At 39.1% G+C, this 106,947-nt stretch overlaps 3 protein-coding genes, 2 long non-coding RNA genes and 1 pseudogene across 12 annotated transcripts; 4 read left to right on the top strand and 2 right to left on the bottom strand.

The window, feature by feature from the left end:
• The first annotated feature begins 27,348 nt into the window (after positions 1-27,348).
• Positions 27,349-27,582, top strand: LOC133049130 (cysteine-rich protein 1-like; annotated as a pseudogene).
• Positions 27,583-27,824: 242 nt separating this feature from the next.
• Positions 27,825-34,386, bottom strand: KCNRG (potassium channel regulator). Of its 2 annotated transcripts, XR_009691219.1 has the most exons (3): positions 32,630-34,386; positions 29,153-29,367; positions 28,351-28,482 (listed from the first exon to the last, which is right to left on the bottom strand). XR_009691219.1 is itself a non-coding variant. In XM_061133039.1 (2 exons), exons 1-2 carry the CDS (start codon positions 33,208-33,210, stop codon positions 28,257-28,259), a joined length of 807 nt encoding a protein of 268 aa, XP_060989022.1. In that variant the 5' UTR covers positions 33,211-34,386; the 3' UTR covers positions 27,825-28,256. The 2 variants fall into 2 exon arrangements, 1 of the variants encoding a protein (XP_060989022.1); XM_061133039.1 differs by lacking the exon at positions 29,153-29,367 and having other exon boundaries at positions 27,825-28,482.
• Positions 34,387-34,513: 127 nt separating this feature from the next.
• On the bottom strand, positions 34,514-46,740 carry TRIM13 (tripartite motif containing 13). 5 transcript variants are annotated; one of them, XM_061133038.1, is made up of 4 exons: positions 46,588-46,726; positions 46,159-46,358; positions 45,923-46,036; positions 34,514-36,109 (listed from the first exon to the last, which is right to left on the bottom strand). In XM_061133038.1, exon 4 carries the CDS (start codon positions 36,099-36,101, stop codon positions 34,878-34,880), a length of 1,224 nt encoding a protein of 407 aa, XP_060989021.1. In that variant the 5' UTR covers positions 36,102-36,109; positions 45,923-46,036; positions 46,159-46,358; positions 46,588-46,726; the 3' UTR covers positions 34,514-34,877. The 5 variants fall into 5 exon arrangements, with proteins under 5 accessions (XP_060989021.1, XP_060989017.1, XP_060989020.1 ...); XM_061133034.1 differs by having other exon boundaries at positions 46,267-46,358; XM_061133037.1 differs by having other exon boundaries at positions 46,267-46,358; positions 46,599-46,721.
• Positions 46,741-47,161: 421 nt separating this feature from the next.
• Positions 47,162-57,576, top strand: LOC133049132 (uncharacterized). Of its 2 annotated transcripts, XR_009691223.1 has the most exons (5): positions 47,162-47,272; positions 51,711-51,846; positions 51,987-52,081; positions 55,973-56,135; positions 56,887-57,576. It is a non-coding gene; the product is annotated as an uncharacterized LOC133049132 (long non-coding RNA). The 2 variants fall into 2 exon arrangements; XR_009691222.1 differs by lacking the exon at positions 47,162-47,272 and having other exon boundaries at positions 50,593-51,846.
• A 7,797-nt stretch (positions 57,577-65,373) lies between these two features.
• LOC133049133 (uncharacterized) lies at positions 65,374-71,921 on the top strand. Its single transcript, XR_009691224.1, has 3 exons — positions 65,374-65,555; positions 66,282-66,378; positions 71,766-71,921. It is a non-coding gene; the product is annotated as an uncharacterized LOC133049133 (long non-coding RNA).
• A 5,380-nt stretch (positions 71,922-77,301) lies between these two features.
• SPRYD7 (SPRY domain containing 7) lies at positions 77,302-95,443 on the top strand. 2 transcript variants are annotated; one of them, XR_009691220.1, is made up of 6 exons: positions 77,302-77,603; positions 82,730-82,846; positions 85,286-85,452; positions 89,536-89,638; positions 92,934-93,670; positions 95,037-95,443. XR_009691220.1 is itself a non-coding variant. In XM_061133040.1 (5 exons), exons 1-5 carry the CDS (start codon positions 77,498-77,500, stop codon positions 93,029-93,031), a joined length of 591 nt encoding a protein of 196 aa, XP_060989023.1. In that variant the 5' UTR covers positions 77,302-77,497; the 3' UTR covers positions 93,032-93,842. The 2 variants fall into 2 exon arrangements, 1 of the variants encoding a protein (XP_060989023.1); XM_061133040.1 differs by lacking the exon at positions 95,037-95,443 and having other exon boundaries at positions 92,934-93,842.
• Positions 95,444-106,947: the final 11,504 nt, after the last annotated feature.

Genomic DNA, 106,947 nt, shown 5'->3' with positions numbered 1-106,947 from the left:
CTTTTTTTTTTTTTAGGCTATTTGTAGTGAAAAAGTTGTTGGCAAAATAAATAAGTTTAAACTCGCTATGTTAAAATTACTGTGCAATGTGATAAATTAGTTGATGAGTTTTTGTTTGTATCATACTGAAACTAAATTCAACATTTATAACTTCTATATGGGTCTGTTTCTTGATTATTAATACATGGGATTCATATAAAAATATATGAATAATACATTTATATTAACATATTGATGAGTACAGGTTCCCCTTAATTCTGTTTAACTTCAGTAATCTGGTACTTACTATATTCTTATGATTGAACATTCATGTTTTGCAAAAATGTAAACTGCCTAGAGAATCTTGTTTATATTTATGCTGTAGGGTTAGATTTTGAGAAATTATTCTGAGAAAAAAATTTAAGCCACCTTTACACTTAATGTTCTTGAATTTAATTAACTTGTTATTAAAGTTATTCTGTATATCATTTTATAATTTAACCACTTAACATTAATTAATCTTTAGGAAGTAGTAGGAATTTTAAAATCACTCCAAAGGTTTTCTTATTTCCACATCTCATTATTTTATAATCTTTAGAAATGCTTGTATTTATGAAAGTAACATTTTTAGTGGTATTAATTCTTACAGCACCACTAAAACTTTTTTTCTCTTTGGACTTTAATACATATGCTAGTAAACTATAGAATAATTTTTTTAAGTTTTCATGTGATCACTTAAAAATAAATACCAATTTAGCATGAAACAACAAAGCGTTGCCCCCTAGTTAGAAGTGGAGAAAGTGTAGGTACATCATTTCTTAAGATAATTTGTACATTTTCACATAGTCTATGTAGATTTTTACATTGTATTTACATAAATGTCTTTCCTGGCTTATGTTTAACAAAGAGCATTAAATAGATTTGAAGCATTTATATAGAGAGGACTACAAATTTTCTTACAGGCACTCAGGATCAGCACTGAACAAAGCAGATAAATTCCAGCCCTCATAGAGCTTACAATTTTGGGAGTGAGGCATGGATAATAGAATGCACCAAAAACTGATAGGTGCTAATAATGTGGTATGTCAGGTGGTGGTAAGTTATATGAAGAAAAATAAAGCAAGGGAAGTGGGAGGAATGGGTTAAACGGGTTTGGAAGGCAGGCAGGCAGATGTGTTTTTCAATAGTGTGGTCAGAAAATGCCTCACAAAGATAACATTTGAACAAACACCTAAAAACTAAAGGAGCAAACCACTAGGTTTCTGGGAGAAGAGCCTTTCAGGAAGTTAAATAGCACCTACAGAGACCTTGAGGCTGAAACATTTTTGACGTTTACCAAAAAGAGCAGCAAGAAGGTTTGAATGTCTATGATCAAATATGCAAGAGAGAATAATAGCTCAGAAACTAAAGTTTCTAGGAGCCAGATTTTACTGCTGTTTAAGCTGTTAGTTTAACATACAAATTTAATTTTCCTTCCTTCTTTAAAACTACCTTGATGGTTGTGTGAGCCTCAGCCTATTTGACCTTTGTAGATAAGAGTATTTTTTTTAGATCTGACTCAAGTTAGAACCTCCATCTGAAACCATTTAGAACATAAAATGTTTAAATGGTTTGTTAATAGGTATATGTGTGATGATCAGGTTTTTATGAATTGTGTTTTGATGGCTCTGAAATGTTTACTTGCTTAGTTTAGTCTAGTCAAACCCAGCTAAATGAGTAAATGACACATTTGTAATTTACTCAAATGAACCAGAATTGTCTGATTCCTCCATTCTAGTAATTGCTGCCATTTTTCTCACTTATTCCAACTCTCTTAGCGTTTTAGCTAAGGACTCATTTGCCCGAAAGTGTTCATCCCCTATGATATGTCCCACTAATTTAATCTTCCTAATGCACTGCTTTTGCATATAGGATAAAATTCAGACTTTTTGTACCTCATGATCTTGCCTCAACCTTCTTGAAGTTTTTCCTTTTTTTTTTCAAGCAAACTAGTCCTGCTCCATCTGCTTTTCTATCTAATTTCAGTGCCCTTATTTATGCCCTTTCACCACCCCAGTTCTTCCCCAACTTATTCCTGTACAGTTTTTAAATGCACTATGCTGAATGTTCCATGAGTTTAATAGTTTGGCATTAACCCTCCTTCCCATGTTACAAAAAATTTATCCCTGTAGCTCTTAACCTTTTTCTCTCACTTAACAAAGAAATAGAGCATTTCTGTCATTAATTTTACCTCATTTATTCATGTATATTTACCTTTTATAAATGTATTGACAATATAAAGAAAAAATTTAAACTTAAGAAACAAAATGAAGAAAAAAATTTAAACAAAACAAAAAGCAGGTAGACTAAGACATCCAGAATTTCAAAACACCCAAAGTTCTAATATTAATTTTATGCTGACAAATGATACAGCTGATTGTTTTCTCAGTTATATGAAAATATATATACCACATACAGTGTGGACTAGTCATATTTTAAGGATTTTAGAACACTAGAATTAAAGAAGTCTTAAAAGAAGATGGATTCTCTGTTTCACTTTTCTAATATGGTAATAAGTGTTGATAAATAGAGCCATTTAAGAAGTAATCTATATGTTTATTATAGTATTATTTATAATATTAGAGGATTGGAAGAGTTTTTAAAGTGTCCAGTAATAAACTGATTAACATGCTGAGTGGAATACTGTGCAGCTATTTAACATAATGAGTATTTAATGAGCTAGAAACTTCCTGGTTACGTGAAAAACGTTACCACATAGTATGAATCATTAGAAGAATACATATGCTAAAATGTTGTTACTGGTGTACTATGGTGTGAGGTAAATCTTATTTTTTATATTATAAATAAACATGATTTGGGGGATGGTGTTGGGAAAAGATCCTTGAAAAATTAAAAAAAAAAAAAACTTGAAGCAGCGTTACCACCACTTAATCACCTCCTTTTTGGAAGTCCATAAATGGGAAACCTAAGTTCTTTTGGGTTCAGGAACTTTAGAAGTGATAATGAAGAATTAACTGTTTTGGGAAGAACTAAACAGGTAATTTCAAAAATCAAATAACTAAAATTCGCCTCAGGGGAGCAGTCTAGTCTGTTTCCTAAAGGAGGGTTGAGAAGGAATTCGAGTCACTTGAATTCGTTGTTGAAAAGTGTTGTCATTTCTCCTGTCTTCCAGCCCCCAAAACCTAAAGAGGTAAGTATAAGAAAAGGAGTGGCTATCTATTTTAATTTTAGAACTATATTAATAAACTAAAGAAAAACAAATCTGGTTTATAGAGATTTAATAGCACAGCAAAACTGACTTTCTGATCTTAAAAGGATTTTGTCTTTTAAAAAGTTTTTAATTTTTTCCCACCATAAAAATAATGTATAGGCACAGAAACCTCGAGAAAGGCAAAAAATTCTGTTTAAAAATTATATTTTTATCATCCAGTGAGAATTACTATTATTAACAGTATGTTATTTTCTTCTAAATGTATAGTTGGGTTAGCAAATTTATTTCCTAATTTGTAACTATGCCAGGAGCTGGAAAGAACATCACCCTCTAGAAGACGAAATATGCTGCTGGCTCAGAAAGTTTTTCTTGACGTTTATCTAAAATACAGGTGACCCCCAAACAATGTGGGTTTGAACTGTGGGAGTCTTTATTTTTCTCAATAAATGCATGCTACAGTATCACGCGATCTACAGTTGTTTGAATCTGAGGATGCAGGACTGTGGGCATAGAGGCCAACTAAAGTTACACGGGTGGCAGTAGTGGTAAAGAACCGCCTGCCAGTGCAGGAGACTAAGAGATGTGGGTTTGATCCCTGGGTCAGAAAGATCTCCTGGAGAAGGGCATGGCAACACGCCAGTATTCTTACCTGGAAAATCCCATGGACGGACAGGAGCTTGGTGGGCTACAGTCCATGGGGTCGCAAAGAGTCACACACGACAAGCAGCTTAGCACACGAGCACATAAAGTTACATGGATTTTCAGCTAGAAGGTGGGTCAGTTTCCCTAACCCCCTTGTTGATCAGGAGTCAACTATATAGGTAAAAACCACTAATTTTATCATCTGTCCCATAATATTTTACTGTAAAAAGTTTTAAGTTTTTGAACTTCCCTCAAGATATTTGAGGAAACGAGCACAGAAGAAAATGCATCTTGTTTGATATCTGGCTTCCTCTTCCACACCTGCCTGTTATCCCCAGTACCTTTCCATTGTTTGAGAGCCTTTCTGAGGCAGGGGAGGTCATTGAAGGGTTTTAATTGGGAGAGAAATAATTACTGAAAATGTACTGTTCAAGATCTGCTGAAGAAAGTCAAAGACCAGTATAGTAATTAAACCCTGTGCTCTGTTTGTACCCCAATAATCACATCAAATTTATCAAAAAGCTGAGCCAGTGTTCTAAAATTACGGAATTCACATTCAATATTCAAAAAACATTTACTAAGAAATTTGGACTGAAACATGACTATGGTTATCAGAATGTAAACAGGACAACATGATATATTCATAATGTATGACCTGTTAGCAGCCCGTTTAGAGAGCAAAAATTGTCTCAGTTTTTCTCACATTTCAGTATTTTATAATTTAAAACTCTTAAAAGTAGTTTATAGATTTAGAATATGACAATTTAGCTAATCGATTAAAGAAACTTGGGAGTTTAAAAATCTGACTCTGAGAGGAGGGGTACAGGTGTCAAGATAGGCCCTCTGTTAGGCTAGTTTTGTCACCTTTTTAGTTGGCATTGTATCCTTGGGAAAAAAAAAATAGGGAAAGCACCCAAAAGTAAAGGCTCAAGTTTATCATAAGCCCACAGACCATTTTTTGAAGTTATAACTCTTGAGGTGTATTTACTTATAAAGTTCAAGGAATTTGGATCTTTAAAAATTAATGACTAAATTTCCACATAGTTATACTCCAGAAAAAATTCATGATGAGTTTCCTTCTCTTAAGTTACTAAATTCCTTTAAGTCAGTAATAAAGGGAATTGCAGATGTTTTTTGGGTAACCAAATTAGGTGATTTGAAATTTAGGTAAAGGTCCAACAAGTTTCAAAACTAGCATGAAAATTTTTCATTTACTTAGGCTTATAATTTATTGCTGTATGCTAATAAATGTGTTCCCCCAAACCACTGTTGATTGAAAGTCTTGGTGTAGGTGGCTTGTGTAGGCCACATGCAGATTATGGATGTGAACCAATTAGAGGGCATTCAGAGATCTGAAAAAGTAAGAGATGGCAGATGTCCTACGGGGTTCTTGAAGGTATTGAGAAGCTTGCTTGAAAAAACAATGTTGAGACCTTTTTTTTTCTGTATTGCAAAATACAGAAGGGCAGAACTGAGGAGATAGGTTTTCAGGGGGTGCAGATATAAACTCTTAAGTAAGGGATTTCTACCAACTGTGGAAGTGTATATTATGGAAATGGACTGCTTTACCAGAGACCCCAAGAGGGATGAAATTGGAGGGAGGAGTAAGATTTAAACATAACATTTGAGAAGAAAATCAGTACATCAGCTTGAACAAACTTGCCTTAAAGAGCACATGTGCTAACTATCTTTGACTAAAGGACACTAGGGAAATTTCTGGATTCTTTTTAGGACAGTTTTTACTGAAAACCATTATTAACAGAACTGAGTATATAAGAAAAATTGAAGATCAAGGTTTAGAGAAATATGTGTCACTTGTCTTAAAACTATGAAAATGTTAATGAGCTACTAAAGTTGAAACGTAAATTTTAAATACTAAAAACTTACAAGTTGGCATTTGTTTTCAAGAAGGATTACTTTATCAAGGCTGTTGAATAAATCCAGTATAGAACTGGATCATTAAGTTTTCATTTTCCTCTTAAAACTTCAAAGGAGAATAAAGTTGAAGACGTTGGATAAACAAGAAGGGGCCAATTCTAGAGAAAATCAGAGTTTTGAGAGGGCAGTTAAGTCATAGTGTCAATGGGACGTTCTTTGATTTTTATATTCTATGGTGCTTGGATTTTTCGTAAGATTGCAGGGCCATAACTTGGGCTTAGAATCTATGCTTTTGGAATTCTGTTTATGTAGTTAAATACAGGGAGATTCAGCTTCAACTGGAGATTTTACTACCTTACCAGACACACAGCAGGTGCTCAGTTATTAAGTGAAGTGTTCCTAGGAAGATCAGTCTCACTCTGAAATTAGCACTGGATTGAGTTGTCATCTGTCATCAAATATACAGGAAACAATTCTGTAATATATTTGCTAGTCTTTTGAGCCCACATCATAGTTGAGGCTTGAGTAAATAGTGCTGTGAATTGGCTGAGATGATTTTTACGACATCTTTTAATGCTGGCTGCTTAGTTTTTAGAATTCAATTAGTTTTCAGACTCCTATGGTTCTCTTCCAAATTTATAAAGAGATTCTTGATAGGAGAGAGTTGTTAATACAATAAGGAACATCAGCCCTTGCGCACTTGTTATTGTTTACTTGTCCCTCTGGGAATAGGCCGGTAAATTTTTATTTTGAGTGGTTGTTTTAGTAAAAGTAATCAAAATCAATCAAATCAAAATATTGAAATATCTACCCCTTGGGTTGTGGATGTGATTTCCTTTTAACTGCACATGGAAACCACTCAAGCTTTAGGTGCTACTAGTGACAGAAATTACCCCTGACACATTGTTTTTATCCTTTGCCAGAAACCTTTACATTTAAAAATCCTTCAATTCTCATAAACCACCTAATGGAGGAGGTACATTGTTACTCCCATGTTGTAAGGAAACTGAGTCACAGGGAAATAGATTGCCTACTGTCACGAAACTAGTAAAAGGGGGAGTCAGAATTGAAGCTCAGTTTGATTGCAGAGCTCATACTTACTGAGCTACAGTTAACACGAGACAGAGGAGACAAAGTTGAAATTAAGCCCTAAAATGCTCAAAAGGATAGTTACACTTTCCAAAGAATGTTAAGGTAGATTTGTATGTATGTGCAGGTACTATACTAAGCACAAATTAACTCCTGAAGTACTCCATGATGGTGCTATCACACTGCAAGGAGACATGCTCTGAGAATGGTGTTTTGGTAACACTGGACTTGGGTATGTATGTGTGTCAGCTCTTAGTAGCAGTGTCTGCCCCTGAGAAAACTGCCCCACCTAACTGTCCAGAGTAAGTCTACCAATCAATAGGTCATACTTGGTTGTACTTCTTTTAAGGCATCATAGCATCAAACAGCATTGCTATCTCACTTCATGTGTCTCTTTAGAAGCTTATCAAAATCTAAGAGAAAATAGAGCTTTTGTAACTAGAAGGCTGCAGACAAATTATACATTTACATTGTAAACTTATTTTGCAGATTACCCTAAGCTGTGAAACATACCATTTTCTTTGTATTTCATGTCAATTTAAAGGGCTTCTGGCCGGCTTAATCATCATTAACTTCATTCTGTCCTTCAGAGCAATTCTAGGCAGTATAGCAGGTGCTCATTGAGCCTTCAGAAATGTTCTTGGGCATTGTCTCAGAAGGGCAACCTCCTCCCAGCCTCTTCACATACAGACAAAGTTAACAACTCCCTTTTCTGTTGTCATCCCTATAGTCATTTCGTTATTGCTTATGTTACATCATATTATGATTATTTTCCTTATTTCTTTATGACTATCCTGTAAGCCTAATAGGCTTAAGCCCAGACTGTATCTTAACCCATTTGGTGAGCCCATAATCTCATACAGCACTCAATATCATGTTAATTCCCTGCATTATTGTTGAATGCATTGATACCAATATTAGGATGACTACTCAAAACAACTGGCTTGTTAGATAGCCAGAAGTTAGATCCTTTCAGTAGAATTCTGCTAAAATGGATTAGATCAAATCTATTTCCAGATCACCAGTATCACAGTTTCATTGAAGGATCACAGGGAAAGAGAAATGAGAAACATGAAATAGTTCTTCCCAGCTAATAGCAAGTTTTATATTTTATACATAAAATAAGTCTGTGAAGGCTCTTTATCTCTTAACTGAGATGATGCATTAGTTAATGCATAAAGAATTTCACAGCATGTTTTATCTTCTAGGTAACAGACAAATTTTGACAGTGTATCTGATGTAAGTCTTAGGAAAACTGTGTGTGGTAGATTGAAGTGGCTTCCAAGATGTTCTTCCTGAAATGTTACAAGAAAGCATTATGGAGGTCAGGAATTCCAGTTAGCTCTGTTTCCATCTCGAGATTTGGGGTTTTATAAAATATTAAGTCATTTTAAAAGTATCAAAATTATTTGATGGCTCTTTTCCCCACTTTATCATTCTCCTGACTGACCCTACACTCCATTGCTTAAGACAGCCAAATCCAAATCAGCCTTGCTTAGACCAATGAAGTTATATTAGCTTATATGTTCCAGAAAAACATCTATTTCTGCTTTATTGACTACGCCAAAGCCTTCGAGTGTGTGGATCACAATAAACTGGAAAATTCTGAAAGAGATGGGAATACCAGACCACCTGACCTGCCTCTTGAGAAACCTATATGCAGGTCAGGAAGCAACAGTTAGAACTGGACATGGAACAACAGACTGGTTCCAAATAGGACAAGGAGTACGGCAAGGCTGTATATTGTCACCCTGCTTATTTAACTTATATGCAGAGTACATCATGAGAAACGCTGGGCTGGAAGAAGCACAAGCTGGAATCAAGGTTGCCGGGAGAAATATCAGTAACCTCAGATATGCAGATGACACCACCTTTATGGCAGACAGTGAAGAGGAACTAAAAAGCCTCTTGATGAAAGTGAAAGAGGAGAGTGAAAAAGTTGGCCTAAAGCTTAATATTCAGAAAACTAAGATCATGGCATCTGGTCCCATCACTTCATGGGAAATAGATGGGGAGACAGTGGAAACAGTGTCAGACTTTATTTTTGGGGTCTCTAAAATCACTGCAGATGGTGACTGTAGCCATGAAATTAAAAGACACTTACTCCTTGGAAGGAAAGTTATGACCAACCTAGACAGCATATTAAAAAGCAGAGACATTACTTTGCCAACAAAGGTCCGCCTGGTCAAGGCTATGGTTTTTCCAGTGGTCGTGTATGGATGTGAAAGTTGGACAGTGAAGAAAGCTGAGCTCCAAAAAATTGATGCTTTTGAACTATGGTGTTGGAGAAGACTCTTGAGAGTCCCCTGGACTGCAAGGAGATCCAACCAGTCCATCCTAAAGGAGATCAGTCCTGGTGTTCGTTGGAAGGACTGATGCTGAAGTTGAAACCAATACTTTGGCCACCTCATGCAAAGAGTTGACCCATTGGAAAAGACCCTGATGCTGGGAGTGGTTGGGGGCAGGAGAAGGGGACGACACAGGATGAGATGGCTGGATGGCATCACTGACTCGATGAGCGTGAGTTTGAGTAAACTCCCGGAGTTGGTGATGGACAGGGAGGCCTAGCGTGCTGTGCTTCATGGGATTGCAAAGAGTCGGACACTACTGAGCGATTGAACTGAACTAAGAATTCAGCCAGAACAACTATTTATGACTGTTTCTACCTCATCAAGAAATAGTTTTCACTTTCATCTTTGCCACTGAGGTCATAGGGTGTGACCTTTTTTCCTAGCACTGTCTTCGCGTTCTTTTCTTGCTGATCTCCCAGACTTTTTAACTTTAACCAGCTTCCTGAACGCACAGTACCCAGCCTCTAAATGCTGCCTGCCTAACTTCATGGCATTCAGCTGCTTGACCCTGAAGTGGGAAATCATCTGACTTCTGGACTCTACTTTGATTTGGAGGACCCAAATATATTCCCAAATTAACTGAAGTTCTAGCCTTACAATACTCTGCTTGCTCTCAGATTGATTTCACATGATGGTCTCTCTTGCTCTTCATAGTTAAAATGCCTTCCAAACCAGGCATGGCCTACCAAATATTTGGGTGTTTTATAATTAACAGACCTGTTCATTGATAATATTCCTGATAGGTCTACACTCTGAGATTGTTTTTATTTTTAAGATGTTTTCTAAAATTAATTGCTCACTGCCAGTAATACCCTCTTTTTTAAATAAGGAAAAAGCCTAAGATACTGTTGCATTAGTTTAGGATTTTGAAATCAAGATTCTAAATACAACACATGTCAACAGTTAGTTACCTTTAAATAGATAATTGTTCAATGGAATTTATCCAGAGACCTGCGAAAGGAAGCATGGGAATGATGAAATCAGCCTATAACCTTGTCTTCAATCTAGGACTGCATAGTTACTTGCCACAGAGAGATCTAAAATTGTATGGAAATTATGTATTTTGGCAAAATTTACTTTTCATCTTGTTTCATTTCCTGTCTTAGTATGATAACCTTTTTATATGAAACTGCTATTTAAGTTTTTGTAGTTTTCATTTGTTCATGTGTCGAAATGTGTAATTTTATGATTTGTGATATCTGATGTATTTCAAGTAACAATTTCCTTATGCATATAAGAACTTTAAAATTGAACTGAAAACATACCTGACATGGAGTAGATTCCCCATAAACATTTAAATTAATACTGAATGAATCAATCTGATTTATTTAACATTGTGGTAAGTCAGAATTTTTAGAATTCTGTTATCAACAGTCTTACAACTTTACATCCTCTTTTCAAAATGTTTACTTTTAATATCCAGTAGTTTTGTATTTAATTTCTCATAGTTGAAAATATGAAACTTCTAGAAACAAAATTTTTCTAGATTAAATCTTTTTAGACTGTGTGTTTGGTTCTGTTACTGGCTCCTAAGGAAAAGAAATTGCAATAATCTAGGTCTTTCCAAAAAGAAATAATTCAGGGTTAGGATTCCTGCAAGAATTAAAAATAATGTAGAAAATCAAGAAATAAATTAGAGGTGAAAATGTCCATTAGATTAATTTGATGATTCTAGACATGAGAATCTGTAAGTTATTTTCTCTGATTTTGTCCTCATTTTTAAAGTCTCAAACAATGAAACTTCCATCACTTGAATCTCATTCAGTAATGTATGTACAACTGTTTATTCATTCAACAAGTTATTTTGTTCAGAGACATTTGCCTCTGGTACTAGTCTCTTCAGTCTCATCAAAATGAATTTGGTTTAGATGACAATGAAGCATGTAGGAGAAACATAAGTTTTCCCACTAGTTTAGAAGATCATGAAATGAAGCAGAACAAAAGGTTATAATTTAGTATAATAAAGTTCATATTTGGGAATATTGTCCTAAAGAAGTGTTTAGTACCACTTGGTTATTTTGCCAGGGGAATAACAATGTAAATACAATCTTAAACTGTTCCTATCCTAGAGAAGTTAAATGTGGTCATATTCAAATACTTAAAAATTGGCTTGGCTTAAAGCTGTGTGACCTTAAGTAAATTACTCTTTTCAAGTCTCAGTGTAAATTGTGTAAGTTGTAAGCAAAAGGTCTGTCTTGTCCTAAATCTTTATAATCCTAGGACAGAGTCAGTCTACAATGTATTTATTTTATAAATCTGTACACTGACATGTTACTCATTAAAGAAAAAGTTACATAATCTTGCAGACTTAGGTGGAAACCTCAGTTATCACCTTAGAATTTTGGATATTATATATTTACCTTTTCCATTCTAGAAAAAATTTTAATTTTTTTTTCCCCACCCTTTTGTCAGATTGTAACCTTGACTATACGAAACATAGCCAACAGAAAGGAAAACATCTCCATGGAAACTTGGAGGAGAGGCACGCACTCATTTTTGAAAAATAAGAAAAAAATTTAATGTTTATCAGATAAAGCATTTAATTGAATTAATGGGACAATATGAAGTACTGGATATTTAGTCAACTGGAGTTTACGATGACCTTAAACCTTGTTTGAATATTTTGTAAAGCAGTAATAAAAATTTCAGTATATTTTCTTGTCTTAAACAGTATGCTGAATACTAAATTTTATGTAAGGATCAAGTCATATAAAATATTATAATAGGTATAGAAGTTTCAAGAGTAGTATTTAACATGTTTTAAGCCATAAAATCCAAAGGGTGTTTGATTATAATTTTTCTTAAAGTTGACTTCTTTTTTCTTGAAGTAGAGTGCAAGAGACAAATTCAGGTGGATTCAATTAGAAGAATTCCAGTTTCCTTTAAACAAAATTTCACTTTATTTCAAACTGAACAAAATTATGTTATATTCGTAATTTGACAACACACTTGAAAGGTGTACAGTCTAAAGGATTCAAATTTCAAACCTTTCAATTATAATCTATTGGCTGCAAGCAAGGCCACAGCCAAGTATGAATACTTGTAAATCTCTCCTATTGCCAGAAGTTGTATCAGAAGGGATCGGATTATCAACAATGGCTACCAGTGTTTTGTTTTGTTCTGGGCTGTGTGGCGTGAAGGATCTTATTTCCCCAATCAGGGAATCCATGGCTCAAACCCGTGCCGCCTGCAGTGGAAGCACGGAGTCAAAAGCACTGGACCACCAGGGAAATCCCAAGAATGGCGACTGGTTTTGATCATGGTTATGTACATAACGTATTTATGTATGTTATATACCTTACCAAAGTAGAGCAGGACAGTTTTATTCATATGCAAATCTATTTTTGAATAGTGTAAAAATCTATCATGGTGATAAGTTGAGGTCTATACATGAGAGTTAATATAATTTCATCTCATCAAAAAGCTTATTAAAATAATTCTTAAAATGCCTTAAAAGTTTTCTGTTTACATTTTTCAAGTGAGATGATCTTTTATTATTAAAGACCTATTCTATGCCCAGTACTTCACAATAGTCTAAAAAAGATGGTCACTGTCAGCAAAGAACCTTTAGCCTAGCTGGTAATATTGTACTGACTTAGAAGAAACAAATAGAGAAGAGTGGAGTGTAAAGTCTGTCTTATGGACCTGAAGTGCAGTAGAATCTCAAAGATAATGTAAATCTAGACAATGGAGAAACTTCTTAGAGTAGGTGGAAAATAAGCTCCTATCTATTGAAAAATAGATAGGATTAACTCAATGAAATGAAAGAACTGGAGACTTAATGCAGAAAACATGAAGAAAGTCATGATCACGTAAGGAAGAGTAGTTACAGGTTTAAAACAGATTGTTCTTGAGGAGATGGTAGGGAAATAAGTGTACATGTTTGAGATTGTTTTCCTTCCTCTGTATAATGTGCCTTAATTTCTAATTGAAGAAAATGAGAGTATATTCAGATTGTCCACAGTGCTTTGAAAAATCGAAGTGTGATGATCTGAAGGAAAATAAAACATGAGTTGTAAGAAATAGTAGAAGGAAGCCTAGGCTTAAGTTAGACTTTGGGCAGTCTAGGCCTTTAACAGCAAATCAAGTGAGAAATCTTGAGAGGAAGGGGTTGCATGGCCAAAAGCCTACTATCAGGGATACTTTTTGCCCAGTTGAGATTGACCTTACCACTACAGAAATGATTATGAATTAATACTGTAGTACTGTTGTTAAGCCAAGTAAAAACATTACTCCTTTTCCAAACCTCTAATTTTCATCCACCCTTATTAGCTCAAATTATTTACTCTTAGGATGTGCTTTCTCTCATCTTTAGCTATCTAAATATTTTTAGGCTATCTAGCCCCTGCATGAAATTTTCCCAGTTCACTTTTCCTCCTCATCTAGAAATATTGTTTCTCTCTTTTGTGCTCCTATACCTGCCCTAGAACAATTAATACATCCTTCTTTATGGGCAGAGGCTTTTTTCTTTTTTAACACATTAACACAGATTAGTTTATTTGACACCTCTCCCAGGTAACATCTTAACCCAGTTAAAATGCCTAAGAAGTGATTCTAATGAAATCTGATCATGGGAAGGTCCATCTATTTTATTTTTCATTATATCCCCTGCAAGATGCTTGATAAGTGGTAACTGCTGAAAATCAGTAGTAATTTGGAGACAAATTAATATGTTCCAGAAAGGCTGAATACCAGCTACATAAATATGAAAATGCCCAGGCTCTTACCTGGTAATTTAGAAGTTCTCTGTCTTTAATTGTTTCACTTAACAGAGCACCTCTGTTCTATGCTGCCTATTAACATTCAAGCCTTAGTTAACTACCTTGAAGAAATTTCTTTTTAAAATTTTAATCAAAGCCAGAAACCTGTGCATAGGGGAATGAATAGTTGGAAAGCCTATGAAATTTTGAGGCTATTAGTGATCTAACTGATCATCTAAAACTTTCCAAGAAAGTATAATTTAGCTATATCCCATTGGCTTTTATTTGTTGTCTCTCTGAGGAAATGGACTTCCCTAGTGGCTCAGCTGGTAAAGAATCTGCCTGCAATGCAGGAGACCTGGGTTCCATCCCTGGGTTGGGAAGATCCCCTGGAGAAGGGAACAGCTACCCACTCCAGTATTCTGACCTGGAGAATTCCATGGACTAGTCCATGGTGTTGCAGAGTCAGACATGACTGAGCAGCTTTCACTTCACTGAGGAGATGAGGCTCTCCCAGTGGCTCAGCCGTAAAGAATCCTCCTGTAATGCATGAGACGCAAGTTCGATCCCTGGGTCAGGAAGACCCCCTGGAGAAGGAAATGGCAACCCACTCCAGTATTCTTGCCTGGGAAATCCCATGGAGAGAGGAGCCTGGCGGGCTACAGTCCATGGGGCCTTAAAAGAGTAGGACCCAAACCTGAGCAGCTAAGCACACATGCACACACTGGGGAGATGGGAGATGCAAGTAGAATGAACAGTCCTTACATTAAAAAATACTTTTCAGAAAAAAAATTTCCAAGAGCCATCATCACTATAATCACAAAAATAACTGTACTGAACATCTGCTACAATGCCTTAAAGTGACTAGAATTAATGGTCTGCTTCTGAATCCCTCTGCTTACTAGAGCTACCTTATTGACTGCAATGGGTTTTCTTATAAACTTTCGTGGACAATTTTATAAAAGACTATCCAAGTCACTTGGAAAAAGCTTTCAGAAAGAAAAGAAAAAATTGTGGATCAAATATGGAACTTTTGTTTTCTGCTAAGACATTTAAGTTTTATTTATAATGTGATAAGGATTTATTTTTATGTACCCTTAGAGCTTTTATATAAAATCTATAGGACATTTTTGTCTGATTTCCAGAACCTATATATAAATTACATTTTTTGAAAAGTCTAATGTTGCTATTGGGTTTGATTTGGCTTTGAGGGAGGTTGGCATATTTGCCAGACATATTTAGCCAGAAGTCAGAAATTCAACCAGCAATTAAATAATTATTCCCATGGTGAAGCAGTTTCCCCTCTATACTGATGTGCTTTATGACCTGTTTTCTAGGCACTTATTTTGACATCACCACTGCCCCCATCAAAAAAAAAAAAAAATCGTATCTTGTGTACCTAGACCATGTGGAGAAAGGACTGGGACCAGAGGCAGAAAACAGACCCTGACCGTACAGAGCAAAGTGCCAGACAACAGCTCGTTCTAGTGAAAGGCAATAAACGCCACATGGGATAATCTCCTCAGTTCAAAACTGTAAGTAACTTTAGGGAATTGCAGGGGCATTAGACAGATGTCTCTGCTGACTCAGTAAAAAAATGTCTTCATTTTGTAATTTGTGGCCTGTACGCTTGTAAATTAAGATGCTTTGAGTTGTCAACTACTGGACTTTTCTGGTTTGTGGGTAAGATCCTAAGCCAAAACAGAATGCAGTATTCCCCCAAAAGTAACTTGGGACCTTTGCCTTAAGACCCGAGGCAAAGGTCACATGAATTTAGATAACTAGGTTAGAACTAAGTCATTGGGCCTTTGCCTAGATATTAGGCAAATTAGGGGACTTTAGTCTTGATAGAGCAAGGAATAGGGAGATATTATGACCTCTTCAAACCAAAATAATAAAAACAAAATAATGGAATTTTTGGCAATTAAATGCAGCTATACTGTGTACAGAAGGATTCTAAGAAAGTCTGTTGGCAACAAAACTGGGCATGTGACTACTGTGGTGATCTAGGAGTGAAGAAAACCTGAACAGAATAGTGACAATGAAAATGGAGATAAGAGAATAAATTTAAGATATTTCAAAAGAAAAAAATTGTACAACATCATAATGAGTTGAATAAAAGTGGGTGTCAGAAATAACATTTTCTATCCTGAAAGACAAATGATAGTATCACTGAAAGAAGAGAGTTAAGAGAAACTAATTTGAGAAAGAAAGATGTTGAGTCCCATTTTTGTAATATTGAATTTAAAATGATATCCAGGCATTCTTTTGGAATTTCTTTGATTAAAAGTCACTGAATATACAGAACTGGAATTCTATGTAAAAGTCTGGCTGGAGAGGCAGTGTCAGTTACCCATTCAAAGCTGATACAGGTAAACAAGCTAACTAAAGATCTTTATTAAAGACAATATATCCATTTCTTTTAGAAAGAAGTACATAAACACCTCCATTTATGTAAAAAAAATTATTTGGGTATATAGTCTTAAATAAACATTGCCAAAATGGAACTAAAACCTTTTTTTTTCTTAGAGTGTCATATCTCAAGCTTCTGCTTTTAGGAAAATTCCTACACTCGTATCAGTTATGAAAGTCAATAACTAAAATGTGTTACTATTCTTGAACCTTCCCTGTGCTTCTATTCACTAAACAAAATCTTTCCCTCTGTTACACTGAAGGAATGAAATTGAGAACTTAAAGTCCAAACAATTCAGTCAGTTAAAACTGTAAAATTGACATAACTTTAATTTCTCAAATGGAAAAGCATGTAATTAAATTGTGGGAAATGTGCTGGTCTCCAATTTCAAGAAACAGTACAGCACAAAGGAAGGCCTGGCATTCTGGCTGAAGAACTGTAATAATAAACAGAAATTTGAAAACCAGGAAGACAAGTTTTCCAAGAGAGCAACTGTGGCATTTTAAAAGAGATATAACAAGAAATTCCAGAAGATGGTCAAAAATAAGTTTAGATAATTGAGATTCCTTATTTAAATACTTGTTTTTGATGGAGAAAAACAGTTAAGAGGAAATTAAGCTGTCTAAGAGGTCGAAAACATTTTCTCCTTTCACCCTAAATTGGGTTTGCTTCTGAAGAAAAGTGTTAGCCAAAAAAAATCAAATAGAGATTCAGTACTGCTTAAATTGTACCCAGAAGTTTAAAAAGTGACCAAGCAAAAAAATTTTTTTAATTAATTGAAAGTAATATTCTGGTTTTCTAGGAGTTAGACCTTGCTTTATAGGATTCCTATTTAGAAAGTCAAAGTATCTTGATTGGTCTACCTAGTAATTACATGCCCATCATGAGACAGAAATATCATATTACTCTACATTTGAATTTCTAATATATTCTACTTTAATGATATGTGAAGAAACCTAAAGTATTAATCTATGCTTCCAAAATAGCCTTTTAAAAACTCAGTAATATGTCTTCTGAATATACTAGAATCTTTTAGACCCTTTTACCTAAATCTTTGAACCATTTGATTAATCCAGATTCAATGAACTTATGTCTTCAAGTCAGGTTATCCAGAACTGGAAACATTTGTTTCTGTGTTTCCATCCTAGTTACATCTGACTTGCGTGCCAGGTCTGATGACTTCTACTATCTTTTCATGACTTCTAAATTATGGAGGTAAGTCAAGATTTAATATTGACTGTAGTCATGTAACATTCATTCTGAATTTGTATTCCTTTAATATTTATTTAATTACTAAGCATTCTTGTAGCAATACACTTTGATTAGCATATTATGGTATATTCTAGTTTGGCTTGGCTATTTTAAATGTATAATTTTGCATAACTTTCAACTAGTTAGTATTTCTTTATACATCTATGCTTTCATCTTGATTTTTGTGTGGGTACCCATATAAACTTCTCATAGACAAATACCATGGGTTTCTTTCTGTAGTCTTTAACTTGAATCAACTCATTCTGACTCTTCATGTAAAATATCCTCATTTGTCTTTAAATCTACTGTAATTCTTGTTTTTCCAAGTGGATGTTTACTGAGACTATAGTGTTCCAAATTTTTCACTTCAGTTCAGTAAGACTGTTAGATGTCTACCACTGCTGTTCAGTTGCCAAGTCGTGTAGGACTCTTTGCAACCCCATGGACTTTTGTTAGCTGCCTCCTATACAATATTACAAACCTCTGTCCATCATTCTTCAGGGACTCTGTTCACTGGATCTAATCCCGTGAATCTATTCATCACCTCCACTGTATATTCACCTCCACTGTTTGGCACTGTGGGGGAATATAAAGACCAGTATGAAGCACAATCCCAGTCCTCATCTTAAAAGAACTCATGGAACTGCAGACATTGCAACCAGACTTTCTTGGGGCGTTTTTACAAGAAGGGTAAGATAAACCTCTCCTATTTGGCTTCCAATGATATTCAAATTCTTACTAGAGTGTGAAATGAGAAAAGTAACATGAAATAGAAACAATTAGTAGTTTGTGTGTTTTACTCAACTGGCAGAGTGAAAAAAAGCCACTTTAAAACAATGATTTCTGGATTTGAGGTGTTGGTGTGAAATCTGAAGGTGCAGAAAACTCTGTATGATTAAGTCTTAGGCACATTTCAGTTTGGGGAGTAAAGTCCTATTTATTCTGCTGTATTTTGTTGCTTATTTATTGTGTGCCATGCTTAATACTCATTTCCCATTCACCATGTAAGGGGTTAGCTTTTTATCTATTAAAATATTTGGAGGGTTGGATTGACCTCATTGCTTAGATAAATATTAACGCATTTTCTGAGCTTAATAATTTTGAGACGATGAGTCTCTTGGTGAAATTTGTACAAACATTTCATCTCTAATAGATCCAACAGAAGGCCTAACAATTCATGAAGTATAGTTCTGGGACAAAGCTGGTGAGCAGTTATGTTTTTATGATGATGTTGATAGTCCATAAATTAAGTATTTTTAGTAATATATTTTCATCTCATCTCTTTACTTCTTAAACTTTTGCTTAAAACACTAAGTTTGATGTTACATTGGTGTTTTCTATGGGTTCATTAGCTCCAGGAAGGTAATAAAATTTCCCAGATTTCCTTTTAAAAATTTCCTCTGAGTGGCTTCTACATTGCTTAATGTGCTGTTACAGAGTCAACTTCCCCAACACAGAAGAAAAATAACAGTAGAATATGGGATATTTAAAAGTCTTAGCAAGTCCTTTATTATTTCAACAAGGTCTCTGGTAATGTGACCTTTTCTGTTGTTCCTGATAGAGAACCAATACAAAGACGTATATAACTAAGCTGACATTTGTTAGATGTAAACAGCATACAAGACAAATTAGAAACAGCTTACAATTCCCTAAGTCATGTATTTCTCAAACTGCTTTCCCTTGTCATTTATATGACTTCAGACTCCTGATTTCAGATATATTTTGAAGTGAAAGTCACTCAGTCGTGTCTGACTCTTTGCGACGCCATGGACTTTACAGTCCATGGAATTCTCCAGGCCAGAATATTGGAGTGGGTAGCCTTTCCCTTCTCCAGGGGATCTTCCCAACCCAGGGATTGAACCCAGGTCTCCCACATTGCAGGCGGATTCTTTACCAGCTGAGCCACAAGGAAGCCCAAGAATACTGGAGTGGGTAGCTTACCCCTTCTCCAGTGGATCTTCCCAACCCAGGAATCTAACCAGGGTCTCCTGCATTGCAGGGGAATTCTTTACCAACTGAGCTATCAGGGAAGCAGCTCAACTTAAGTTTGACTTTAACATAATTCAGAATCCTTTGCAATTATGACTTGTATGTTAAATGCAAGAATAAAATTCAACACTAGAGCTCCTTTTCAGAAAATCTTTTTAGGAAGAACTTCCAGCCACTTAAAAGGTTACATTGTTGAGATTCAAGAATAAGCTAAAATCCTTAGTGCCTTATCAGAAATGAAATTTTTGGTGATAGAAAGAGGCTGAAACAAATATAAGTGGGAGAATAAGGGAAGTCCAACTAGATGGACAAACCATGCTTGGTGATGATTCCTCCATATGTATCTGAGATGGACTGATACGAGTCTGTGATTTGATCGCCAGAGTTTTCAGTTTGGCTGACCAACACAAACTTCTGCCATTATTTTCTTATAATTTCTTATGATTTTCTTATGATCAATTTGGTCAAGAAGTTAAGTGATACCCATATGAATATGTTAAAGTCTTCTATTTTCCCTAAATCAGTCAAGAGTTTAAATTTGTCTATGGTGCATGTAACACATCCCTGTTTGCTTCCAGCCATATGCCTGCCTCCCTTTCTAAAACAAGACCCAGTTTTTTGTACATGGTGATGTCTTACTCATCATGCCCCACTCTTTGTTGGAGTGAAGACAAGAGACTTACTGAGATGATCTTGACAGATGTGTCTCCAGATATCACCTTTAAAATATTTACTAAAATAAAAAAACACAATCCACTCTGAAAGTACACTTTTCCTAGTCAATAATATATAGTTTTTAAATTTTGCTAATTTATCTCATTCTAAAAACCTCTGGATTGTGAACCCATGTCTTTTGAGGAACTGTTTAATTAAAAGCCTAAGTTAATTTAAACCCATTGTCAATGTTATGAATTCTATTTGTAGTAAGCTCTAGAAGAGAAGACCGTATTTTGCTCCTTGCAGTATCCTCAGTGTCTAGAAGAGTATTTGGCACACAATATCAATAAATATTTTCTGACTGAATTAATTAAATGTATGTATATTACATGTTTCTATGGGTAATGTTTCTATTACACATTAAAAAGAACATTTCATTTCTCATCTCAAGCTAGTTTCTACAAATGTGAATGACTAAGAACACATTAATAGCAGTTTAAACATTCCCTGTCTTATTCCTTGCCAATCTGTAGTTACAGTATTTTTGCTTCACTATTCTGTTAACCAGTTATCAGTCTTTAATAATCTTATCAGCAAAGCACTATAGAGAATTAAACAGTGTTACATATAAAACCATGCCAACTTTACCCAGCTAGTTAAATCACACACTGCCCAAAACTTAGCAGAATGGAAATATTGTACCCTAGAATATGATGATGATGAGAAAACCAGACCACACGCTTCCCCAGAACTAAGATGGCAGACTAAAACAACTAAGTGGACTTTTCTGCGGTAAAGAGAAGAAGAGTGCTACCAAAAACAAAACACTCATTCATAAGGCTTTTTTTTTTCTTATTTGGGTCATTATTTTTCAGTTGCTAACTTTACCATTACTAATTTTGAAGTATTTTGCACTTTTCCATTATACATAACCTCTTGATGTACTACTAGGAGACTTTTGAAAGGATCTTTCTTCCCTATAGCTTAGTATACAAATCTATAAATAATTACTAGAAATTTCTGTAATGTAATTCCTTTACTAAGCGTAAGGATTTCACAGGAAAGATGGTACGGTAAAATTTGGATCAGTTTGAGATAATAGGCCATCCTATGCCAAAGCAGTCCCCTGACCCTGGCACATACACACGTAATCTTTCAGGTTTTCCCTTTCTACAAAAGACCTACCTGGTCTGGTGAAAAGTAAGTCTTCCTCCCACATTTAAACTGCATTCACTTAGTTCCTTCTCCACAGGTGACCCGTATCTTTGCTGAAAATTCCTGAATATATATATATGTAATATATTTTTCTACAAATGGAAACTACATACTGCACATAAAGTAAAAATATATTTTTTCACTTTATACATTGTCTTACACTTTGCTTTTTTTCAACTTATAAATGTTTGACAATCCTTCCTTCTTAGTTTATAAATTGCTATCTCATTCGTTTTAAAGGCTGCACAGTATTTTTCACTGTGACCCATTCTCTATTGATGAACTTTGAATTTATTTCTAATTTTTGCTGTTATGATGATACAGTTTCTCACTTGAATGTAAGTTCATTAAGAATAAGGATTTTTGTTTTACCCTTGTTTTAAATCTGAAAACTTAGTGTCCAGCAAATGTTTAACAGATGTTTTTGAATGAATGAATGAGTTTGTACTTTTTAAAATGGTACTCAACTGCTTCCACTCAACATTTTTTAACCCTTTTATGTGCAAAGTACTTGGTGCTCTATTTTCTGGTTTTTGTTTTTCAGTGTTTAAACTATGAAAGTATGACACATCTACAGGAGACTTGGAAAAAGAACAAAGTTACATATCAGTTCAGTTCAGTTGCTCAGTCATGTCCACCTCTCTGTGACCCCATGAACTGCAGCACGCCAGGCTTCCCTGTCCTTCACCAACTCCTGGAGCTTGCTCAAGCTCATGTCCATTGAGTCGGTGATGCCATCCAACCACCTCACCCTCTGTCATCCCCTTCTCCTCCTGCCTTCAATCTTTCCCAGCATCAGGGTCTTTTCCAATGAGTTAGTTCTTCGCATCGGCTGGCCAAAGCATTGGAGTTTCAGCTTCAGCATCAGTCATTCCAATGAATATTCAGGACTGAATTCCTTGAGCATGGACTGGTTGGATCTCCTTGCTGTCCAAGGGACTCTCAAGAGTCTTCTCCAAAAAAAAAAAAAAAAAAAAAAGAGTCTTCTCCAACACCACAGTTCAAAAGCATCAGTTCTTCAGTGCTCAGCTTTCTTTATAGTCCAACTCTCACATCCATACATGACTACTGGAAAAACCATAGCTTGGACTAGATGGACCTTTGTTGGCAAAGTAATGTCTCTGCTTTTTAATATGCTGTCTAGGTTGGTCATAGCTTTTCTTCCAAGGAGCAAGCATCTTTTAATTTCATGGCTACAGTCACTATCTGAGTGATTTTGGAGCCCAAAAAAGTAAAGTCTGTCACTGTTTCCATTGTTTCCCCATCTATTTCCCATGAAGTGATGGGACCGGATGCTGTGATTTCAGTTTTTTGAATGTTGAGTTTTAAGCCAGCTTTTTCACTCTCCTCTTTCACTTTCATCAAGAGGCTCTTTAGTTCTTCTTTGCTTTCTGCCATAAGGGTGGTATCATCTGCATATCTGAGGTTATTGATATTTCTCCCAGCAGTCTTGATTCCAGCTTGTGCTTCATCCAGCCTGGCATTTCACATGATGTACTCTGCATATAAGTTAAATAAACAGGGTAACAATATACAGCCTTGAAGTACTCCTTTTCCGATTTGGAACCAGTCTGTTGTTCCATGTCCAGTTCTAACTGTTGCTTCTTGACCTGCATGAAGATTTCTCAGGAGGCAGGTAAAGTGGTAAGGTGTTCCCATCTCTTTAAGAATCTTCCAAAGTTAGACATAGTTCCACTATATGTTATAATTATTCTTTTAAATAGATAATTAAAATTTTTAGTTGGAGCTTCAGTATCAAACTCTCAAAAATTAACAGAATGAGCTGACAGAAAAGAGAAGGACATAGTAGACCTGAGAAATACTATGAACCAAGTCAACATAATTAAGGTTTATACAATTTTCACACAACAGCAGGATACAAATTCTATTCAAGTTCCCATAGACTATAAACCAGGAGACACTGGAACATATTCAGGGACATAAGACAAGGTGCAAAAATTTAATGGTCTAAAAGTATTGAAATCATATAGTCTGTTCTCTTACCACTGCAGAATTATGTTAGAAATCTATATCAAAAGATATTTGAAAATAACCCACATATTTTCAACTGTAATGTAACATTTACCAAGAGACATCTTTGACTTAGCCATTGAAAGCCTCAATGAAGTTAAAAGACTGAAAAAACACAGTTGATTGCAGAGAAGAAAGCATTTAAATGAGAAATTAATAGCAAAATGAGTAATTAATATCAAAGATACTATGATAACTCTATGTGTTTGGAAAATAAATGTCCACTTTTAAAGGATGAGTGTATCTAAGAAGCCATAACAAGGAACATTAGAAAATATGTGTAACAGAATAAAAATAAAAAGAGAATCTGTTGCATGCAACTGAAGCTGCTCAATGCAACTAAATACAATATGGAATCTTGAATAAGGAATGAAAACAAATAATGAACATTAGCATAAAATTTTGTGAAATTTAAACAAAATCTGTACTTTAGTTAATAATACTGTATCATATGTTAATTTCCTGGATGTTTTATACAACATAGTATTTCTTTATATTCTCAGAATTGAATTAGAAGTTTCAAGCCTCATTCAAAAAAAATTTTTAAATCACTAAGATACTAAGCTTTTTAGACTTTTAACAGTAGTACTAGACACCAGAATAAATGGAACTGTCCAACCTTTGAGTAAATATAAATTAGAAATCTAGCATTCTATTCATCCTTATTCAAACAGTTGGGACCAAAAGTCATAAACTTTTTAGCCAGGCAAAAATTCATAAGTTTTCTAAAATATGTATATTATATATATTACATAATGTACATAATATTTTATATATATATATACACAAAAGAGCTTTTATACTATACTTGATAAAACCTTGAGAAAGAACAACAAGAGATGGAGAAGTTGGAAAACAAACTAAATTATATGGGAGCACTGAAATAGAAAAAGTGAAACAAACGAGATAAAAGTAAAAGATCATATAGTCTAGTTGTTTTTAAACGTGGCTGCTCATTAGAATCACATCTAGCGCTTTGGGGGGGAAAAAACAATACCTGGGCATTTGTATTTTTTTTTTAATTATGAGATAATTCTAATGTGCATCTGGATTTTAAAAAATAATTACAGCTTTTTCTATTAAATGGTAGTTTTAGTGATATAGAATTCTCCTACTTTCTGTTGACCAATCATGATACAGTGGTATTAAGATGAATAATAGTTACATAATCACAATAGTAAAAGATGTTTATCAGTTTTCACAATCAATAGCCAGACAAAAAATGAAAGATAATTACAACTGGAAGCCATAATGGAAGCATGATTAACCTAACAATATAAAATAATTACATACAGTTTAGGGAGTTAAGTAGAGTGATGTGATAACTGAAACTGCATACATGCACATGTTTTCATCCACCCCGCCTGTCTATGTCTTTTGGTTGGTACATTTATTCCATTTACATTAAGTAATTATATATATGGATGATCTTATTACCATTTTCTTAATTGTCCTGTTTATTTTTTTGTAGTTCTTTTCCTTCTCTTGTGTTTCCTGTCTACAGAAGTCCCTTTAGCATTTGTTGTAAAGCTGGTTCAGTGGTGCTGAATTTTCTTAACTTTTGCTTGTCTGGAAAGCTTTTGATTTCTCCATCAAATCTGAACAAGAATCTTGACAGGTAGAGTATTCTTGGTTGTAGGTTCTTCCCTTTCATCACTTTAAATATATCATGCCATTTCCTTCTGTCTTGTAGAATTTCTTTCAAGAAATCAGCTTATAACCTTATGGGACTTCCCTTGTATGTTGTCATTTTTCCCTTGTTGCTTTTAATATTTTATCTGTCTTTAACTTTTGTCAGTTTGATTATTATGTGTCTCGGTGTGTTTCTCTTTGGGTTTATCCTGCCTAGGACTCTCTGTGCCTCCTGGACTTGGTTGACTATTTCCTTTCCTATGTTAAGGACGTTTTCACAAATATTTTATCAGGTCCTCTCTCTCTCTCTTCTATTTCTAGGACTCTTACAGTGTGAATGTTGATACGTTTTATGTGGTCCCAGAGGACTGATAGACTGTCTTCAGTTTTTTTTCCTTCTTTTTTCTATATTCTATTTTGTGGCAGTGATTTCCATCCTTCTGTCTTCAAGGTAACTTATCTGTCCTGCTGCCTCAGTTATTCTGCTATTGATTCCTTCTAGTATATTGCTCATCTCTGTTTGTTTGTTTTTTAGTTCCTCTAGGTCTTTGGTAAACATTTCTTGCATCTTCCCCGTTCTGAGAGCCTGGATCATCTTCACCATCATTATTCTGAATTCTTTTTCTGGAAGGTTGCCTATCTCTACTTCATTTAGTTGTTTTTCTGGGGTTTTATCTTGTCTCTTCATCTGGGACATAACCCTCTGCCTTTTCATTTTTATTAACCCTCTGTGATGTGGTTTTTGTTCTGGCGAACTGCACGGTTATAGTTCTTACTTCTTTTGTCTGACCTCCAGAGGATTAGGCTAACAGGCTTGTGTGAGCTTCGTGATGGGAGGGACTAGCAGTGGGAAAAACTGGGTCTTGCTCTGGCGGGCAGGGTATGCTCAGTAAAACTGTAATCTGATTGTCTCAGGGTCTGTGCTCCCTCCCTATTAGTTGTTTAGTCTGAGGAGACCCAGCCCTGGAGTCTGCAGGCTCTACTGTAGAGTTAATGGTGACCTCCAAGAGGACTCAGGCCAGGGGCAGCACTTCCAAGGACTGTTGCTGTCAGTGCCCCCGTCCCCGTGGTGAGCCTCTGACAACCCACACCTCCACAGGAGACCCTCCAACACTAGCAGGTAGGTCTGCTCAGTCTCCTGCGGGGCCACTGCTCCTTTCCCGGTGGACCCCGGTGCATGCAAGATTTTGTGTCCTCCAAGAGTGGAGTGTCTGTTTCCACAGTCCTGTGGAAATCTTGTGACCAAATCCTGCTGGCCTGCAAAGTCAGATTCCTTGGGGATTCCTAGGCCTTTCGCTGGATCCCCAGGTTGGGAAGCCTGATGTAGGGTTCAGAACCTTCACAACAATGGGAGAGCTTATTTGGTATTATTGTTATCCAGTTTGTGAGTTGCCCACTCAGAGGATTATGGGATTTGATTTTATTGTGATTGCATCCCTCCTCCTGTCTCATTGTGGCTTCTCCTTTGTCTTTGGATGGGGGCTAAGATTTTTGGTGGGTTCCAGTGTCCTTCTGTTGATGGTTGTTCAACACCTAGTTACAATTTTAGTGCTCTCATAGGAGGAGATAAGTGCACGTTCTTCTACTCTGCCATCTTGAACCAATCCCCTCTTTATTCTGTGCTCTTTGATTTAATGATTTCCTTTCTAGATGTTTATCCTAATATTTTAAATGACATATATATATGAGCATTCCTACAAGAGGACTCATTAAATCAAAGTACTATATGAACATTGAATGTTAGTATTAATAGAAATTATATTCAAAAGCTTTTCACCAGAGTGGGTGCTAATTGTTAACAAAGGTATTTCTTACCAAGTGTTTAGCACAATACTTTTACACATAGTAGAATTAAAACTATTGAGTGGATCAAGCTCACATTCAAGTGAGAAAAATTTGTTTTCATGATGGCATGTAAGTCTATACAGAGGAAAGGGCTCCTTACTATGCCTAGGAAAAGAGGAAAACAGGCCTCCAAGAAGAGGTGCAATTGAAAGTGGGTCACCCATCTTCCATCATTATCATCAATGATAGTTATGGAGTGACTTCCATGTGCCAGGCAATGTGCTGAGTATTTTACATTATCTCCTTTAATTTTCACATATCCTATAAGGGAGATATATTTATTATCCTATAAAGGATATTTATTTATTATCCTCATTTGATAGATTAAAAAAGCTGAGGCACGGAGAGTGACCTGCCCAAGCCATATAGCTAGTAAGTGACTGAGTTGGGACTAGAAATCAAGCAGTCTAGTCCAATGCTCTAGTCTGTTCCCACCCAGCCACCTGCCCCAGACTCAGCGCCTCCATGCCCATGTGCTCCAAGTGTGACATGAAGGTATACTTTGCAGAGTGGGTGACCTCCCTGGGAAAGGACTGGCATCAGCCTTGCCTGAAGTGTGAGAATGTGGAAAGACACTGACTTCGGGGGGGTCATGCAGAGCATGAAGGCAAGCCCTCTTGCAACCACCCCTGCTACACAGCCATGTTTGGACCCAAAGTCTTCACACACAGTGGAGCTGAGAGCCACTCTTTCAAGTAGACCCAGGTTTTGAAGATCCCATCTTCAACTGCCCACTGGGCTGCTGCCCTCCAGGCTGATGGCAGGCCTTCCCCATAGGCACCTGGGGCTCCCCTGCAGACTCCCATCCCCTCAATAAACCCAGATACTTGGGGAGAAAAGAAAGACATCAAGCAATCTGATTCCATAGCCCCATTTTTTTTTTTTTTTTTTTTTGCTACATTGGGTCTTCATTGCTGCACATGGGCTTTCTCTAGTTGCAGTGAGGGCTACTCTCTACTTCCGGTGTACAGGCTTCCCATTGCAGAACACAGGCTTAGTAGTTGTGCTGCGTGGGCTTAGTTGCTCTATGACATATGGGATCTTCCGGAACCAGGGACCAAACCCATGTCCCCTTCATTGGCAGGCAAATTCTTAACCACTGGACCACCAGGGAAGTCCCTCAATAGCCCCTTCTTGAATGCTTTATGTGTTCATGAAGAAGAGAAAGGGAAAAGAGGCATTGAAGGTAGAAGGAACATACACCAAAGCACCAACTGCATGATGTTGTTTAGAGAGCAGCAAGTAGTCAGTGTGGCTTGAGCATTAAGGTACGGTTGCCCAAAGATGGCATGGTGGAAGGCCAGAAAGATAGACTGAGTAACATATTTGACTAACATATATTCCCTATATGGAATTTCCAAACAGGAAGATGGCTATTGCTCTGGCATGAGGGTAGTCCCTGATTTCAGTGTTTTGTTCATGGCAAGCGTGTCAGGCTTTTTTATCCTTTCGAAACTATAGCATTCAGTTCTGTCTTCAGAGGATACTGTTCTGGTGCCAACCAGATGGAAGCCTTCCATCAGTAAAGTGTCAATCAGTAAGCCGAGAACATTAGTTCCGTTGGCCAGTTTTCGGTTATCGGGTTTTATGGAGACATACCTAGGACACACAAAAATGTTCAATTACAAAACATCCTTTTAATAACTAGCAAAACTAAATATATATATTTGATTTATAACTTCAAATAAAGGCATAATACCACTTTTCTCAAGTTTTTTTTAAAGATTTCATTTATAAATCTAAGCCAATAATTTCAGGCTACTGAAAATAGAGACCCTACTATAATCTCCAAAGTCATTTTAATTCTACATTTAGTAATATAGTTAACACTGATGAAGTCTCACTAAGCAATTATTTTCTGGAGCAAACAATTTCATCAAACAATTAAATTAGCTTGATTGTTATATAATGTAATTTTAACTATGTCCAATTTTTCTTTTTGACTAAATATTGTTTTAATTAATTGATTCAATCATTTTGATAAACATTTGATACTTTTACAGTTTCCCCTAGATCTAATTTTACTCATTATCAGCACTGACATTAAAAGTTTTCTCCTGTGACTTTCTGTTATCGAAAGCATTTTTTCAGGTGAGGTTTTGCAGATATTAAATGTCAAGATTTTATTGTCAATTTTCCTCAATAACTGTCCATAGTTGAAGAGTAAAACATAGGATCTAAAAGGACTCTAGAGTCAAAATGACAAAACTTCCTATTTTCTAGAAAACTCAATAGAATTGATACACATAAATCAAGAAAAAATATATACCTTAACTTTTCAGATTGACTGTGCTGTGCTGTGCTTAGTCGCTCAGTCGTGTCTGACTCTTTGCGACCCCATGGACTTAGCCCGCCAGGCTCCTCTGTCCATGTGGATTCTCCAGGCAAGAATTCTGGAGTGGGTTGCCATGCCCTCCTCCAGGGGATCTTCCCAACCCAGGAATCGAACCGGGTCTCATGCACTGCAGGCAGATTCTATGCCATCTAAGCCACCAGGGAAGATTGCTTTAATAATGTCAACATAATACATTGCTTTAATAATGTCAATATAACATATCCACAAAGATACAGCTGTATCGCCCCTTCTTTATCAACCATCCAGGATGTTTTTTATGTCTTTGTGTCCTCCCACATGACATGAGTTTGAGCAAGCTCCGGGAGTTGGTGATGGACAGGGAAGCCTGGCGTGCTGCAGTCCATGGGGTAGCAGAGTAGGACACGACTGAGCAACTGAACTGTCATCCCACCATTTGTTTATGAAATGTGGAAAAAAAAAAAAAAGGCTAACTTAAATTAGTTCCAGGCTGCCATCTAAACTGTCTGTGATTTTATGGGATAAAAAGAGCCTTGGGGACACCCCTAGCCTCCTTTTAATTATGATTGATAGGCTGGTTATTGTAGCTCACATTTAGAAACTCATTCTAGACAAAGAAAAGAATTCAATAATAAAATGTAAGAATTATGAAACTACAAAGTACATACCCAAAAAATGTTTATTATGTTTAATACAGCAAATTTTTAACATTAGTAAATGACTTCATCTACCTACAAGCCCCAGATCTTGATTGTAGAGCCGAGAAACATTTGTCAAAGAAAAAACGTTACAGAACATCTGACAAAATTAAGATGCAAATAGTATTGTTGTTGTTCAGTTTCTAAGTTGTGCCCAACTCTTTTGCAACCCCATGGACTGTAACCTTCCAGGCTCCTCTGTCCGTGGGATTTCCCAGACAAGAATACTGGAGTGGGTTGCCATTTCCTTCTCCAGGGGATCTTCCTGACACAGGGATCGAACTCACTTCCCCTGAATTGGCAGGAAGGTTTATCACTGAGCCAAGTGGAATGTACTTGCAAGAAATCACTGGGCCTAAATATCAGATTCCCTAAGATGCCAAATTGAGAAATGGAAGATTTCAAGGCACAAGAAAAAGAGAAAAGAAACCAATGGGAAATGGAAAATCAAAACTTCTTTTAAAAACTTAAAAGGCAACTACACGTCTCCATTTGAGCTAGCTTAAAAAGGAAAAGATAGAATATGCTACCAAAGACTCTAGAATCCTGTGACCATAACTTGAGCTTGATAATGTGGTATCATATGAATGGCCCTCTACAAGATGCATGCCAAATATTTTTAGTACTATGAACTTAAAGAGATAATAACTGAGCAACTTGCTAGGTTACCAAGACCTCAAAGTGATAAATCACATCAGTAGAACGTAACTGAACAGCTGGATGATATATCAGGCTCTGAGGAGCCATTCAGGCTTACTTCTCCACTTTTCACCTTCAAAAAAAAAACCTGAATGGACAGATTCAGACCAAGGAGTGAGCCGGAAATAAAAATGATTACCAGCTAAGTAGGATATACCTAAGGTGGGCCTCTTAAGACCAAGAGTTTTCATCCGATGACCTAAACTCCCAATAATGTCACCGGATTTGGGTTATCTCGGTTCAGTTCAGTTCAGTTCAATTAGTTGTGTCCAACTCTTTGCGACCCCATGGACTGCAGCGCTGCAGCCAGGCGTCCCCGTCCGTCACCAGCCACCTGGAGCTTGCTCAAACTCACGTCCGAGTCAGTGATGCCATTTAACCATCTCATCCTGTTGTCCCCTCCTCCTCTTGCCTTCAATCTTGGGTTATCTTCCTCTACTCGGAAATTGGAATTATAGAAGAAAAAAAAAAGGTCACGAACTACTTATCAGCTGAAAAAATTCTAAACTTCAAACACTGAAAAGAATACTATTTGGTGATGCAGGAAAAAATCTCATCTTAAAAATAGCTTCTAGTTTTAGAGTTATCTATTTTGGAATTTAATTATAATGCCATTCTCTTATTAAGATGAAAAAAATCTGATTTGTAAACACAAACAGTAAACGAGAAGGGGGAAACTATTGTCATTGTACACACACAAATATCCCAACGTGAGTTTCTGTTTTCCAAGATTACATTTTCTCCAAATGTATAGTTTTTAAAGATCACTTAGTATTTCCAGGATATCTTTTTACCTTGCATGTTTGTTTTTGAAATCAATTATACCATTTTTCTTTATGTTTTTAACTTTTTATAAAGGGATCCCTGAAGATCTTAATCACGCAGATTTTTAAATGAAAACTGGTAATTCCCCTTCTGTTTATTTTAGTGTCCTACCAATTGTGCACAGAGGTATCTTAAAACATTTTGAGGTGAAGATAGGGTCTTAGGTTTTCTCCACAATCAGCATGTTAATTTAACTGGATCCCTTTCCCCGAAATGACATTTCATGAAAGACAGGAGATTATAAAGTGTGAATACTTAAGAATTGTCATACTGTCCAGGGTTTTTAAGCTGGTATGCAGGACCACGGGGTATGTTGTGGGAGAGGTAAACACTGTTCATTCCTGGTGTCTACTGTAAAAGTTAATATCCCAAAATATGTCTACCTTTACCCCCAAAAAAGTATATTTTATTTAAATACTATCAGTAAAGAACATATACAGACTTTTTTTCCCTCCTGAAAATTAAAGCCAGCTTTCACAGTTAGTAAAATAATAGTGGGACCCCATTAAGACATTTTTAAGGGGGAAAAGAAGTGTCCGTGACAGTAGAGTGAAAATCAGCCTGAGGGTCCAGCCAAGAATAACAGGGGGAGAAAGTGAATAACTGACTCAGAAGCAACTATCCTTAATATACTGACAGCCTATCCCAATATTTTGAGTTGTGCAAGAGTGCCAACGATGTAACCGGAGACCAGATTTGCCATGGGATATATCTGCCTTAATGATGTTTAAGAAATAAAGTGGAATGGAGAAAAATTAGTAGCCAAATCAGAAGGGCTGAAAGAACAAATATACATAGAGTGTAAGGAAATCAGGACAAACTGTTGAGCCTTTACTATATGCCAGCAACCAAAAGAAACCCTTGGGGTAGAAAAAGGTATCTCATTCCATGGGAGTGGAACATAATCTATGAAATTATTTCCTCCTCCAACTTGAATGACCATAGACCCAGTTTTCCCTGGACTATTTTGATTTATTCCTATTGTCCCATGTAATAACAATTCTTTCTTTCACTCTGAAAAGTACCCCAATCTGGACAATAATTATCTGGTCATTCCCCCCAACTCTACTGATTACCTCCCCCCCTCCAAAAAAAAATTATTTTCAGTCATCATTTTTTCTAAGAAAATTCAGGCATGAGAAAATTTCAGTTTTGAGGGGAAACATTAGGAACTGGTATAATAGAATAGAGGCTTCAAAGTACAAAATACCTGATTCCTGTTTGGTTATCAGTAGTGCTGTCAGAGCCGCATTGGAAAACCAGGTCATGGTAAGATGGTCTTTGTGGAGGCAATGGAAGTAACGTCATCTGAGAAGGGAAAGAGTTACTACTCGAGGCTGGTGCAGAAGGTTGTTCTATAAACACTGCAATCCTCCCAGTTAGCATCTCAATTGTTTTGCTGCAAGAGCCAAACACCCTGAAGAAAGCCTGAGTATTTCGGCTTAGGAAATGTACCTCCACAAGAGCAGGTCTTGGCTGTAACATGTGTTCTTGGTTTAAGAGATCCACCAGAGGATTGAGTTCATAGAATAGAGCCTCCCTCTGAAGTCTAAGATGGTCTGAAAAATCAGTGGGTAGCAGAAGTTGGTGGGTTCTCAAAAAATCTAAGATGAAACTAAATAAAACACCATCTCTGTCCACAAAAATCTGGCCACCAACCATCTTGAATTCTTGGTCTCTGCCATCTAACATTCTCGTCAACCGAGAGCCAGGAAACTGCTTTAAGGTGGAAGACCTTGTGGTGAATACCTTCCCTCCCACGTTCAAAGTGACCAGTTCCTGACCACTCATTCTTCTCTTGCTTCCAACTGAAGGCCACAAACCATCAGACACAGCCTTGGGAACCTGTAAATCAACCTTAACCACAATGTTAGTTATATATGATTAAGAAATCTAGGGGAGGGGAAAAGAACAAAAACAGAGACCTAGATTTCCAGGTAACTACTGTTAAAGCAAATAGTGTGTCCATAGCTGTGTTTACAGATTTGAGAGTTACTTGGGAACGTGCAGTATACAAAATGAAAAAGCAACAAATGAGAAACTGGATAGTTTAAGGAAACTGCCAACAGGTCTGAGAACAGGGAGCAAACAGTATCCCATTTAAAAAGAAAAATCCTTCATGAAAACCTCTTGTAAATATGTATTAAAATATATTCTGGAACCAGAAAACCATTCAGCCTCTCCACAGCTCGTATCTACTCTTGAGTCATGACAGAGACACTATTTCTAGAGAAACATCTTAATTTCTTACGACCCCTTTAGAAATTTAGTGTCTAAATCCTAGATTGACAGTTGGGGATGAGGCAGTCATTACCTCAAACAGCAGCTTAAGTTGACTACTCTTCTCGTAACTGCAAAGGTTCTTCTGTACTTGAAATTTAGTTGCCACCTTTTTTCCCATCCCTGCTTATATTACCTCCTCTTAACCAAATTAATGTACTGGGGTGAACACCCTCTGGACTGTCAAGGAATGTCTTGCCCCATGACAGAAATAAGTATGACTGAAAGAGGTTCTAAGTCACTTCCTGTTTTCATCTGAAGCCTAAACAAGGTGAAAAAAAATTAAGTGTTTCTGTGGGAGATAGGGCATCTTTATCTCATGTGAGCAGACAGGATAGCACTCGTGTTTAGCTGATTACTTTGTACTTTGTAATAGCTGATAGACTGCTTCATCTGCTGTCAAATGAGTCTCACTAAAGTTCTTTAAACAAGTGGACTGGTTGGTTGTACAGTTGCCATTGTATTTTGGAACAACACTTAGTTGCCAGTAAAAAGGAGGCCTTCCCATTTCCTGCTTTATCCATGTGTTCTTTTTAACCCGTGCCTTGGCTTGCACAGTCTACTAACACTTCTTTAGTTTACCACCAAATTCCTTTGGTGATAATTACAAAACTTAAAAGCAGATAAAAGGCAAGCTGAAATAAATCTCCACCCACCTGTCAACTTAGCATAAGAAAATGCCAGTTTTTGTTTACATGAGATTTACATTGTATTGAAAAAGGAAATCAACCCTCTGCAGAAAAAGCTGCAAATTCAGTCCATCTTATCTTATTCCTTTTTTAAAGAATGTTCACTCTCAAAAAACAAAAAACAGTTGCTTTACAAGAGTAGTCTTTATTACATGCTTAAAAACAATCATTATTACACTGCCTCATCAGTACAATATTAAATCATGTATTCTCTTACCCTCTCCTTTCATAGCACAAACACAACCGGTACTGGGGACAGGATGCTAATTTCAAAAGCACCTTAAAAAGGAAGGCGGGCTGGAGACTAGACTATTAAATTTCACTTTTTTCTCTTTATGCTACCTAATTTCAACATGTATAAGACATTATTTTTGAAAGGAATACTTTTAGAGGGCAATATCTGACTGGAATCTTAACCAAATCTGAACTACCACTCTATTCTAACAAATTTCTAACAAAAGACACAGAACTAAGTACTTGAAACAGATTTTATAAGAGTTTATATTTGCACACAAATTCTGCCACATTGTTCAGCACCACCAAAGTAAAACTCTTCAATCTTTCACTGAAAATGAAAAGCCCATCTGTCAACTGTTCCCAGTAAAAAACTGATTGTTCTACAAAATCAGCTGATCTAGTCAGGTAGGAACTAAAGTTTGAAAGATTATCTTTCCAAGTTGCAATTTCATCAAATACGGACCATTCTAGGAATATGGCGGGACTGAAGAAAACGAGAAGGCCAAGCAGAATGACCACCACAAATAACGGATAAAGTCTCCAGGGAATCTTGCTAATGAACGAGCCAGTGTCTTGAGGCAAAGACAGTTTATCCACATCCACTAGTTTTATGTCTTCCCACTGACTGGTATCAAAGTTCTTCATCAAAGGGCTTGAGGGCAAATTTGAGGGAGGCAAAGGAGTTTCCTTGATGACTTTTATTTTCTCCCTGAACTCCTGCATCTGTTGCAGAAATATGATGGGTTCTGACACGTCTTTGAAAGCCTCAGCAATGTTAAAGGCCATTCGCTGTTCTTGCAAGATGGTGTTGAGTTTGTTGATCTCTGGGTCATAGGCCTGCATCACTGCAAGTTTCATGGTCTCAAAGTCAGACAGGATTTCATTCTTCTTCTGATCTAACGTGTGTTGTAACTTCTCAAAAAACTCCTTCACTTTATCTGAATCTTTAGTCAGCAACTGTAGAGACTTCCTTTTGCTAGTTTCCAAGGTATCCAAGCGAGAAAGGGCATCTCCCCGACGCCAGGTCTCAAAGCTCTGGAAGAGGGACTCAAAGGCGTCCCTTTCCTGAGCATAGGCATCTTCGATAGAACAGAAGACGTGCTTGGTGTGCTCACCCCGAGTCGCACAGATGCCACAGATCAGCTGCATGTCAGTCAGGCAGAAAATGTTGAGAGGCTGTCCCAAGTGTCCTTTGCACACTGGCATTTTGGGAGAGATCTTAATCTTGTTATACTTTTCCACAATACCCTTCAGGGAGTAATTAACCTGCAGGCTGTTGACTCCGGTTGCTGAAGTTTCCTTCCGGCACGTGGGGCACTTAAATGGGGAGGATCTCCACAAGGAATTCCGCACATTCCCCTCTAAGATCCCTTCTAAGCACTTTTTGCAAAAGTTGTGCGAGCAAGGCAAAACCCGGGGATCATCAAACAGACTGCAACAGATTGGGCACGTGAGGTCTTCTTCAAGCAGCTCCATCACATCTCCTACCAGAGAGAGAGAAACATTTTATTCTATGCCAGGAATCCCCTCCATTTGGGCTATGAAATAATTAGAAGAAACTAACTTCACGGTCATTAAAAAATGCTCTTGTCACAGAAATAACCAGTCAAACAAAGAAAATAAGAGAAATTTGGGACGGGAATGCACACCAAAGCAGATTTCATCTGCTGGGACTAGAACACACTCCTTATCAGTGGGGCTCCCGGTACACAAGGCCTTTGTGTGGGCTTTCCAACACAGTCATTGGCTGAGACAGGGCGAGGACGAGGACAACTGCAAGTTGAGCCAGCAGGGCCCAAATGCTTGTTTTAAAACCGAGCTGACTACTAGCTGTCAGAAACAAAGCCACTCAGTGTCTGAACAGAATGAGCTCTTTAGTCTGGGCCCACAATTATAAAATGGTATGCTATTTAAAGAAAGAAGCAGAGATATAAATCCAAGCATGTTCTCTCACAGAGACTTTTATTAAAAACTGGCACATTTTCCTATTTCAAAGGCAAGATTACAATTATTAAAATCAGGGGTAAAAACATAAAATGAGAGAGCTGCAATTCATTCTTCCCTAGAGAATTAAATGGATATTTTTTAAAACCACTGGGACAGTAATCAAAGCTGTTTGCACTGTCTGCAGCAATCAGTTCTCAAGATGCAGTGGGGAGAAACCTGGGCGTCCCTAAGGCTCTTCTAGGGCACCTGTGAGGACAATACTATTTTCATATAATACTGAGATGCTATTTACCTTTGGCACAGTGTTGACACTGCACTGTTAAGAAAGCAATGGTTAAGAAGATACGGCTGGGGCCTTAGCAGGAACCAAACAAGACCACAGGTAGCCCCAAACTGGATTCCTAATGTATTCTTCAACACCACATACTCACAGTTGGGGCAAAGGTGAGGGCAGCCAGGTTCATTTTAGAATGTTCTTAATGAAAGAGTAAAAATTATTCATTTTACTAAGTCTTAATCCTTGTGTACATGTCTTTTTAAATCCTTCATATAACAAAATATGAAGCAACCACAAAGTATTTCTATTGCATACCAGCAGATACTGTCTGGAGGAAAAGCAATTAGGCAATTTAGCCACACGCTAATCAGCTGCTTTTTTCAGGGAACACCATTTCTATAATTGAAACAATGAATGACAAACTATGGCTGTGGAGACTTAGGTATCTGGCAGACAGTTTTCTGAAAACAAACAAAATGAGCCCATCACTTCAAGGGAAACAAATGACAGTGTTTCTTGCCAATGATAAAAAGTTGAATTTTTAAGTGAAAACTGGATTTTGGCAAACATAGTTGCCACTTAAGAGCTTGATAGCTTACCATTAATTAAAGACTTTTCTAATGAAACAAGTGGTAATATTAACATGCGTATTGTTTTACGACAGAGATCTTTATATAATGAAATATGTCACTGGAGATCTACTGGAGAAGGAAATGGCAACCCACTCCAGTATTCTTGCCTAGAGAATCCTGTGCACAGAGGACCCTGGTGGGCTGCTGTCCACAGGGTCGCACAGAGTCGGACACGACTGAAGAGACTTAGTGTGCGTGCGTGCATTGGAGATCTACATTACACAGAGAATTAACTGGTTCAAATCACCAATGCATGTTACAGGTAATGCCTGGGTAAAAGATCAAAAGACCAATATGTTAAAAAAAAATATGATTTCAGATTTCATACTTCAACTAACTTTTAAGAAACTACCACTTGTTGAGTTTTGGTATGGTATCAAAGAAGAGTGATAGTTTTCTGAAAAGGCCATTAAAATATTCCTCCTTTCACCAATTACGTATCTGTGCCAAGCCAAATTGGATTTTCTTTGTATATTTCAACCAAAATAACTGATTGTAACAGATGTAATGCGGAGATACATAAAAGATTCCTCTTGTCTACTAAATGGCGATTCTCGACAGAGATCTCTAAATATGTAAAACAAGGCCACCCTTCTCACAACTGTTCTGAAAAGTTATTTTTCACAAATTATTTATGTTAACATGTGATAGGTTTAGCATTGTCATTTTAAATGAATTACCTTAAATTTTTTTCTCAGTTTTAATTTCAAATACACATGTAAATAAAAGCTCTTGGGAGCCTCAGCTTTCAAGTCTAAAGGGGTCCTGAGACCAAAATATTTGAGACCTTAAATAGAATACTAATTCTAGAGAACTAGAGAATACTAATTCTCAATTCAAGTTTATTCTTTTAAAATGTATACTTTAAAACTCTTATCCCTAAAGTTTTACAAACAAAAATAGCATTAAATAGTCACCATTCAGTTTACTAAGATAAACATATCCTTCATAATTTATCACATTACCACCAAAGTAATAAATAAAATTTATAAATAATAAATAAAATAGAGTCTACTAATCTCTATGTCATCTTATAACCAAAAGTAAGTAAACACTTTTGACGGTAATTTTAAGAATCACAATTGGAGCTACAATGTAGAAGACTTAAAAGATAAGCTGAACTTGCAGGACCAATTAGTTTATGGTCTTAGGTTGTGAGAGATATATGTATAATAAATATATAATACATATATATGTGGAACTGGGGCTTCCCTGGTGGCTCAGTGGTTTGATCTCTGGGTCAGGAAGATCCCCTGGAGAAGGTAATGGCAACCGACTCCAGTATTCTTGCCTGGGAAATCCAATGGATAGAGGTGCCTGGTGGGCTACAGTCCATGGGGTCACAAAGAGTCAGATATGACTTAGCAATTAAACAATAATAATGTAGAACTAAAGTAGAGTATTCTGTCAAAATTTAGTGTCATATGGCAAAAATGGTGATGAGCTTATTTTTCTGAAAAATCTTTTGTGACATGACAAATCACTCTTTGAAAAGCACTGGAAAAAGAATGGCTTCAGAGACTGAGGTTAGTGTGCTGAAAGGTTATCAAGCAGTTAGAAAACATTCTGACTCTTTAGAGCAAAGAAAGAAAACTTTTCATGATCCTCCACCACTAGTCTATCACCTCCCCTGCTCTCTAACATGTTTCACCTAGAATTATATTTTGGAGTAAGCAGTAGAAACAGGAAAGTAGTGGCGGCAGCATTCAATAAAGTAAACCTAATTTACTCCTCCTTGCCAGGTTAATATTTCCAGAGAATCCTATCTAAGCATGTTAAATAACTAAAAGGAAGAACAAAAGATACTAAGTTTTGTCATGAGAAGGAGAAAAAGGCACCCAAGACAAAGAAACTTTGAAGAAAACTGAGGATACTGCAATAGCGGCCAAGAAGAATTTTAAGGCAATCAAGTGTGATTTAAAAAAAAGGAAAATGTCACACACAGGAAAATTTAGAAATAACAGTCATCCCAAAGCCATAATCAATTTACAGCTCTTAAAATGAACCAGAGAAAAACGTTACTATTTGGAAAGTCCCTTTTCTAAAAAATTGCATCAAAACCATAGTAGATCCTGTTGTTTCACTTTTAGTGATACAACTTATAAATTTTAGTTCATAATTTAAAGATTTTCATTTTAATCCACATTAAAACAATTTTCTTTTCTTAGCTTTATACTCAAAACCTTTATGTCAAAACTCTGTGACCACGTCCCTAGCTGACTTTTAGAAAAAGCTGAGACATATTAGCCTAACAACCCAAGAAACCATGGCAAGTTTGCTGCCTCAGAAGTTTTAAAGGAAAACAATAAGGTTTTTAGCATAAGAGAAGGGTATGCTTCACAGTAAAGGAACTTACAGATTCTTTTTTAAAAAAGTGTGCTAACACATAAAAATCTAAATAAATCACCTGAGCTTACTTCTTTGATGAAACTAAAATATATATCCCCTTTGTGTGGGGACAAATATAGATGTCAAGAAACTTTATTATGTGAACAAAATTTCTGTTCACCAGTCATAAAATTTCAATTTAACCAATCTCAAATTAAGTATAAAAAGGCAAACAAGTTTTCCAAGATTCATTTCTTCTTTTGAATTAAAAACTTCCCAAGTTCCGTTTATTTTGGCTGCTCCACGCAGCTTGTGGGATCTTATTTCCCTGAACAGGAACTGAACCTGGGCCTGCAGTAAGGAAATCACAGAGTCCTAACCATCACACTGCCAAGGAATCCCTAAAAACCTCCCAAGTTCTATACCAACAAAGAAAGTAGCTGAATATATAACTAGTTACCTACCACCTCCTCTGGTTTTCAACTTCATTTGTCTACTCTATTTATACTTTAAAATATATTTAAAAATATATATATATATTTTTTAATTTATGGAGAATAAAACTCCTTTTGGTACATAATTCTATGAGTTTTGACAAATGCAGTTGTATAACACCACCACAGATTTATTTTTAAGCAAACTTTCAAAATATCCACTCAAGGAAGACTACAAAAACTGTTTGATCAATACTATCTTGAGTGGGCATATATTACTAGCAACAAGAGTCTTTAATACAACAACTGGAATATTTTAAAAGATAGAAAAGCTAACAGTTACGGGCTTCCCTGATGGCTCAGACAGTAAAGAATTTGCCTGCAATGTAGGAAACCCAGGTTCGATCCCTGGGTCAGGAAGATCCCCTGGAGAAGGCAATGGCTATCCACTCCAGTACTCTTGCCTGGAGAATTCCACGGACAGAGGAGCCTGGCAGGCTACAGTCCATGGTGTCACAGAGAGTCGGACACGACTGAGGACTAACACAACCCAAAGGAAAGGAGTCATAAAACAGAAGTAAAAGTTGACTTCTCCCTCTTGGAAGCCTTTTTGTTTTTATATGATCAACTCAAAATGATTATAAATGAAGAGGTGTTCATTTTATTCACTCTTAAAAGGTAACTTTAATAAAACCTTTTCATTAAAAGAACCTTTCCTATTAAATCTTTGCACTTCATTAGTTGACAACAATATAAAGTTCAAAATAATATCCATGATTTTCTTCCCAAATCCCATTAGAGAATAAAAAGATTATACCTTTTATCTTAGAAATTTAAACCTAATTTCCATCCTGATTTGAGACATCTTTGAATTCAGAAATTTCAAAGCAGTATGTAAATACCTAACAAGTAACTAGATAGAAAATACTGAAACTCACTTCACAGACAAAACTAAATTATGTGAACTCTACTAATCAGCCAGTCATCAATCAACCTTATTTTGGAACAAAGTATAGAATAAAAGAGCTCACCTTTTAAAAAACTATGTCCTCTCATACAACTAGTTAATCTTATTTCCAAGTAGTATACTGATAATTTAGTATGAGATCCACTAAATGGTTTCTTGAAACTTACTAAAGATGTATTAACAATGATTGAATCTAGGTAGAGGATGTAAGGATATCTACTGTAGTATACTTTTAATTTTCAGTATATTTGAAAATTTTCACGAAAGTTGGAAAAAAAACTCAACAGTGAGACCAGTTGTAAGAAAATCATATTGAGCTAAAAAGGTAAAACTTCAGAAACACTAGCTGACTATGATAAAGCTTCATAAAGAGCTTAATCTGCTATAGTATTTTTTAATCTTTTATAAAATAAAAAGTATCTTATTGGAAATCTCTGGACCCAGGCCTGTGAGGAGACTGACATACTAATTTTGCTCTCAACCTATGACCTTGGACAAACCACTTACACATGTTAGTTTTTCTCCTCATTGAAAAACTTTTGAAAGTTATCTAATAATAATACATGAAAACTATTTACCAAGTTGTTTTTTTTTAAAGTACTCTTTATCAGTGTGTTATTACACTTCATTCTGGCTTTTAGAGACTGTGCCAAAACATGATCCAAACAGGATAATGTGAGATTAAGAGAAAAACAAAATTTCTAATAACTTAAAAAAGGAATATGAAAACATACCATGTATAGTATCTAAAATAGCTTATCTAATTGTTACATGACCCTTGCAAACACTATATAATTTACCTTTGTGTCCATATAAGACATAAGTAACCTACCTTTTCTGGCATTGCCTAGAATAAGTAGCAGTAATAAGTAATAATAAGTAAAACTTCCCCCACAGTATTTCTAATAGGATTCCTGATTAGGACAAAATGAACCTAGTATAGAAGGTCTAGCAGCTTGGAAGCCCTACCTAGTCAGAAACTTCACAAGTTTTTGGACTAAGATGACATCTCAAAAACCAAAAACTATGTCATTACCTTCATAGTCCAGACAAACTTGGAAAAAATTAGTTTTTTCCTTTCCTTCATTCTCTTCTCTATGCCACTCTTTTTCCTTGACTCTTTTGTTTATTCTTCTTTTAACTCATCTTCCCCATTCTACTTCAAGGAATATAATCTTTTTGATTTCCTCTTATCTAACACCTTCTCTCTCTCACCTGATAGTCACCCAAGATATTATTCTGTAATCCTGTTATCAGTAGCATTAAATCAATAGTTCTAGGATTATGAGCTAGATCAGGTATCACTATCCTATTTATGAACATCTATGAGGACATCTAATGGCATGGAATCCCATTCTCTCCCACCCAGATGAAATCAATTAGAATAAAATGAGGGTCTGAATTTCAAGGAAACATAACATATGGCCTAAATTATTCTCCTAGTCTGGTACCAACCAGACTCAGATGATTTATCTTTACCTGTTAAGAGTTAAAATTAACTTTAATTGGAACTACCGACAAAGGTTTTATGAACCAGACATGTCTGGTTTCTTTTCTCCCAAATAAATGTAAACAGGTTTAAATGAAGGTGACAAAATTTTACCCCTAGAACAAATCTTCTTTCACAACAATAAACTTGGCAATCATTAGCCTAAATTATTATCCCCAACAGATTGTTATCTATTAAACGTTTTCATCATCTAGCCCTGCATTTGAGGTTAATGCCAGCTTTCAGAAAACTACTGTCAATTCAGTACACAGCAAGCTAAATCTATCTGGGAAGTGAAATTACTTAGTGTGTAATACTGTGCCAAGAGAAAAAAGGTTATTTTGTGGCTAACTGATCAGTACTACCTACCAATAAAATTGGTCTGAACCAAGTTCCCTTTGTTCAGTGTAGAATTACATACACATTTTATTCTAAGTAAAACTCATCTAGAAGATATTTCAAACAGAAAGCTAATTATGCTAAACTTTAAGCAATTTCCAGGTTGGCTATATTCTATCCACTCTGTTGACAGTCCTCCCTCCTATTCAGTATCTGCACATATTCAGGAGAACAAAGAAAGAGCTCCTCTGGGAATTTTAAAGGGGTGGCCAGGCTATTGCCAAATAGGATACACTTGTGCTTATTCCACAGGAAAGACAATGATTTAAACTATCAGCAAAAATTTTCAGTTCAACTTTTCCTTAGAAATGTATCTACATCTATAATGCAAATGAATTAGAAAGCAATCCACATTAAGGGAATTTGCTTGGATTCCCTTAAGAGCTTAACTGGAGTGTAACTATTCTATATGTCAAAGGACACCTATTTTTTGCTTAACTGTTAGGGGTACTATTCCTCTAGTACCTAAGAGTTTCAAGACAAGGTAACGGCAGTAGTGATGTCTTTCACGAATACAAAGATGGATAATCCAACGATCTAACGCTGTTTTAAAAGATGAAATACTAAGTCAAAAATCAATTCCTGCCCTAAATTCCAAAATACAGCACATTTACAGAGGTATTATCATACAAGGTGTAATAAATGCCTTACAAAAGGACACAGAAAGCTGACACCAGATTAACGTTGGAGAGGTTATCCATACAAGTGGATTTTGTTTTTCTACAATTATAATTTGTGATTACAGAAAATTCAGGAAATATAGAGAAAAAAATTACCCATGGTCACATTGCCAAGAAATAACCATTATTATTATTTTGGTGTATTTTTTCTAACATTATTTTGGCATATTTCTTCCAATCTTGTGTGTGTGTGCACATACACTTATTTTAACAGGACTGGTAGCATAACACAACTCTGTCCACTTTTTCCACTTGTTTTATTACTTGCATTTCCCCTGTTGTTCCCCTATTCTTTCAAAACATGATCATCTATCTTATGGATATGCTATTTCCTACTTTTTATTTTGGGGGGGTTATAACATTTTAATGAACAATGTAGCAAAGTCTTAGTCCAACACTCTAATTATTTCCTTAGATGGTTCCTTTAAGTGTATTGTCAGGTAAGTCAAAGAGTAGAAACATTCTCAAGGCTCTTGAAAAGACCACCAAGTTTCCCTCTAGAAAAGAGTATACCACTTTCTGAACTCTGACCAATGATGCATGATGATGCTCCACCTCTCCAAGTAGTTCCTGACCTTACAACAGAACCATACTTTTATAGAACTTAGTAAAAAAAGAAAAAGGCATACTTTACCATACCTACCTAAGTTTAAAGTCTAAAACAGTTTAAGGCAGTTAATATTAGTATGTGTCTGCATATTACCAATATATAGTATATGGTGCTAAAAGTTATGGGATAAGAATAAAGCAAATACTGGGCTTAACAACACCTTAGAGGTCATTTAGCTAAACACCTAACTTTACCAGTGAAAACACTGAGCCCCACCCTGCACTGTTCACAGCAGGCAAGGCATAGGGTCTGCGCCGCCCAGTTATGGGACTTCAGCACTGTCCGAAAAGTGGGTCAAGAATTCAGGATCCTCGCTCATTAAATGGAGACATTTAATCATGAGTTCTCTAAACCCCTTCTAAAATGCTATCATTTTTACAAAGTAGCTTGTAACAGGTTCTCCATTGAAGGAGGGTAAAGAGCACTGAAACTGCATCTAACTACCTAGCTTTCCAAGCACTAGTTCTACCCTTCATGGAATCAGGATTTTTACAATACCTACCTCATAATGTTCTTGGAAAGATTAAGTAATGTGTGACAATCTTGTAAACTATTGACCTATATCAGTGTAAGGTGATTTAATTAACATATGCGTGTATAGATACGGTATGGTTGGATGGCATCACCGACTCAATGGACATGGGTTTGGGTGGACTCCAGGAGTTGGTGATGGACCAGAAGGCCTGGTGTGCTGCAGTTCATGGGGTCGCAGAGTCGGACACGACTGAGCGACTGAACTGAACTGTAACTACTCATTTACAGTGTTATGTTAGAGCATGAGTGTATTAACCAAGAAAAGTCCTAAGACAGTTGGACTCTGTTGAACTATAATTTTAAGGGAGGGCAAAGTAATTGTTACATAGCATAGCAGGTGCAAAGCACCGTTGGTGGAGATGGGCATAGCTGAACAGCTCTGGCAGAAGTAGGGCCAGGTAACCAATACATGTAGGGAATAAAAATAACCTGGTGTTACAGAAAGACTTGCCAGAGAGGCTTAGTATGTCAGCTAGTGCAAAAAAAAAAAAAGACAACAGTATTTTTAGGGAAAGACAGGAGAGTATGAAGAAATATATCTTCTTACTGTGCAAGACAGAAGTATAAGCAGTTAATCAACAACTCCATCAAGTTCTACCAGAGGCACTGGCTATGTAAAAGAAATTCTGCTTTTAAAATACCTATTATATAAAGGTCTCTAGGGTCAGAAAACTCAAGCCCTGTTGTACAAACCCAAGCAGCAGTGACACAGGAAATTGGAAAAAAAAAAAAAAGACAAACCCTATTTAACAGCAAAAGTTGTTGTAGCCTCTTTTCCTTTGCAATACAAATCTTTGGATTATGTTTCAAATAACTGTCATATAAAGAATGTCTAAGTACTGAATCTATTTCTCTGGGTTTTGACAAAATATGAAAAGAACAAAGACCATTTATGAGGGTGGGAACACATACACTCGACAGAGATCGATTTTGAAAGGTTCTGGGCCTGAAGAAATTGGGTGCTTTTTTGCTTAATGTAGGGAAAAGTATTGTAGCTTACCTCTGTCACTTGCAAGCCAGGAGTACTGGTCGGGGTTACTGTTTCCCAAGGCAAAGCAATCAGGTTTTGGTTTCTTTTTTCTTCAGGTCGTGACTGGTAATCAAAACGAGGTTACTGCAAATAAAGAACAAAGAAAGAGTGTTATACGTTTATCTGCACAGGATCCTTAGTCTTGACCCTCAACGTTTTTTTCAATCATCTCCCCCCGCCCCCAAAGAAGGCCAGCCGGCAAGGACCTGGTGAAAAAGCCAGGAGCCTGGGAGAGCCTGGCGATCTTTTGTGCTAAGGAGCTTCACGGCGAGGTCGCCCTCCCCCGGCACCAGGCACCTCCCCACGTTCAGTACCAGAGGGTGGTGGTCGCGCGCTCAGACTCTGGTTCACCGTCGCCTCTTCTTTTGTAGGCGATCCCGAGGAGCCGGCGGTGAAGCCAGGAGCGCTGGGTAGCGGAGCAGATTTCCTGGAGCCCGGCCGCGCTGGCCCGGCCCCCGGCCCCCGGCCGCCCACCCGCACGCCGTTCCCCCCACCTCCGCTTCCCGGGCCCGGCTGCTCTCCGCGGGGACCCGAGCGCAGACCGAGCTCTCCGCCAGCCCCCACGCACGCAGGTGCCCGCCCAGCCAGGGCAAGTCCCCACCCCGCTTCCCCAGGAGAAGCCGGCCGGCGCGTACTTATCTCGGACCTCCGGGGCCGGTGGCGGGGAGTCGCCGGGAGCCGCGCAGCGGCCAGTCCTCCGGCCGTGGGTACCGCGCGTTTACGAGGCGGGAACGGCTGCAAAATGGACTCGCGGCGCCGACCGGCCCCGCCCCGACGCCCTCCTTCCCCCGGCACCTCGGTCCGCCTTCCCGGCCGAGCCGCGCCTTTGTTCCGCCTCCCGGGGCTCGCCTTTCCCCGGGGGAGGGAGGCCGCGGGTGAGGGGAGGCGGGAGTCCTTCCGGTATCTCCAACCGCCGCCTGCAACTGCCTCCGCGCGCGGCGCGCGGGGCCGAGGGGCGGGCTCCCGGCGGCGCGGGCTCCCGGCGGCGCGCTCCGCTCGCTTCGTGAGGGCTGCGCGCGCCCGCGGGGCGCCGGGCCGGGGACGCGGATCGCGCGGGTCCGCGGGCTGGGCCCGGGCAGAGCGCGGGCGACGGGAGGCGGCGTGGTCCCCGGTGGAGCCGCCTGGGAAGGAAGCCGGCGCACAACGAGATGGTTGGGTTTGGATTGTTGTACTTTTTTTTTTGTTCGTTGCATTTTTAGGAACAAAAAAAAAAGCCCAACCCTTCACACCGCTTCATCTGCATCTGTCACGACCAGCAGCTCGGCCTCAGCGGCTTGGGGGAGACGGAGACGGCTGTCCGCCTGCACCCCACAACCCGGGGTGCGTGGGATGGGCACTTGCGCTGGGACCAACGCCAGGGCTGTAGCCAAGGGCTCCAGCCAGAGCACAGTCAAAATAGTTAACTATTGCCGCCCCCGCCCTCACCATCTATTTCTTTGCAGGCTTTAGGCTGAACACGAGAGACCCAATTCAAGGTTTCTTTTTAGGAAAAACACCACTGCCCTTTCCTTTGGAGAGAAAGAACTTAAATACAATTAGCCGCTAGCCTGACTCAGTATTCTGACGTCCAGCCCCCTATATAGGGCCCTTCTCTAATAGCAAAGGCGTTAAGCACTTACAAACGAGCAATTACAAGATTACAAAGGTGAAAGAATGGCTTCTCCCAAACTTGCAGCCTTGAGGGATGTGAACCAAGGACAAAAATCACAGAATATGCCCTGGGGTTGAGTTCACCCCCATTTGAGGAAGTCTGTGCTTTGGAAGTAGAATTCCTGGGGGAAAGGATTGGTACTTGGGCCCAGTCACTAATACTGCTTAGCTCAATTGCTATAAAAACTCCTCCCCACTCCCTTCTAAGATATCCAGTTCCTGACCATGCTTGGGTCCCATAAAACCCAGTTTTGTGTGTATCTCTGTTAAACCCAATTTTGCCTTTGAAGAAGATGTTGCCGTCAAATATAGTCACAATCTGAAAGTTGAGAAATATGATTTATTCAGTGGGAATTTTTCGGACTTCAAGCCTGGGAGACAGCATCTCAAGTGACCCTGAGAGAACTGCTGGGGGTGGGGACGGGTAGGGAGGTCAAGTTATATAGAAGTTTGCAACAAGAGGCAGGTAGTCTGAACATCGAAAGAATTTTTGTGAATTAAAGAAAACCAGATATACCTCAAGGAATTTAGTGTTTTCTATGTACCAGAAGATACAAGCGTCTGGGCTCACTGAAATCATTCTTTTCATATGCATCTCAGCTATCTGGGGCCATATCCTGTTTTTTTCTCAGTGCTCACCATAGGGAACAGCTGCAGCCTAATGGCTGCCCTGAAGCAGGTATTATTTTCCTTCCTGGTGGCCCTGAATGGCTGGAATCACTGATGACTGTGACATCCTTGTTTATTGATATGGCAGGAAATACTCCATTTCTCAAAATAGTTCCTATATTTATGGCATTTTGTCTTCATAAAAACACTGTGGAATGGCTATTGTGATCTGCAACCTATAGATGAGGAAACGGATGAAGTGATATTTCCAAGACAAAAAACAGGCAGAACAGACTCTGAAGTCAGATTCCAGGTACACAGTCTTTCTATAGCAAGGTAACTGTCAGTACGAAAACTGCATCCCAGTCTCCTACTAAATAAGTGTTATTTAAAAAACACCTGTTTGTATAAACATTTTGAATTACCCTAATATTAAAATGATACAGGAGTGAAAGGTTATTAATTCATAAATCAGAAATTAGCCTTATGTAATTATGTGATACTTATGTGTATCTGGTTGGTGGTGGTGATGGTGGTGATTTAGTCGCTAAGTCATCTCGGACTCTTGCGACCCCATGGGCTGTAGCCCGCCAAGCTCCTCTGTCCTTGGGATTCTCCAGGCAAGAATATTGGAGTGGATTGCCATTTCCTTCTCTAGGGGATCTTCCCACCCAGGAATTGAACCTGGGTTTCCTGCATTGCAGGCAGATTCTTTACCAACTGAGCTGTGAGGTAATCCCTCTGGTTGGTGGTAGATATTAATAAATAAACTTCTGGCCAACTAAAGGAACACATTGGTTAAATCTGCATAGAAATGCCTAGTTTTAAAAATTAACTACTATGAAAATGTTGTGTATTAAACTCTCAAGTGTAGAAAAATAGGGAAGGAAGAATAACCTGTTTTCCTTCCCATGGCCCTAATTTTGTAAAATAGACAATCAGGGAATCACCACATATAGTACTACTAGAAAAAGAGAATTACTGTTGGATTAAAACCTACATTCAAAGCTCCGTCCTTCCTGGAAGAGCACAATGTAACTAGATCTCATTGGAGATAGCACTAAGGGATTGTCAAAATGTTTGTCACCCTGGAATTTCCTTCTATTGACTGTTCTTCAAATAAATAGACTAAGCTTAAGATTGGAATTCTTATGTTAGCATAGCAAGTGAGATAGAGTCTTATGTAGGTTGATCTTTCATGAAAAAAAAAAAGTATTTTTACAGGTAGAATTCCTTTTTTCTTTTTTTTCTTTTTTTTAGTATTTTTATTTATTATTTACTTTTGGCTGTCTTCGGTCTTCGTTGCTGCATGGGCTTTCTCTCGTTGCAGTTGAGTGGAAGCTATTCTCTGGTGGCAGTGTGCAGGCCTGAGGTGCTTCTCTTGTGGAGCTGGGGCTGTTGGCACACGGGTTCAGTAGTTGTGGTACATGGGGCTAGGTGCCCTGCAGCTCATGAGGTCTTCCTGGACCAGGGCTCAAACCCATGTCCCCTGCATTGGCATGTGGATTCTTAACCACTGGACCACCAGAGAAGTCCCTAGAGTTTCTAATGTTATATATTTGAAATATATATATATTCTTATTGTTTGTGATTTATTTCATGCTGTTGCTTTTGTCCTGAGCCTTGGCAAAGTTAAAATTCACCAGCATTCCTTATACCTATCAAGACACATGATCAGATGTTAGATAACGAAAGAGACAGCACCAAATTTGGTGTACATCGAAGTGTAAGCTGTCAAGAGCTGGGAACATCTAATAATTAAGACTGGAGCAGTTATGTGCAGGAGAGGGGCACTGGTGAGCCTCCTTGGATATACTGGACCATTTCAATACTGTTCTATCCTTCACTTCCCAACAGCCGCCAAAGTCATGAATGCAAGCCCCAACATTCCCCAGCAAGAATTCCTGGCAATATAAGGCACTGATATGGCAAGGTGTAGCAAAAAGAGCAGTGACTTTGGAATCAGTTCTGCCTCCACACTCGAGCTCTGCATATACAAGTTGTTCAAATTACTAAGCATCCCTAAGCCTCAGTTTTCTCTTCTGTAAAATGGGGGTCACGTTTCACTTGATTGGGAAAATTAGATAATGTACAAAGCAACCAGCATGGTATCTGACATAGAAGTGCTTAATAAACAGTTGCTACTGCCGTATGGAAGAAGAAAACCGTGCCAGTCTTGAATAACAGTTACTTTGGATTTGTGAGCGTCAAGCACAACAATCTTAAGCAGAGGTAAACTGCCTATACAGTAGAGGAAAGTAAAGCATTAGTTGCTCAGTTGTGTCCGGCTCTTTGAGGAAGCTGGCACCATAATTTCTGCTTTTTTACACCCAGTCCAGGATGGCCTTTTAAAGTCACAGGTCCTTCCACTGCTGTATCTTCTTCCTTGTGCTTAGGGGAAGGAGAAGAAAAAGAAAAAAACATCTCACTTAATGAAACGAAGACTCTGCAGTGTTTTTTTAAAGCTTTATAATTTCAGTGAAATTGTTGGAACATCCAAAACATTTCATTAAAAGGAAAAAAAAAAATCTACCTGTAAACATACATCTATCACCAAAAACAGAAACTTACCCAAGACTTGGGTGAAATTAAAGGAACTAGTCCTTGGTTGGAAGAGAATTCCAGGCTCCATGTATTTCAATTGCACAATGAAGATCGTGCATTAAATGGAGCAAACAGCAAGACCAGTTAGCTTTGGGAGAGAACGAGTGACACTTAAGCAACAGTAAACTTAGCCTTTAGGTGTGCCTTTATCTTTAGATGGAAAGATAATTTATAAGAATAAAGGAAAATGTCAGAAGTAATTAAGATGATATTAACATTTATGGGCTTCCCTGGTAGCTCAGTTGGAAAAGAATCCACCTGCAATGCAGGAGACCCTGGTTTGATTCCTGGGTCGGGAAGATCCACTGGAGAGGTGATAGGCTACCCACTCCAATATTCTTGGGCTTTCCTGGTGGCTCAACTAGTAAAAAACCTGCCTGCAATGCAGGAGACCTGGGTTCGATCCTGGTTGGGAAGACACTGGAGAAGGGAAAGGCTACCCACTCCAGTATTCTGGCCTGGAGAATTCCATGGACTATATAGTCCATGGGGTTGCAAGCAGTCAGAAAGTCAGCAACTTTCACTTTATAATTTTATACTCAGGACTGTGCTGGGCACCAAAGATAGTAAATGAGGAATTTCCCATTGGTTGAAGACACTACTCTTAAAAGCATGAACTAGTGTAGTGGCTGCTTAAGAGCCAATGTATAGTAATAGTGGCTGCTTAAGAGCCAAGACTTCCCTGGTGGCTTAGATGGTAAAGTGTCTGCCTGCAATGGGGGAGACCCGGGTTCGATCCCTGGGTTGGGAAGATCTCCTGGAGAAGGAAATGGCAACCCATTCCAGTATTCTTGCCTGAAGAATCCCACGGATGGAGGAGCCTGGTAGGCTACAGTCCATGGGGTCGCAAAGAGTCGGACACGACTGAGTGACTTCACCTTCACTTTCTTTCAAGAGCCAATATAAGTGGTGAAGGCAAGATCAGAGGAAGGCCTGGAAGCATCATAAAGATTTCACAGGGGAGGTGGGAGTCCAACAGAACCTTTAAAGATCACAGGATTTGAAGATGAGAAAGAGGAAGAGCATTAGAGGTAAGGAACCCAGTTCAGGGTGACAATGAACTTCACTGATACTAAGTCAGTGAGGGGCATGGCTTAGTTTGGGGAAAAAAAAAATTCTGAGGCCAAATTGTGGAATGTTTTGATGTCAAGAGTTGAACTTCATTCTGTAGGAAATTGGAAGCCACTGGATAATAGTATATGGCACTAACAAGATGAAAGCAGAATTGTAGGAAGACCCATCTGATAACAGGAGCCAAGACCTAAGGTAGAAGAAGTTTCCTTTATTTTAATACTTTTGAGGTTATTGAAAATTATAGATGTTTTTAAAATGCAGTCGGGTACAACTGAGTGACTAAACAACAACAACAATGTATATAAAAGTACAACGTATGTTTAAAAAAAAAGGAAAGTACAACATGTGAGTCTAGGTTAAATCCCATTGAACCATTTAATTTCAAATATATTGCTTATTAAAGTTCTCAATTTGTAAATAAAATGGAAGAAGAATTAACCATGACAAATATCCTCCTAAAGTCCTCTGAGGGGAAATTATATGTGTATATATATATATTTACATATCAATTCTATATAATTTATCTTACTATAATGACCTTAACTATATTGTATGACTGATGTTAGTATATTGCTTAAATATTAATTACACTTTAGAGTGCGTCCACACTAGAGCTTTAAAAATCATTACTTGGAAGTGTAATGCTCTGTTTTGATATTTTAACAATGATTACATTCAATTATGTTAATTTTTTCTAAATTTAATTCCCATACATGTAGAATTTTTTTCTTGAGAAAGAGTCATTTTATGGGGGCCTTAAGAAATGATTCATTCAGGTAAATATTTGCAGTTTTTAAGAGAATTTGATTTGCAGAAACTGTTCAGTTTGGAATATCTGTGTTGAGTTCATTAATCATCATGTGCTCTAGTTTTCTCTTGAAAATGTCAGTTATAATAAGAAATTTTATAATTTCAATTTAGGAAACTACTCTCACTCTGTTTTATGAGACATTTTTAGAATATTTCTTCCACAAATAAGGGTACAATAGTTTTATATTATAGTTTTAAATAACTGGTAGATTTCTATACTTCCAAAACACTTTCTTTATCTCAAGTAAAGGCAGTAGTACATCTCATAGAACTTTGGCTCTGAAGATCTAAACTTATCAGATACCTACCCATACAGCACTGCATGAGAAATACATGCTTCTGTTTTTTAACAAGTCCAGTTGAGTCTCTCTGATGTCAAAGCATGTGGTAATAGATGCCTTGTCAAAAATGTATTTATCTTATTGGAGTTTCCCTAGTGGCTCAGTGGTAAAGAATCCACCTGTCAATGCAGGAGGCAGGGGCTCGAGCCCTGATCCGGGAAGATCCCACGTGCCATGGAACAGCTAAGCCCGTGCGCCACAACTACTGAGCCCGTGCCCCGGAGCCCGGGACCACAACTACGGAAGCCCAGGCACCCAGAGCCCGTGCTCTGCAACAAGAGAAGCCACCTCAGTGAGAAGCCCGCACATCACAGCTAGAGAGAAACCCACGCAGCAAGGAAGACCCAGCACAGCCAAAAATAAATAAATACAATTATTGTAAATATATATATTTATCTTATAATGGTCTTGTTTACAACACTATTCTGGTTGTGGCTAGAATGTGGCCAGGTCTCTGGGAGCTTGCGCTGGATCTAAAGCAGCCCACACTCCCCCCAGTCACGGCGAAAGACACAGACAATCCAGAAGATGCATGAGACTTGTCAAACAGTATGAGCCCAGGGTGGGCATTCAGGGAAGGTCACGGACCTCTGGGTTGTGAAATTCAACAGACAGTTTTTTCAATTCTCATTTGTTTTGCTCTCTTGGCAGTTCTCACTGACTCTTCCTTAAAAAGCCCTCTTTCCCTGGCCTTTAGTAACATCACATTCACACCAAGTTTTTCTTTTTCTGGCTCAGGGACTCCTGCTGGGTTGTCCTTTTGTATCCAGAATGTAAGTTCTAGAATCCTTTGAACATTCAGGTTCAGGACACTCTCCAGACTTCAGCTATCATCTAATGACTCTCACATTCCCCGCCAAGCAGAGATCACAAACCAATAACCCGCAGTCACATCCTTTTTAAATTTATATACACTTTAGGGAGGCATGGCCCTTTTTCCTCTCCCACAGTCCTTCCTCTCTGCAAGCGTTTGAGTTAGCCCTTGTGTTGCTCAAGGTTCCTCTTGTTCTTCCAGATTCACAGCTCCTGCTCCCACAGTTCCTTGTCTCCCTAACAAACGCCCCTCACTGGGCCCCACATTCCTCCTCCTTGTTCTCATCCTTCAAGCACAGCAAAACTGACACATCCCAGGTTCGCTTTCCAAGATTTTCCAGGCCAATGTCAGATCCCTCTTTTTTTTTAATCAAATTTACTTATTTTTGGCCGCACAGGGTCTTCATTGGTGTGCATGGGCTTTCTTTTAGTTGCGGTGAGCATGGGTTACTCTCCATTGCAGAGTGGGGTTCCTCCACAAGAAAAGCCACTGCGATGAGAACCTGAGCACCACAATTAGAGTAGCCCTTACTCACAACTAGAGAAAAGCACTCACAGGAACGAAGACCCAGCATAGCCAAAATTTTTAAAAACAAAATTTTTTTTTTTAAGTTGTATCACAATATACAAGGATGAATATTTTAAATATAACATTTCAATCATAGAAATACATGCTGTCAACTGCTAGTTGGGGATGAAACTTTCCAATCTGTCTTCCTCCTTTCCCCAGGAAGGGGTTATGATGAGGGGTGAGAGCTGAGTTGCTCAAGAGGCCTTGCCTGGCCTGGAATCCAGAATTTTCTATTCATCAGCAGTGGCACATTTAACAAATTACTTATTCTGGTCTTCAGTTTCCTCATATGTAAAACAGAGGTAATCACAGTCCCTATTTCATAAAGTCATTCAAGTGTAAATTAAGGCCATGCCTGGGAAGCACTTGGCTAGTACGGTGAAGCGCAGTGCCAGATGTGTTCAGTTAGTGTCTACATCATTGTTGTCATCTTTATTATTGCGGATATGAATCTAGACATCTCTGTCTCTTCCTATAATGAAAGTGTTACATATAACCAGGGCCAGCTCAGAGTAGGGGAGGCTGACGGGTTTTCTGCCCCCTCCCAGTTGTGTGCCAATGAACAGTTAACATTCAGCTTTGGGCAAGGGTGGGGGGTGGAGAGCCATACTTTGTACTGTTTGCCATTTTCCATGTTGTAAATTCTCCCACCATGGCTGATTTCAAGCTATCAACGTGAGTTCAGTGAACTCACATTGAGAAGAGTTATCAGAATTGGAAAGAGTTATCAGAAGAGTTCGGGAGAGTTATCAGAATCAGCTCTCAAGTCCCATGAGCCTGCTTCAACACACCCCAAAGAGAATTTCTTATCTTTTCTGCTGCCTCTTTGTTCACTGCTGAAACTAGGATCTGATCTATCTCAGGCAGAGGACTAGACATACCTATCTGATGGGCTCCTGCAGAGGTAAGAGTTTATTTATGCCTGGAAGATAGAAGAAGTCTTCAGATCTGAAACCCAAAGCAGGGCTCAGACCCAACTTACCAGGGTGCTCATAGCAAATGACAGTTTCTCATTTGTGAGGTTCCCTTTGTCCCTGGGAGATCTTGGGTGTGAGTGTGGATGTGGCTACAGTCTAGGGTTATATACTGTTTTCTCTGGTCATGTGGCTATACTGCCTTCTTAAGAGCATCGGCACCTTACCTATTTTTTTTCTTTATTATTTACTTTTATTTTTAGCTGTACTAGGTCTTCATTGTTGCTCGAAGACTTTTGCTAGTTATGGCAAGTGGGGACTATTCTCTAGTTGTGGTGTGTGGGCTTCTCATTGCAGTGGCTTCTCTTCTTGAAGAGCATGGTCTAGAGTGCGGGCTCAGACAAGTTTAGTTGCCCCAAGGCATATGGGATCTTCCCAGACCAGGGATCAAACCCATGTCCCCTGCATTGACAGGTGCATTCTTTTTTTTTTTTTTTTTTGACAGGTGCATTCTTAACCACTGGATCACCAGGGAAGTCCCACCTTACCTATTTTTAACTTGTAGTATTTTGCATTGCACTCTTTCTATTGATACTTAAGATGTTCAGGTAATCATTTTGTCATCTTTCCACAGTTTTAGAGATACCTTCTGATGGCTGCATAATTCCATTAATACACCTAACTGTTGAGTTTATCAAAGGAAACAGAACCAGGAGGCAAAAACCAGGAAAAGGAACATAGATGGAAGAAAAAAGAATCTCAACAACTGAGTATAGTCATAACTCTTGACAAGAAAAGTAAGTTGAGCTCTGAAAAATAACCATCAAATCTTACAATTAGGTTTCTAACGCTTTCAGGAAAAGAAGGTTCATCTCTGGACGAGGGGCAGAGGTGGGTAGGAAGAGAGTAAAGTGCCTTACCTCGTGTAGAAGGCACAGTGGAGAAACCAAGGCTGGAGTGGTTCACTGACCTGCTCAGGGGCACTCAGGGCAGATCGCCCAGGCCAGGCTTCACTCTACCGTAGTCGGGAGTGAATGAGAATTAAGGAAGTGGAGAGAGGAGGTATGAACGAGTCTTTCTGGAAGCAAGATGGGGAAAGAAGAGAAAGAGCAATAACTGAATAGAGTATAGGGACACGGAATCACTGCTTTTCAATAATAAATATGGGGCTCACTGGGGCTTCCCAGGTGGCGCTAGTGGTAAAGAACCTGCCTGCCAAGTCAGGAGATATAAGAGACATGGGTTTGATCCCTGGGTCAGGAAGATCCCTTGGAGGAGGGCATGGCAACCTATTTCAGTATTCTTGCCTGGAAAATTCCATGGATGGAGGAGCCTGGCAGACTACAGTCCGTAGGGTCATACAGAATCGGAGACGACTGAAGTGACATAGCACACACAGCATGCATAGGGCTCACTTCCTCCTAAGTTGCATTGAAAAAGATCCCAGTGAGAGCAGGGCCAGATGCAGACAGACCACAGAACCCTAAACCCTGTCCTGGAGATTTGTCTGTATTGGAAATCTCACACTGATTGTCTTTGCTCCATCAGAGCCTCCTTGGATCCATCCCTCCTTTGACAGCTGAGGCCCAGACGTGAGATGACAAAAGGCATTTCTTAACATCTCGTGGCACAACCAAGTCAAAGCCAGAAGGTTTGAATGGCTTTTCTCAAGGCAAGAGCAATGTTTCCTGACCTCGCCAGTCACAGAAACTGTCCCAGACCCTCATTTAAATATACAGAAGGTCAAGAGATTTGGATTCAGGTCTATGTTGGTAGAGGATGGGAGCGGGTATCTGAGAGTAAAGTCAGTTATCCTTAAATTCTGGCAGTTTGGGGTATCACTGTACTGGCAAGTAACAAAGAGAAATAAACACAGTAGCATAAACCCCCATGGTTCAGCTCACAAGAAAAGGCTTACTCATAACCAGGCTGGGGATCCTCACCCTGCCTCTGTGGTCTGATGCTATCTTGGCACATGCTGGCTTAATCTCCAGCCCAATCTGGGCACAACAGAGGGAGGTCCGTTGCCAAAATTATAAAGTGGCAGGAGAGGAGGGAAACGGGGCTGCTTCTCTTCTTAATCTGTTTGGAATTGACTTTTAGTTCCTAACCAGCACACCAATCCAGACAAGGCCCGTCCTTGCCTCCCTTGGGTTTCCCTGGTTGCTCAGCAGGTAAAGAATCTGCCTGCAGTGCAGGAGACCCAGATTTGATCCCTGGGTTGGGAAGATCCCCTGGAGAAGGGAATGGCAACCCACTCCGGTATTCTTGCCTGGAGAATACCTTGGACAGAGGAGCCCAGAAGGCTACAGGACATGGGGTCATAAAGAGTTGGACATGACTGGGCAACTAACACTGCTTACCTCCTCCCCTTCTTCTCTGTCCCTCCAGCAGGCACTGGTGGTGGCAGCCATCCCTCCTACAGGCTTCTCAGTCTCCGGGAGGGTGACCCTACATCTTTGTTTGCCTGGGAGAGTCCCAACCTACTCCTAAGAGCCCAGAGTTCTCTCAGGTTTGGGTTTGGTGTCCGCTTTTATATTCAAAAGGGCCCCAGTGTGGATGATAAATTCCATGTTCACGCTGCCTGTGAACAGAGCAAGAACAAAAACACAAGTGCATGGAAGCCAGAAGGAGTCTGCTAACAGTTTACAATGACTTCCATTTATCAAGCAAATCACTCTGCTCTCAGTCGTTTCAATTAATTTTCACAGCCACCCCATGAGGGAGCTCTGGGCACAGGGGTTTCTGCAGATGAGGAAAGTAATGGTTAAATGACTTGACCAGGGTCATCCAACTAGGAAGAGCAGAACTGGATTCAAACATCCATCTGTGTGACCGCAGCTTATGCTCTAAAAGGGGACTGCCTGCCTCCTCAGGCCATGGGGACACCCAGCCACCAATTTCTGAATGTGTTAAGAAACAGCACTTTACCCAGAAAGTTGGTCGGTTGGTTTCAACACTAAAGGAGCTCTCTGAGGTTTCCTATTTTTCATCTTACATTTGCAAGTAGAAATCTATTTCTGCAGCTGTGTGTATAATTCAGCTCTTGTTTCTGTAACCTAATTTGAGAGAACACGTCCAAAAGCAGCAATGACATCTACAAAAGCACAGTTTGACTCAAGTGGATCCAACCAATTTGCAAATGGAAAATAACACTGAAGAATAAGCTGTACATCACAAATGTGGTTGCTTCAAGTCATCCTTCGTGAAACTAAAGATGTAAGTGTAACCCAGAAAATGGTTCAGAATCTTTGCTTTACATATGCATAGTTTAATCTTCTAAACCCAGTTGCTCTCCCAGAAAAGACAACTTAAAGTTGCACCCTTTGCTTTCACCACCAGACTGTCTGCAGTTTCCCTTTCTTTTTTCCTTTTAAAAAAAAAAGGGCATTCTTTTTCATTTTTAATTCCAAAGCACTGCCTTTTAAAATATACACATATATATTTATTTATGTGGCTGCACCAGGTCATAGTTGTGGCACCTAGGATCTTTAGCTGTGACATGTGGGATCTTGTTCCTAGACCAAGGATCAAACCCCGGCCCCCTGCACGGGGAGCCCCGAGCCTTAACCACTGAGCCACCAGGGAAGTCCCAGCAAAAGCACTGCCTTAGTGCATTTTCTTTGGAAAAAAACAGACAAACTTCGATCAATACCCCAATTTCAGACCTGTACATTGTACATTGTTACTGGTCTGCTTTTGTCCTTCTGTTTTCTATCCACTACCCGCTAGCCTACGTATTTCTTTTTTTTTTTAATTGAAGTTTGGTTGGGTTACAATATTGTGTTAGCTTCAGGTGTACAGCCTAGTGTTTCGGTATTTTTGCAGATTATGCTTCATTACAGGTTATTACAATGTAATGCATAGCATCCTACATATTTCCTTGATTATTGTAAGCTCTGGACCGGAACAATTCGCCCAGCATTTAGAATAGTGCCCGGCATGTACGTAGTGCATGCTAAGTTGCTTCAGTCATGTCTGACTCTTTGTGACCCTATGGACTGTAACCCCCTAGACTCCTCTGTCCAAGGGATTCTCCAGGCAAGAATACTGGAGTGGTTTGCTATGCCCCTCTGCAGGGGATCTTCCTGACCCAGGGATCGAACCCATGTCTCCTGTGGCTCCTGCATTGCAGGCTGATTCTTTACTGTTGAACAACCAAGGAAGCCCTCAATAATTCTTTGTTAAATGAATGAAGACTTTGCACACGGCAACCAGGAACCAGATCATGTAGGGCCTTGTAAGTCCTCCATTTTATCTTAAATGTGAAGGAAAGTCATTGGAGAGTATGTGGTCTGACTTACAGTTTATTTTTTATTTTTTTGACTTACAGTTTAAAAGAATTACACTAGGACTTCCCTGGTGGTCCAGTGGTTAAGACTTCGAGCTTCCAGGGTAGGGGGCATGGGTTAGATCCCTGGTTGGGGAGCTGGGGAACTAAGATCCCGAATGCCATGGGGTGTAGCCAAAAAATAAAAATAAAATAAATTAATTAAAAAGACCGCTGGCTGTAGTGTGGAAGGAAGATTATATCAGGGGTAAGAGTGGCCTGGGGGCAGTTAGAGGCTAATGCAACATCCAAGCAAGAAAGATAATGAGGACTTGAGTTAGGGTGAAAAAAAGGTCAGATTTTTAGATATATTTTGGTGTTACAGAATGGCAGAACTTGTTAATAATGAGGGTCTGGGGGTGGGGGGAGAGGAATTGAGGATAACATCTAGGTTTTTGGTCTCAAAACTTAATCTTCCTCAGCCTGTTTCCTCTTCTGTAATATGAGGATAATTAGAGCATCTCTCTGTTGGGACTATTGTGAGAAAGAGCAGAGGACCTTGATGGCTCACACATCACATGGTAAACGCTCAGTAAATGTTAGCTCTTCTATTACCCTAAAGATAAGTGTTCCCTAGGATTGCAAAAATATCCACCCCACAGAGACTGAGGGGAAAAAAAAATTGTTTTGTAGAGTGTACCCTCCCCTCCCAAGGGACAGATATTTATTTAACAGAATACTTAGCATTAGTGTTGGAACAGTTCACTTGCACACAGATACCTAGATATCTCAAATGGCTCATAATTCTCCTTTAAGTAGTGCTGTCCATTTAATATTTAGCAGAAGGAGTAAATAAAAGGTGAAATTACAAACCTCTGCTGATTGGAAAGTCAATCGAAATGTAAGAAAAAGTACATCTGAAATAATAGTGATTAAAAAAAAAACCAAAACCAAGTATTCGCTGCATTTTAATACACCAGAAACTAAAACACCACACTGCCTCGTTCAGCACAGGACACCTCTTTGTCAGTTGTAACTCTCTGCAAAGCCAACTTTTTGGCTGCCTTGGCCTGTCCTTACTTCCCCCTGGAAAACTGTTTTAAACTTAGCACAGATAACATTTTGCCTCTATTGCAATTAGCAGCTTCTCTCAGTGGGTCACCTGGCTTGGCAAGTGCTTGTGTGGGGTAACCCAGTCTCCTCTCTCAGAGCCTCCCGATGGTGGCCTCCAGGTAGCACGTGAAGAGCTGTCTGTGGGGAACGGAGGGGTTCCTTCATGCTCTTCAGGGGCTTTCCTGCTAGCATCGTCTTCCGCCTCAGCAGATCTCCCTGATTATTGGTTATCTGAGCCCTCCACCCAACTAGAGACCAGCTTTTCTTCTTCGCAGACAGCCTCTCAGCCCTGCCCCCTCACAGCCAAGGCCTTTTAGGGACCTTTTTCTCTTCCTGAAGACCTCCGCTCAGTCCTCTCCTCAGGTGAGACCCTAGGACATTTCTTCCAGGGCTGTTTTCCTGCTTTACTGACTACGCCAAAGCCTTTCACTGTGTGGATCACAGCGAAATGTGACAAATTTTTAAAGAGATGGAAATACCAGACCACCTTATCTGCCTCCTGAGAAATCTGTATGCATGTCAAGAAGCAACAGTTAGAACTGGACATGGAACAACAAACTGGTTCCAAATCGGGAAAGGAGTAGGTCAAGGCTGTATATTGTCACCCTACTTATTTAACTTATATGCAGAGTACATCATGCAAAATGCTGGGCTGGATAAAGCACAAGCTGCAATCAAGTTTGTGGAAAGAAATATCAATAACCTCAGATACGCAGATACCCTTATGGCAGAAAGCGAAGAGGAATTAAAGAGCCTCTTGTTGAAGGTGAAAGAGGAGAGTGGAAAAAGCTGGCTTAAAACTCAGCATTCAGAAAACTAAGATCATGACATCCAGTCCTATCACTTCCTGGCAAATAGATGGGAAAACAATGGAAACAGTGACAGACTTTATTTTGGGGATTCCAAAATCACTGCAGATGGTGTCTGCAGCCATGAAATTAAAAGATGCTTGCTCCTTGGAAGGAAAGTTATGACCATTCTTAATAGCATATTAAAAAACAGAGACATTACTCTGCCAACAAAGGTCCTTCTAGTCCAAGCTATGGTTTTTCCAGTAGTCGTATATGGATGTGAGAGTTGGGCTATAAAGAAAGCTGAGTGCCGAAAAATTGATGCTTTTGAACTGTGGTGCTGGAGAAGACTCTTGAGAGTCCCTTGGACTGCAAGGAGATCCAACCAGCCCATCCTAAAGGAGATCAGTCCTGGGTGTTCATTGGAAGGACTGATGCTAAAGCTGAAACTCCAATACTTTGGCCGCCTGATGCGAAAAACTGACTCATCGGAAAAGACCGTGATGTTGGGGAAGATTGAAGGCAGGAGGAGAAGCGGACGACAGAAGATGAAATGGCTGGATGTCATCACCGACTCGATGGACATGAGTTTGAGCAAGCTCCGGGAGTTGGTGATGGACAGGGAAGCCTGGCATGCTGCGGTCCATGGGATCGCAAAGAGTCAGACACGACTGAGCAACTGAACTGAACTGTTTTCTTGCTATCCTTCTCCTCAAGTAGGGGGAGCTGCCTCTTCTGCACTCTTAGAGCTGCTTTGATCTGTCTAGTGACAGCCCCTGAGAGCTGGGCCTGACTGCCCCAACTTGGTCTTCAGCTGGATCCTAGTGGCCTCTCACAGGACAGGGACCATCCTACTTCTAGTGGCTGACCCTGGAGTCCAGATGTCCCACATGGCCTGGACAGACTATCCTTGATCATCTTTCCTGCCAGCCACTCCCTGCAGACCCCACAGACAAGCCGAATACAACAGTGGCGGGCTCAGATGGAGACACTCAGGAACAGGGGAGAAAGCTGATGAAGAAATCAGCTTCAGAAAGAAAGTTGTGGTTCCTCCAAAACAGCAGACTACAAGGGGGCAGTTACATTTAAAGTGCTCCAAGCACACGATTCTCCGAAGATTTGGGCATTTGAATTTGGGGTTTCTGTTTTGGGGTTTTCTGTTGTTTGTTTGATTTTTTAGCCGTGGCACACAGCATGTGGAATCTTAGTTTCCCTGACCAGGGATGGAACCTGCGCCCCTGACAGTGGAAGCTCAAAGTCCTAACCACTGAACCACCAGGGAATTCCTGGGGTGGTTTTTTAGTTTTCCAAAATGAGAAAAAAAAGGTTGTCAGATGACTTTTTCTCACCCTGGAAACCAAAGCCTCACCTGGAATCATAATGTAAAGCTTCAGACTCAATCTGGTGGACAGGTTCACCACTCACACATTCTTTCTCACATCTTTATCATTTATTACATGATAGATTTTCCCTAAAAGAGATATTATTAAAGGCCAACTTCACACCTTTTAAAAAGTACCTATGAAATGTGATCTACATTCATGATTAAGATGGTGTTTTCAAAATTTTACGAATTTTATTTAACAATTATTATAGTACTTTTTTATGTACCAAGGATGATCCTAAGGTTATAAAATTAACCTATTTAATCCTTAAGCTAATGAAACATTTACCATTATTAACCTCATTTATAGGTGAGAAAATTAAGTCACAGAGAGGTTAAGTAACTTGCACAAGGTCACACAGCTAATAAGTGACAGAACCAAGAATTCAAACCCAGTGACCCTGTATGCTGAGGTCACTAGGCTATGCTGCCTCTATAAAGGGTCTGAAAAACAGACAGATAGATGGATGTGCTGTGCTGTGCTGTGCTGAGTCACTCAGTCACGTCTGATCTTTGTGACCCCATAAACTGTAGCCTGCTAGGCTCCTCCGTCCAGGGGATGTCCCAGGCAAGAACACTGGAGTGGGTTACCATGTCCTCCTCCAGGGGATCGAACCCAGGTCTCCTGCATTGCAGGCAGAGATAGATAGATTTTTAATATATATTTATCATATATAAAATATATACTGTGTGCTTGGTAGCTCAGTCGTGTCCGACTCTTTGCAACCCCATGGACTGTAACCCGCCAGGTTCCTCTGTTCATGGAAGTTTCCAATGGAATGGGTTGCCATTTCCTACTCCAGGGGATCTTCCTGACCCAGAGATCGAACCCACATCTCCTGCATCTCCTGCATTGGCAGGCAGATTCTTTACGACTGAACCACCTGGGAAGCCCCATAAAATATATACTATATGCATATATTTTTGTGTATAAATGTTATATTTTATGCAGGTACATATGTATGTGTGTGTGTGTGTATGAGAGCAGGATTGTAAGTGCAGTTTTCCAAATGGCCCTGTTTTTGGGTGTTTTCAAAGCATGGCTAAAACCCAGAAAAGTTGTATATAATTTTTCTGTAGCTACATCCTCTTCAGGAGACTAGGGGACTGGTTTCATAAACGTCGGCTTCTCCTCTGACAAATGAGGTGGTTAAATCAGAAGAACTAGTTCGTCAAGTGAGTGTAAGAAGCGTCCAAATGCAAAATTATTCAAATTTCCTGGAAGGCTGACCAGGTAATTTTCCTCTTTAGATCTGACTCTGGGAGGTGTCCTGATTCAGTATTCGGTAAGCTAACTCCGGACTATTCTTGTGCCTTTTGGACTAAATATAATGCGAGTTTGTTCTGTTCAATAGTTCATATTCTAATTCTTATGTGCAGGTTTAAGTTTAAATTTCTAGGGTCTCACGCCTCCGGATTCACCAAAAAGGTAATGCTCAAGTAAACAAGTGGGGCGTTCTAGCTACTGGTGCAACTGCGCCCCCTGCCGGCGCTGGGCCGGCAAGCCGGCCTCATCAGAGGGCCTCTCCCGCTCCCCCCAGCACATCGCAAACTTTAGCCCTTCCCCTCTTTTGCAGCGTTCCAACCAAGCCAAACTGGCTTAGCGCTGCCCCGAGCTAAGCACAAGTGCACTTAGCGCTGAGGATCGAAGGTAAATCAAAGCCTCGCAGCCTTAAAGTATCTCACGGTCTATCGGGGCACACCCAAAGCAGCGCATTAGACTGCAGCTGCAGCCAGCCTCCTGTCCCATACGTTTGCAACCACAAGTGGCACGCCAGAGCCTGAACCAAACAGCATAGTACAATGCCCTTTTGTTGGAAAGGAGGACTATGACTCACCCCATCATTTTCTGTGTGCGCAGAAACCACGGCCTACACAGGAGCGACGAGACCAATCGGTCGGTGCTTCGCTGAAGCCCCAGGTTACCTGGAAGCTGTCCCGATAGCGAGCTCTCCAGGGTGGGCTCCAGAGGGACTGCACAGAAAACTCAGGATTAAGGTTAACAGGGGCCAGGAGGAGCTCTATGCATTCGGATATTAAATTAATAAGTAACAAGTGCATTAAAAATATGTGACCAAGACCTCTGATACATTAGGAGCAAGATGTTAGCTTAGCTTCCCAACTAGATTTTGTTGGATTTTTTAAAAACAGAATTTTATCTGTTTGTGTTTTTCAAACTAGGCCAAGAGGCCTCCTCCACTTCTAAAATACAAAAATTCTTTCTGTTCCTCTTCTCAAACCAAATCAGACTCTGGACACACCCAGGAGCTCACTGTGTCTTTTAGTTAACTCTCTGTCGCCTTTCACTTTAGAGAAAGTTCTGCCGGTAACAAAACCTGCTATACTAGCCAAGAGGGAAAGGGACTTGAAGGAAGAGGAAGAACACATTTTTAATAATTGTTCTCAAAACATATGAGGATAAAAAGTAAAAGAAGTGGAGAAATATGCCACTCCATGCAGGGGTCACTCTGGACAAGTGTTTCTGAGCTATGGCCTATAGGTCAGCCATCATGGCAACCAAAGGAGAATGTAATTACAAATGAGGACCTGGGAGGAATCTCTAAGATGGTTCCCACAAAGGGTACAGTGGAGAAAAAAAATCTATGCAAACGAAGAAAGGCAACACTGGAACCTCAGGAGAGCAGAGAAGAAGAAAAAGGTGAGAAGGGAGAGAGAGTGAGGTGGGAAGCAGAGAGAAGGGGTGAGTGTGGGTAGCTACGGGCAGGCTGCATCAGGGTGAACATCTCACGTTTATAATTTAATGTAAGTATTGCATGGCTTTGTAAAAAAGCAGGCAAGGAAAGAAGAACTTCAGTGTTCTCATACACATACACATAGAGTAAATATGTGAAAATGCAGACAATGCAGAAGAGCATAATGTAGAAGTGAAAGTCTCTCCCCCACCAACAAACAGCTATTAATGTTGGAGCAGAGGTGCAAGGGGTTGGGACAGGCAGGAGGCCAGGCAGCCCTGAGACAGAAGACAGAGGCCAGCCCTGGACATTGTGGTTTATTTAAACCGAAGGTTTTCAGCTAATGGCTTCACTGGAAGCCCTTACACAGGCTACCCCCACCCCTATAATTCCTCACCTAATTCTCAGCAAATGTGAGAACTGTGGCCAAAAACAACAGCCACCTCCCTATTTGATTTAATCAGAAAAAAACCCAAACAAACACAACACCTCTACTTTTATGCATGCCTGAAATGTTAAGAATGTACCTGTAGCAAATTTGAACAGAGCTTTGTTATGTACTTAAACTGAGTGAAAGTGTGTATGACAAATATACAAATGTCACTCTCAGGACCTGGGTCAGGTGGTGTGTGGTAGTGAAAGCTGTCCAGTTATGTCGTATTTATATCTCTGTCCTCTGTCCTAATTTACAGGAGGTGACAGTGGGAATGAAGATGAGGCGGGAGAGGAGGAGATGGTGGAGTACTGTCTTAATGCCTGGTGATAAATGAAAATGCTGAATTTCCACAGGTATGTTAGAATTGCACACATCCCATAGAAAGGTTAAGATAGCATTTTCTCATATAGTGTTAACATAAAATAGTTACTCCTGAAGAATGATTAACATATTACTTATTAAAGAAATAATAATACCATTTATGTAATAAATCATGAATAATAGATATTTATCAGAAACAGAGTCTCCTTTATACAGTTATAAATGAGTTCTAGTTGTTATTTTAATAATAATCCTTTAGTACTCTTGCCTGGAAAATCCCACGGACGGAGGAGCCTGGTAGGCTGCAGTCCATGGGGTCTCGAAGAGTTGGACACAGCTGACCGACTTCACTCACTTTCACTTCACTTGTTGAACAGGAGATTTAAGATTGCCCAGTGCCTCTGATGTGAATCAGAGGTGCTAAATAAGCTCCAACTGCACGCTATTAGGCTGTATATAAGTATGTATATCACCAATGCAATGAACATGAACTTGGGCAAACTCCAGGAGATGGTGAGGGACAGGAAAGCCTGGCATGCTGCAGTCCATGGGGTTGCAAAGAGTCAGACATGACTGGGTGACTGAACAACCACAAGTATATACAAAAAATGTATGCCAATTAGAGTGATCATAATGTTAGATGAATATATTTGAATAAAATTAAATACTAAAACACATGGTAACTGAAATGGTTTCTCTCTCACACACACACATTGTTTTTAACCCCAAGCTTTTCTGAACAAAAACAGAAGAAAAATGCAGAATATATAAAGCCAAGCTGGAGTAGGTCCTATGCAGTGAGCTCTTTGGGGTCCCTAGCAGAGACATACATTGCAGTCTGTTCACAGTCATCCAAAGTAAGACAGCAGAACAGGGACGTGAAGACTTGAGAAGACTTAGTCTTCTCAGCATCATCCTTTCAAAGAGCTATCATCAGACTCCTTTTGATTCTAAAGGGAAAAGGATAATAACACTCTTCTTCTTAAGGAGCTAATTCTCTCTGGTTGAAGTAGTCAAACCACATAGCTCTTTCTGTTTATTTACAGCGTTGTAATTGTATAACAGGATAGAAGTACCAATGCATTCAATAGATAAAATACACTTTATTTAAAGTAGGGAAGGATTTCCTGGGGGACGCATGAAATTAAGAATGTTAGGATAATTTTGTAAACTATCCAGGTGTAATTACCAACCAATAAAAATAAAATATTTCATAATACTGTTAGTTTTCACTAGATATTGGTTTATAAATCGTGGTTCTATTGTTTACCTTGTCGCAACAAAGTCCTTAAAACCAATATTCTGTATTTGGTGATATGTACTAGGTGGAAATCTTTATAATCCTGGAATTCTACATGCAAAAAGCTGCCCAGGTAGGCCCCAGCTCTGGGTGTGCGGTACATACAGGCCGCGAGAGCATCCTTGTGATCCAGGGGCCTAGGTTGGCTGGACCTTTCCCAAGGGACCCTGAAATAACACAGCTAAAAGTGGAGAAACAGAAGCTAAGATCTCAGCTGATAAAATGGGCCTTGCATGAGGTCAGAGGACAAGTAAAGTCATCAGTAAGAGAACAGTAGTGATTAGAACCAGAAGTTGAGAAGAAGAACAAGGCTTTATGAGGGCTAAATCAGCTAAAACAGTTCAAAACTGAGGCCCCGAAGGACAAAGAGTGTAAGAATATTCCCCATCCCCTGTTTTTAGTCACTGGTTTAGGGGATGATTTAGGGGGTTCCCAGGTGGTGCTAGTAGTAAAGAACCTGCCTGCCAATGCAGGAGACATAAGAGATGCGAGTGCAATTCCTGGGTCGGAAATATCCCTGGAGAAGGGCAGGGCAACCCACTCCAGTATTCTTGCCTGGAGAATCCCACGGACAGAGAAGCCTGATGGGCTATAGTCCACAGGGTTGCAAAGAGTCAGAAGTGACTGAAGTGACTTAGTGCACATGCAAGCGTTACTGATTTACACTGAGAAATTCATGGCCACAAGCAACCAAAGTGATGATGATGATGGTGGTGGCATGATTGGTGTATTTTCTCCCTGAGCTCCAGACGTGTGATGCAACAGCTCTTAATCAAGAGTTGGTTGCTTTTCTGGTTTGATTGAGAAATCACTGTCACAAGCATAAGAAAAACACAAATAGTGCATTCTCTCTGCGGGCCTACATGGGAATTAGAAGGTAGCCCGATGAACAGGGAATCCACTGGCATATGGTGATGATAGTTTAAGGGTCCATCTCACTGTTGGAGTATCTTACTCCCCCACAGCATCTGCATTAGAGCTGGATTTGCCACTGGGACCAGAAATGCTGGCTGTTCGTCCTTTGGGATCTAAAGCTGTGAAAAAGGGAGAATCGAGGGGACTAGGAATTGTTTCTGCATTCTAGGTAATGTGGAAGATTTTGCAGTTTCTTTTTTGTAAATTGGAGATATGACCACCACCACCACCACTATCACCCACCCCTCCCCCCAACCCCACCAAAAACACAAACAGAAACCTCCTAGGCTCTAGGAATGGAGTCTTGTAGTACTCAAAGAATAATATGGTCCCGTCAGTTTTAGCCTCAGCCAAAGATGGAGGAACTAGCATTTCTGATAGAATTAAGAGATCGAAGATACTGTTTACTGAAAATAAGCCATGGATGGAGGATTCAGGGAAACAGGGACAAAACTGTATCCTTAGCACCTAACAGGGCTTGGTTCACAGAAGGTGAAGATACGCATTTGAAAATGAATAAACAAATAGATAAACCAGAAAATCAAAATACAAGGGTGACGAGGTAACTAGTTTTAAATAATAAAAACCCTGAAAGATCAGAATCCAGGAAATTAGATTCAGTCTAAAAAGCTATCAAGCCTGGAAATCAGAATACAGGTCTAAACATAACAGTGGCCTCTTTTGCATTTCCTGCTGAACTAGGATGGCATTAAATTTCTAGATTTTTTTCCCCCAAACATTTTATCATGAAAATTTACAAATTTACAGCAAAGTTGAGAGAATTTTATAGTGACTACTGTGTAATTACCACCTGGATTCTACCATTAATATTTTACTATTCATGGGTTTTTTCAGTTCAGTTCAGTCACTGAGTCATGTTCGACTCTTTGCTACCCCATGGACTGCAGCACACCAGGCCTCCCTGTCCATCACCAACTCGCAGAGTTTACTCAAACTCATGTCCATTGAGTTGGTGATGCCATCCAGCCATCTCATCCTCTGTCATCCCCTTCTGCTCTCAATCTTTCCCAGCATCATGGTCTTTTCAATTTAGTCAGTTCTTTGCATCAGGTGGCCAAAGTATTGGAGTTTCAGCTTCAACATCAGTCCTTCCAATGAATATTCAGGACTGATCTCCTTTAGGATGGGCTGGTTGGATCTCCTTGCAGTCCAAGGGACCCTCAAGAGTCTTCTCCAACACCATGGTTCAAAAGCATCAATTCTTCAGTGCTCAGCTTTATTTATAGTCCAACTCTCACATCCATATATGACTACTGGAAAAATCATAGCTTGGACTAGATGGACCTTTGCTGACAAAGTAATGTCTCTGCTTTTTAATATGCTGTCTATGTTGGTCATAATTTTCCTTCCAAGGAGCAAGCATCTTTTAATTTCATGACTGCAGGCACCATCTGCAGTGATTTTGGAGCCCCCCCAAAATAAAGTATGTCACTGTTTCCATTGTTTCCCCATCTATTTGCCATGAAGTGATGGGACCAGATGCCATGATCTTAGTTTTCTGAATGTTAAGTTTTAAGCCAACTTTTTCACTCTCCTCTTTCACTTTCATCAAGAGGCTCTTTAGTTCTTCTTCGCTTTTTAATTTTTATTCATTCGTTTATGTATTTTTGGCTGTGCGGGACCTTCATTGCTGTGCACAGGCTTTTCCCCAGTTGCTGAGCATGCTCTTTAGTTGAGGTGCTCGGGCTTCTCACTGCAGTGGCTTCCCTTGTTGCAGGGCTGGGGCTCTGGGGCTTGGGCTTAATAGTTGTGGCACACGGTCTAGTTGCCCCTTGGCATGTGGGATCTTCCCAGACCAGGGATTGAACTATGTCCCCCACATTCACAGTCAGATTCTTAACCACTGGACCACCAGGGAAGTCCCGTATGTGGTTCGCATGCCTGCTAAGTCACTTTAGTTGTGTCCAACTCTGTGCAGCCCTAAGGGCTGTGGCCCGCCAGGCTCCTCTGTCCATGAGATTCCCAGGCAAGAATACTGGAGTGGGCCTCCATTTCCTTCTCCAGAGCATCTTCCCGACTCAGGGATCAAACCCGTGTCTCTTTACATCTCCTGCATTGGCAGGTGGGTTCCTTACCACTAGTGCCAGCTGGGAAGCCCAGTGTAATCTCTATATACCCTCAAATGCTGAAAGATAACACTGGAAAAACACCTGCTTTAGAAGCAAATGGTCCTAATACCTGGTTCTAGCACTTACTAGTTATGCTTTTGCTTAAGTTACTTAATCTTTCTGAACCTCCATTTCCAGATCTTATAAATGCGGATCATGATTTTTACAGTGATGTTATGAGGCTTAATAACATGTGAGAAACATTGGTGTCTTGGTGATTAGTAGTAACTCACATCCAGTTGCATTAGCCAGAATAGTTTACATTTTTAATTTTCATGTGAATTTCTTAGATGAACATCCATATCTGCATATGTATAGTAAATATATTCATATATGAAAAATCTTATTTGGCTCTTATTTCAAAATGGCTAATATATAAAAGAGATGGTAATATTCAGTTGATTATTTGAAGTTGTGTTCATAACTTTGCTCACAAATAAAGTACCCATTGTGCCAATATGCTGTTCTAGTGAAGCAAAAAAACCATCATGTACATTTTACAGAGAAATATTGATAAAGTTAGCATATTATATAATATTTCTAATATTTAAAGGAATGTTGTTATAAAGCCATCATACTCTGATTGGAATTAGAATAAATCTTCTAATTAAAAGGACAAAAGTCTTGTCCTTTACAGAATGGCACAATCACAAAATGTGATTATTTGAGCCACATAATGTTGGAGAAGAATTTATTTCTTTATCATTGCTTATTTCATTAAGCAATGATACAGTTTTGATATAAACCATTAAGACAGTAAGAGATATCAAAAATCACCTGTGTGATAAATTATAGTCAATATATTATAAGCAATATAGTCAATATATTATTATTACATGATAATATGTACACAATTACATAATGTATGTATAATAATATATACATAAAATATGTATATATGTATGCAATATACATATATTACATAATTATTACATATATTACACATGTAATTCAATTATATATATAATCATATAATATAGTTATATATGTAATTATATAATAATTACAATTATTACATATTTAACATAATAATATATTGACTATATTATATAATATATTAATATATTATTTTAAGGGGCTTCTCCAGTAGCTCAGATGGTAAAGTATCTGCCGTCAGTGCAGGAGACCCGGGTTTGATCCCTGGGTTGGGAAGATCCCTGAAGAAAGAAATTGCAACCCACTCCAGTATTCTTGCCTGGAGAATCCCATGGACAGAGGGGCCTGGCGAGCTACAGTCTATGGAGTCCCGAAGAGTTGGACGCGACAGACGGACTAACACTTCGTTTTACTTCACTATATTATAAGCATATGAAAGTAACCTATGTGATTGAGAAGTTTTACTGCCTATATATAGAAAAAGAAATGTCATTTTAAAAATTATTGACAATAGATATATAGGGAATATCAAATGGTGGAACCCTTAAAAATTATTTCATAGAAAAAGTATATCCTTTTGCAATGTTATTGTGTGTGCAGCTAATAACATACTAAGCTACTTTGATCAGCAATCCAAACAGGATTTATAGCTAACCTAAAATGTAACACTGGCTCCTTCAAGTAATTCATTGCAGCGTTTATCAACAAAGCTTATCAGCCAAAAATCCTAGTGAGAGAGTCCATAAATCAATGAATGTGGCCGTCAATGCTGGGAGATTTCTTGAACAGATACAAAAGGCACTCACCCAAAAGGAAAAAATTGATAAATTGGATCTAATTATGATTAAGGACTTCAGCAAAAGGCACCACTAAAAAAGCAGATAAAAAAAGCCACAGACTGGAAGATGTTACTGAATGCAAGTTCACGAGTTTGTGTGCCCAGCACACAGTGAGGCCAGACAAACCCAAAATGTCAGAGTTTGGAGCAGAGAAAGTTTTATTGCAGGGCCATGCAAGAAAAATATGTGGCTCACGCTCATAACCCCCCAGACTCCCCTGGTTTGGGGGGAAAAGCTTATATATGCAAAACTTGGGGTGAGGGCTGCTGGGTGTGAGACTTTCTTCTGATTGGTTGGTGATGAGGTAACAGGGTGGTGCTCTGGTAATCTGGTACTCTCCCTTGAAGTTGCCAACCTCTACTGGGTGGGGATTTTGGTTTGGGTAGAACTCAAAGATATTGTTACCTATACCTCTTGAGGAGGCACCAGGGTCTCGCACTATAATTTTCTGATTGTTCCTCATTTGTTTCTATATCCCCTTACTTCCCTGGTTAGCAACTGTTTAAATCTGCTCTTTGGTATTCAGGAAGGTCTAGGAGACAGAAGCCCTTTTCCTGCAAATAAGAAAACAGGGGACACAGAAAGGCTTTTGTGCGCAGGAGGGCCCCACAAAGGTCCTGGTTGCTTTCAAGATATTCATAATATCTTATATCTGACAGAAGACTTTTACCCAGAATATATTTAAAAACCCTTACAAATCAATAATGAATAAACAACAATTCAGTTGTTTAAAAAAGGCAAAGACTTGAATAGGCACTTCATGCTCAAGACAGCCTGCTTTATCTTCCACAGAAGAGAAGGAGATTAGGTACACATCTTCTAGGTTGAAAAAAAAAATGAAAGTATTAATTGCTCAGTCATGTCTAACCCTTAGTGACCCCATGGACTGTAGCCCGCCAAGCTCCTCTGTCCCTGTGATTCTCCAGGCAAGAATACTGGAGTGGGTTGCCGTTCTGTTCTCCAGGGGATCTTCCGAATCCAGAGATTGAACCCTTGTCTCCTGCATTGCAGGCAGGTTCTTTACCATTTGAGCCAACAGGGAATCCAGGTTGAAAGTTTTTGGTAAATCACATTTTTTTATTCCCTGGCATCTTATTTATAGAGCACATGCTATTGACTTCTTTTTCTTCCTTTTTAATATTAAAAAATTGTTCTGCTTTATCCTCTATTATTCTTATTTTCCTGCACTTTTATCAAATACCTTTATTTTACCCCATTTTCTTTTCCCTTCCTATGCCAGATCTCTATGTTTTCCATCTGCATCCTGGCTTAAGTGTCTTAGACATTGAAAGTACTAAATATCCTTTTCTTTGGGCCATTTAGAAACATCCTATGAAGGACACTGCAGGAAAATATTCAGTGGTACTGCTAACAGCAAAGCTGCAAGATGACTAATGTCCGTGTGTTGCAAGTAAAAGGTTCTTCCTGTTATTTGTCTTGTTTTGGTTGTTAAATATAGGTAATACACCCTATAATTCAGCAAACCCGGATTGAATGAGTGCAACTAATGCCAGGTAAATTTAAACATCAACTTCTGAGGTAAGGAAGAGAAGGAAGTAAATGAAAACGGGGGTATCGACTCTTAAATTTGACACCCTAGGGAGGCAGTTTGCATAGTGGTTAAGAACACAGACCAGATTTGCCTGGATTTGAATGTAACTTCCCTTATTGACTATGTGACTCTGAGCACATTTGTTATCTTTTCTTTGCCTCAGCTTCCTCATCTGTAAAGTTGGAGGACAGTTTGACCTCATGGGGTTATTTCAATAATTAATTTAGTTTATTAAAAGTAAATACTTTTACTTACTTACTTTTACTTAGAACATTGCCTGGCAATAGTAAACACCACATAAAAGTCAGTTACTATCACTCAAAATTATAATAATGAATAGATGAAGGCCCCAGAAACATTTTTAGTTTTTAGAAGTCTGAAGTGGTTTTTTTTTTTTTTGTAGTGTTTCTGATTTTTAAAAGATCACCAATGGGGCTTGGATTACTCCAAGGGAAAAAAAAAGTGTGGCTTAATACACTGATAAATGAGTTTTTAAGAAAGAAACCACTTTGTATGACCCAGTATAAGGAGTAAAGTTGACTCACAGGAGATGTCTGGCTGACATGAAAACCATTAAAGAAAATCCTGAGCACAATGTTGACCTCAACTCGGGAACACATGCTTTACATTATCATCCTATCACTTCTTGAGTTCCTGGCATGTGTCGCTGAAACAGACAGGCTTGGTTTTTTTTTTTTTTTTTCAAGTAGTCATTCTCTGTTATTGCTTTTGACTTAGATAAACGACCTTCTAACTAACTATTGGGAAACCTTTTGTAGACTTTATTTGTGATGGTTATTTAAAGTGATAGCTGTGAAAAACTGTCAAAATATCTTTTAACAGTGTGCTTTTCCAAAAGAAAGGCCAATTTCTTTGAAAGTAATAATGAAAGGATAATAGAATCCCAGATATAAGAAGGAATAAGGTCTGTGAGCTCATGGATGGCATTCATCTGCCAAGACAGGAAAGTCTGTCTCGGGAGCTAACCGGTTTTGCTTGCTTCATACTGCTGAGTACACTTGAGTAGCTGCAACAGGAGCAAAGTACACTGGGCAGTGCCCCAGCAAATGACTTTTCTTGCCAGGAAAGACTAGCGCAATTCTGCCTCTACAGTGAAGGCTGATTCACAGCTGTATAAGAGTCTGGCTTTTCACTGAAGATGTGACTACCTTAAATGGCCTGAATGTTCATTATATATTCAATATATATACTACCATTAATAGGGCTTCCCCAGTGGTTCAGCGGTACAGAATCGGCCTGCAATGCTGGAGACACAGGAGACGTGGTTTCCATGCCCTGGGCTGGGAAGATCCCCTGGAGGAGGGCATGGCTACCCACTCCAGTATTCTTGCCTGAAGAATCCCATGGACGGGGGAGCCTGGCGGACTACAGTCCACAGCATCACAACGAGTTGGAGATGACTGAGCACGCGTGAACGCACGCACTACTTTTAATAATATTTCTGAATATTTTACCTTATAACAACTAATTTTATTGTCTAAACACATGAGTTATGGCAGCTTATGGCTAATTCAGAGATTAGTGAAACATACAAAAATAAAGTGCACATCTGCCTTTTGAACTGAGAGCACATTTAAGAGGATTGTAGCCTTAATTGCAAGAGTCAGAACTACAGAATTTGAAGTGGCATGATCTGGTGGAGCAAATACAGGGTTAGGAGTCAGACTGATGAGCTTTGAATCCCACCTTGTTTATTTCCTAGTCATCTGTGTCTACCCAAATTATTTAATCCCTCCAAGCCTATTGCTTCATCTGGAAAGTAGAGGCAATATTCACTCTCAAAGGTTTCAATAATTCAATTAGATATATATGTGAAAGAGTGCCTACCTTACACGCAGACAGAAAATTTTTTGTCTCTGCAACATTCTTTTCAACTCCCCACTCCTTCCCAATGGAAAAAACTAGAACATTAACACTTCTCAGAATATTGTTTTCAGTAAAAGAAAATTTCACATGTAAAATAATTACCAAGAAAATACTTTATCGGCAGTGAAGGGTTCAATCATCATCTTGATTATTAATCCTACGCTAACTAAATCTCAAAGTACAAAGTGCTCAGTTACTTCAGTCCTGTCTGACTCTTTGCGACTGTGTGGACTCTGGCCCTTCAGGCTCCTCTGTCCATGGGATTCTCCAGGCAAGAATACTGGAGTGGGTTGCAATGCCCTTCATAAGTATTATAATGAAAACACTATTTGTATAAACATCAGAAACACAGGCCCCTGAAAATTTTCTCCATAAAGTATATTTGTACTCAGGTCACCAAAATGTTGTGTAGAGGAACCCATTACATTGTAAAAGGGCATTCTGCGTCGGGGTTTCCAGGACTCGAAGCCTAGGGAAGCCTCCAGGAAGGAAACCTTATTTGGGAACAGAGGTTTGAGCCAGATTAATTTCAGGTTAATTCTAGATAGTCGTCCCACACCACCTCCAGACACCAAGTGGGATCTGAAGATGGAAAATAGATCGGAGCGGGTGATGTACGTAAGCACGAAGATGACAGGTAATCACCAAGGGAGATTGCTGTGTGGAAACAGGAAAGAACAAGCGGTAGAAACGGAGTACTTCGCTCGGAGGCCCCGCATTCTTCCCGCTACCTCCAGGTTCCCATCACACTCATCAGAACTCCATGCCCACGAGGAGGATGAGCTTGGAAGAGGCAGGTCAAGGATCGCCCTCCCACCCTGCCCAAGGGGTCCCTCCCAGTGTGGCCTCCAGCGCGCCTGCGACCGCGCGGCACCGGAAGGTCACCACGAAAAGCTCATCTCTGTACCTAAAATGCAGCAGGATCGAAGACTCAGAGCGCAGGATGTATATTCACAATGCAATCTTTAACAGCCATTAATCCTGGGCCCTGTGCGTCTGTCTAGGATTTGAGAACACTCTTCAGAAACCAGTCACGGTAAGGAGGGTGGGGGTGGGGGGCGCGTCAGAGGCTCTCGGATGGAGGCATAGTTTTCTCCGTCCTGGGCGCGCGGGGACAAGCTTGGGGCTCTTCTAAATCGGCTCCCGTTCCCCAGCCATATTTGCCTCTGTCAGCTCATCTCTAAAGATAATGTTGAAGTGGTGGGGGGGCACAATTTTAAAGATACAGCACCCCAGGACCCCTGAGCGTACAGTGAAACCGGCCAAGCTCGCGCATCCCTCAGTTATCAGGACACACAAGCAGGGCTTTGCAAACGAAAAATCCTCCCACGCGCAGGCGCGCGCCGCCCCCGGCCGCACGCCACGCCTCTGGCCCCGCCCTCACCGCCGTAGCCCCGCCCCCAGCTCGCCCCGCCCCGCAGTCTTCCGTATCTTCCGCCCAGGCAGGCTTCTCCTCATCCTGCGCTGCGCCCTCCCGGCGTGGGGCGTCGCGGTACCCGCCTCCGCGCTGCGCACAGACACCCCCACACCCTCGCCGCACCTACTCCGGCGCTCCGGCGCGGGCGGGAGGCGGAGCGGAGGGGTCGGGGGCGGTGTCGCCTCAGCCCAGGAGCTGCAGGTGGCGGGGGCGGCGGCGCTGGAGGTCCCCGAGATATGGCCGCCTCGGTGTTCTGCTGCCTGCGGTGCTGCAGAGATGGCGGGACGGGCCACATCCCTCTGAAGGAGATGCCGGCCGTGCAGCTGGACACGCAGCACATGGGTAAGGGCCCCCCCTTCCCCAGACCCAACGGCCCACCCCGGGTCGGGCGCGGCGGGTCGGGGGGCAGCCGGGGGCGTCTCGAGGAGCCCCGCACGCGGCCGGGCCCCGCCGGGCTCCGGGCGTCGTCCCCTGCCCCTCGCCCTGCGACGCTGCGGAAGACCCGGGTCGGCGTCGCGGATCTCCTCCGGACTCCGGCCGACCGCACCTTGGCCTGGTTCTGTGTTCAGGCAGCCCGGTCCGCTCCTGTCTCGGGGAGATACAGACGTGTGGACCTTCGCGTTCCCACAGGAATCTCCTCGGGGCCGCCGCCTCCCGAGACTCGTCGGACGTCCCCGGCGAGGGGCGCGGGGGCGATTTGGTGCTCCTATCCCGCCGTCGAGCCTCAGTGACATACGCACATGTTGAGAACACTTAGCTGTCCTCGCTCCTTCCTCTGCCCTGACAGCTTTCTATTAGCCCGTCAATTATCGGTTGTTTCCTCTCATCTCCTAAACTGAAGACAAGACAAGTTGCAAAAGCCTAAAGTCACAGCTTAGCTCAGGACATGTCATTTCAACAGAAACCTCCCTTGTGCGGCTCCTCCTGAGTCATGCTTAGAGGTGGTGTAATTTCACCTGGCTGGCTTCTTCCTAGCAGGTCAGGCTATTGCAGAAATAGCGCGTTGCTTCTTCCCATCTACCGTTTTTCCTTTCTATTCAAATAAGCCTGTAGCTTCTCTAACATTCTCCTCCTCCCCTCTATAGCCTCTCGCCACCTTATTATTCCCTTCTTAGACTTGTCCCGTGTAGTTGCATGCTTCTGGAGTGTGGTTGTAGGAGACGACATTTCCCACTGTAATTATTTCAGAGTACTGTCTTTTTGCCAAATTATTCTCTTCTAAATATACATCTGCACTTTTAGTTTTTCCCATATCTCTTTTTGACTAAACGACAGTGCATTGAAATAACAAAGGGAATTCTTAAATATTTGTAGCAAAACCCTCTCATGCCCAGATTCTTTATACTCTGAAAACACTCTGCTCATTGTATTTTTCTTTTTTTCACATTTCTATAGCATGTACTAAATAACAAATGTGATAATTGTTTACCACTTTGTATGTGGGTTTTTACTTTTCATTCTTAGATCTCCCAAGTGTAATATAGAACCCCAATACATAAATATGTATGTAAGTGTACGTATATCTCCTTGAATTATTTCTTATTCGTCATCACTTATAGACAGATGTTCAAATTCTGTGATTTCCCTCAGGAAATGTTTCCATTTCATGTATTCATTCACTCAGCTGATATTTATTGAGTGACTGTCAGATGGCAGGCATTGTTTTATATGCTAGGAACATAGTAAAGGAAAACCACACATAGTTTCTGGAGGTTATGATCAGCTTTAGTTCTTTCTATCTCTACTGCCAAACTCCTGAATTACTACAATCTACTCTTTAAATTATTTGTTTTCTCTGGTCTCTTCTCCATGAAGAGCTGGTTACTGGTACTTGTTCCACTATGTTCTCCTTTTTCCAAAGCTGCCCCGCATCTTTCAGTAGAGTAATATCATCCCCTGATTTTCTTGCTTCGTGGAAACTTTTTCTTAACCTGTCTTCCAAAAACTTCAAATTCTTCAATCACAGGAAAAGTCTGATTTTAGAAAACAAATAATATAAGAGGAGAGGCTTATCAAGTTAGGAATAGGTTTCAAGCATGAATTGATCTTAAGTTGAAATAGGAGAAGCCCACCGAGTGAGTATGCATGTATTTGGATATGTTAAAGGTTAATATGATTGCCTTTTTTTTTTTTTTTAATCTATACGTTTTATATGCAAATGAGTGTTGCCTCTTTCAAAGTTGTCGCTTATATTGGTAATGTTACATCACCTAAGGTGATTTGGAGTTCCTCTTGGGATTTTCTGTTGTGTAGTTTTTATAAATATCTTCTTTTTTACCACAACATATTTAATTGTGATTTGGTTTTTTAGAAATATAGAACTTCCATGGTGGCTCGGGTGGTAAAGAATCTACCTGCAGTGTGGGAGACCCGTGTTCGATGCCTGGGTCAGGAAGATCCCCTGGAGAAGGAAATGGCAGCCCACTCCAATATTCTTGCCCGGAGAATCCTATGGACAGAGGAGCCTTGTGGGCTACAGTCAGTGGGGTTACAAAGAGTTGGACACGACTGAGTGACTAATACTTTTTAGAAATGAATGTCTTCCAAGGTAGCTTCCTTGAAAGGGATGTTATTCATTTAGAACTGTCTAATGCTTTTTAAAAAATACTCTTTGGCTATGTTTATATATTTTCTGACTGTACTCAAATTTGCCTTGACTTTCTAAACAATCTTGATAATAAAACTGTAGAAATCACACACATCCAAATGTCCTTATACTTTAAAGAGAAATAGAATAGGCTTGAAATAATTCCTTAATGATTCATAAACACTCTAGAATGTTCTCTGAATATATCCATCTTTCTGTATAAAACATCTCAGCACCTAACAGAATGCCTTGGAGATAAGAAATGATTTTGAAGTAAGATCATAAGATGCATATTCAGATTTGGTTCTTTGGCTCCAACTCAGAGTTACATGTAAGAACCATAGAGTATGGCTGGGCTTAAGAAAATACCATTTATTTTCATAATTCTTGAAATGTTTTTTCACTTAGGGTGCTTTCAGTTACAAGCAGTAAAACCTACAACTCAAAAATTGTTGAAGAATGAAGGAAATTCATTGGTTTGTGTAAATTTAAAAAGTAAAACGCAGCACTAGCTTCAGAAAAGACAGTGCTGCCAGGGACTGGGCTCCTTTTGTCTGTGTCCCCCATCAGCTGTTGCTTACTCCTGGAGGCTGGCGTCCGTGACGACTTGCAGCCTCTCCCTGTACTAGAGGCTTCCTCGTTGGAATCCAGCAAGAGCGAGAGAATCTTGATCCCTTCATTCTCGCTGCAAAAGTGCTGAGACTCTCTCTGATGGTAGTGGCTTAGGTCACATAACCGTTTTTCACTTGGTCACTGTGGCCAAGAAATGTGGAATGCACTGATTGACTTAACCCAGGTCAAAGCTGTACCCCTGGAGCCAGAGATTGAGTCAGCTTCCTTGGAACTGTTTTGATCTCCAGAGAGAAGTTTGTTGGGAAAGAGAAAACAGATGCTCCATGTCCACGACAAAGTACTTAGCAGAGCATATTCATTCATTTCCATATCAGTTATTTGTCAAGCTTCTGCTGGATGCCAAGCTCTCCATGGTCTTTGCCATTAAGGAGGAGCTGGGCCCTGGTTGCTCTCCAGCAACTGCTGGAGATCTGTGAGGCAGCTAGATGTAAATTATGTATTAAGACACGTTCCCAGAATTTGCAGTTTAGCATTTTGTAATTAAAAAAAAAAGAATGCTAATGAATTTTTAATAATCATATAATAGGATCCTGTAGGCTTCCCCGATGGCTCAGTGTGTAAAGAATCCAATTTACAATGCAGGAAACACAGGACAAGCAGGTTCAATCCCTGGGTTGGGAAGATCCCCTGGAGGAGGAAATAGCCACGCATTCCAGTATTCTTGTCTGGAAAATTACATGGACAGAGGAGCTTGGTGGGCTGCAGTCCCTGGAACTGAGCACACACATAGTGCAATACGAAGGATCTTAGTTTTACCTTCTATAAGAGTGTCTTTAATCAGCCCATTTAGAATTGTGGTAAAGTCTTGAGAATTTGGTATTTCTCATATGTATTTGTCCCAAATAATTTTTTGTTTAAGTATGAATTCAACAGTGAGTTGAGAGACCTGCCTTTCTGTTAGTACATTTGTTACTATTTTCTAGTTTTATTTTACCCCCTCTGGAAAGAGGAGTTCCGTACAGTTCTCATAGCCAGGTCTGCTTGGTTTGTAAACTTATTAGCAGAGAAGTTACACTGATTACAGATCTTGGGAGTCTGTCACGGGATAGTTATGGGATATTTCTTACAGATAAGCATTTTGTTAAATTTCTTGATGTTCTCTGATAATGCTTTCCTAAATCAGTGTTTGGGAAAGAATTGGTACTGGAGTCACATGATCAAGAGATTGTTTTTCTCACTCTCATATATCAAATGTTATTTGAACTAAACCAAGATTTTCCATGAGAATAAAATGAATTTAATGATGTTGAAACCTTGTTTACATCTTTCCAATGTGATTAACAGCAGCTATCTTACAGATATCTTTAAGATCCTAAAATTGGCATTTTTCCATGTCCGCTACTTCAAGAACATAGATGTATGTCCCTTTCCACGGTTCATTACTCTCCAGTTCTTACTTGACCAATGCACTTGCCTAAGACCTTGTACATACATTCATTCAGCTTTTACCAGGTTGTTTTGTTTGGATTGAACTGAAAATTGTACTAATTTCCCAGCTTCTTTTAAGTGTTTATGTTTTTATTAAATCGAGATTTATGAAGTCATCAAATTGATTCACTGGCTAAAATGGAAGAAAGTCTACTTCAGGGAATTCCCTGGTGGCCTAGTGGTTAGGATTGTGGGCTTTCACTGAGGTGGACCCAGGGTTCAGGGAACCAAGATCCCACAAGCCACACAGCACAGCCAAAAACAAAAAGAAAGTCTACTTCTACCTTAAAAGTGTTTAAAATATTCAGTATGTATATAAAAAAAATTCAGTATAATTCAAAATTACTGTTTATTTGAAACTATCTAATTAAACAAAATTTCTAGCCACAAATTAAATATAAATGTTCTCCCAGAAAAAAGTGAATTAAATATTTTAAATAATTTATCATTATTTCATATTTCGAAGTATATATAGTCTCCCTATTTTTTGGAGACTAAGAGTTTAAAGTGAAATAGAAATTAACCTTGAGGGACTTCCTTAGTAGTCCAGGGGTTCGCAGCCCACCCGGCAATGCAGGGGACACAGGTTCCGTCCCTGGTCAGGGAGCTAAGATCCCACATGCCTTGGAGCAACTAAGTCTGTGGGCTGCAGTGAAAGATCCCATGTGACGCAGTGAAGATCCGTTGTGCCACAACCAAGTCAAGACTCAACATAGCCAAATAAGTAAACAATAAATCAATAAATACTTTTAAAAAATTAACCTTGATTGTTGGGTAAGAGAACACAAAACTTTACACAGTGTCTGTATTTTTTGTTTAGGAACTGACGTCGTCATTGTAAAAAATGGAAGACGAATATGTGGAACAGGAGGTTGTTTAGCCAGTGCACCTTTACATCAAAACAAAAGCTACTTCGAATTCAAAATCCAGTCCACAGGTTGGTATAATGGTACTTGACTGTTAATACCCTGAATGTGAGGAGGAATCTTCAATATATGGAAAAGATTAATGAGGTAATTAAAAAAAAACACTGAACTCTTACTTAAAGACCTTTTTCACTCACATCTTCTTGTGAGATCCTGGTTTCATTCGTTAATTTAGTTATATTAAGTTCAGTTTTCTCATCTATAAAATGGATTACAGGAGCCACCCTTCCCGCTTCACAGGAGCTGTATGTATGAAAGTGTTTTAACAACAGGATGTACTGGTTCCGTTAAACACACAAGCCTTGTTACTAAGTGGTTAATGATTAGCAGGAGCCAGATGAACCCGGGGAAGGAAATGGCAACCCACTCCAGTACTCTTGCCTGGAAAATCCCATGGACGGAGGAGCCTGGTAGGCTGCAGTCCATGGAATCTCGAAGAGTCAGACATGACTGAGCGACTTCACTTTCACTTTCATGCATTGGAGGAGTCAATGGCAACCCACTCCAGTGTTCTTGCCTGGAGAATCCCAGGGATGGTGGAGCCTGGTGGGCTGCCGTATATGGGGTCGCACAGAGTCGGACACGACTGAAGTGACTTAGCAGCAGCAGATGAACCATTTCATTTGGTCACGTGTGTAAGGTGTAGTCTCTTGCTTTTTTATCTTAGGATAAAATTAATCTTATGATCCTGAGCTTTTCTCTTAACTCTTGTGAAGATTCCCTGATACAGTGTCTTCTGAAGCGATTGGCAGATTTAGAATTTTGGTAAAGGCTAAAGTCTCTAAAATTTTTTGAATATGTACACCTGAAACGAACACAATACTGTAAATGAACTATGCTTCAATTAAAATTTTAAAAAAATTTTTTAAATTATGAAGTTTCTTGACTTGTATGGCAGTTCTACATGAGTATTATAATAGTTACTATTAGTTAACTTGTGGCAGTTTTCAACAAGGGGAGATTTTTTTAAGACTTTCTTAGAAAGAAACTTGTAGTAAATTATGGCGTGAGTAATATAGGTGCAGAACAGGGAAACGAGAGAGGAGTAAATTAATTCTGCTCTTACATGAAAGACATAAAATATCCCTCTGGGACTTGTTTTTTAAGTTGTTTTAAATACTGATTTTTCTTAAGTGTGTAAAATAAATATAAATCTGTCCTCTATTCCATTCTTTTGTAAGTTAACTCACTGGCTGCAAAATGTCTCTGGTTACTATAATTTTCTCAAGCATAACATACCTTTTCTCAAGAGAAATGAATATTTCCTTGAGTCTTAAATGTAATACAGATTTTTTGGTGGATTTTCTGTAAAGGATGCTATCCTCAAAGATATTTCTAGAATAAGTGTATTTTTGGAGTTTGTAGCAATGATCCTTCAATGAAAGCATCAGGCAGTGTGCCAAAGGGTATCACAGTGCACAGTTCTTTAGGAGAAGGGGACTCTGTAACCCTGTCTAGAACTGTTGTCACATGAAATTAGTATCATCCCCTACTGTCACTCTTGTCTCACCTTGGAGGATAAATTATATAATCAAATTATTTAGGAAGCCAAGACAGTGAAGTCCAGACATGCAGCTTTCTGATGGCCTGACTCAATCCAGAAAATATTGATTGACAACATGGTCTTCAAGCATTTTTTAGAATTTCCCCTGATTTTGATAAAAACTGAGAAGGAAACAGTTTGAGATATAATCAGGAGCTCTACGTATTCTGTTAGACTGATAAAGAAGAGAGCTGGTCTCTTTAAAAGTCAGCTTACACCAAAAGGTTTTAAACTCATGCACTTAAGGTATTAGATAAGAAAATGATTTTACATTTTATCATTAATTTTCTCCTCTCCATAGTATTGATCAGGTCATATGTTATTGGTCACATATTACAGATGCAAAAACTAAAGAAGTAATTTCCTACTTCTCAGAGGTGGTGCTTGAAATAGAACCCCAGGCTATTTAAATTCAATGTGTGGCTTTTTAGTAATCTTTTCGGGGAATAATAATAATAGTAATGACAACAGTTAGCATCTTTTAAAAAATACTTCCTCTGTGCTTTACTTATCCATTAAAAAAAAAATACAGTGTTCCAATTGTTTTACTTGGATGATCTTGCTGTATCTTCTGCTAACTTTAAGAGGCGAATACTGCTAGACTCCACAGTTCACAGGTGAGGAACAGAGGTTATGTAACTTGCCCAAGATGACAGCACAAGCAGGATTTAAACCAGGCAGTACAAACCCAGGGCCACTCTTATCTCCCAGGCTGTACTACATCTGCAGAGATGTAGTACATCATTTGCAAACTACTTAAAAAAATTTTTTTTTAAGATTAACAAAAAATAATTTAATGATAATATGCCACTTTCTTTATGAACAATTTACACTCTCTTTTAAAACAACTCCTTTCATATTTGTATTCTTCAGATTTGGGGAACATTTAAATTATTATATTTTTTAGGAATCTGGGGTATTGGCGTTGCAACTCAGAAAGTTAACTTGAATCAGATCCCCCTTGGCCGAGATGTACACAGTCTGGTGATGAGAAATGATGGAGCCCTATACCACAACAACGAGGAGAAAAACAGGCTGCCGGCAAACAGCCTTCCACAGGAGGGAGACGTGGTGGTGAGTGTCCTTGTGGACTTGTTTTCCACTGTCAATTATTCAGCTTGAACTGCTTTTAGTATTTCTAGTTTTGCCTGGGAGCTTGTGGTCCAAATTCCAGGGCACCGGGATTGGATCTAATGAGGTCGTTCATTTTCCAACGAGAGCCCTTGATGTAGATGCTTCTGTCTTACCTAAATGCCTTCTTTCTAGAGCTGCACTGGCCAGGAAAATCACCATGAGCCCTTATTTCCATTTAGGAGAGTTTGTGACTGGTTGGTTACTAGTCAACATCTCCTGCCACTCTCACATAAAAGAAACCTTGGCCCACAATTTTAAAAGAACACTGACCCTTACGTTAGAAAAGATTAGGTATTTTTGCAGCTGGCGATCTCCCATTTATTACTTAATTTGTTATGAACTTCTATTAAAGAATTACAGCATTTTTATCAGCAGTGTTGGTCCTCCTTAAACTTAGCCTGGTTAAACTTCCTTCACTTTCAGAACTCTTTCAAGAACTGACTCAAAATCCTAAGGCTTGACTGTGGAAAAGTTTTTTTGGGGAAAGCAGGGGATAGAAGGAGTTACATATTATGAAGGCTTCTCAGTTTTTATTTCCAATTAGATATATTCAAGTCTTTGCCAAAGCCATCCTATTGAAAATGTAATCCAGAGATCCCTTTCTGTCTTTTTCAGATACTTCTCACAGTGTTTTCCAAGAACCTTATACATTGAATTCAGGCCATTAGCTGTTGAGAACAGAGTTCTTGGGTCTCCTTTAGCAAGAGTGTCATTATACACAGTCTTGGGTTCCTGGCTCTTGTACCAAGTTGAAAGGAATCTAAAGAATGAGAGTTTCTAATAATTAGATAACAGATGAGGTAAATCCAGGTTACTGAATTAAAGAAGTATACACTATTTGGGAGAAGGTGAAAAATGATGAGGAAATGAAAGCTTTTGACTATGGTCTGATCTTTCTTCTCTTCAGTTTAAAAAAAAATTGTGAAGAACAGTTTTTAAATAGGTAAATTATTGAAAGTGTTTTTTTCCCCCAAATTAACTAAAGAAAACAAGAAAACCAAAGGCATAAACCATTTTTAAAATCTGCTTTTCCTCGTTCTTCCTTTTAAATAGTTGGTTCTGTTTATAGATCATTGCCAGATGCCCATAATGTGGAACACCCTATCCAAGGGGTTATTTCATGAAAGAAAATCTTGAAGTCAAGTTGATGCTGTCAGCCTGCTTATACTAAAAAATGAAATTCAAACATAAAGGATAATCAGGGAAACTCCCCGGTGGTTAGGACTCCGTGCTTCCACTGCAGAGGGCACGGGTTCCATCCTTGGTCAGGGAACTAAGATCCCATGTACCTCACGGTGAGACCAAAAAAAGAAGAAGAAAGGATAATCAGTAACAGAAGTTTTTCTTTGTTGGTGTACTGAACTTGTACTGTGTGTCATTCTTTCCCTCCTATCTCATTCCTTAACATGATTGGTACTTCATATTGACAGATTTAAGAATGTCATTTTTAGTCTGTCAGCATTACTAAATTAGACTTTGAGTTTTTATGCCCATTCTGATAAAAGGAGAGCTCAAAAAAGATGAAATATGAGCAGAATCCTGAAAAGTAAAGCGTTATCCCACACTAATAGCTGTATCTTCCTAGTTCAAACACTTGCAAACAAATTTCACCAAATTGCTGACAATAGCATAGGAAAACTGAAATGAATTATAAGACAGTAAAAACATTCTTACATGTGTAGAATTTCAGTCACATACCATTCTCTGAGGAAAAAAATCAAGAAAAATAAGCTTTCAACATCCAACCAAATGATTATGTTTATGTAATAACCATACAGAATCAGCAGGGCCTACTGCAGCACCAAGCAGGCACACCTGAGGCAGCTTATGCTTATTTGTTCCTTTTGTATATAGTTTTGAAAAGTACAGATTACATTTTAAAATTGCAGTTTTCGGTTTAATTTCAGAGAAGGTGAAATAGGTCATACTATTATTACCATTTTACAGACCAGAAGTTAAGTAATTTCTTATTCAGAGTGACCCCAGGATTACAGTCTAATTTCAGAGTCTGTTCACCAAACCTGCAAATAATTATTGATAAATCCTTAGCACATACCAGGTTTTTGGTATCATTATGAGAGAATCAAACCTAGTATCTAGAACAGATAAAAGGACAGATTAAGGGAATTCCCTGGCAGTCCAGTGGTTAGAACTCCATGCTTCCACTGCAGAGGGCGCTGGTTCAGCCCTGGTCACAGAACTAAGATCCTGCGGTGTGGTTTCTCACATCCTTCCTCACTTCTTTCTTTGGTATTTTTGTTGTCTAGTCGCTAAATTGTGTCTGACTCTTTGCGACCCCATGGACTGTAGCCTGCCAGGCTCCTCGGTCCATGGGATTTTCCAGGCAAGAATACTGGAGCACATTGCAGTCTCCTTCTCCAGGGGATCTTTGATACTGGGTATTTGGTATTGTCCCCTGGAGAAGGGAAAGGCTACCCACTCCAGTATTCTGGCCTGGAGAATTCCATGGACTGTATAGTCCATGGGATTGCAGAGAGTCTCACCCCCTCACTCACCCACTCCCTCACTGGAGGGTGGGGTTGAGAACTTGCAGTAGGTTATGCTGCCACCAGGTGGGGAGGGCGCCCAGATCATAACCTGTTAGCCTGAACTGCTGGGTCTCCAGTAATCCTGTAAAGAGGGTTACATGCTGCTTTTTATGTAATCGTGTTTTTTAAATGAAAACAGATTTCTTCACTAAAAAGCGAATCCTGGCAATCACTTTATTATTATATTTATATTATATTTAAATACATAAACTGAAATAAAGCAAAAGCAGTTTTGTTTATCTTTCTCAGTGTTTAGTCTAACCGTGGCTTTGCTAAGATTTGAGGAGAATCTTTTATAGCACTTAACATGTTGACTTATCTGGGCCTTTGCTGTCTTAACTGGAACGTGAAGGATTTAAGACTAGATCATCTGTAAGGTCTTTTTCTACCTATAAAAGCTTTTAGGTTTATATAATTTATCCACAGTCAGAAATCCTTCAAGTGGTTGCTTCTTGATCTATGATGATTTCTCTATTGAGAGGTCTCTGCTGTCATTCTTCAAAGGAAAGCTTTCCGTCTTCAGCTAGTAAATACCGTACACAGTTTTAAAGAGAGTTTGAAAAGTGTAAAAGTCCTTACAAGCTTTGAATTGTGTAGCAATTAAGAATATGTTTTCCAAAGCCATACTGTATCAGTTTAAACTCCAGCTCTGCCACTTCCTAACTTTGCATCCTTAAATAAGTTATTTAACCTCCCTGCTTTAGCTGCCTCATCTGTAAAATGGAGATAATAAAAATACCTAGGATTAAATGAGTAAATATGAAGTGTCTAGTGTTTGGTACATAATACAGATTGTTTTCCAGAATGTCAATAATAATAATTATAATTTTGTGCCACTAATAATATACAAAGTAATATATTTTTATTTTGCTGTCTTCTTAAAGTCTTTTGAGCTGTTGTTTTTCTGTTTTCCCCTTGATACTAATTACCAGTTATATGCAGTTGTAAATACCCACCTTACCTTAGTAATACGTTCACATATATGAAACCAAGGTAAAGAGATAGAGAAATATATTAATTTCTTTTTGAAAATAAATTGTATAAAGACAGTTCACCACAACTGAAAACAATGATAAGTAAGAATCCCTAATGGTGAAAATTTCACTGTTTTCCCCCTTTGTTATCAAATTCTACATAAAGCAGTGTTTTCTATGTGAGTACAAAAGGTCTCTCTGTTTACAGTATATAGTACTTATATCATCTTAATATTAAAAACATAAAACCCAGATTATTTGAATAGAATACTAGGATTTAGTTTTACCCCTCAAATGTGGACTCATGGGATTTTACCTTTCCCCTTCCCCCACATAATCACCACTACTTTTTTTTAAGCTCAATTCAAATAGAAAAAATCTGTTATGATCTTTTGCTTAGTTTTTTGTTTCCATGCTCCCCAGTTAGTGCTTTCTGACTGTTCAGGTTTTTATGGAACATATATATTTTCCCTCTTTTTAATATTTACTTTGCTTCCTAGGGTATTACATATGACCATGTAGAATTAAATGTGTATTTGAATGGAAAAAACATGCATTGTCCAGCATCAGGTATACGAGGGACAGTGTATCCAGTTGTTTATGGTAAGCAAAAATATTTTTAAACATTATTAAATGTATGTTAACTTTTGCTTGACATTTTCATTAACTTTGTAACTATCATTCAGAAGGCTAGACAAATTCATAAGAACCTTTGTATATGGAGTATACTCAGTAGGTTATCACAATCCCTCTTTGCAGGACTAAAGAAAGTTTTTATTTCCTTTGTATTTAAAAAATAAACTTGCTAAATACAATGATTATTCTTAAATATGCAATAGTCATATTCCCTTTTAGATCATATAGTCTTATATTCCAGAAAGTTTTAAAAACTTTACAGAATTTACAAAAAGGTGTTCCTGTCAGTTGTTAGAAAGGGTTACATGAACAGAAAATGTAATTGTAAAGAATATTTTGAAAGTAGGGATGGGAATTCCATGTAGAGTGAGCATTGGTTACCTTTACAAAATCACCTAAATGTTAAAACTCTTCTGAGAAAAATTATGACTTAGAATGGTTTCATATTGATTGTTTCGCTTTTGATAGCCATGTATGTGTAAGGATAGTTTCTGTACAAGTATACCTCCAAGAGCTGGGTTACTTAGAGATGACTCTGTACCCCTCAGTTACTTTTATTTTATTACAGAAAATTCCAAATGTGTAGAAGTAACCAGAATAGAATAATGAACCCTCATGTACCCATTACTTAACTTCAAACAATCGTCAGCTAATAGCCAGACAAGTTTCATCTCCTCACTACAGCCCTCTGTTCTTCACCTCCCCTTCTTATATTGTTTTGAGGCAAATGCCAGACATTATACCATTTTATTCTAAAATATTTCATATGTATCCCTAAAAAATAAGGTGTCTCTCTTTATAGGAAACATACATAAGTACAGTGCCTTTATCACTCTCTTCATTTTTTATGTTATCAACTTTAAATCAACAAGTGTATGATTTTTCTACCTGTGGTATTAGTGGATCACAAAACATTTTCTCATTTAATTACTTTAAATAATTAAGGATTTGAACCATAGCAAAAACTAATTGTTAACTTTTTTATAGTAACTTACCAGAAAAGTAACAGACTTTGTTCAGGATGGCAGAAAAGTATACAGTAGCCAATATAAAATATTTAATAATTTGATATAACAACCAAAGCCTGTGCCTTAAAGTTTTCATTTATTTTCTTTTTCCCTAAATACTACTTTTCAGTGCTTCTACCTTCTTTGTCTTTGAATATCTTTGCATGAAAGGTGTATTTTTAAACTTGATACAAGTTAGTTTGCTTGTAGTGTTTGGTAACCCTAAAAGTAATGTCTTTGTTTACTTAAATAAATGGAAATATAGCTTAATATTTGAAATAGTTTGAGAAATGAAATAAATATCAGTAAAATTTTAGACTGAGTTACACAAATGAAGATAGCAAACGAGATTTTTATTCTAATTGTTCTTTGACTTGGCAGTATTTTTAATGCAGTGAAGTTTATGTAGTAATATATTTTATAAATTGATATTGATAAATCAGTCCAATTAAATCAGATATTTGAATAGCCAGATACTATCAAAGATAAAAATAGAATTCAAATTCCCTTACCCTTTGCCTTCTATCCTATCCCCAATCCTAATTCTTTCCAGTTGTTCATACTGTCAGTTCTTATATTCAACCTGTGGAGAGACAAAACTGAGGAACAGTGAAGAAGAGTGTTGTTCAAAGTTAGGACTTCCAGCTTCATCTAAGTTCTCTGTGTTTTTTTCATCTCTACACTTTCCAGACTCATCAATCTTGAATTCCCTGTTCATTCTCTGTAGATCCATCTTCCTCTTGATAGAGAAACAGTCCACCATGGTGAACTCCAGCTTCCCTCCCCCACCTCCTAACGGTTTTCTCTTCTAATCTTGTCTCCTTCCCATCCCATCTTAGAGGAAGTGGTGTCCTTCATGTTCCAAAAACTCAGTCTAGATTTCAAACTTCCCAATTCTGGGACTTTATTGTCAGTTATTTCATCTGTATGTCATGTCATCAACCTCATTCTTCAATGCCTGTAAACATTCTAAATCATTCTTATTCCAAAATACCCTCCCTTAAACTTGTACCCCTCACCAGGCCTGGGTTTACCCTTCTCTATATGGCTGCGTTTCCTATAAAATAGCTTCTGTCTCTGTTTATATTGTATCTTCAACTACTGTGGCTGCCTTTACCACTGCTTCACTGAAACCACCTCTGTTAAAAAATCACTAGTGATTTCATGAATGTCTCATCCAGTGCTTAACTTTTTTCCTGCATTGATAATGAAATATAAACTATTTAGTAAAGTGCATTAAACATATATATGCAACTTAACAAGTAGCTATAAAGTGAAACCCACATCATCACTATAGTCAAGATAATGAACATATTTGTCACCCCTAAGTTTCCTCCTGCCGCCTTGCCATGCATTCTGCTCACCTCTCTCCACCCCACCCCACCTTGTAGCCACTGTCTGCTTTCTGTCACTACAGATTATCTTAGGTTTTTAGAGTATTGTATAAATAGAAGCATACAATTTGTATTTTTTTAATCTGGCTTCTTTTACTCAGTGTAGTTAAGACTGATCCATGTTGTAACATGTATCAGGAATTCATTCATTTTTGTTACCAAGTAGTATAGTTCATTGTGTGGATATATCACAATTGATTTTTACCTTCACCTGTTATTGGATATATAGGTTGTCTCCAGTTTTGGGCCATTACAAATAAAGCTGCTATGAACATTGATGTGCAAGTCTTTGTGTGGATATATGCATTCATTTCTCTTGGATAAATACTGTTTAAAAAAAAAAAAAACATGTAGAAGCTGAATAAGGCCTGCAGGCTAATTAACAGTATTCTATCAGTGTTAGTTTCCTGGTTTGGACATTGTACTGTAGTGGTGTGAGATGTTACCACTGGGGGAAGCTGGACGAAGATTACCCGGGACCTTCTGTATTGTTTTTGCTACTCTTTGTGAATCTATCCTTTTTTAATAAAATATTTTTTAAGAGGTAGTTTATCTTAATGTATAAAATTGAGGAAATACAGGTAGGTAAATAAGGAAAAATTCAAATTACGTGTATTTACATCATCTAGAAATAATCATAATATTTTGATGTATTTCCGTTCAGTGTTCTTGACAGATTTTATTCTTCACTGTGGCTGTTTTTACCCAATAGGATCATGTTTTGTAACCTGGATAGCAGATGTGTTTCTTCTTCTTGCGAATTAATTTTATTAATTAATTGTGGAAACAGTTTATAAGTATGTACTCATTCAATTTAAGGTGTTTGCTTCTAATTTATTTTTTTTCTTTTTCTGTCTCTAGTTGATGACAGTGCAATTTTGGATTGCCAGTTCAGTGAATTTTATCATACTCCTCCACCTGGTTTTGAAAAGATATTATTTGAACAGCAGATCTTCTGAATGTATTTGGTTTTGAAACTTGTATTTCTAAACTGTTGAAAGTGTTTACCATTTAATAAAGCTTTACCTGACGTATAGATGAAAATATATTCTTAAAAATATGCTTGTTAGTATTGTCTAAGGAACCAGTAAATACACTATACCACCCTGAAGTTGTGATTTAAAATACTTAGGTTTTGTGATATGAAATCAGCATTTGGGGCGGTTTATTTTAACTCTTATTTAAATAAATATAACTGTGGGTTTAATTAACAGTATTAAATGGAAATATGTATATAGATATTTAAAAGGGAGTCTTTCTTAATGTAAAATATTTGTATTGATAGAGACAGAGTCGGGTGGGTTTTTTGGTCATTCTGATGTTTAGACCTCATTAACTGTTTTAAGTCTGCAGTCCAATAATTTTGTGTCTCAGTGTCTTTTTTTATATAGTGTATAACAAAGTAACAAATTTATATTATTGGCAACTTCAGTTTTGGCAATTTAGTTACCGTAAAATGTACCACTTTAAAAATGTTAACTGCTTGTTTTGTTTGTATGCTGTTGTTTTTAATTTTCTTTGTGAAAGAAGATAAATGTGATAGTAATTATTGGAGCATTTTGTTGAAGACCATCATGCTGTGTTACTTCAATACCTGTGTAAGTAGTGGTTGACTGGTGACATAGTGTACACAGCAGACATTTAGAATAGTATGATGCCTTCAGTTTAAATGGAAATGAGATTTTTCTTTTAAGGATTTTAATTTAAATGTGCATTTTTCTGTAAGGAATAAAATAATAGTAATTAAGGACTATTCAGTACTATGTTAAATACATGTTCTTCCTGTTTTGTTTAATTATACTGTAAATTCACTTTGCCCTTGATTATTTCAGAAGTTAGAAATAAGTGAATCTTCTCCATGACCCTGACTGAGCCTTTGCTTAGTTTTCAGGAAGAATTGCTATCCTTTAAATACTACCCTACAAAGCTGAACAAATCACTGTCCATATCTTTGGGACAGTCTCCTTTCCAGATAGGCCAGGCCAAGGATGCATGCATTTCGCTCATTTGTCAACATGGGAGGAGTATGTCGTACCAGAAAAACATGGCTTAAGAATCAAAGGAGATCTGAATTGTAGTTTTGCCACCTGATCCCATTATCCCCTCAGGCAATTTCCTCAGTTTTTCTGGATGCAGGTTCCCCATTTATAAAAGGGATAGTCATACCTTGTTGGTAAGATTGTGTAACTGGTTAAGATTACACATGCAAAACACCCTCATCATCATCCGCATGTAATGAATGCAGTGTCCTTGTTGACTGCACTCAATGATTTTCATAGTGTGGCCCTTAGACCAGCAGCATCAGCCTTACCTGACAACTTGTTAGACATGGACATTCAGGCCCCACCCCAAACCCATGGAATCAGAAACTGCTGGGGACGCACCCAGGAATCTGTTGGAACAAGCCCTTGAGATGATTCTGATCCACGCTAAAGATTGAAAACCACTGCTCAGGAGAGAATTCTTTGAGAATGATTGCTTACTATAAATTTTCTAAGGATTTAAGACTATTGTTGACACATAGACAAGAGAATCCTGTACAATATTTATTTATTGTTTATTTGATAAAAATATAACAATTGTTTTTAAAACATAGATATATTTGAGTAACATATTTACATAAATCCCAAATTTAACTCTGTAGATACACAGAATTGAACTAACTTTATGTATTTTTGCCTTTCTGACCTTGTAATTTTAATTAGTAAAGAACATGGCTTTTTCAGAAAGAGATTTAATATAACTACTGCTTGTGTTCTTTATAATATTACCTACCTCCAAATTATTTTTTTAGAGCTAACCTTTTTTTTTTAATGATCATGTTCTTTTCTCAAGACTGTCTTTGCTACCTCTAATCATACTGAATAGGTACAGTACTAAAATTGATAGATGAGTTATGTCCATGACAACAGTTTAATGAAGTTTAGATGTGCTTTTAATCTCTAGCTATCTAATTTCTCCTAGGAAAATTACCTATAACCTCAGTCTTACCTTGAGAAAAACCATCAGATTCATAACGGGGCATCCTACAAAATACTTGAGCAGTACTCTGAAGTGTCATGGTCATCAAAAACAAGGAAAATCAGAGACACTCACACCCCAGGGAGCCTAAGGAAACATAAGTCAATGTAATGTGCGAACCAGGAACAGAAAAGGATATTAGGTAAAAACTAAGGAAATCTAAATACATCATGGACTTTAGTTAATAATGTATCAATATGTTTATTACTTGTAATAGATGAACCATAAAAATGTAAGATGTTATTAATGGGGGAAATTGGAAGAGGGAACATATGGGAACTCTGTTCTACTGTCTCAATTTTTCTGTGAATCTAAATTGTTCCAAAAAATAAAGTCGCTTTAAAAACCTACATTCAGCTAGAAGAAAATTAAAGCCTTTCTTGAAGACAATAGAACATTAGTATGGTATATACTTATAGCATAAGTATTCAGTGATAGCTAAATATAGACATAGATGGGACATAAAACATCCTTGTATTTTAACACACAAAAACCTGCATTTGTTCCTGGCTGAAGAGACTGTCCATTGTCTTGATTCTGTTTTTCACAGAAATCCACTTGTTCACACTGATGTAGCTTTTTATACTCACATTGAAAATTAGTGACTTATTATCCATGTTATTCTTTCAGTGATTTAAACATTGCAAGGGACTTGCAATGGCAGATATGTGAAACAATGAAAATATCATAAAAAGTTTACATTATTAAAAACCAGAAAAAGATACTGGCTTTTAACTGCTGTCAGCTCACTAATTAAGATTATTTGAATATATTTTCCACTTGGATTACAAGCTATTATCATTTGAGAATGATACAAAATATAATTTAAGGCTTTTAAAAATCATTAACAAAAACAGAAACGTGTATGATAGTGTTGCTCACATCTTTATTTTTTCTTTTAGCTGCATGTTTACTTCTTAATGTAAGTCTAGGTGTTGACCAGCAAAAGCATAGCTGAAAATGTGAGTGAAATCTTAGACTATTCTTGATAAGCTACATTAAATCAATAATTTATTTTGATAATGTAAAAACACTAGATACTGTGAGAAGAAAATTTGTAATCAAAACTGTGGAAACTTCCCTGTACTCATAGTGAAAGTGAAAGTCGCTCAGTTGTATCCGACTCTTTGCAACCCTGCGGACTACACAGTCCATGGAATTCTCCAGGCCAGAATACTGGAGTGGGTAGCCTTTCCCTTCTCCAGGGGATCTTCCCAACCCAGGGACTGAACCTAGGTCTCTTGCATTGCAGGCAGATTCTTTACCAGCTGAGCCTTAAGGGAGGCATAGTACTCATAAGTGGAATATAATTAACTACCACTTATATTAATTTCCATTATGTATGCAATCTGATAGAGAAATACTTTGGAGTGAAACGGGCTGTTCTCATGAATGAGTGGAAATATAATAGAATCAATTAATTCTCATTCAGTAGGATATGAATGTCCTTCAACTTGTTCTTTTTAAAACAGGACCAAATTATTGAAATAATCAGTATAAACACAGCAATGTTAGATACAATTAGCAATATAAATGAATCACATACATCCAAGACTTCTACAGAAATCTGAAGGAAAAACTGTCCCAGTATTGGCTGAAATGCATAATCTGTAAGTCCATAGGAATCATTACAATGTAGTCATTCAAAGATTGAATCATTTATGTATTGTGGTTCATAAATCTTAAACGCAATATTCTGTGCCCTCAAGGAACTCTGCTAATTGTAATTCATTCATAAGTATGGCTCTACAACACCCAAGATATATTAGTAAAAATTTTCCCATAGAGCCATACTTATGAATGAATCATTTCTTGTATCATATTTATGAATGAATTACAATTTTACGTATAATATGATCCACAGTCTGGTAGGTGGGACCTCACTCTTTCACTGCTGGGACCTGGGGTTCAATCCTGTCAGGGAACAAAAATACATTCCTCAAGTGTGGCATGGCCAAAAAACAAAACAAAACCCCAAAGGCTTATGCATAGGAAAAAATATATAGTATACACCAAAATGGGAATAAAATTACAGGAAACTAAGTCTTTCATTGCAAATTTATCTGATAATTTTATTTTTTTACAATTAGCATAATATTTGGGGGAAAATAATTTTAAATAAGAGAAAAGAAAAATAACTCTGGAGGAAGCTCTGTGCACTAGAGAACGGGGGATTTTACATTCACACTGAAAAAAATCTAAAAGGCTGCAGTAAAATCACAACTCAAGTACAGGATATAATGTGTTTCATGACAATTCATCTTAAAAGATTCAGAAATTTTTGTTGATGCCATGCCTGGCACCACTATAGACCGGGCCACCAGGCCCATGAAAATAAGTGAGAGGGAAGCCACACGTGGAGTAGACCAGTTCCAGCAGACACTGCACTTGAAATCAAGGACAGGGATAAGCCACTGAAGGCCACCAGACTGCTTGCTGAGTGGCTGCTTAATCAATCCATGCATCCATGAATGAATGGTCATTGTGGATGTTGGGAATGTTGGAAGACTATATTTAATCCACTGAGCTATTGAAACCAAAATGACTTGTGAAATACTAGTCATTTGAAGGAGACTAGAAATAAAGCCCCCCCAAAATCTACAGATTTCACATGTGTGATTCTCACACATGTATTTCAGCAAAGACAATCATAGATGTGTTTCAGATATCTGATGGTTCATCTCTTTAAATAATGGGTAGATTTATTTTCTGTTGTCCTGCAGGCAGAGTTATTAGAAGGTACAGGGAAGCAGATTTCCGTTTAAGATAGAAAAGAACTTGCCTATTTAGTTCACTACTGAAACTGCTGCCTTGCAAAGAAATGAAGTTCTGCTCCCTGGAATTGTTTTAACTGGTGTTTTTTAAAATGTAAGTTTTGTCCTTATTCAGGTATGGTGAGCAGGGGACTACTGCCATTGAAAAAAGATAGTTTGTTATGGTTCCGAAGAGGATAGGGCACGCCATGCCACACAGGGATCCACAGGTAAGCATCAGAACGGGTCAGGAGGCAGAAGCAGCAGGGGAACGTGTGGGCATCAGCCCTTGTGGTTCCCGTGGGCAAGGCAGGGTTAGCACACTCAGAATTGTGTGCTGTGTGTGTTCAGTCGCTCAGCCATGTCCAACTCTGTGCGACCCCATGGACTGTAGCTCTCCAGGTTCCTCTGTCCATGGGATTCTCCAGGCAAGAATACTGGAGTGGGTTGCCATTTCCTTCTCCAGAGAATCTTCCCGACCCAGGGATCGAACCTGCATCTCCTGTGTCTCTTGCATTGCAGGTGGATTCTTTACCCACTGAACCATTGGGGATTGGCTAGTGTGAAGAATTTCAGCAGGCTCTAGAGTATAGGGGCTGTCCCAGCTGTCTGGTACCTGGCCCTGGGGTGAGCAGGACAAGGGAATATTAATTGACATGGAATGTAAGAACCAGATAGAGAAAGTGGGGGCTCTGGATTGGTTGGTTTGCAAATGAAAGGCAGGTTCCGGGGTGAGTTGTTTGCTGTCTCTAGGAATTAACTAACCCTGGGTGCAGCAGTCCTTCCTCTGACAGTAAGGCTCCAGGAAAGCATCAGAAATACAGAAATAAGAAAATATAATTAATACAGAGGCTAGAGGACTATCCCAGAGACCTCATAAATAGGGCTCCTCCTGGAGGAGGAACTAGAGACCGAACTAGATGCTTTCTAAAACTGTGATTCCGATTCACTCAGACTATTGCTGAGTCTCCAGACAAGTTAAACTGAAAGCAAGGAAATAGGAGATGTGGAATCTCCAGGGATTATGTAAGGATTCGTCACATTAAAATTCGTGTTAATTCTGGAAAGCGGTGCTGCTGTGTGCTCAGTTGCTGAGTCAGCCGTGTCTTGACTCTTTGTGACCCCCATGGACTATAACCTTCCACTCTCCTATGTCCATGGAATTCTCCAGCCAAGAATTTGGAGTGGGTTGCCATTTCCTACTCCAGGAGATCTTCCTGACCCAGAGATCAAACCTGTGTCTCCTGCGTCTGCTGTGTTGGCAGGCAGGTTCTTTACCACTGAGCTACCTGGGAAGTCCACCCCTAACAGTAGAGGCATCCTGTTTGTCTTGGATGATTAAGTGCTTCCACTACTTCTGCCACTCTGAGATCCAGTATCCCCATTAGAATCGGAGAGACCATATCAGTGGTGGTATCTTTTGCCTGACTTACCAAGGGGAGCAACCACAGAGCTCTCCTTTGAGAGAGCTGGCAGGGGCTCCACTCATGAAAGCATTCACTCAATGCTTTCGTGAAGCAGATGCGCTCTGGCCTTGTCATGGAGCAGAGTTGGGGGTCAGGACTGAACAGCAATGTGATGAGATCAGTGAAGAAATATTTTGCACCATCTTCTGGGCTCTGTTCACAGTTGAATAACTTTTCCCTAATATTATGGGCTGTTTAGATGTAGACTTTTTAGAGCATGGCAGAAGATTACAGAAAGATATTAGGATATTTCTTGAATCAAAGCCTCAGAAGGGCCAGAAACCAGAAAGGTTTCTGGATTCTTCAGCTGCCTTCATCCATGTCTCTTCTTTTTAAGATTCTGCCATCATTATGCCATGTTTCCCATCCTCAGTCTTGGGTCTCCCCATTCACATTCTAGAAAAAGAAGCCAGTTTCTCTTCTGTTTTATCAATTTTCCTGGAGCCTCCACTGACCAAAGCCAAATTCAGTTTCAATTCAGTTTTAGATTCAAAGGCATGCTTTTAACTGGCCTGCTTAGCAAGTATTTTGAAGAGCAAAGAACTTTCACATCAGTTTCCACAAATGCATCCAACATCATGCATTAAGCTGGGAACAGTGCTTGGGGAATTACCCAGTGGTATGTATAAACCTGAACAGGCTGTACTCACAAGGAAAAATATGTGATTTATCTAAGCATAGTAAATACTTCAGAGTTTAGATTTCAGAAAAGGAATGTCTCATGTAAACAGTAGCAGTGGCTATCCCTATAGCAAAATTTCTAAGCATGAGAATACGTCAGATTTTTCTAAAGAACATTTGCTCAGTCATAGAAGAGGGAAGAAATTTGAAAAATACATTGCCCTCTCTTTTCTCATGTCCTTTTCTTTACCATAAAATTACTGTGCACTGAATTTCAAGACCAAGGCCATATCATTAAAGGTGTCGAATTTTGCAAATTCATACCATGACAGTTTGGTGTTCCTCGACTGGCAGACTGCTCTCTGGCCAGGGATGGAACCCAGGAGCCCTGCACTGGCAGTCTTAGCCACTGGACCACCACGGAAATCCCAGCCAGGCCTTCAAAGGAAAAATGCAAACTCTTTCATGCAGTCAAGTGAAACAGAATTGTGCTCTGTTAACTCTGTCTTCACTTTTGCCTACAGAATATGGGGTCCTTGAAGTGCCTGGTATATATCATTTTTAAACCAGCTCTGTCATTTCAAAACCAGATGGTAGGAATATTTGCCGAGAAGAACATACCTGAAACATTACGTTTTGATCCATGGGCAGTGAGGATTCCATTTGCCTGTTCTCTACCACTTGGATTTTGGGCCTTATCCCTGTTGTACCCCCTGATTAATACTTATTTTCTCAGGGTTGTGGTCTCGTGGTTTTTGGATGTCACTTCTTCCCAAGCGACTTGCTATCTCTGCATCTCTAAGAGGATCCCAGCAACTTATGCCCTTCCTTTTTTCCTTTTCCCATCTACTAAGTGGCTTGGATGGTAAAGAACCTGCTTGCAATGCAGGAGACCCAGGTTCGATCCCTTGGTCCCGAAGATTCCCTGGAGAAGGAAATGGCCACCCACTCCAGTATTCCTGCCTGGAGAATTTCGTAGAGGAGCCTGGTGGGCTACAGTCCTTGGACTTGCAAAGAGTCGGACGCCACTGAACGACTGTGGCTTAAGTTGGCTGCCCTTGAACTCATAGCTCTTTCAGTCCCTGGACTCCTTTGTTTCAATCAGTGGAGCTTCCAACCAGACTGGCACACTAACTCCTCAGCAAGCCAGACCTGCATGCTGGTCATAGAGTTAACTTGGAAAAACTGTTCTAACTTCCAGACCTTTATGAAAATCAAAGTGAGTTAGACACTCCTATAGATAAACTGTCTTTATTTTGATTAGTATTTTGCTGGTATATCATTTTGCATTCATTTACATACAGCCTTTGCATTTTCCTTATGCTTTAGGTTCATCTCTTGTTAACAGCACACACGTGGATTTTTTTTTTCCATTTATTTTTATTAGTTGGAGGCTAATTGCTTTACAATATTGCAGTGGTTTTTGCCATACACTGACATGAATCAGCCATGGATTTACATGTGTTCCCCATCCTGAACCCCCCTCCCACCTCCCTCTCCATCCCATCCCTCTGGGTCATCCCAGTGCACCAGCCCCGAGCACTTGTCTCATGCATCCTACCTGGACCAGCGATCTGTTTCACACTTGATAATACACATGTTTCAATGCTTTTCTCTCAGATCATCCCACCCTCACCTTTTCCCATAGAGTCCAAAAGTCTGTTCTATACATCTGTGTCTCTTTTTCTGTCTTGCATGTAGGGTTATTGTTACCATCTTTCTAAATTCCATATATGTGCGTTAGTATACTGTATTGGTGTTTATCTTTCTGGCTTACTTCATTCTGTATAATGGGCTCCAGTTTTATCCATCTCATTAGAACTGATTCAAATGTATTCTTTTTAATTCTTTTTCCATTGTGTATATGTACCACAGCTTTCTTATCCATTCATCTGCTGATGGACATCTAGGTTGCTTCCATGTCCGAGCTATTATAAACAGTGCTGTGATGAACATTGGGGTACATGTGTCTCTTTCAGCTCTGGTTTTCTCGGTGTGTATGCCCAGGAGTGGGATTGCTGGGTCATATGGCAGTTCTATTTCCAGTTTTTAAAGGAATCTCCACGCTGTTCTCCATAGTGGCTGTACTAGTTTGCATTCCCACCAGCAGTGTAAGAGGGTTCCCTTTTCTCCACACCCTCTCCAGCATTTATTGCTTGTAGACTTTTGTTTTGTTTTTGTTTTTTTTATTTTATTTTATTTTATTTTTATTATTATTATTTTTTTTTTCCAGTGGGTTTTGTCATACATTGATATGAATCAGCCATGGATTTACACGTATTCCCAATCCCGATCCCCCCTCCCACCTCCCTCTCCACCCAATTCCTCTGGGTCTTCCCAGTGCACCAGGCCGGAGCACTTGTCTCGTGCATCCCACCTGGGCTGGTGATCTGTTTCACCATAGATAGTATACATGCTATTCTTTTGAAATATCCCACCCTCACATTCTCCCACAAAGTTCAAAAGTCTGTTCTGTATTTCTGTGTCTCTTTTTCTGTTCTGCATATAGGGTTATCGTTATCACCTTTCTAAATTCCATATACATGTGTCAGTATGCTGTAATGTTCTTTATCTTTCTGGCTTACTTCACTCTGTATAAGGGGCTCCAGCTTCATCCATCTCATTAGGACTGGTTCAAATGAATTCTTTTTAATGGCTGAGTAATATTCCATGGTGTATATGTACCACAGCTTCCTTATCCATTCATCTGCTGATGGGCATCTAGGTTGCTTCCATGTCCTGGCTATTATAAACAGTGCTGCAATGAACATTGGGGTGCACGTGTCTCTTTCAGATCTGGTTTCCTCAGTGTGTATGCCCAGAAGTGGGATTGCTGGGTCATATGGCAGTTCTATTTCCAGTTTTTTAAGAAATCTCCACACTGTTTTCCATAGCGGCTGTACTAGTTTGCATTCCCACCAACAGTGTAAGAGGGTTCCCTTTTCTCCACACCCTCTCCAGCATTTATTGCTTGTAGACTTTTGGATAGCAGCCATCCTGACTGGTGTGTAATGGTACCTCATTGTGGTTTTGATTTGCATTTCTCTAATAATGAGTGATGTTGAGCATCTTTTCATGTGTTTGTTAGCCATCTGTATGTCTTCTTTGGAGAAATGTCTGTTTAGATCTTTGGCCCATTTTTTGATTGGGTCATTTATTTTTCTGGAACTGAGCTGCAGGAGTTGCTTATATATTTTTGAGATTGATCCTTTGTCTGTTTGTTCATTTGCTATTATTTTCTCCCATTCTGAGGGCTGTCTTTTCACCTTGCTTGTAGTTTCCTTTGTTGTGCAAAAGCTTTTAAGTTTAATTAGGTCCCATTTGTTTATTTTTGCTTTTATTTCCAATATTCTGGGAGGTGGGTCACAGAGGATCTTGCTGTGATTTATGTCGGAGAGTGTTTTGCCTATGTTCTCCTCTAGGAGTTTTATAGTTTCTGGTCTTCCATTTAGATCTTTAATCCATTTTGAGTTTATTTTTGTGTATGGTGTTAGAAAGTGTTCTAGTTTCATTCTTTTACAAGTGGTTGACCAGTTTTCCCAGCACCACTTGTTAAAGAGGTTGTCTTTTTTCCATTGTATCATACTTGGATTTTTTAAAAAATCCAATGGTCAGTCTTTTTCTTAAACTGATTAATTTAGTTCATGTGTATTTGCTATAATTATTTTTATATTTGGACCTGTTTCTGTATTTTATTTATATCTTAGTATTTTATTTCAGTCTGACTCACTTTTTCTGTACTTACTGTTAACCCTTTCTTTAATAAGTATATATTCCCCCTGGTGACTCAGATGGTAGAAAATCTGCCTGCCATGCAGGAGACCCAGGATCCATCTCTGGGTCAGGAAGATCCCCTGGAGAAGGGAATGGCAACCCACTCCAGGATTCTTGCCTAGAGAATCCCATGGACAGAGGGTCCTGGCAGGCTACAGTCCATGGGATTGCAGAGTTGGACACAACTGAGGGACTAACACTTTTACACCCCTAATATATAATATATAAAGCAAGGCTTTACTATACAGTCATATCTCTTTATCTCTAACCCCAGATCTACATTTCATTACTCTGTGTGTGTGCATGCTAATTTGCTTCAGTTATGTTGGACTCTTTTGTGACCTCATGAACTGTAGCCCACCAGGCTCCTCTGTCCATGGGATTTCCCAGGCAAGAATACTGGAGTAAGTTGCCATTTCCTTCTCCAGGGCATCTTTCCCACCCAGGGACCGAACTTGTGTCTCCTGTAGGTTACACTGATACATTGGCAGAAGGGTTCTTTACCACTAGCACCGCCTAGGAAACCTACATAGTGTTATTACCTACACTTTAATGCCAGTTTATGGGAAATATATATTCTTTTTTTCTTTAGTCATAGCTATTCTTTGGCCACCTCATGCGAAGAGTTGACTCATTGGAAACCCTCCCTGATGCTGGGAGGGATTGGGAGCAGGAGGAGAAGGGGACGACAGAGGATGAGATGGCTGGATGGCATCACTGACTCAATGGACATGTGTTTGAGTAAACTCCGTGAGTTGGTGATGGACAGGGAGGCCTGGCGATTCATGGGGTCGCAAAGACTGAGCGACTGAGCGACTGAACTGAACTGATTCTTTTAAGTCAAACAAATTTTACCAATATCTCTTGTAGCACCTACTAGATTTTCTCCCCACTTATTTTAAGCTTGTTGTACAAGACAGTTTCCAGTGTAGTCTTTGTGTGATAAATTTTCTGGGGACTTCAATGCCTGAGAATATTTTTTAATCATGTGCTGCTTTTGGTGGCAGATTGGACAAAGGAAAGAGGCTGGTTCTAATTTCTGTTCCCTCAATATTTTGAAAATACTACTCCACTATTTTTTTCGCTCTTCTCTCTTTTTTTTTTGCATGTGGGATTTTTCCCTGACCAGGGATTGAAACCATGCCCTCTGCAGTGGAAGCTCAGAGTCTTCACCACTGGACTGCCAGGGACTTCCCTCCACTATTTTCTTGAATCACTTGTTGCTATTGAAAAATTTGATGCCATCTGACTTCTCTTTTTGCGATCTTCTCTTTCCCTCTACAGTACTTTAGAATTTTCTTGGCTTCTTTGAAATTCTTAATTTTACTGTAAAATATCCTGGTGTAGAATTTTTTAATTATTTCCCCTCTATAACTCTTTCAATCTTTCATCATTTATAAGTTACAGAAAATTATCTCAGTTTTTCCTCGAACACTTCTTCCTCTTCATTTTTATTTTTCCTCTCTTTCTAGGACTCTTATCAGTCACATGATAGTATTCAGTACTTCTATCTTCCAAATAGCCTAGCTTTTAAAAAATATTTTATATCTCTTTGTAAAATAAAATAAAAAGTATTTTATATCTCTTTCCTCCTTCCTTCTGAAAGATTTCCTTCACCTGGTCTCCCAAGTTGCTAATTTGTTCTGCAGGCCTATCCATTCTGTTATTCATCCACCTGATGTGTTCTTTTCAACTATTATTGATATTTTTTCACATCTAAGATTTCTTATGTTTGTTTTCTTGTTTTTGTTTATATTGCCATATATTCTTTTATCTCTTTTGAAGGACAGTTTTGCTGGATATGGCTTCACCAGTGGCTCAGATGGTAAAGAATCTGCCTGAGATGCAAGAGACCCAGGTTCGATCCCTGGGTGGGGAAGATCCCCTGGAGAATGAAGTGGCAACCCACTCTAGTATTCTTGACTGGAGAATTCCATGGACAGAGGAGCCTGGTGGGCTATAGCCCATGGGGCTCCAAAGAGTCAGACATGATTGATAGACTAACACTACAACTACTACTAATCCAACGTGACCGGTGTTTTTAAGAAAGTGGACGTGCACACTGAGAGTAAAGACAGCCATCTACAAGCCAAAGAGGCCTGGAAAAGATCCCTCCCTCAGGGCCCTCTCAGGAAGAACCAACTCCATCTTATTTCAGACTTCTAGCCTCCAGAATTGTGAGATGATAAATTTCTGTTGTTTAAACCACCCAGTCTGGAGTTTTTTGTTATAGGAGTCTTAACAAATGGGCTTCCCTGGTGGCTTAGTGGTAAAGAATTCACCTGCCAATGCAGGAGACACGTTCGATCCCTGGGAAGATCCCCTGGAGGAGGAAATGGCAACCCACTCCAGTATTCTTGTCTGGGGAATTCCATGGACAGAGAAGCCTGGTAGGCTACTTTCCATGGTTTCACAAAGAGCTGGACATGACTGAGCGACTCAACAACAAGCAGATTAACACAAACCTCAACTTTGGCATGTTTCAACTGTGCAAATACCTTCTTTTAGGGTGCTTCAATTACCTCACCAGAAAAACAGAGGATAAACTTTCCCTCGCAGGGCTGCTGAGAAGTTTAAACAAGATAAGGTTAAGTGAAGAGCACCCAGTTCCCACACTGGAACAGAGTGAATGCTTGGTAAATATTACTTTAGTCTTTCCTGCTTGAACAAACCAAGTATTTCTTTCAGTTTACCCGACTGTGGTCATCTCGGCAGCCTGGGGACGCACCTGGTACCGTTGACAGAATCTGCTCGAAGCCCTGGGAAAACACTGGAAAAGGCACTGACAGCTTTGGGTGGCCCCTCTTCACCCTCTGCCTTTGGCCAGGGGTGCCCCTAAGGTTTCTAGTCCACCCTGTTCAGGAGGGCTGCCTCTAGGGGGCGCGCTGTCTTCAGAACTCGAGCCTGGACTCGCCCCTCGAGCGGAGGCAAGGCGGCTCTGAAGCCTCGCGGAGGGCGCGCCCTCAGCTGTCCCCCTTCCTCCCCACGCAGTTTGCTCACAGTAACTCAGGGAACCGGAAACCCCACGCTTTCCAGCCCTTCGATGAGCGCACACTGATGCCCGATGTGCTATATCACTTACTCTGGACAGATCTTTCTCACAACTAAGTTAAGGCTCAGAGATGTTAAGTAACTGACCGAAAGTCACACAGCTAGCGGACTAGAACCCATCTCTTCCCGACTCTAAAAGCAGCAAAACATCTTTGTGATCCAAGAAGCGCCAAGTGTTCAGTTCTCCAG

Source organism: Dama dama, chromosome 30 (assembly GCF_033118175.1).
Source record: "Dama dama isolate Ldn47 chromosome 30, ASM3311817v1, whole genome shotgun sequence".
Taxonomy (NCBI): Eukaryota; Metazoa; Chordata; class Mammalia; order Artiodactyla; family Cervidae; genus Dama; species Dama dama.
This window is presented reverse-complemented; position numbering and strand designations above follow the sequence as displayed.

Excerpts from the sequence above, each read along its gene's own strand:
- KCNRG (XM_061133039.1), bottom strand. The coding sequence starts at position 33,210 with ATGAGTGGTCAGGAACTGGTCACTTTGAACGTGGGAGGGAAGGTATTC. Across the intron at positions 28,483-32,629 it reads GATAACCAAACAGGAATCAG|GTATGTCTCCATAAAACCCG; the intron begins GTATTTTGTACT and ends TGTGTGTCCTAG.
- SPRYD7 (XM_061133040.1), top strand. The coding sequence starts at position 77,498 with ATGGCCGCCTCGGTGTTCTGCTGCCTGCGGTGCTGCAGAGATGGCGGG. Across the intron at positions 77,604-82,729 it reads GCTGGACACGCAGCACATGG|GAACTGACGTCGTCATTGTA; the intron begins GTAAGGGCCCCC and ends TTTTTTGTTTAG. Across the intron at positions 89,639-92,933 it reads AGTGTATCCAGTTGTTTATG|TTGATGACAGTGCAATTTTG; the intron begins GTAAGCAAAAAT and ends TTCTGTCTCTAG.
- TRIM13 (XM_061133036.1), bottom strand. The coding sequence starts at position 36,101 with ATGGAGCTGCTTGAAGAAGACCTCACGTGCCCAATCTGTTGCAGTCTG.